The 144,179-nt window shown below is 37.3% G+C and overlaps 5 protein-coding genes and 3 long non-coding RNA genes across 12 annotated transcripts; 4 read left to right on the top strand and 4 right to left on the bottom strand.

Annotated features, from left to right (window-relative positions):
• Positions 1-3,690: 3,690 nt before the first annotated feature.
• LOC110943671 (aluminum-activated malate transporter 14) lies at positions 3,691-5,659 on the top strand. Its single transcript, XM_022185407.2, has 6 exons — positions 3,691-3,991; positions 4,130-4,270; positions 4,468-4,740; positions 4,834-4,943; positions 5,021-5,164; positions 5,247-5,659. Exons 1-6 carry the CDS (start codon positions 3,691-3,693, stop codon positions 5,571-5,573), a joined length of 1,296 nt encoding a protein of 431 aa, XP_022041099.1. The 3' UTR covers positions 5,574-5,659.
• Positions 5,660-17,769: 12,110 nt separating this feature from the next.
• LOC110943676 (gibberellin receptor GID1B) lies at positions 17,770-19,962 on the top strand. The gene is made up of 2 exons (XM_022185412.1): positions 17,770-17,888; positions 18,869-19,962. Exons 1-2 carry the CDS (start codon positions 17,838-17,840, stop codon positions 19,871-19,873), a joined length of 1,056 nt encoding a protein of 351 aa, XP_022041104.1. The 5' UTR covers positions 17,770-17,837; the 3' UTR covers positions 19,874-19,962.
• A 9,383-nt stretch (positions 19,963-29,345) lies between these two features.
• On the bottom strand, positions 29,346-30,311 carry LOC110929273. Its single transcript, XM_022172434.1, has 2 exons — positions 29,642-30,311; positions 29,346-29,404 (listed from the first exon to the last, which is right to left on the bottom strand). The coding sequence occupies exons 1-2, from the start codon at positions 30,309-30,311 to the stop codon at positions 29,346-29,348; spliced, it is 729 nt and encodes a 242-aa protein (XP_022028126.1).
• A 5,287-nt stretch (positions 30,312-35,598) lies between these two features.
• On the top strand, positions 35,599-38,771 carry LOC110943682 (protein VAPYRIN-LIKE). The gene is made up of 2 exons (XM_022185419.2): positions 35,599-37,049; positions 37,972-38,771. The coding sequence occupies exons 1-2, from the start codon at positions 35,673-35,675 to the stop codon at positions 38,545-38,547; spliced, it is 1,953 nt and encodes a 650-aa protein (XP_022041111.1). The 5' UTR covers positions 35,599-35,672; the 3' UTR covers positions 38,548-38,771.
• A 28,567-nt stretch (positions 38,772-67,338) lies between these two features.
• LOC110929337 lies at positions 67,339-68,824 on the top strand. The gene is made up of 2 exons (XR_004868203.1): positions 67,339-67,472; positions 68,509-68,824. It is a non-coding gene; the product is annotated as an uncharacterized LOC110929337 (long non-coding RNA).
• A 22,859-nt stretch (positions 68,825-91,683) lies between these two features.
• Positions 91,684-93,497, bottom strand: LOC110935097. Its single transcript, XR_002588869.2, has 3 exons — positions 93,399-93,497; positions 92,006-92,410; positions 91,684-91,916 (listed from the first exon to the last, which is right to left on the bottom strand). It is a non-coding gene; the product is annotated as an uncharacterized LOC110935097 (long non-coding RNA).
• Positions 93,498-93,779: 282 nt separating this feature from the next.
• LOC110929486 (nodulin homeobox) lies at positions 93,780-134,787 on the bottom strand. Its single transcript, XM_035980923.1, has 14 exons — positions 134,467-134,787; positions 106,526-106,648; positions 106,253-106,414; positions 105,865-105,948; positions 105,644-105,769; positions 105,341-105,547; positions 105,025-105,144; positions 104,842-104,937; positions 104,620-104,757; positions 103,487-103,763; positions 103,154-103,261; positions 102,694-102,763; positions 102,252-102,315; positions 93,780-94,049 (listed from the first exon to the last, which is right to left on the bottom strand). Exons 1-14 carry the CDS (start codon positions 134,785-134,787, stop codon positions 93,780-93,782), a joined length of 2,166 nt encoding a protein of 721 aa, XP_035836816.1.
• A 1,351-nt stretch (positions 134,788-136,138) lies between these two features.
• LOC118482283 lies at positions 136,139-139,050 on the bottom strand. 5 transcript variants are annotated; one of them, XR_004868199.1, is made up of 5 exons: positions 138,772-139,050; positions 137,669-138,658; positions 137,379-137,541; positions 136,763-136,875; positions 136,139-136,395 (listed from the first exon to the last, which is right to left on the bottom strand). It is a non-coding gene; the product is annotated as an uncharacterized LOC118482283 (long non-coding RNA). The 5 variants fall into 5 exon arrangements; XR_004868198.1 differs by lacking the exon at positions 136,763-136,875 and having other exon boundaries at positions 137,669-138,188; positions 138,270-138,658; XR_004868200.1 differs by lacking the exon at positions 136,763-136,875 and having other exon boundaries at positions 137,669-138,183; positions 138,270-138,658.
• Positions 139,051-144,179: the final 5,129 nt, after the last annotated feature.

The raw sequence follows: 144,179 nt of genomic DNA, 5'->3' as shown, positions 1-144,179 counted from the left end.
CCGTCTTCAAGGAGGGGGCGCCATGGTGGTTTCGCCAAGATGGTAACGAAGACTGAAGGGCTTTATCGATGAAGGATTGGTTAAGGAGAGGGGGGGGGGGGGGGCTATAGCTTGAAGGGGCTTTATTCCATACCTTTCAAGTTAAGGGGAGAAGTCTTAAAGTCCATGTGTGACGTGGCGTTGATAAAGCCCCTCCCACACCCTTCAGCAGATAGTTTTTATGAGCATTTAATTTACCAAACATGTAAAACCATATACATGAAGACAAGTGTTTCTTTCATGCATAAATAACGCGTAAAACTTTATTATTATTTTTATATAAAGAAGATTTATATTTTATGGTCGTAGCACACATCTTTATGTTTGGAGTAAGTGCCAAGAAGCTACTACCATGATAGGTACGGATGTGGTACAAATATGAAAGCAAAATTCCCATTTCTTTTAGCTTTTGAGCACTAAATCTATGCAGCACCAGCACCAGGTATTATATTATTATTAATATATTATTATAAAACTAATCTCAAATCAGGTGACTACTGTTGTTAACTTTCCAATAATAATTCTCCAAAGTACCCGTAGTTGATTGGCCTAACTCAACAAAATAATTCTCATAAAACCTTTTTAGTAAGTCATTTTTAGTTTAAATTGTTGATTGTTATTCTTTATTTGTAATTAGTCTAAAGTGTTTGTTATTTGACAAAATACTATATTTCGGTTATGTTTCATATTTCGATTAACTTTTTTGTCGATATGTCAGTTACTTTAACCGAACTTAATCTTTATTACAACAATAACAACTTGGTATGAAGTGCATTGAATTGCTAAGCAACTCAAATTCATTTTAGTGTTACTGCATACTCTAAGGGATTAGACTCATTTATTAATCAACTAGTTTATAGTCTCGCGTCTTACACGGGTTGAATAATAAGATTAGTTTTATTCGAAGAATAGAATAATTACAAAATTTGAATTATTCTTGATATTGCACATGTTAAAAATAAGTTTTGATATAAACACATATTACCCTAACATGAACTATCCATACAAAATTAAAGACAATATAACATTACTCACTATAAATGATGCGTTTACGCGAATACTTTATATTTATTCGTTACTTTAGTAATAATAATTAGATAAACATAAAATATATATTTATATAACAATTAAATATCTATATTATGTTATGATACAATGCGTAAAGAATGTGAAGAAAATTCTTAAATCTCATCCTTATCTTGGGGAATGAGACGAAGTAGAAAAAAAACCGATGGACACATAAAGGTTTCTTTAAAATTTTGGGATAATAATGAGAAAGTTCTTAACTCTTAATTGAGTTAAAGCTGGTGGCTGAAAAAATGGTGGTGATGGAGATGGATTGTGATGGGTAATGGTATATTTAATTCTAATAAAATTTTCAGTTAATGTCATATAATATTCTCTCTTTCAATTCATTAATAATATTATTAATTAATTAATTTTTGTTTGAATTAATAGATAAATTCATCACAAAATATTTAGTTGAAATAATCACTTCACTACATTATTTCTAATATATAAACTCAAATCCGAGTGTAATTATTTTACATTTTTTGTAGTGTTGATATGAAATACTGATGCATATAATTAATAAAAATAACATTTTTAATAACGTAACACTATAAAAAATAACATTTTAACAGCGTAACACCATGTTTCTTAGACAATATCAATTATTTTTTTTCTCAAACTTGATTTATGCAAAATAGATAACGTAAACTAAAGCATATGCTTATCCATTTTAAGAAATAATAAAATCATAGGTTTTAATATTATAGATAATTTATATATTTTTTAATCATAAATTAGAATTAGATATTAATTAATATTATAATTAATATTAATGAATTGATGGAGAAAATGTCATGTGAGATTATGCTTATCCATTTTAAGAAGTAATAAAATCAAAGGTTTTAAAATTATAGATAATTTATATATTTTTTTAATTATAAATTAGAATTAGATATTAATTAATTAATAATATCATTAATATTAATGAATTGATGGAGAAAATGCCATGCGACATTATTGAGAGTCTTTTATTAGAATTAGATTGTCATTTAAGCATATTAGAGAAATACCTAAAGAGTAAAGACTTGTGGACTGTCGTTAAATTATATCGTATCGTATCATATCGTATGATGCTATTGTATGATATTTTAACCACTATAATATTTTAACCACGTGTTACCGTCCAGACAACTGATAGTGAGACACCTCTAAATGGTGCACTATAGTTTGTGTGGTGTCATTAATTAACTAATATACCATAACAATTAACATCACCAGTTAAGAAAATTAAACCTTTTGTTTTGGTTTATAATGTATATGATCTAACAGTTGATGCTCCCCTATCTGTTGAAGTGAAATTGGAATTCTTCATGCTTATATAAAAGTAGTATCAAATCTCTTTGCCCCAAGGATTTACAATATTTTGAGATAGATATATAGATTACACATGCATATAGGACTATATATCTATACATACCATAGTCAGTTGAGTAACGGGTCAAAATGGGTTGACCCACAAAGGCTTTTACATCCACTTAACTTTTAAAAGTTATTTAAATAATTAACACATGTAAATAAATATGTTAGAGTAAAGTGCCAAAATGATCCCTGAGGTTTGGTTACTTTTGGCACTTTAGTCCAAAACTTAAATCTTTTGAATCTGGGTCCTTCTGGTTTTAATTTTGTTGTCATTTTCATCCAAAATCAAAATCTAGTCAGATTTTTCAGTTAACATTAAGTTTTTTTTTTCTTTTTCCTCCCTTTTAATTAAGGGCAAAATCGAAAATGGCATATTAACTGAAAAATCTGACCAGATTTTGCTTTTGGACGAAAATGGCAACAAAATCGAAACCAGATAGACCCAGATTAAAAAGGTTTGAGTTATGGACTAAAGTGGTAAAAGTGACCAAACCTCAGGGACCATTTTAGCAGTTTACTCAATATGGTATAAAGACTACATTAGATTAGTTTAATGATTATCTAACCTTTTGAATAAAATGATTTTGGAGATTTTATGCCTTAAAAATACACTTTAGCCAAATTTTGACATGTTGTGTATTTTCCAGTTAAGCTTGTGAATAGAATTTATTTCACCAGACAAATGATTAAAAGCTGGAACTTCATCTTACTGCAATAGACTGTTCAGGAATATGACATTAAAAGGGATTAGAGAAAGCAACTTATGTTCGGTATCGGTCATACTCATGGTCATGCAAACTACACTCGGCGACATATCGTTTAATCACTCATCAAACACATATTCAAATCCTATCAAAAGGTTGGTACTTGAACAATCAGTGTAGAGCACTTGGTCTTTGCTCAAATAACAGGCATTGCACTAGCCACTAACATGTTTGTGTCAAAAGGCCATCCTCCATATATACAAAAGGACAAACATGTTCCACTTAATTCACAAATGAAACCACTTACTAGTTATAATAATAATATCATTCAATCAAGTGTGATCATTGGTCAAAATGAAAGAATTTCTAGGAAACAGATGCCAACTTTAGCACTCACCTATGCTTAGTTCATATCTAATGACTAGTGGTCAATTGGTCATGTATATAAGTCTCATCCCACAACCTAACTTGCATAATAAGTTCTAACTCGACTAATGCGAAGAAGAAGCGAGTAACCATGAGCACCATCATACACATTTCCAATGAAAATGATATTGCAAATGCAAATGCAAATGCAAATGCAAATGCAAATGAAAATTCTTCCAACTACAAGAAACTATCTTTTGTTTATAGTTTTGCATCTCTTATGGAAAAACAGTGTGGGCAAGATACGAAAAAGATCATTCATAGCGTCAAGGTGGGAATTGCTTTAGTTTTGGTTTCACTTCTCTATCTCCTCGATCCACTTTTCGAGCAAGTTGGCGAAAATGCCATGTGGGCTATCATGACTGTTGTGGTTGTCTTCGAGTTCTTCGCAGGTTCGTCGTCAATTCTTTTATAACACGTATTTATTTTCATACTAAAAAGGGCCGGTGAATACTGAACACCAATGAAAAACCATTATACCTTCAAGTATTTGCGCTAAATCTATTTTCGATAATTGATACATGTTCTAGGTGCCTTGTTAAGCAAAGGGTTACTCCGCGGACTTGGAACTATACTTGGAGGTGGATTAGGGTGTGTAGCAGCAGTTTTAGCAGATGACTTAGGAAAGATTGGAAATGCTGCAGTGGTTGGTTCTTCAGTTTTTATTTTTGGTAAGAATAAATGTTACCAAAATGGTTTTTTATTTTTTATTTTTTAATCAACCATTCAAAATGGTCATTGATAGCATAGCATAACAAGTGTAACCTGCATACATATATTGACTCACATGTACATATGCATATGCATATACGTATACGTATACATAAAATCAAGTGTGTTTATCAAGAATTTCTTTTGTGATGTGTAGGTGCCGCAGCTACATACTGTCGATTGATTCCAAGCATAAAAAGTAAATATGATTATGGGTTCATGATATTCATTCTAACTTTTAATCTGGTAGCCGTATCTGGTTTACGTGCTGATAAAGTTATTGAGTTAGCCCGTGAGCGGCTCTCAACGATTGGCATGGGTTTTGCGGTATGCATATTCACTAGTTTACTCATTTTTCCAATGTGGGCTAGCGATGAACTTCATCGTTTGACATCCTCCAAGTTCGACAAAATAGCATGCAGCGTTGAAGGTATATAGTAGTTACAAGTTACAACCACATGAAAAGAATTTGAATATTTTTGTATTATTATAATCTAAAAAGTTTTAAAATGGTGATTTGTAGACTACATGAAAGCATACTTTAATGTGGTTGGTGAAGAAGAAAGCATGCCAAAAATTAAAGTAAGGGATTGTAAGGCAGTACTGCACTCCAAATCAAGTGATGAATCATTGGTAACATACTTGGTGTATAAGATACTTATTTCGCGTAAATAACATGAGAAAATATTAAAATCCCATTTGATTTTTAGGCAAATTTTGCAAGGTGGGAACCATGGCATGGAAGATTTGGATTCTATTATCCTTGGGATAAATATTTAAAATTAGGAGAACTCTTAAGGGAACTTGCTTCTATCATTCTGTCATTGCAGGAGTGCCTTGGATCACCATTACAGGTTCGTAACGTCGTAACGCGCGTCATATATTTTGAAAAATATTCTGTTAAACCAACTAACACTGCTACTGTTTTGTACGCAGCCCTCGGCGCAGTTGAAACTTGCAATCAACGAGCCATGCGAAAGTGTGGGATTGGCACTTGGACTAACCTTACGAGAGCTCGGGAGAAGTATCATGAATATGAAAAGGTGTCAGGCGACGGTCCAGATTATACCAAAGTTGCAGTTGGTTAAACAAGAACTCATCTTACTTTCAACTTCACCGAAGCTTAAAGGGATTGCGAATGTCGAATCTCTGGCCATAGCAAACTTTTTGTTTCTAATGATGGAGATTGTTGACAAAGTGGAAGTAGTTGCAAAAGAAGTTGAAGCACTTGGAGAAGTTGCTGGTTTTCAATTATCCAAATAGCCTAAGCTTCTGTATATACCTTATAACACATTATATTTATATTCACATGCATTTTGGATGATGTGAGTGCTAGATTATATACTTGTAGAATGTATAAACCAAAATAACTTCTCAACTAGGAATACCCCTCCCCCCCCCCCCCCCCCCCTACGATCTCTCTTTAACTCAAAATAATTTCTATATATAGAGCAGCTATGTAACCATATCATACATATATACAATCGATATATATAAATATATATTCTTGTGATTTAACTTGTGATTTAACTCAATATATCTTATTACCCTAATGTTTTTGCCTATCGCCATGATTGTTGTAACAAAATCCTAATATCAGCTCATTTTATGTGTGCGCTACATATACTTAATCACGCACGAATGCACCTTGTTTATCATGTGTAGCGAAGTGGTAAAAAAATGGCAAATCACTGGTTTTGTCGATCAGTGGCGAAGCTTGACCCGAATGACGCGAGGGGGGGGGGTCGAAAACGTATATACCAAAAAAATTCTATAGAACCGGGGGGTCGAAAACGTATATACCCAAAAATTTCTATACGAAAATTACATATATAACACTACTGAGCAAAAAGTTCGGGGGGTCGGACGCCCCTCCCCGCCCCTTCTATACTTTGCCACTGTTGTCGATAACACAGAATGACGTATAAGAATCCAAAATAACGCAATTATTACTATCAACTTATTAAAATTCGGGTCTCAGAGAAAATTAAAATGTGGAGCTAAGTAAAGTAAATAAATACTAACATCATTAGACTGTGCGGTGTGGGGCTTGGGTTGGGGCGTTGCCTTTGGGACTTGGGTTTGAAGCCGGGCGTGGGGTGAGCTTGGGTTTGATGTGGCGGCCTCCTATTCGCCTTGGGTTTTAAATTATATATATATATATAGGGGCTGGTTAACGTACAATCTCAGCCGTCAGATCATCTTCCCGCATTGAAAATCGCATGTTGTTTTTTTGTAACAATTTCGCATGTTGGTTTTTTAACATGCGATTTCTTCAAAATTACCACATGCGAAATTGTTACAAAAACCAACATGCTATTTCATCAAAATTATCATATGCGAAATTGTTACAAAAAAAAAAAACAACCTGCTATTTCATCAAAATTATCACATGCGAAATTGAATTACCACATGCGAAATTGTTACAAAAAAACAACCTTCTATTTCATCAAAATTATCACATGCGAAATTGAATTAACACATGCGAAATTGTTACAAAAAAAACACATGCTATTTCATCAAATTTATCACATGCGAAATTATTACAAAAAAAAACAACATGCGATTTTCATTGCGGGAAGATGATCGGACGGCTGAGATTGTAGCGTACGTAATGTACTATAAGGGAATTTGTACAGTACCCTTTACCTATATATATATATTTTTGATAACCTGCCAACCCACGCGGTGCACCGACGCCCCGCCATACCCCACGGACATGTCACTAGACGGTGGGAGGGCTCGAACTCCACGTGTCAACTCATGCCCCAAACCCAAGCCACACCATACCCCACGGTCTTACTTAGAAGGGCACCCCTTGATAGTTAATTATTAAGGGTCTTGTTTTGAAATAGTCGAATTATTCGTTATCATCCTTGTATATCATTAAGTTAATTAACATTCTAACGGTTATCGTATGCAATTACTTAGCCTCCTTAAATCAATTATATCGTATGCAATCACCATCACGAGCATCATTAAAGGCTAACATCTACAATAATCAACGTTCTTGCATTTCCCACACGTTGTAATTGATGTTTTTATATTGTCTGGTGGTTGATGCTCTTGAAATCAGATCGAAGTTTAATAACTCAAAATTGTGTAACCAATCCAAATAAACATAAAGATCGGACTAAGGCCATGTGTAGTCATAAAGCCCCTTTGGGGGCGTTATGCGATAAGTGGCGAAATACGTAAGAGAGGTGCTTTATGGGGCTTTATATCACAAGAGGGTGTAGTGGTAAGGGGGTTATATAACCCTTCAATTATACATACAATGTATGTATATATATGTTACGTATCTTATTTATTTTAGTTTTATTATTATTGTTAAGTCAAGGGATTAGGATGTTATTTTGGTTTAGTTTGGGGGTGTCTTATGTAAGTTTCTTATCTATTTATTTGGATGTTACGTATGGAATGGAATCAAGCATAATTTGAGTCAAATATCTCTCTATCTCTTAGTTTTCTTCTTCCCCAAGGTTTTAACCCTATCAAGGGTATCAGAGCCGTTCCGATCTCCGGTCGGAATTACTTTCGATTGCCATGACTAACAATCGCAATCAAGAAATTGACAGCACTCTCAAGGAATATGGCAAGGCAATCTCAAATCTCCAAGAAACCCTAGCCGCCATGTTGAAACAACAAGAACAGTCGATGAAACAACAAGAAGAGATCTTACGAGCACTCAAGGAGCATTCAAGCGGTGGCGGCTTCAGCGGCGGCGGAGGCGGCCCTGATAAGGGCCTGTTTAGCGATGAATCGCGGACGGATACTCGGCCTATGCGGGTCGGGAAGGTTGAGTTTCCTCGGTTTTCAGGTGAAGATGTGGAGGATGGGTTGCAACCCGAAGATGTCAAAATAACACCTTCGGTTAACGCTTCAAAACTTCCGTTGCTTCCAGATCCAACAGGAGTCCCTGGGCCACCAGCTTATAAACCAGCAACTATTAACGCGAAGCGCTTGTCAGGTGAGGAACTAGAGTTAAAAAAGTCAAAAGGAGAATGCTTTTGGTGCACTGAAAAGTTCGTTCCAGGACACAAGTGCAAAAAGAAACAACTTTTTGTGATTAACGTGGGAGGCGATGAGGAAACTGAACAAGACGACAAAGGTTAAGGATTGAATTGAAGAGCTTACTTTTTGAGGGCAAAAAGTAGGTTAAGGGGGGAGTATTGTTACGTATCTTATTTATTTTAGTTTTATTATTATTGTTAAGTCAAGGGATTAGGATGTTATTTTGGTTTAGTTTGGGGGTGTCTTATGTAAGGTTCTTATCTATTTATTTGGATGTTACGTATGGAATGGAATCAAGCATAATTTGAGTCAAATATCTCTCTATCTCTTAGTTTTCTTCTCCCCCAAGGTTTTAACCCTATCAAGGGTATCAGAGCCTTGATAGGGTTAAAACCTTGGGGAAGAAGAAAACTAAGAGATAGAGAGATATTTGACTCAAATTATGCTTGATTCCTTCCATACGTAACATTCAAATAAATAGATAAGAAACTTAGATAAGACACCCCCAAACTAAACCAAAATAACATCCTAATCCCTTGACTTAACAATAATAATAAAACTAAAATAAATAAGATACGTAACAATATATGTGTGTGTGAGTAGGGGAAACATTGTAACGCCGCTATGTGTATCGCGGCTTCATCAAAAATCACCCCCCTAGCGCCCCCTATTTCGGTGTTGGGCGGCATTATTGGGCGCCATGGCCCTCTTCCCCGTTATAAAACGCCCCATTAAACATACTCTAACCGAATAATTAGAATACAATCTAAATCCAAAAGAAGGTAAGAAAATGTTGAACACAATTATTAACAGTAACCCTATTTTGATATAATTTTCATTTGGAAAGTTAATGAATAATTACCTCCAATTGGGCCAAGGCCCGTTTCGTTCACAAAATTATTTAATTAATCATGGACCCTTTTCACATCGTTCTTCACTTTCATTTATTTTCTTTGAAGTCCACATCTCAATCAACTGGCCCAATATCATTCATTTGTAAATTGTAATTACAGGTAGTTTTAGTTTTGCTCTTGATCTTGATATACCCTCAAAAGTGTCAAACAATTCTTTTTCTATTAGTTTTCTTTTAATTACCTCTCATAATAAAACACCATTTTAATTTATTATATATGATTCGGATAATGATAACATAGGGGAAGAAGGTATAATTAAAATAAAAACTATAAATGTAAAAAAATAACTTGATGAAATATTGTTTCGTTATGCAGTGCCACCTTTTATCGGAATTCGTACACCGTGTATGAAAAATATAAAATACTTTTTTTATGGTTTTGTTGTTTTATAATAACAATATATGTTTGATTTCCAGCTGCAGCATCACAAGCTGCGGACAGTGATGACAACTTCGTGTCTCCGCTGCCAATTACAGTCCCAGCAGGTAAGAACTTGAAAAATTCGAATGAGCTATCAGTGTTTTTCATTTAATTCTGAATTAATTTAGATTTTGGGCACTTGTCATCACCATAATATTTCTCACCATTCTCACACTTTTAGATTAATGTACAAGATCTTCAATCTATAGTATAGTCCACTTATTTAAATAACTAGTAATTTTAATCAATTGATAACTTTGACGTCTAACCAAATCCGAAAAAAAAAAAATTAACAAACATGTAAAATATTTTACCATACTAATAAATGATTTTTTTTGACACGTGTCATTTTCTGGTGGTTTCTCACCTTATTTTCCTATTTATCCCTCATATTAAATAATAATAATTTTAAACAAAAATTAGATAAGAATAAATATTTGTTTTTGTATAAATAATTTTAAACAAATATTTAGATAAGGATAAACGTTTGTTTTTTATTTAATTATAAAGTTATATCCCGAGTATTATGAGTAGATATATATACTTTGGAGTTCGATGGTTGAAATTATGGTAAATTAGAAAACAAAGGTTCCCGTTTGATATATACTTAATAATTATATTATTGTTTTGATTCACCAGAATAAATATTTATTCTAGGTCCGGGGCATATGCTTCTATCAAATTATACGTGTTTTTAGATGCATCGCTATAATGGTTTAAACTCACCATTATAGTTGCACAATTCTTTCAAATGTTAATTCTAGACAATTTAGTTTCACCTTTGTAATGTTAGACGTACTGTTATAATTGGTTTAACCACATCATTTATCACACATTGCATCAACATCTAGAAAGAACACAATTTTTAAATATAACAATTCTATACTCCAGTTAAAGAGAATTTAGTTCTCGATTTTACGGTATAATTCATAAAAGTGATGAAATATATAAAAACACGGGATCGAACTCCACCTTTTTGTACCGTAAACTATTTTGAATACAAATTGGAGACAAGTGTTTTATAAATGAAATAAACAAATAACCATAAAGGTGTATAAAACTACCTAAAATCATTGTATCCCATAATTTGAAGTTATCATAAAAACGGGATTCAACCCCATGTAATACATGTGTTTTTTACCTAATAATAAATAAAAAATAAACTAAAATGTTATAAGAAGTAAATAGTACATCAAAGTTTATTTTTAAAAAAAGGTTATTGGATTTTAATAATCTTAAGTTTCACCAGTTGGCCGATAATAATTCCAACTTTAAAAATTCCCTCCAATAATCCCAACTTGTAAAAGTTTGACCGCAATTGATCCTTTTCTAACATAGGTGCACTTAAATCAATTAAGAAGTTTGTAATTGAATCTATTGAGTAGACCAAATTCTTATATGTTTAAAAAGGATCAATGGCGGCCAAACTTTTACAAGTTTGGATTATTGGATGGAATTTTTAAAGTTGGGATTATTATCGGCCAACTGGTGAAACTTAGGATTATTAAACTCCAATAACCCTTTAAAAAATAAATCTTGACGACTGTATATGTTAACATATGACATTATATTTTATGGGTTAGGATATAATAGAAAGTTTATTTGGCTAGGAAGGCTAGGAAGTAATCTTGACCATCAATAGATTTAATCAATGGCTAAGATTAAATGACTGAAATTAAAGAGAAGAAAATAGGCGCGTGAATTTGTCTAGTGGCATTCTAGTCAATCCAGAACAATAGTTTCTCTCTCCTCCAATTCCCCCTCATTTTTTAAACGTTAATAACTCTTTCATACGACATTATTTTTTTATAAAAATTGACAAAAAAACGAGCATTTTTTTATCTTTAAAACGAGTATCCTATTACTATATTTTCGAAATTTTTTTTTTTGAAAACCCAGTTGCAAAACGCAATGGAAAAAAAACTCAGTTGCGTAAAACGCAATGGAAAAAAAACCTAAAAAATGACATTTTTCTAAAACGCATTGCACCAAAAACACAAAAAAAATGTCTTATTTTCTAAAACGCAATAGCCAGAAAACATAAATAAATTTCTTATTTCTAAAATACAATAGTCTAAAAATACAAAAGAAAGTGTACTTTCTAAAATGCAATGGACTGAAAACACATAAAAATGTGTTTTACCTCAAACGCAACGCACAAAAAACACAAAGAAATGTTTTATTTCTAAAACGCAATAGCTAGAAAACACTTAAAAATGTCTGTTTTCTAAAACGCAATGGTCTAAAAACACAAAAGAAAGTGTACTTTAAAAAACGCTATGGACTGAAAGCATATAAAAATGTGTTTTATCTAAAACGCAATAGTCAGAAAACACTTAAAAATGTCTTTTTTTCTAAAACGCAATGGACTGAAAACACATAAAAATGTGTTTTACCTAAAATGTAATGGACTAAAAACATTTAAAAATGTGTATTTTTAAAATGCAATGGCCAGAGAACACATAAAAGTGGTTTATTTCTAAAACGCAATGGCCTAAAAATGCAAAAGAAAGTGTTTTCTTTAAAACGCAATGGACTGAAAACACATAAAAATGTGTTTTACCTAAAACGCAATGGTCAGAAAACACTTAAAAATGTGTTTTCCCTAAAAACGCAATGGACTCCGCCAGAGGCTGCCGCCCCTTGGACCCTGCTCCCAGGGGCGCTACCCGCAGACCCCCGCCAAGATCGTAAAACGCAATGACTAAATCAAAAAGCCAGATCGTAAAAATGGAATTAAAGAATTTCTTACATGGATCGAAGCCGATTTCTTCAACGATTGACGAAATTTGAATGATAGAAACACTTATCAGCGATCGAATCGAACAGATCGAGTGATTATCTTCAAAATCACGGGAAAAAATAAGATATTGTATGAAATTAAACTGGTTTTCTTCAAAAAAAAAAAAAGGCTGAAAAACACGTTGATCGGGTGTTTGAATCATTGATTGGTGACGAAAATCGCACTTTAATGTAGTGATTATTGAGATAGAAAGTAAAGAAATGGTTGAAGATAGTGGGTTTTGAAAATGGTGGGTTTTGAAGTTACCGGGGAGAAGAAGAAAGAAGAAAGGATACGATTGACTAGAATAACCTTACTCTTTATTTTAAATTTTGCCACATGTCATAAAGATATATTTTTATTATTATTTCCAAACGTTACTATGGTTTGAGTTTATCATCTCTTGAAACTTGTAGCTTTTAATATGGTTTACGATCATCTAAATTTTTAGTAATATTTATCCTTAACGGAACATCCTGGTGATTAATTGATGTGTTTCTAGTTTGAGAATCAAATCCTACAAAACGAAGGTTGAATGAATTTATCTTAAAAAAATCTAGGAGTTAATATTAAATTATCCAACAAAGTCTCCTAACTTTAAAAGTGTACGAAGACACAATAGGTCGCAAAATATAACACAATGGTTTAACCTGGACCCATATTTGTTCGGTATCTTCCCTTAGTCTCCACCACCACTTTAGTAGTAGTGCCAAGTTTGCCTCACTTAGACTTCCCAAACCCAATTCGCCTCGTTTCTTTGATGTCATTTTCTCCCAACCCACCCAGCGGATTTTTTTTTTATATTTCTACCTCATCCCCAAATAAACCTTCGCCTTATTCCTTCAAGTGTGCCTTGTATAATGAGAGGTAGTATGTTGGTAAATTTCCGAGTACCCGTTTGGCCAATATTACCCGACCCGCAAAGGACAGATTCTTGATTCTCCACCTTAACAACCTTGAATTAAAGCAATGCACCACCGGTTTCCAGCCCGCCACTGTTCATCTTGGCTGCCACCATCATCCCCAAATATTTAAATGGCATCGATCCAAAATTGCAATTTAGAACCGAAGCTACTTGTGACAGCTCTTGTTCTTCGAAACCCACACCATACACTTCACATTTCGATGGACTTACCTTTAAACTCGATGCCAAGAAAACACCGCATGACACGGGTCAAGTGATTCACATATTCCATGTTTCTATCACCGACAAAGACTACGTCATCTGAGTAAAACAAGTGCGAAATTTTGGGGCCGTTGTTTGGTAGTTGTATACCTTTAAACAAGCTAGATTCCGCAGCTTTCCCCATTGTTACATTCAATGTCGTCATCTCTAATATAAATAAAAAATGGGGACAGTGGGCTCTTTTGATGTAGGCCCCTTTCGTATGAAAAGCCCGGTGTAGGGGGTCATTAACCAATACCATTGCGGACCCTGCGTATAAGATGCCCAATAACCAACATTTCCATTTCGCCGGGAAGCCCATGTGGGTGAGAATAGTTAACAAAAATTTCCAATCGAGAGTGTCATAGGCTTTGTCAAAACGAGGCTATAGACTTTGATTTCATCCCCGTTTTGCACCCATATTGCTCTTCTCCAAAAACCCGTCCTTAGTTCGGATTGCAGGCTGCAACTCGCCTGCTTGAAGCCGGAATCGCTAGTAATCGTAGGTCAGCCATTGACTCTTTTTTGACCCAACACTCATTTACCTTCTGTTTTAAAATCATAAGTTTCTCGGCCAACTCCTTACCTTTGGTGCAAGATGTAGCTTCTACTATGTATATAACTAGGTGATGCCCCGCCCGCGTTACGGGGCGATGGCCGAATAATTCTCAATCAATTAAAAAACACTATTATAATTTTGTCAGTAAAAAAACTAAAACGATGATAAGACTGTTTTTTTTTGGCCCAGGGCAAAACTGCAATTTTTCAGGACTAATGAGCGAGTGTTAGGCAGCTCCTTGACACGGAAAAAAATTAAATCGAGTCAACCAATAAAAAAAAAGTTTTCTACTTTTGAGGGAAAAACTAAAACGATGGGAAAACATAATTTTGAACTGAGGGCGAAATCATAATTTTTATTCAGGGATAAAATCGTAAATTAAATGGACCAATGGGGGAGTGTCAGGCAGCTGCCGGCATGATTGTAATTTTACACTGGGGGAAAAGTTGTAATTTAACCAGGAAAACAAAGAAAAACGATGGAAAAATATAAATTTAGTTTGAGGGCAAAATCGTAACGTGGCTATGAGGAAAAAAAAACTAATGGGAAAACTGTAAATTTAAACGGGGCAAAATCGTAATTTTGAACCGAGGGCAAAATTGAATATTTTTGGTGGGAGAAGCGTAAATTTATTTTTAAGTAGGGGTAGAAACATAACTTTGAAGTGATGGCAAAATGGTAATTATAAGGGGAAAAAAATAATGGCAAAACTGTAAATTTAAACGGGGCGAATTCGTAATTTTGAACCCAGGGGAAAATTGAAATTTTTAGATTGGAGCAAAAGCGTAATTTTATTTTTAAGTGGGGGAAAAAAATAATTGTACACTGATGACAAAATCGTAATTTTAAAACAGAGTAAAATCGTAATTTTTGTTGGGGCAATAGAAGAGTGCCACGCAACTGCCTGCCTAGCACTATTACCTCCACCACCATTTTCACCCATAGGTGAAAAGAACTACTGCCGCCACTTAGATTTGTATATGTTGAAAACTAGCAGAAAGAGAAGCTGGCACAAAATAAAAATATGTAGTAGCAAGTTTGTTTGGTTGCATAATGTATAAAATTATTTTGGAAAAATAATACGGAAATTAGCCGAGGAAAGAGCGTGTTGTGGTCACGTGCCGGTCACACGCGGTACAACCATTGTCATCATTGGAAGATTTCTCTCAACTAATTTTCTTGCCGAGTTGGCCGTTCAAAAAAATCATATTCTACACTTTTTTCTTGGGACAGTGAAAAGAAAAATTTCAATTGTATATGAAATTTTTCACCCTCTGTTTTATTTAGAATACGAGATAAGCCTAGTTCATTCAATAATTACAACCAACAACTTAGTATATATTGTTACCATTTCACATACAACCAACAACTTAGTATATATTGTCACCATTTCACATAACTTTGTATTCTAACTTTATAGATTTATATTAAGGTCTACTTCCACACACTTTGTAAACGGTTGTTTAAATCTAGAAGTTAATATAGTTTGGATTCGTTGACTTCCTTATTTTAAAATGATGTTGTAAGGAAATATTAAGACAAATTTTATGTTATGGTCTTATTTAGAACACGTTACTCTAAACTTTAGAATGTTGTGTTGATTGATTAGAATGGAGGAATATACAAAGTCTAATATTGAATAGCCTCCTTGATCTTTGAAATATGCAACTCTAGAACCCTATTCTTCAAAATCTTACAGAATGTATAATAGGAAAGAGTGAAACTAATCTTCATCTTCAATTAATTTAAAGTCATTAGCTATAACAAAAACCAAATTTTAGCATAACTTGCGTGTGATTCCTTCGAAAAAATCTCAACTTAAGAAGTAAAATTTTATGAAAATATAACTTTGGCAAACTATACAATATAAGATCATCCGGGGTTTTTGGGCGTTTTTCCCCTAAAAAAGCCCCACAACGCCCTTTCTCCACCCTGGGGGCGTTTATTTCCGCCCTTGTCTTACCCAAAATAAAAACAATCTCAACACAACTTAGAACGTAGTGTTTATTTTTAGGTTTGGGTTTATAAAAAAACAAGAGCTTAGAGCTGTATGGCTTTTTAGGAGATGCCAATTCCAAACATTTTTTTAGAATTTTTTATTTTGATTCCATTTTATTTTCCACTCTATTTAAAATATATTAGAAATACTAAATATTATGATCAGCGAATCAATATTATTTATAAATATTTGATTTTCTTGATAATGATTTGTAAAAGATATATAAAAATATTTTAAATATTAAATTAATACCTCCGGATCTAAAAAAAGTGAAATGAGAGAAACAAAAGATAATCGAGAATGAATGGACATGAAATGGCAAGCTGTTCCGACTCGTTTGTTACATGTTTGTTCTAAATAAACAGACATAGATGAACGTAAACAAATAGAAATAAACAAACGTTTACAAACTTAAATGAACGGACAAAACATATGTTTATGTTCTTTTGTTTAAACAAATAAAAAAATGTGTTCATTAATTGTTCGCTTCGTGCACAGATCTAATATTTGATTGAGAAAGGAGTTATTTAAATAAAGGAGTTATTGGTAAAAAAAATATAATGGGTTGATTGAAAAAAAAAACATAGAAATAAAAGAAAATTATTGGATTGACTAAAAAAGAAATATATAATAAGAAAGTTAAAAAAAATCAGATAACGGATTGCTTAACTTTAAATATATAGGTGTGTGTAAAAATGTTTAATATATAGGTGAAAAAACAAAAGGTAACTAGAAAGTTTTCAAGTAACACCATTTTGGTAAATATTTATTCTACCAACACTAGTTTGGTAAAAAAACTCAAAAAGCTTTGCTTTGCGGATAATAATCAAAATGAATTCTACTATAAATAATCTAACAGAAAAAAAATTGTATTAATATATGCATCAACATCTAATGGAAATTAATATTTCCCACATAGGCGTGAATACTAATTTAGAAAAGTAATAAGAATAAATCCGAATTTATACGATTCATCTTAAACCTTTTTTTCATAAACCACAAAAATTTGGATCACTAGCATATCAATACCAATCCCAAAAGAAAACAATAAAATTAAATGTAAAGATTCGTATACAACTTACCTTTGAAATAATTGCTTTTTGACCATGCCAAAAAAAAAAGGAAAAAAATAAATGTGAAAATGCAAAAAAAAAAAAACAAAAAAAAAACAAAAAACAAAAAACAAAGAAAGGAAAAAATTAAATGTGAAAATGCAATGAATTAAGCAATACAAGACAAAAGAAAAGAGACCTTGGGTGAAGTTGTTAAAATTACCTTTGTTTGACTTTGACCATGCCAAAAAAAAGAAAAAAAATTAAATGTGAAAATACAAAAAAAAAAAAAATTAAATGTGAAAATGCAATGAATTAAGCAATACAAGACAAAAGAAAAGGGGAGACTTGGGTGAAGTTGTTATAATTACCTTTGTTTTTATTAAAGCATATGTCCAAAAATCAGTTAAGACAAAAAACCATAAATTAAAATAATAAAAATTACTTTATTCATAAAGGTCCCATTTTAAAAAGTTAATATCGACCGCCTCATTTGTCGTCTTCCTCTCTCTCTCTCTCAATAACTATCATATTCTTCCTTTTCCTTTTTTTGTCATCTAGTTTCAGAATTCTCTGAAATACAAGGATTTCCCTGTTACTTACCGAGGATCAAACAATTTACATGGTATTCATGGCTGCTTCTAATGAAGAAATCAAACCGAACGAAGCTAAGGTAATTTTATATTCCACCCGTTGGGGCACGGCTTTGTTTTTAGTAGATTACGGTTTTCTGTTCAGAAAGGGATGGTGGCGCAGTTTGTTGCTCGTCTACCTGCTATCATTGTGTAATTTGCCCTGGTAATTAGAATAAAACAATTATTCAAATTTCCTGCAAAAAAAAATAAAAAAAAATCTTATGTTTCTCCTAAAATGGTTTGGTTCTCATATATCTTTTCCAACAAATATATTGTGTGACTACGTTTGATTTTATGGGGTAAAGTTCTTGTACAAATAATCTTAACATACTAAACATACAAATTGAAGGAAAACTCAAAAAGACAAGGTGGCATTTTTGTAATTATCAATAACTATCAAAGTTACTCTACAAATATACCTAAAAAAACCTAACCACTCCCCCCACCCCCCAAAAACCTAAAAAAAAACCTACCCCCCCCCACCCCCAAAAACCTAAAAAAACCTAACCCCCCCACCCCCCAAAAACCTAAAAAAAACCCTAAACCCCCCCTCCACCCCCAAAAACCTAAAAAAACCTAACCCCCCCCCCCACCCCCAAAAACCTAAAAAAAACCTAACCCCCCCCCCCCAAGCTAAAATGCTAAAAACTAAACCCCCCAAAAAACCTAAAAAAATCTAAAAAAATAAAAAAAAAAAACACACAAATTATTTTATTTTATTTTTTTAACATTTTTTATTAAAAAATCGCTACTTTTAGTAGCAGCAAAAAAAAAAATATTTTTTTTTTTTTTTGCTAACGAAATGTGGCGATTTTTTAATAAAAAATGTTAAAAAAAATTTTTGTGTTTTTTTAGGTATTTTTGGTTGTAACTTTGATAGTTGGTAGTAATTACAAAAATGCCACCTTGTCTTTTTGGGTTTTCCTTCAATTTGTATGTTTAGTATGTTAAGATTATTTGTATTTGATCTTTTGCCTGATTTTATGTGCGTTTGTTTTGTGTCTTTTTTGTTATATAGAAAGTGGTTCCACTTCACACGTGGATGTTAATCTCCCATTTGAAACTGTCTTACAACTTGCTCCGGCGACCGGACGGCACACTCCGAAGAGAACTGGCCGAGTTTCTCGACCGAAAAGCCGTAGCAAACATGGTTCCGGTAGATGGTGTGTACTCGTTCGATGTAGTGAACCGCACCACCGGTTTGTTCAACCGGGTTTACAAACCTGCTCCACTGGACAACGGTTCACTCCATCGGCTTGCAACTGGTATCTTGGATTTTGAATCACCACTTAGTAGTAGTGAAATCGTACCGGTTATAATATTCTTTCACGGCGGAAGCTTCACCCATTCGTCCGCCAACAGTGCTATTTACGACACGTTTTGTCGGCGGCTCACTAGAGATGTACAAGGGGTTGTTGTGTCGGTAAACTACAGGCGGTCACCCGAGCATAGGTACCCTTGTGCTTATGAAGATGGGTGGGAAGCTTTACAATGGGTTTGTTCTAGATCATGGCTTGTGAGTGGTAAAGGACGTAAAGTGTATGTATATTTAGCTGGGGACAGCTCTGGTGGGAACATTGCTCACAATGTGGCCCACCAGGCTGTGGTTTCGGGTGTAGAAGTGTTGGGAAACGTTTTGTTGCATCCGTTGTTTGGTGGGGAAAAGCGTACCGAATCGGAGAGGAGATTGGATGGAAAATATTTTGTGAAGTTGGAAGATAGAGATTGGTATTGGAGGGCGTTTTTGCCCGAAGGCGAAAATAGAGATCATCCGGCGTGTAATGTGTTTGGGCCGCGTGGTTGTGATCTTGCGGGTATTAAGTTTTCGAAAACTTTGGTGGTTATTGCTGGGCTTGATCTTGTACAAGATTGGCAGTTGGAGTATGTTGAAGGGTTGAAGAGGTTCGGGCATGATGTGAAGGTTTTGTTTCTGGAGAAAGCGTCGATCGGGTTTTATTTTTTTCCGAATAATGAGCATTTTTGTAAGTTGATGGAGGAAATGAAGAGGTTTTTGAAAGGTTGATTGAACATTAGGGGATGAAGAAGGTATGTACATATATACATGAGAGTGTTTTGATGTTTTTAGTAAAGGGGGATTGGTTTTTGTGAGTATTTTGTTGTTGGTTGTTGGATTGGCATATGTTACTCGTAGTCTAGTTTACCTAATTTATTCTAAATTACTCCCTTTACCATGCTATGAACTCTATATTTTTACCTTAGAAGTAAATTAACATGAAAAATAGATATAACTGATATTTATAAATTGTTAAAATGAGGGTAAGATAAGTATTTTTTAGGATTTTTTTTTTGGGGTGGGGGGATATGGTTGGGCAAATGGGGACAAGTTCGAGGATGTAAATGGATGTCTCTATCCTTTTCTTGATTTTGATTTGATATAACATTGTAATGTTTTACAACGAATTATTTTGGTGGTATTGCAAAACTTAGTGTATTAGAGCATTCACATCCAACCCCTAAAATTATACATACATTCCACTAAAAAACAACTCCTATATCAATATATTTCCACTAAAAACAAATACTTTTTCTCTCTCCTTTTCAATTAAATAATATTTTATACCTTTATCATTACATTTTTCTCTCTCCTTCACTCACAACCACTTTCAATATATATTAAAAAATTATAGTGGGTGAACAGTGTCCCCCCAAATATACAGATGAACAGTAACATTTTCTCTCTCCTCCACTCACAACCACTTTTTATACTTTTTATATTTTGAAAACACCACCCTAAAAATATACATAATTCCACTAAAAAACAACTTCTATATCAATATATTTCCACTAAAAACAAATACTTTTTCTCTCTTCTTTTCAATATATATTACATTTTCTCTCTCCTCCACTCACAACCACTTTCAATATATAATAAAAAAGTATAGGGGGTGAACAGTGTCCCCCCCCAAATATACAGATGAACAGTAACATTTTCTCTCTCCTCCACTCACAACCACTTTTTATACTTCTTATATTTAAAAAAACCCCACACAGATTTTGGTGGTTTGAATGAGAATGCTCTTAGTAGTGGTTAAACATTTGAGAGTGACAAATTAAAAAAATCAACCAATTAGAGTGCGTCACGTTAATTATTGAAAAATGTTTAAACTTTGCTGAAAAATGTTGGCAATGGTTTAGACACTTGCTGAAGTGGTAAACTTAAAAAAAAACGAAAAAGGTGTGATTGGTTGAGATTGGAATGGACCCCACCCCACACTACCCTCTCTCTCTCATACCCTCCCTTCACCGCACGGCAAGCCCTCACCGATTGTGCAACGAAACCACAGCGGCAAAGGGTCGGCGGCGGTGTTGCCGCTCGGCAAAAGCCTTTGTCGACACCCTTTGCCGCACCCACACCGGACACCCTTAGTATACAGTTTAAAAAGTTAATTAGATAGTTATTCCCCGTGGTTTACACAAAGTAACAATTTAAGGTACTAATAGTTTAAAATCACATCCTGAGTTACTAACTTTCCATTTTTAACATGTGAGGGTATTAATTACATAGTTAGTCCCTGTGGTTTACGCAAACTAACAATCTAAGGTACTAATAGTTAACATGGAATTAACGTTAATACCCTCACATGTTAAAAAAATGGAAAGCTAGTATCCCAGGATGTGATTTTAAACTATTAGTACCTTAGATTGTTATTTTGTGTAAACCACAAGAACTAACTATGTAATTAACTTTAGTTTAAAATAGGTTTTGGCTTTGATTTAGCCATTTAGATGGGTTTATTTTGTTTTAAAATAGGTTTAATTAAGGTGGGTTTAATGGATTTTTTTAATAAGTTAAGTTTTTTCTTCTTTCTTTCTTTGTTTTAGGGGTAATCAAAATTTTTCATTATAGTAAAAAACCTACAATGTCACTCGTGTACATGTCTATATAGGTTAAGAGTTAGCTACAAAGTCTAAATTTTCTAAAAAAATGTAAAAACACATAAAACATCAAAATATCAACCATAAAATACACAAAAAAAACCCACTAATAACAAAATAAAAATTACTAAAACATTATAGATATAAAATTCATGAGTGTTACTTGACATCCTAGCTAGGGCTGTAAGCGAACTGAACGTTCAGCGAACAGTTCGTGAACCGTTCGGCGAGAAGTTCGTTTATGTTCGTTCGATTAGCTTAACGAACGAACACGAACAAATAATTTCGTTCGGTTAGCTTAGCGAACGAACACGAACACAGGTCTCGTTCGTTCGACTGCGTTCGTGAACGTTCGGTAATATGTTCGGTTACGTTCGTTCGTGTTCGTTTGATTATATTAAAAAAATAATAAACAATAAACCTTTTATCTAAGCATATTGAAAACTTGAAACCCTATTTTTTTCTTAGTTAGCTAAAATTTGGACATTCTAAGACATTTTTAGGGATAATTATGTCTAAGAGCATTCACAATCAAATCTCTTACTCCATCTTTATAATTGCACTAAAAAACACTACCTTTTCTCTCTTTTTTTTTCAATTAAATAATATTTTTTATACTTTTACCATTACCTTTTCTTTCTCATTCACTCACAACCACTTTCAAAAATATTACAAAAGTATAGAGGTGAACAATATCTTCTTCAAATTTTTACTGATGAACAGTAACTTTTTCTGTTTTTTTTTTTCTCTCCTCCACTCACAACCATTTACAACCACTCTCACAAATATAGGGATTACACTCACATACATATAGAGGATCCATTGTGAATGCTCTAAGTTAGTTAAATTTGACTCATCGTTTGGTGGTGTAGTAGACGAGTTGTATTTTGATTTATCATTTGATAGATGTATTTAACTACTTATATCCAATGTTTAAGGATACCAATGTTTTTATTTTTTTTATTTTCAAGTTAATGTTTGTTTGCGTTCGTTTTGTTCGAGACCAGTGTTCACGAACTGTTCGTGAACAACTAAATTTCCTTAACGAACGAACACGAACATGACCTTGTTCGTGTTCGTTCGGTTCGTTTACAGCCCTAATCCTAGCCTAAAGGCTAAGTATACCAACATAAGAAAAACTCATTAACCCTCTCCATAGTCTATTTTGATCAATAATTTCAGCAACATCATTATTTGGCGAAAAACGAAGATAGAATCAACTATCGTCTTCTCAAAAGTACCATCACCTTTGATATGATAAACATAACTTCTCCTTATAGCCCTAAGATTATGGTTAACAAAGCTAATTACATGAATCTCGTGATTTTTCATTATACATAGAGGGTTTGTCTTCATCTCTCAATTGCAGAGGCTCTTCGGTTTTTCAAGGTTAGGCCTTTGTTTTTTATTTTTTGTCTTCGAATTCTTATCGATTACCGCATAGGGTTCATATGGTAAAAGGGCGTGTTGTCCTGTTGGGGTTTCTTATATCTAATAGCAAGGACATAATGATCATTACCCTATATATTAAAAAGAGAACCTTATGAATAGTAACTTACGCCACGTGTCACTTCATAATTTGTTCTTTTTTCCTTTCACCCACTTTCAATACTGTATATATATAATTGATGTTGGATTTGTGATACATATTAGTCATTAGTAAATTGGTTGGGTGAGATTATGTGTATCTCGGTGAATTTGGGTTCGACTCTAACTATCCCTTTTTTCAACAATCTTTCTTTTTGTTTGCCATTTAGGTCTAGCGGAGAAGGAGATAGAGGTAAAACCTAACCGCCTCTCTCTCTCTCTTTCCTTTAAAACCCTCTCTCAAGACACACACAACATGGCTTTCAGAACCTACCATTGTTGCTTTTCCGGTCAAAACCTATCACCCTAACTACATTGGGGGTGGTGGCGAGCTGGTGTTGGTGGCATTCATCACGAGAAAGACAAAGTACATGAGCTAGGGAAAATGATTTGTGATGGTGAGCAACCAACGACCAAATCAACATCAACCAGCAGTTCTACCAGGGTTATTTCCGTTTTTTGTAGCTGATGAATTTCATTAAAATTTAATGGATCATCTAACATTACGGAGTGTCAAATATCAAACGTGTTACTCGTGAATGAACAATTCAAACTAAAAGGGTAGTATCTTATCACATAAACATCCTTATAACTATTATTTTTATACCCCATGTACCAGGGGAGGAGCTTAGAGGAGGCCGGACTGGGCCTCGGCCCGTGTGGTTTTTTCGCCCAGTAGTGTTAAATTTCAGGTTTTCGAGAGTTTTTTTTAAATGTGTATTGGTTCGGCTCAGGCTGATTTTATCTCAAAAAACATCAGCCCATGCTGAGTTTTAGGTCAAGATCCGCCACTGCCATGTACCTTTTTAGAAGATCAGTATACAAAATCTTTTTATTGACCAAGTTTCATCGGGTGTACTATTCTTGTTTTATGGACTTTGAATATGATTCAGGAATACGACAATTAAATCAAAGAAATTGTCAAATTAATGGAAAAGCGTTCCCAATTCACTTTGGTTTTTTCCTAAAAATTTAATCGTTTTGTCGCAAACTATTATTGTATACTTAAAAAAAAAACTATTATTGTATCATAACCTTTGATTTTTGGTTAAGATTAGAAGGTTTGTGTTCATACGAACATTTACCTAAGTAGTTAATGCGGTAAAATATCGAATATCGGTTAAGAACTAATATTTGAGATATCGATTATTGTGGTGGGATATCTATAACTTTTAACATCATGCTAAATTTATATATATAGCAATTTAACACTAACAACACAGTATACTCTCTTACCATTAACAAATTAACATTTTACAACTTGCAAAACGCTAAGGCTATGGGGTGTGGGATAATCACGCCACATCAGCGTCACGTCAGATCCACATCAGCCAGGGGGCTTTATCACGCATTCCCTTAACTTGCATGGTGTGGGATAAAACCCCCTTCAATGGCGCCCCCACCTGCAACCAATCACCCCTCGATCTTGCCAAATCTTCTTCGTTACCAAGTTGGCGAAACCACCATGGCGTCCCCTCTTAAATCAGTGGGTATGGACGGTGGCGCCCCACCGGCGTTATCGTTGGTGAAGTGGCAGGGGTGGCGCCTCCACACCCTCCGGCCTATGATCACCCGTAGTGGGGCGTTTTTCTTTTTTTTTTTAAATTGCCCAAACACGCCCAAACACGCCCCCTGGGCGTTATCCGGCGTTATTCGCGAAAAAAGCCTCCTTGGCGTTTTTTGAAACACGCCTTGCCCCCTTCTCCTTGTCAATCACCTTCCATCTCTTTTTTTTGTTATCCAATAAGATTTTTTTGAGGGTTTTTGTTTTATTTAATTGTTTTATATCTCATTTAACATAATGCCCCACATCTCCACTACACCCATTTTGTAAAAACGCCCAATAATGCCACATTGCTGACTGGGCTGTCACATGGCGCAAAACGCCATAGGGTGGGGCATTATTCACTCCAACGACTACGCATGGTCTAACAATTGTAGCAAGTCGGAACTGACTAAGAGTTAAAGCACTAACATTTAACACCAACAACTAACAATTAAGACTTAAAACACTAATAGCAGCAATAAGAAGAAAGACGAATGGTAGAACCAAAAAGAAAGTACTGATATTGGGAAAATCAATGTTATATCGGTCCAATATCACTGATATTATCGGTACCGATATTTTATACCCATATCTCGACAGAATACCGATATTGTTTTGTAGATCCAATCCACGTAAGTTGTTTTGTAGTTAATTTGGTCGGTTGTTAGCCTTACACATCATATGATTAAATTGTTATTTAAGTATCCTTGTATTTGATTGTTTGTTTTCCTTTTGTTTAATTTTTTTTTGTTTAATAAAAAAATATACATGATTTCGTAGACAGTATAAATAGAAATGAATTCACTTTGGTTTTTATTTTCTAATTTATATTTTTTTATAAACATATAAATCATCTATACATATTAGTAATTGAACTAAACGTAGTCAAATAATGATAAATATATCCAAAAACGCGTTTATTGTAGTTCGATATAAATTCATAAATCTTGTCTAGAAATACTATATCAATTTCATAAATTCTTATCAAACGACAATAAAATCCATGTAAATGCAAAGTTAAATGATATTTAGCTGAAAAAATTGTTATTAAGGACAAACAAATAATTGGGTTACATCCGTTGCAAGTTAAGGGAGTGGAGAGATAAGATGATTCGCAAGGATTGTGTGGTTTGTTCTCTCGCTGTGGGAGAAATTGCGGCGATGGAATCTATTTTAGAATCAAGAGAGTTAAACGAAGAGGAGGAATGGATTCTGGCAGAAAACAAGAATATTGTTGCCGAGATTGAGTATGCTAAAGTAATGGACCTAAAACAAAGATCCCGGGTTAAGTGGGCAAAAGAAGGTGATGAAAATTTCAAATTTTTTCGTTCGTTAATCAACTGTAGAAAAGCTAGCAATACGATCCACGGCTTGAATATTGGAGGCGAGTGGGTTTCTAAACCTTCTTTGGTTAAGAAGGAGGTTTTCAATTTTTTTAAATCTAAATTTGTGGAGGATTGCGAGGTTCGTCCCGTTCTCTCATGTCCTAGTATAAAGAAAATTTCGGAGTCAGAGGCGGATTGGTTGGAGTCTCAATTCTCTATTGATGAGATTAAAAGTGCCGTGTTCGAGTGTGGAGATGATTGGGCGCCCGGGCCGGATGGTTTTAACTTCAGGTTTTTTAAACGGTTCTGGAGATTCTTTGAGGGAGATTTTGTAGCATTGGTGGAGACGTTCTTCGAGACATGTAATATTAATCTTGGCTGTGGTTCCTCTTTTATTGCCTTAATTCCCAAAAAGAAAGATCCTTTGGGTCTTATAGATTATCGGCCTATTAGTCTAGTTGGGGTGGTCAATAAGGTGATTTTAAAGTTATTAGCTAATAGACTAAAGAAAGTTCTCGGCTCGGTTATTGCTGATAGTCAATCTGCGTTCTTGAGGAATAGGTATATTTTGGATGGGCCCCTAATTATTAACGAGGTTTGGTCGTGGCTTAAAAAACAAAAAAAAGAAAGCTTTTTTATTCAAAATTGATTTTGAAAAGGCATATGATAACATCAATTGGATATTTGTGGTAGATGTCTTTCGCCAAATGGGTTTTGGGGATAAGTGGTGTAAGTGGTTATATGGAATTCTTTCGTCGGCTTGTGCGTCTGTTTTGGTTAACGGTTCGCCTACTTTTGAGTTCAAATGTGGTAAAGGGATGAGGCAAGGTGATCCCATTTCTCCGTTTCTTTTCGTTGCGGTTATGGAAGTCTTGTCTTGTTTAATTGACAAGGCGGGGGAAGTGGGCATTTTTTCGGGTATTAAGCTCCCTAACGACGGTCCTATGTTGTCCCATTTATTCTTTGCGGATGACGCTTTGATAATCGGTGATTGGGAAGAAAGTAATGCTTTAAATATTGTTAGAATTTTAAGGTGCTTCCATGCGTGCTCTGGTTTGAAAATTAAGTTGGGGAAGTCTAATTTGATTGGTATTGGCGTTGATGGGCCGGAAGTAGAAGCTATGGCGGATATCGTTGGATGTAAACTTGATTCCCTTCCGTTTAAGTATCTTGGTCTCAAGGTAGGGGCTAATATGAACCGTGTTAATAATTGGAGAGCGGTGTACGACATTTTTGAGGCTAGGCTAGCTCTTTGGAAATCTGCTTTGTTGTCTATAGGAGGGAGAGTTACGCTTAGTCGTTCGGTCCTTGAGAGTCTTTCCAATTACTACTTCTCTTTATATAAGGCGCCATTGAAAGTTGTTAAAGATCTCGAAAGCATTATCAAAAAGTTTCTTTGGGGAGGGTCGAGTGAGGTTAGAAAGACTCACTGGGTGGCGTGGGATAGAGTTACTCTTCCAAAGAAGTCTGGAGGGTTGGGAATTAATAAACTCAGTAGTATTAACAAAGCTCTTTTATGTAAGTGGGGTTGGAGGTATAAAAGAGAAAAAGACAACATGTGGTTAAGGTGGTGGATGCAATTCATTCTAGTGGATCTGGTTGGTCGTTTCTTCCGGTTAAAAAATCTTTAGGAGGAGTTTGGAATAGTATTGCTTATGTTATCAACAAGTCGTTCGTTGGTAATTCTCGGCTTCGTGATTTCTTTAGGGGTTCGGTGGGTAGGGGAGACAGTATTCTGTTTTGGTTGGATCCTTGGTTGATGGAGGTTCCTTTAAAGGAGGCGTTCCCTAAGCTATTTGCGCTTGAAATTGTAAAGACTTGCTCGGTGAGTGATCGGGTGTCAGGTGTTTGGCTTTGGAAACATGAACCCGACATGGTCGACGAGTTGGTGGAGTTGCACGCGCTCAACGAAGCCATCGGTTTGGTTTGTTTAAATGACAGGAAGGATGAGTGGAAATGGACTCCTGATAATTCCGGCTCCTTTTCTGTTAGTTCCGTTAAGTGTGTTTTGGAAGGTGTTAACAACAACATCAGCAACTATGTGGTCGATTGGTGCAAATGGGTCCCGATTAAGTGTAACGTTTTTGTGTGGAGAGCGGAATTAAATAGAATTCCTACTTTCGATGCGTTGCGGCGTAGGGGTATTGTTGTGAGCGATGAGACGTGTCCTCTTTGCAAGATGGACTTTGAATCGGTGGAGCATCTATTCACTTCTTGTGTGACGGCGGTGGTTCTGTGGCAAAAGATAAGTCGTTGGTGCCGAATTCCTCCCATTTTCGCCTTTTCATTTAAAGACTTGTTGGAGATTCATAAAGGGAGTTCCATTAAGTCTGGAGATAAGGTCATTATTCAAGGTATTATTTTCATCTCTTGTTGGTGTTTATGGATGGCTCGTAATAGGGCGGTGTTCTCGGATTCAGAGGTCAAGGTGGAAGATGTGTTTAGTGAAGTTAGATCTTTAGACTATTTGTGGTTCAAGCATAGATCCAAGTTTAGTTCTGTTTCGTGGTCGGATTGGTGTAAATTTGTAAATATGTAATTGGTTGTTTGGTGCCTGCCCCGGTCTTCGGGTGTGAGTGTGGGTGTGTTTTAATGAAGTTCTCTTTTCAAGAAAAAAAAAGACAAATTAGTTTTATAGGTACGAAAATAGCCGTTTTGTTAAGTTGCTTAACTATTTTTTTTCGCTGATAAACGAGATGTAGACTAATTAAAACATGTGTTCACAAGGTATAGATGAAATTAGTAATCTTAGACTTCAAGAGATTTGCTCCTTAAAAGTTAAATTGAATGAAGCTTAAACGACCCTGGGTCTAAATTGAAGCCCATTTTAAAAACACTCAAGCTTCATATACCAAAATTGACTATACCTGTGAGCCTATTATAGAGATTGCTTTGCATTGCGATGGAAATGGCCAAGATTTCTTCTCCAAGACGATGTAGGATATCCAAAGTTATTTATAAACGTAAATTGCAACTTTCGTCCTCAAGGTTTGTCTAAGTTAACAGGTTCAGTCTAAGCTCTACACCTTGAGTCCGTAACGTTTGTCATTTTAACATTACTGGTCCCTAACCATGACGACTGTTAACTGTTCTGTTAGTTTTTTATAATATTACTAATATACCCTCATCTGTTTCTCTAATCAGCTCCCACCACCTATGACCACCCCACCTACCACCACCCCACCACCATCCATCACCACTACAAGGTAACAATGTCAAAAAACCTCAAAAACATATTTTAACAGCTTCCTAATTTACCTATATTATGAGTTTCTATTGCAAATTTTTTTTTTTTTTTTGAAAAACAACTTTCATTCAACCACAAAACCGGCAAGCTATTCCCAAGGAGGAAACAACAAGCCGAAACCAGCCAACAAACACACTACATTACATCAGGTTATATCAAATCGACACCACCTATCCCACTCCAACGTACCTTGTTTAAACCTATGTTTATACCACAAAAAACCAAAAGACTTAACGTCCGCAATAATATCACCTACCTTAGCATCTTTACTTGAAAAAACCGTCTCGTTCCTTGCTCTCCATAACCGCCAGCAGACTATGATAATTAAACCGTGCAGCAGCAACTTCTTAGTGTCTGACCCGCCATAATATTCGTGAAGGTCGACCAAATCCTTAACGCCAAACGCATATACCTCCGGAACTCTGCACCATCTCGATATGCCACTCCAAACAGCTGCTGAAATATGACAACCTGTTAAAAGATGCTCTATACTTTCTTCCTTGCTATGGCACCAAACGCACATAATGTTCTCCACAAAAATCCTACGTCTCATCAAAGCCACTTTAGTCGGTAAACGATCCAAAAAAGCTCGCCACATGAAAATGTTACATTTACTTGGCACCCACTTACTCCATTGAAACTGAAACCGCTCGCATCTCGTCGAACCACGTAACCATTTTTTCGCCGCTGAAACCGAAAACTCAATATTCCTACTATCATTCCACTCCCATGTGTCTTCTTTATCAACCACCACAATATCTCTCAATAATCTTTCAAGTTCCATCCTCTCATTAACGGCCACAGACGACTCCGGGGCCCTCCTCCAATCCCACTTTATAATACAAGAGTAGACATGCATTATTCTTCTTTAAAGACCAGTTGCAAAATAATAGCTTGTTTAGGCTGCGGGGTGTGGGGGCTTTGGTTTGAGGCATTGATCGACAATTGGCAGTTGTGAGGTCATATGGTATGGTTTGGCGTGACGGGGCTGCCGGCTGGGTGTGGGTTGGCATGGACAACCATGTGTCATTTGTTAGGTTTTTTTTTTTTTTTTTTAAACTAGTTAAAATTTCATTTAACTAAAACAGAATATTACATATATTTTTTAAAAAACTACAAATAAAATTAAGAAAAAGTACATAAAATAAAAAAAGCTACATAAAATAAAAAAAATTAAATACTTCAAGATTGACCCATATCATAATTCTTCAAGATTTCTTGTTTCATTTTCAACGTCAATTCCAATTCTGGGCCGCTAAGGTGATCGACGTTTATGGCGAGAAATTTCATATCCTCGCGTTTTTCTTTGTTATATGTTTTTTTATCGTACGCGGCTTGGATATTTTTCCTCATCTCGATCCTTTGTTGTTGGATGAAATTGAATGTGCCGGTTTTCGTTACAATTTCTTCCAACTGTTCGGTGTACAACTCTTTTCGTTCCAATTTCTTCCAAAGAGGTTGTTCGGGTCGTATCCATGGTTAAAAGAATGCATTGTAGAGGATGTGGGTTAAACTTATAAAAATATAGAGATAGAAGTAGTAGAGACGTAGAGAAGTGGTAAAAAATTGTAAAAAAGGGTAGCATTTATAGGGTATAAAAATAATTTTTTAATTAACTAGCCGTTGGCTAACGGCTACCCCAAATGGTCGAATTTCAACAGCCAATCCCAGCTAGCTAGCTCACACAGCCCCCCGCCCAACGCCGGGCTTCAAAGCGACGTTGGCTGAGCAACGCCGTGGCCAACGCTGACACAGAGTGGGTTAGCCAGCGTTACCTGATATCCCCCACACCATAAACGCCCCCACTCCCCACAAACTTACTAAACTATTCTTGTGAAGAACTTGTAGGTTGAAAAGAAGTATAAGTAGAGAAGATATAAATACATTAACAATGATTTATAGTGATTCGAGTGGGTGTTACCATATGACCATTGTACATCCACTTCTTGGAATCCTTAGATAGCTTGATTTTCTCAATATAAAACCAATTCACTTAGAGGCACTGGTGGGCAATAATAAGAGACCCAGAGGAATTTGGGTTCGATTCTTAAGCTAAACCGGTTTTACCGGTAATTTTATCGTCGTGTTTACGGGTGGGTGGGTTACTGGGGTTTCCCAGGAATTGGTGGTGAATTCGGGTTATCTCGGAGTACTCCGTTTAGTCCTGTAGGTGTCCCTAGAGTGTCCAGGATTGATTCTGCTGGCCGTTTAAAAAAATCACTTAAGTTTACCCCTTACTGCATGAAGACGTGAACCGTTGTGTAAACTTTATTAACATAATATCACTTCTTAAAAAATCGATAAGATAATACACAAGATTACAAAATAAAAATAAAAAAGATTAATATAGTATATAGTACATGGGTTTGAAATATCAAACTTTTTAAAGGCCTTTGAAATATCAAAATAAGAGTGGGTACACCTTTACCCAGTAAAAAATGTTTGATGGCGATTGACTTGGAATCATTGAGTTTATAAATAAAAAAACGTTCATTGGTTCTATAATCATTATTATATTCTTGATACCGACATTATATTATACAATGTGCATATAATAACAAACTAATTTGTCTTAACTTCCATTTTTTTCTAACTCCATAAGCGTAGCATATGGGGCTAATTTCTTTTCTAGATCCCCACTTATAATTGTCACAATGTTACCTTTGATCCCTATATGTGATCTTGAGTCAAATGTTAGATACAACATTTTCTAGACTATATTTATGAAATGATGAAACGGGTAGCTCCATTAAGTATTTATATCTATATTTATTTTTTCAAAAGTAAACTTTATAAGAAAACACCTCCGACTCAAACGGGCAAAAGGCCAAACAACACACACCCCGATCCAAACAGGCAAAGGGCAAAAATTACACCATATATAGAGGGTATTTACATCAATCACCCCATCTAATATAATTACAAGACATTCTATTTTTAACCCAAACGTAACCTCTTGTTTTAATCTCCCGGTGACTTCGCCCGACTTGATTGAAAACCATCTCGTTCCTTTCATTCCATATGCACCAACACGAAATTATCACCAAGCCTTGAATGATTTTTTTGCTTTCTTTCCAAACTGATTATAATTATGGATATCCAGAATGTATTTGAAGTCGAAAATATATATCGGGGGGATTTTACACCAAGCACTAAACTCCGACCAAACCCTATTTGCCAAAGAACATGCAGTAAAAAGATGCTCCACCGTTTCCTCAAATTCGATACAAAAAGGGCACATCACTAAAATAATGTCTATGTTCCTTCTTCTTAAGTTCACTCTCGTAATAAGCCTATCCAGATTACATCTCCAAACCATAATGTTGCATTTAATTGTCCAAAGGCCTTTGGTCTAGTTTTAGTTTTATTAGTGAATTCCTCTCAACAAACTTGTAAGAAATTCAAACTCTATTACAAGAATTTACATGATTTTAGCTAGGAATGTAAACGAGACGAGACGGGCCGAGCCTGAGCTCGGCTCGTTATGTTTTTATAGAGTTCAAGCTCGTTTCGCGAGTAAAACCCAAGCTCGAGCTCGGCTCGAACTATTTTGAGAACAACCTTAAACGAATTAAAAGCTCAACTCGAGCTTGCTTTAACATCGTTTAAAGAGCTAAAGCTTGGCTCGAGCTCGGCTCATCAATGTTATCATCATCATTATTATATTACTAGCAGGGTGCCCGCGCGATGCGGCGGGAGCAACACTTTACATTGCGGCACTCTTTCCTGGTAGTTTTTTTATTCGTATAATATTGATGGTAGCATTATTGTGGTGGATATATGTCATAAGTATTACACATGTCTAGTAATTATTACATTTAGAATTTAAATTATCAAGTACTTAAAGAAACCATTTATGCAATAAAGTAACACACGAATAAGAAAAAAAAAATAAGTCTTAAACATAAATAAAAGTTATATAAAGTAGCACACTAATAAGGAAATATAAGTCTTAAATATAAAAGTTGAAAACAAAGAGCTCAAGTGTCAAGTACTTTGCATCATGATGAGATCAATTTAGTAATTATACGACTTAAACATCTCAAGGATGTCATCTATTTTTGTCACACCACCATTTTTCATCATCGAGATCAGCGTCCTCCGGAATTTCTTGTATCTCTTCCTGTTTGATTTTTACATCCTTTGGAGAATGAGTTTCTTCTTTGTTCTCCTCTTTAACTGATACATCATCATCAGTAGTAGTAGTAGTAGTAGTAGTAGTAGCAGCAGCAGCAACAGCAGTAGTAGTAGTAGTAGTAGCAGGAGCAGCAGCAACAGTAGTAGTAGTAGCTGGAGCAGTTTGAGAACTGGAAAAAATGTTAATTATTTTAGTTACATATTTTTATTATGTTACCGTTATATATAATATAAGATAAAAATGACGTTCACAGTTAAACATAATATAAAAACAAAGAAAAACAAACAATATATCATGTTTTAGAAACATTCATACATGTGTAAAGTTCCAAAACCACTAAATAATAAATAAGATGAATGTTAAGTGTGAGCATAGAAGAATAAATAAAAGTTATACAAAACAGAAAATTGAAGTACCTGTAAACCAAGAATTCTAAAGAACAAGAAATTTGTTGATGTGAAAAAAACTAATGAATTATCCTATATCTAAAGAACAAGAAATTTCTTGAAGTGAAAAAAACTAATGAATTATACTATATATAGAACCTATAAACCTACGAATTAAATAACATGTAGTTTTTTTCAACTAATTAATATTATCTATAAGAGTATTTTTGAACTTATAATCCCTAAAAAATGCAACACAATCTGGTATTCAGTTTTTGAATATGTATTATGTTTAGATTATGGAGTTTTTTCTGAAAAGTTTGTTGGTGGAAAAACTTATTTACCAAACTTCTAAAAAAAGTTTTTATAAAAAAGGTTTTATGAAAACGAAAATGCTTCTAAAAACGTTTTTATAATTTTTTTTTATGAAAACTAAAATTTCATTTTGTTGAATACAGTATTATATAAAGTTTTTTAATATAACAAATTGGATAAAACAAGTGAGCTTGTTTGATGTCAATTTACTAATTGCTAACCCATGTAAATGTGTACACCCAACCAAGTAAATACACAAACATACAGAATACGAACAAAGCTCATATCAAACCCGTATGTGCAAGGTTTCGACTCGTCGGAACAAATTGATGAACAATCTTAATCAAACAAAAATCGGAGTGAAAAGGGTTGGAATGTTATTAAATTGATAATAATGACAACAACGTAGAGAGTCTTGAGCATTTGAAATGTGACAGGACACATTGCTTTAATCACTTGTACACTAATGCATCATCTACTTGTACATTTTAATCTGCACAACAATACTGACCCAAACAACTATCGAAACGTCGATAAAAATGAGTAGGACATCACGGTACCTTTGGATTTTTTTAAAACATTATAGTTTATAAGATATGACAAGAATACGTAAAATAATTATAAGTTTGTTGTGAAAGGGGATAAGTGTAACTAATTAGCCATAATTTTGTTAAAATAAAGGGACTTAAGGGTAATAATATGAGGGACTAAAATATAATTAGTGTTTAAAAGACCATGTTACCCTCATTTTAGGGGTTTTTTTTTTTTTTTTTTATAAATAAAGAGGGAAGAAGTTCTTATTTTTTGGGTATCTTAAAATACCTATCCCTCATGCATTATAATATAGTATAGATGTTATATATAAAAATTACTAAAATTTTGTTTGGGCTTGTTTAGGCTCGCGAACCTAAACGAGCTTTGTATTTCAGGCTCGAGCTCAAGCTCGATAACGATAACAAAACGAGCTCTATTTCAGACTTGAGCTTGTTAAGAATCGGCTCATTCGAGCTTTTAATCAAACCTGAATTACGAGCAACTCTCAAACCTTTAGGGGACCCTAATTTTAGCTGGCATAAAATCAGAAAACACATCTATTGTTTCAGAACAATCTATATGTTACTTAAAACACTATTTTTATAACTACCTTTACAATGTTATCATTGAAAATATTTCAACAATTCAAATAACTTACTTTTCTTCGGGTCAAAGAAGTCACACATCTTCCAACCATAGTTTATACAAAAACCAACTATATATATTAATTCAAATAAATTCAAATAATTAAAATAAACTATTGCCCATAAAATAATAACAACCTCACCTATCCCCATCTCATCTCCTTCTTCATCATATTCAATCAAAACCCAAAAAAACATCAAAAATGGACAGACTAGTAACAGCAGATGTTAAAGAACTGAATCTAGTATTCACCAGCAACAAAAAATGCTCAACAAGTTTCCGGTTAACAAACCTCATGCACACCATGTCTGTTGCTGTTTCTCTAACCACATCAAACCCTTCAACCTTGTTGTTCACTCAATCTTTAGCCATAATCCCTCCGCTTGCAACCGGATGTTTCACGATGAATCTGTCGAAACCGATGGATGATCCACCGCTTTCGACCTCACCCGACAACGTACTAGTGAGGTCAACTATGTTGCCTACTGGAAAAGCCAGCCAGGAAGAACTCCGGCGGCTGTTTTCCAAACCGGGCCCACATATTTTCAAGGATGTGACCATCCCGATCTCGTTTGTGGGCCCGGACGTGATCAAGTTTCTGATCACGTCCACAGTTTCCAAAACTTTGGAAACTGCATTTTCGTTGTCAAAGGCTATCTCGTGGTGTGATGAGTCGCAACTTAGTTTGTTGTTGCGACTGGCTGCTAGGAGCGGAAACAGCTATGTTGTTTCCGCTCTGTTGGATGCCGGGGCCCACGTTAACGAACGTGGGCTAGATGAGGATTCGGTGATTTCCCTGGCGATTAGATCGGGAAGCATTGATACGGTTCGGATATTGGTTGAATCTAATTGTGTTGTGGTTAGTGATGGTGATAGATTGTTGCATGATGCTGCAAATAGGGTGGATATGATGGAGGTTTTGTGTATGGGGTATTTAGATCTGGATGTGAATTTGGTCAACGGTGATGGTCAAACACCTCTTCATGTTGGTGCAAGTTATGGTAATGTTGAAGTTCTTGAGTTTTTGGTAACCTTAGGATGTGATCCAGATGTATGTGATTACAACGGGTGGACCGCGCTTCATTGTGCCGCGGTTAATGGGCATGCGAAAGCGGTTGATTTCTTGTTAAATTCATGTAATTATGTGAAATACGCGGTGAATAAGGAAGGGAAGACGGCTTTTGATCTCGCGGTTGAAAATGGGCACACAAATCTATACGATATGTTGCATTTGGGGGATGTTTTGCATCGTGCTGCGAGGAAAGGGGATGTTGGTGAGATGAAAAGGTGTTTAGGGGAAGGCGCGATGGTGAACGGGAAGGATCAAAATGGGTGGACCCCGTTGCATAAATGCGCGTTCAAAGGTCATATTGAAGGTGTGAAGCTTTTACTAAACCATGGTGGTTTGGTTGATATAGTGGATGGTAGTGGCTACACGGCTCTTCATCGAGCGGTAGATGGTGGGCATGCTCAGGTTGCGATGATGTTAATCGCTCATGGCGCGAAGGCTAGCATGAAATCTTTTTCGGGGCGTTTTGATTTTGACTCTTTTAGGAAGTGTAGCCCTCTTCGCGGTAAGGTACAAAGAGCTTAAAGTTACATATCAGTATGCTATGCATTCAAGAGGTTTCATTAGATTGTATCTATGTATAGGTTAGAGTCGTGTGTCATGTTCTCGTGTATAAGCTACACGTAGTGAAATATAACCGGTTTGTTTGAAGTATGTAAGATTTTTTTCGACTCGTTTAATCAAAGAACTTACAAAATTTATACAATATGAAGTTTTTACAATAGTTATCAGTGACACCAGTTTCCCGACTTTAACTGTCAACTTCTTAGATCTGTCTAGAAAAGTACATAAATCAGTCAGTAAAACATAGCTATGCGTTTTTAAGGGTGTTCCTATTGCCACACCCAAATGCCTATATGCACATCAAAAAGGGCTTTTTTGTCCTATATGTACACCCTGCAGTGTCGAGTTGGGGCTAAAGTGCGGCGTTTTGGTCCGGTCAACCAGACAAAAGACTGACGGGTCTGTTGACCGGATCAAAACGCCGAGCTTTGGCCGCGTTTTGGTCCTGTCAACCAGACAAAAGACTGACCGGGTGTCTGGTTGACAGGACCAAAACACGGCCAAAGCTCGACGTTTTGGTCCGGTCAACAGACCCGTCAGTCTTTGTCTGGTTGACCGGACCAAAACGCCACGCTTTGGCCGCAGCTCGACACTATATCTTCATGCTAATTCAAACGAGTTGTTCGTAGAGATGACGATAGGTCGGCTATTAATCGCAGTCCCCTACCCGTTTACCAAATCCTTGTCCCATACTAAAGTCATGTTAAGATGGACCATAATTTATCAATCAATTGCAATTAGCACCGTTCATAAGTCATATACACTAAAGTCAAATATTTAAATGCTAATTCTTTATTATTTATTATATATACATGTGTTATCACTTTTATTGCTATTGTGTAAAATATTGAGGATGACTTTTGTTTAGATAGAACCTTACGCGATTCGAGCGTTGGAACGAGAATTCGATGATCTGAAACAAGATGGGGGAGAACACCGTGCGTATACGGATCGCTATGAAGAGTTGAGTTTGTTATGTCCCACTATGGTTACCCCGTTGGAGAAGGCGATAGAGAGGTATACCGATGGTTTGCCCGATTCTGTGCAAGACATTGTGACTGGCAGTAATCCTACTACTGTTCGTCAAGCAATCGAGTTGTCTGCTACACTGACCGAGTCTCAGGTCAGGAAGGGTAAACTTACCCGCAAGGGTGACAAGAAGTCGGCCGATTCTGTTAAAGACAAGGAAAATGGTAACGGTAAGAAGAAGGGAGAGTCTTCCAAAAAGTCGAGGAAGCGCAAGGCTTCCCAAAACTTTGCAGTTACTGCTCAGAACCCACCGACTCAACCTCCTGCAAAGAAACAGTATGCTGGTACCGCACCTCACTGCACTCGGTGCAATGGTCATCATGTTGCCCAACAGGCGTGTAAGCAGTGTACTACGTGTGGTAAACTTGGGCATCTGGCCAACATATGTCGTCTGGGTCAGAATCAAGCTGTTTAGGTTCAAGCTCCAGTCCAGGGGAATGCTGCTAGATTCCCACCGGGTTCATGTTTCAATTGTGTAGAGTTTGGTCATTTCCGCAACAACTGCCCGAGGTTGGTAAATGCGAATGCGAATGTGAATCTCGCTCGTGGACGAGCGTACAATCTGAATGCTAACGAGGCTCGAGCTGACAACGAGGTTGTCAATGGTACGTTCCTTGTTAACAACCGACCTGCATCTGTTCTTTTTGATTCTGGTGCCGATAGAAGTTTTGTTTCGTTATCTTTTGAGCCTTTACTTGCGATACCTAGAACTAAACTGAGGAAACCCTTATCTGTCGAAGTTGCTACTGGTAAACCTCTTGTTCTCGATTCTGTTATTCGTGATTGTCAGTTGAACCTTGATAACCATCTTTTTCCCATTGAACTCACACCGATACAACTTGAGAGTTTCGATATTATCGTAGGGATGGATTGGTTAACCAAACATCATGCTGAGGTGGTTTGTTTCGATAAGATTGTTCGTATTCCTCTTCCGTCTGGCGATGTTCTGGAAGTTCGTGGCGAGAAACCGTCTGGTGGATTGAAACTCATGTCGTGTATCGAAGCCCAAAGGTATTTACGAAAAGGATATGTTGCTTTTCTAGCACATGTCACCGAGGAGAAGGGCAAGAGCAAGAGTATTCAGGATATTCCGATTGTTCGAGATTATCCAGAGGTGTTTCCTGATGAACTGCCTGGTTTGCCTCCAGTTCGTCAAGTAGAGTTTCATATTGACCTTGTACCCAATACCAACCCAATTGCGAAAGCACCTTATCGTCTTGCACCGTCTGAGATGCAAGAATTATCAAAACAGCAATGGATTTCTCCCACGTTTGTTTAACTTGTATTAACTTTAATGTTTCTATCTTGAAAAATAAATCCAAGGGAATGGTTTTCAGGTGACGTTCTTACAGTAGTCTTTTTAGATAATACATGATAACTCTTTTAGCAAGAATATTATGGACGCATAAAAAAAGGGTAAGAAAATATGATCAAAAAAATAAAATGGGCAGGCTACTAAGAAAATATAACTAAATAGTTTAAGACTAAAAGTATTTTGAAAATAATAATATGTAATTACTACTAAGCCCAAACCCAAGTAAAGAGCCCAAACCCCAAAATTCACAACCCTTGGCACTAAACCCTAGTTTTCACCATCTCCACTTGGCTCACCACTTTTCACTCAAACATCGCGCCATTGTCGAAGAATTGAGTCGGAGGTATTTCGCTATTATATTTTTTTCACACCATCTTCCTATTTTTATGGAATCTATGTTAAAAATGGAAATAATAATTAAATAAGTTAGCTGCAAAATAGGAAGTTCACATTCATTTTGGGAGTGGGAAATATTGTAACTAAGTTTTGTTTTGTTACACTTCGCAACTTGTTTTGTGTTCGAAAATGGTAGATAAAATCATAAAAATAACATGTTATTTCTTGGATTTTGATATTTTAGTGAAATAGTCATTGACCGAACGTAGTGCATACATACATACATTTAAATGTACATGCATTTTTAGTGGAAATCATTAGATATTATTATTATTATTATTATTTAATGATGCTATTAATTAATTTTTTTTACTAAGATTATCTTGTAAGGGTTAAGTGCTGTTCATAGAAAATATTATGTAAGAGGTTGAATTTTTTTTGTTTGGTAAAACAGTGACCATGAGCATGTAATTAATTACAGGTTCTAATGGCCCGCTTCGGAGACATGCCGGAGGATGTAATACTTCTCATTTTCTTGATGTTGGATTTCATTGAGCTTCTCTCGGTTAAAACCACTTGTCGCTGCTTCAGATAATTCGTTTCAAGTCAGCATTTTATAAAAGAATCCAATGAGCAAGGTGCATGCCACCCCTGTGGTACTACACCTATTTTTATGGCCGGCGGGCTCTACGTCCACATAGGATCAGCTCTGTGAGGCACCATGATTTCAAGAGAGTCGTGTTCTCCCTCCGTGGCTTGGATGCCGGCCTCCGTCTCGAGTTGATTGGTGTTTGGAGAAACATGCTCGTCTTCTTCCATGTAGAAAACGGTTTCCTGCTTTACGATCTATGGAGGGGAGACATATCTATATTGTCAATCCTTTTAATCAGGAGATGATAAATACTGAAATACGCAACTCCACAAGAGTTATATTGAGGCCATAAGAGGACGCGCGATACATAATTTCGTGTGTTCATCCTGTGCTTCCACGTCGGTAGTTGCGTCTCTGCTTACGGTTTTTCAGCAGTAGCCTATATTCTCTCAATGCGATCTCGCGCCGAATCGCCGATTTGACTGCCGATGTTTTGGCGCATCCTCTTCGGAGGGTTGTCCCGAAGCCTAGAGAAAGATTATATGTAGTCGTGTCAATCGAGGACGGTCACCCGGTGCATTTTATTCGAAGACATGGAGAGGTATTTGGGGATGCGTTTTGAAGGCACTATGCAGTCTCACTAAGCCAGGTGCTGGGAAACATGAGATATGCATCCGAGTTAGTTCATTCAAGTGACGGTTTCCTAGCCGTTGTGGAGAAGTATGTGGTGATTGAGAATCCTCGTAAACGATAGCAAGGGTCAAGATATTCGGGATTGCACCGGACTTATTGGGTGGGTACCATTGCATTTCTAGGTTGCCTGAAGAAAATATCCCGCAAGATTTTTTGTAAGCTAGCTTGTAAACAATTTACAAGTTTGTAAATAAAATTGTAAGCAAAATTTCGGCAAAATAGTTAAATAAAAAGGGACCGCGAAATTCACCGTGATTACAAACTAGAATCTTCATTGTCAAGCTTAGGATTCCTTCCACCACCTACAGCTGATTACAAACATTATGAGGTTACAATAATTGAGATACAACTTACATGGGTCAAAACAACCCGTATACACTTTATGTGGTTATAATAATCGTAATTCAATTTAAATGGGTCAAAATAACCCGTAGTCACTTTATGAGGTTACAATATTAAAATACAAATTAAATGGGCCAAGACGACCCATAGACCTTTTTTGTGGTTATAATAATAATAATAATAATAATAATAATAATAATAATAATAATAATAATCAAAATACAACTTAAATGGGTCAAAACGACCCATAGACATTTTATGTGGTTATAATAATCTCTTCTGAAGAAATCAGCAGCAACTGACACAGATATACATGCCTTTGCCAGGTTATGGGCACAGTCGTGCGTGCATAACCAAGTCATTAACGTGAAGTCAAAAAGTCAACCCAAGACGGTCAACAAAAGTAAACAAATGGTGCCGAAGCACAACTATGCTTCCTACCTGAAGAAAACAAGCAGTCGGAAGGCATGCCTAGCCATGCACATTCTGGGCATGGCCTTGCCCCTATCCCAGGTGTCAGTTGATATGCGTGGCCATGCTTCATCTGGGCATGCCATGCCTATTCCAAAAGAAGTCTAAAGAATTCTTGTTTCGGACAAATGGAAGAAAAGACAATTATTGTTAGGAGACGACCTGCAATAAGGAAAAAGAATCTTATTCTTCTTGCCTCCCCAAGTACAAGTACTAGCTTCTAAAAAGCCTTGCCTCCAACTATGTATAAGATTCCAAAAAGTTGTTTGTAGAAGGACAAGCACAGCCGTGCCAACAGTAAGCACTTTCATGGCATGTCAAGACAAAATTCAGAAGCTTTGAGATCCGAAAAAGTTGTCAAGATAAAAGACACTGTTGGGACATGTGCCTACACACGGCCGTGCATAAATATAAGCACGACCATGCTGGTACTATCCAGGGACAAGAATCTGCCAAAAGTACAAGATCGGTGGTTTGTTTGGACACGTCGTGCACTTGTACCAGACAACCAATATAAATAGAGGCCTTGGGTTCCCCATTTCAACTCATCCCACACCCACCAGGGGGCTCTCTCGCCCCAAAATCACCTCTTGGAGTTTGGGGATCACTCCAAAACCCACTTGTAATAGCCAAAGAGAAAGAGAGAGAGAGAGAAAAACTTCTAATTATCAATCTTCAAGAAGTTCTTTGTTCTTACACTTGTTCATCATGATATTTTCCATGATCATTGTTTGTGAACATGTTTGTATAACCATTATTAGCTAAACTTCTTTTTCCAACTCTCTTTAGCTTGAGTGATTCAGAAAATGTAGGAGGAGGATTCCTAGTTCTGTATCTTCAGCAAACTTGAGGAAACATGTGCTTTGTACTAGTATCTTGCTCAACTGATGACCAGTCATCATTGTAGCAAATAGTTGAAGGAACATGTTCACAATCACAAACACACTCCAAATTTTCTTTTAGAAATATTCATTATACAGTCAAAACCATATTCATTTGTAGTGTGTAATCGAATGAGCATCTCAAACATTTTGAGACACAATTGATATGATATGGAAGACTTAAAAACAATTGTACATAAATCAAAATATTTTTAAAATTTATAATTTTTATAATAAATATATATTTTATTATAATTTTAAAAACTTTCAACCATTGAGGTATAGAACGGATCAGATACAAGATCATTCTAACTTGAAAAGCCTTGACACCCTTCAAGTTTCTTCAGGATAGCTATGACTCAATAAATTTGTAAGCAAAATTTTTCCCAAAATAGTTAAATAAAAAGGGACCGCGAAACCCACCGTGATTACAAGCTAGAATCTTCATTGTCAAGCTTAGGATTCCTTCCACCACCTCCAGCTGACTATCTCGGAAACACATAAAATCTTGCGGGATGTGTTCTTCAGGCAACCTAGAAATGTAATGGTACCCACCCAATAAGTCCGGGGCAATCCCGAATATCTTGACCCTTGCTATCGTTTCTTCGCGAGGATTCCCAATCACCACATACTTCTCCACCATGGCTAGGAAACCGTCACTTGAATGAACTAACTCGGATGCATATCTCATGTTTCCCAACACCTGGCTTAGTGAGACTGCATAGTGCCTTCTAAACGTCTCCTCAAATACCTCTCCATGTCTTCGAATAAAATGCACCGGGTGACTGTCCTCGATTGACACGACTACATATAATCTTTCTCTAGGCTTCGGGACAACCCTCCGAAGAGGATGCGCCAAAACTTCGGCAGTCAAATCGGCGATCCGGCGCGAGATCGCATTGAGAGGATATAGGCTACTGTTGAAAAACCGCAAGCGGAGGCGCAACTGACGTGCAAGCACAAGATGAACACACGAAACTATGTATCGCGCGTCCTCTCCTGGCCTCAATATAACTCTTGCGGAGTTGCGTATTTTAGTATTTATCATCTCCTGATTAAAAGGATTGACAATATGGATAGGTCTCCCCCTCCATAGATCGCAAAGCAGGAAACCGTTTTCTACATGGAAGAAGACGAGCATGTTTCTCCAAACACCAATCAACTCGAGACGGAGGCCGGCATCCAAGCCACGGAGGGAGAACAGACTCTATTGAAATCATTGTGCCTCACAGAGCTGATCCTATTTGGACGTAGAGCCCGTAGGCCATAAAAATAGGTGTAGTACCACAGGGGTGGCTTGCACCTTGCTCATTGGATTCTCTTATAAAATTCTGACTCGAAACCAATTGTCAGAAGCGGCGACAAGTGGTTTTGATCGAGACAAACTCAATGAAATCCAACATCAAGAAAATGGGAAGTAGTACATCCTCCGGCATGTCTCCGAAGCGGGCCATTAGAACCTGTAATTTACAATTCACAAAACCAAACCAATCAATAATATGATGGAACCAATAGTGGATTGATTACATGCTCATGGTCACTGTTTTACCAAACAAAATAAATTCAACCCCTTACATGATATTTTCTATGAACATCATTTAACCCTTACAAGACAATCTTAGTAAAAAACATTAATTAATTAATAGCATCATTAAATAATAATAATAATATTTAATGATTTCCGCTAAAAATGCATGTACATTTAAATGTATGTATGTATGCACTACGTTCGGTCAATGACTATTTCACTAAAATATCAAAATCCAAGAAATAACATGTTAGTTTTATGATTTTATCTACCATTTTCGAACAAAAAACAAGTTGTGAAGTGTAACAAAACAAAACTTATTACAATATTTCCCACTCCCAAAATGAATATGAACTTCCTATTTTGCAGCTAACTTATTTAATTATTATTTGCATTTTTAACATAGATTCCATAAAAATGGGAAGATGGTGTGAACAAAATATAAGAGCAAAATACCTCTAGCTCAATTCTTCGACAATGGAGCGATGTTGGAGTGAAAGTGGAGTGCCAAGTGGAGAAGGTGAAAACTAGGGTTTAGTGCCAGTGGTTGTGAATTTTGGGGTTTGAGCTCTTTACTTGGGTTTGGGCTTAGTAGTAATTACATATTATTATTTTTCAAGATACTTCTAGTCTTAAACTATTTAGTTATATTTTCTTAGTAGCCTGCCCATTTTATTTTTGATCATATTTTCTTTCCCTTTTTTTATATGTCCATAATATTTTTGCTAAAAGAGTTATTCATGTATAATTATCTAAAAAGACTACTGTAAGAACGCCACATGAAAACCATTCCCTTGGATTTTATTGTCAAGATAGACACATTAAAGCTCATACAAGTTAAACAAGTGTGGGAGAAATCCATTAATGTAAGGTTCTATCTAAACAAAAGTCACCCTCAATATTTTACACAATATCAATAAAAGTGATAACACATGTATATATAATAAATAATAAAGAATTAGCATTTAAATATTTGACTTTAGTATATATGACTTATGAACGGTACTAATTATAATTGATTGATAAATTATGGTCCATCTTAACATGACTTTAGTATGAGACCAATATTTGGTAAACGGGTATAGGACTGCAATTAATAACCGACCCATTGTCATCCTTACGACAACTCATTTGAATTAGCATGAAGGTATATTGTGAGCTTGTAGTTAAACATTGAGGGTTGAATTGCAAAACAATACCGACTTTATAATAAAAGTGAACGGTTGAAAGAGAGAAGGGGGCAAAGTGAAAGTTAAGGGGTATAAAAGATATGAAATCATCCCCCAATTTCCTTAGGAACCCTAAATCGAGATAAATCGGGATTTCAGAGAAGAGAGATGGAAGAAGGTACGCAATTTTAGAGTTTGATGATTTGTTTTAGTTGAATTGAATCGAATCGGCAATCACTCTTTCGTTTCGTTAATTCATTCATTCGTACGGTTGATGTATGTATGTATCTCCTGGCTTGGCTTGTATGATGATGAAGATGTCTGGATTTACATGTTAATTAATTAACAATCTTCTTATATTATATAAATATAATAATAATGAAGTTTGGGCATCGTGATACATACATACTTGTTCATAAGATCTTACTAACATATATATTTACTTGTTCAGCATACCGTGGTAATTAATTAAACACTTGTTTGCTTGTAAAATTATGGTCATCATGACTGACTGACCGACCGTATATATACACATTTTATCATGCTTCTTTTGTTATTAATAATAGGGAAATTGGCCTGTAATAATCCCACTAGACCTTATTGGCCATTAATAATCCCACCTCAGAATATTCCCCCCACCAGTCCCATCTTTCAGCTATTTTTCCTACAATGGTCCCCCGTTAAAAAATCTTAACGGAGTTAAGCTTTTTTCCAAATTACAAACAGGTTTTTTAGGGCTTTTGATTAGAACGACGATACGAGTCCATTGATGTAAAACTTGCCTCGAAACAAGTTTATATATCAAATCATTACATCGATTCCACAAGTTATCGGCCCAGTCCAAACATGTGCAACTCATGTCTCTAGCCTAACTTTCAAATTCAGCTCATGGCCCGACCCCTAGTATCCGGCCCAGCTGATCCCAAATAAACAATTACGGTCCAGTACATAATTCCTATAGGTGTGCGGCCCATTTAGTTCAGGCCCAATGAGGTATGCAACCTAACTAGAGTGTACGACCCAATTACGTAAACAATTCCAGGCGGCCCAGTTACTCACAAAAAAACCCAATCGAATTATATGACAACAGTTCCCCTAATGACTAAAATCAGTTGTATGCTATAGCTTCTATTTCGCCATTATCCATGCTTGTTCAAATCGGTATTCAGTTTAATCATGAATGTATAATTAATATCAAGTAACCTATCCTAACCATAATCTCAATTAATCGATATTCAGTTTAATCATGAATGTATAATTAATATCAAGTAACCTATCCTAATTAATATCAAGATACCCTTTATTTGATTGGCCACTCAAGTAGATGACCGACAACCTCTGCTATTATTTCACATGCAAGACAAACTCTATTGTTTGATTAGATCATACATGACAAGGGACCAAAACAACTAAAGTCAATAATCTATTAATTATCATGAATCATAACACCCACATGAACAATCATAACACCCACATCAACAAGATCAGTAATTTTGCATCAAAAGTATACATGGACATGAACACTAACCACTCAGACTAGAAGGTATGGGGGCCGGCTGAGGCCCGGCTAGGACCGGCGCCGGTCCCCCACAGCCGGGGTAGCCGGACCTCTTTCTCCCCTTGCCTCTCATATATACATACATACATATATATACATAAAGGGGTTCATCCCCCACCCCCTTAGGTCCATCCCCTCCAAGCCACTCCTACGTGGCGCCTACGTGGCGGCTCATCCCCTCCAAGCCCATCCTCTCCATACCCTTTAGTCTCAACGTCTCGATGGAAAGAGGGGGGGTCCGCAGCCGTCGCAAATAAGTGGAAGGAAGTAGGGTTTGCTAATTGTGATTTTGAGATTCCCTAGAAGTTTACGTCCAGGTGCATAAGTGCATATATAATACTAATAACTAAAACAAAGTGGGTCGAGACACATGTTTCCTTGGGCTACTGACTTGGGCCGAGATAATGAAGTCACACAAAGAACTAGTTGGGCTCAGGTGATCCATGTGGGCCGATATGGTGTGTAATTATAAGGTATAATTATATTGCCCAAAACGTACGCGGCCCAAACGAATGCCAATAAGTTATTTAACCGGGTTATCAAACGTTTAAGTTTAACAATGTTATAACTGAACAGAATGTTCTAACACCTAGAAGAGGGATAACGAGGAGTTAAGATCGTAAAATTAACGTCACTAATCTTTGAAAGTTCGGGTTGTCACAATCACCATCTGCCGGCTGACCCTCACACTGTGCCGGCTCTTGACGCAACTCTGGTAACTCGTCTGGGAGAGTGGCGGGGGCAAACACCTGCCCGTCGGCCTCTATAAATCGCAGTCCGAGCCCAGGGAAGTCACGCGTCACGTGCATGCTGATCAGGGTATTACGGGTCAACCTGACCGGCTCCACCACGCCCCCCTGCGAGAATAATGGGTCCTTCTGGGGAACAAGGCCCAAGGAGACGACGATATGTGTGATGTACGCCCTCCCGTACAGTACAGACCTGTCCTGCCTGTTAAACGCCGTCGCGAACCACTGGCCTAGGCAGCGATGGAGGGCGCACGTCTCCCCCCCATATAAGGCAGTACAGGTAAAAGAGATCCCCCTGATTGCACCACTCGCGACTCTTCTCACGTGGTGCCATGGATGTGATAATAAGCTTGCGCAAGTAACGGTAGAGGGGATCCGTGATATAGGAAGACCTCGACTTCGACCTCGGGCCGAAGGGATGCTGGCTGATCACATGCCAGAACCTCAACAGAGTCATACGGGGGGCCATCCATATGCCATCGGTGTAGATGGGGGTGTCTAATTCCTCAAAAGGGCACCTCCTAAGAATCACGTTTGCTTGGTCAATTGACGAGTCAACATAATATTGTTTTAAAAAGTCAACAGGTCGGTTTTTTGAAATAATTGCGATATGGGTTTAGAATTGTTCTAAAATATGTTTTATCATTTAAACAACTTAGTAATAATTGTTAGAACATGTGTAAACATGTTCGGCTCGTCAATTCCAGTTTTAAGGTCGGTTTGCAACCGAAAGTCGCGAAGTTTGACTTCTGCATTGACTTTCGATTATAAACCGAATTAGACTAGTATGCTACTGATTTAAAGTTCCGTTATGATCGTATTATGATATAGTATAAACCTATAAGGTTATATAACCCGATCGGACTAGTAATCTGAGTTTATGCGCATGTTCCGTTATTATGCCGTACTTTGACTTATATGCCCTTTTGTTTAAAAATAAGGTTTTAAATATAAATGAGCATGCAAATGAGTTATGTACTTATAAGTAAACATGTTTAGAATATTTTTATGATTATAATTTGGTCATAAACTTAGTTTACGCATATAATCGTAAACTACGCTTTTTAAAGGACTAAAATGCCCTTTTACGTCTAAAATAGTTTAAACCATAAATTCTAGTCAAACCTCATTATGTACTGATATGATATTATAATTAGGATTATTTGGGATGCTAAGTCAGATTGTAAAGTGAGTTTAACTTCAAGTTCTTTTACAATGCCGATAAATGACGATAATGCCCTTATGGCACATAAAATGGGTTTTAAGCATAATATTCAAACCAAACCTTTTGCTTACTGATATGTTATGAAAAATAAAATATTTTCACTTTTCAAAGCTGGTCATAACATCAGATTTCATAAATCTTCACACAAATCGTCATTTAACGAGTTTAACGCCGTTTAGGAGCGTAGTATGATTTTAAACCATATTTATGAACCAAGACTTGTTACTACTGATTTTATAAACCATTTTAAATATTTTTATAGTAGGTATAAGTCATGAACTTAGAATCCCAAATATATTTTCAAAACTATGTGTGAAATGACCAAAATGCCCCTACGGTGCATAACTTGGTCTTAAAGCATAAACCACACATATATGTGATATCCTACTGATATGATATCATAATTTAAGCACTTTTACAGAATGTTTAGGACCATAACATCAGTTTACTTGCAAGCTCCTTTTACAAATTGCAAAATTACCAAAACACCCTTATGAGGCATAGTTTGATTTTAAAACCTTAACGGGCTTACAATTTGATATCCTACTGATATTATAACTTGTTCAAAGTATATTGGCATATGGAACTTGTTCATGACTCATCCGGTTACCCGTTATCGCTTATACGCGTACGGTACGCCTTTTTTACTCTCTGATCATGGTTCTCGGTACTGAAAAATCTTCGTAAACTAAGTCACACGTGTATATGTTGACATTTAAGAGATATACAGTCAAGAAATCAAGAGCAATGTTGATATATATGCTGATTAGACACGAAAAAATAAACACTAAAAAATGGCTCCAATTTAAGGAATGTGTTTAGTGACGGCATCAGATTCCTAATTGATGGAGAAAGGTCTGGTGGCAAAAAACCTGCTTACAGGAGGTCGTCAAGTGTTTTCACTCGATGATTCCATTCTTGAGGGGTTGGTTTGGCCCTTATTCCTGTAACTCGAATCCTAGCCCGGTATATCCCTTTTTAGTTTTACACCATTGTGAACCTTACACCTTTTTTACTCTCTAATCGAGGTTCTTGACATCAACAAATCTTCGTAAACTAAATCACACGTGTATATGTTGACATTTAAGAGATATACAGTCAAGAAAATCAAGAGCAATGGTGATATATATGCGGATTAGACACCAAAAAATAAACGCTCAAAAAATGGTTACAATTTAAGGAATGTGTTTAGTGACGGCATCAGATTCCTAATTGATGGAGAAAGGTCTGGTGGCAAGAAATGCTGCTTTCAGAAGGTTGTCAAGTGTTTTCGCTCGACGATTCCATTCTTCGGTGGTTTGGTTTGGCCCTTCTTCCTGTAACTTGAATCCTAGCCCGGTATATTCCATTTTAGTTTTACACCATTGTTAACCTTACACCTTTTTACTCTCTGATCGAGGTTCTCGACATTGAAAAATCTTTGTAAACTAAATCACACGTGTATATGTTGATATTTAAGAGATATACAGTTAAGAAAATCAACAGCAATGGTGATATATATGCGGATTAGACACCAAAAAATAAACACTCAAAAAGTGGCTACAATTTAAGGAATGTGTTTAGTGACGGCACTAGATTCCTAATTGATGGAGAAAGGTCTGGTGGCAAGAAAAGCTGCTTACAGGAGGTTGTCAAGTGTTTTCGCTCGACGATTCCATTCTTGAGGGGTTGGTTTGTTCGTTGTTCTTGTAACTCGAATTCTAGCCTGGTATATCCCATTTTAGTTTTACACCATTGTGAACCTTACGCCTTTTTTACTCTCTGATCGAGGTTCTCGGCATTGAAAAATCTTTGTAAACTAAATCACACGTGTAAATGTTGACATTTAAGAGATATACAGTTAAGAAAATTAAGAGCAATGGTGATATATATGCGGATTAGTCACCAAAAAATAAACATTCAAAAAATGGCTACAATTTAAGGAATGTATTTAGTGACGGCATTAGATTCCTAATTGATGGAGAAAGGTCTGGTGGCAAGAAAAGCTGCTTCAAGGTGGTTGTCAAGTGTTTTCGCTCGACAATTCCATTCTTGGGTGGTTGGTTTGGCCTTTGTTCCTGTAACTCAAATCCTAGCCCGATATATCCTATTTTAGTTTTACACCATTGGGAACCTTACGCCTTTTCTACTCTCTGATCGAATTTCTCGGCATTGAAAAATCTTCGTAAACAAAATCACACGTGTATATGTTGACATTTAAGAGATATACAGTAAAGAAAATCAAAAGCAATGGTGATATATATGCGGATTACACACCAAAAAATAAACACTCAAAAATGGCTACAATTTAAGGAATGTGTTTAGTGACGACATCCGATTCCTAATTGATGGAGAAAGGTCTGGTGGCAAGAAAAGTTGCTTCCAGGAGGTTGTAAAGTGTTTTCGCTCGACGATTCCATTCTTTGGTGGTTAGTTTGGCCCTTGTTCCTGTAACTCGAATCCTAGCCCGGTATATCCCATTTAAGTTTTACACCATTGTGATCCTTACGCCTTTTTTACTCTCTGATCGAGGTTTTCGGCATTGAAAAAACTTCGTAAACTAAATCACACGTGTATATGTTGACATTTAAGAGATATACAGTCAAGAAAATCAAGAGCAATGGTGATATATATGTGGATTAGAGACCAAAAAATAAACACTCAAAAAATGGCTAAAATTTAAAGAATGTGTTTAGTGACGACATCGGATTCCTAAAAGATGGAGAAAGGTCTGGTGGCAAGAAAAGCTGCTTCCAAGAGGTTGTCAAGTGTTTTTGCTCGACGATTCCATTCTTGGGTGGTTGGTTTGGCCCTTTTTCCTGTAACTCGACTCCAATCCCGGTATTTCCCATCTTAGTTTTAACCATTGCGAACCTCACGCCTTTTTTACTCTCTGATCGAGGTTCTCGCCATTGAAAAATCTTTGTAAACTAAATCACACGTGTATATGTTAACATTTATGAGATATACAATCAAGAAAATCAAGAAAAATGGTGATATATATGCGGATTAGAGACAAAAAAATAAACACTCAAAAACGGCTACAATTTAAGGAATGTGTTTAGTGATGGCATCAGATTCCTAATTGATGGAGAAAGGTCTGGTGGCAAGAAAAGCTGCTTCCAGGAGGTTGTCAAGTGTTTTTGCTCGACGATTTCATTCTTGGGTGCTTGGTTTGGCCCTTTTTACTCTCTGATAGAGGTTCTCGACATTGAAAAATCTTCGTAAACTAAATCACACGTGTATATGTTTACATTTAACATATATACAATCAAGAAAATCAATAGCAATGGTGATATATATGCGGATAAGACACCAAAAAAATAAAGACTCAAAAAATGGCTACTATTTAAGCAATGTGTTTAGTGACGACATCAGATTCCTAATTGATGGAGAAAGGTCTGGTGGCAAGAAAAGCTGCTTTCAGGAGGTTAAGTGTTTTCGCGCGACGATTTCATTTTGGTGTGGTTGGTTTGGCTGTTGTTCCTGTAAGTCGAATCCTAGCCCGGTATATCCCATTTTAGTTACGCCTTTTTTACTCTCTGATCGAGGTTTTCCCCATTGAAAAATCTTCGTAAACTAAATCACACGAGTATGTGTTGACATTTAAGAGATATACAATCAAGAAAATTAAGAGCAATAGTGATATATATGCAGATGAGATACCAAAAAAATAAAGACTCAAAAAATGGCTACTATTTAAGGAATGGGTTTAGTGACGGCATCAGATTCCTAATTGATGGAGAAAGGTCTGGTGGCAAGAAAAGCTGCTTCCAGGAGGTTGTTAAGCGTTTTCGCTCGACGATTACATTCTTGGGTGGTTGGTTTGGCCCTTGTTCCTGTAACTTGAATCCTAGCCCGATATATCCTATCTTAGTTTTACGCCATTGTGAATCTTACGCTTTTTTTCTCTTTGATCAAGGTTCTCGGCATTGAAAAATCTTCGTAAACTAAATCACACGTGTATATGTTGACATTTAAGAGATATATACAGTCAAGAAAATTAAGAGCAGTGGTGATATATATGCGGATTAGACACCAAAAAAATAAACAATCAGAAAATGACTACAATTTAAGGAATGTGTTGTCAAGTGTTTTCGCACGACGATTCCATTTTTGAGTGGTTGGTTTCGACGTTGTTCTTGTAACTCGAATTCTAGCCCGTATATCCCATTTTAGTTTTACACCATCGTGAACCTTACGCCTTTTTTACTCTCTGATCGAGGATCTCGGCATTGAAAAATCATCGTAAACTAAATCACACATGTATATGTTGACATTTAAGAGATATACAGTTAAGAAAATCAAGAGCAATGGTGTTTAAGAAATGCGGATTAGATATGAAAAAATAAACACTCAAAAAATGGCTACAATTTAAGGAATGTGTTTTTTATTGACGACATCAGATTCCTAATTGATGGAGAAAGGTCTGGTGGCAAGAAAAGCTTCTTCCAGGAGGTTATCAAGTGTTTTCGCTCGACGATCCCATTTTAGTTTTACACTATTGTGAACCTTACGTCTTTTTTACTATCTGATCGAGGTTCTCGTCATTTAAAAATTTTAATAAACTAAATCACACGTGTATAGATTGACATTGAAGAGATATACACTCAAGAAAATCATGACCAATGGTGATATATATGCGGACGAGACACCAAAAAAACAAAGACTAAAAAAATGGCTACTATTTAAGGAATATGTTTAGTGACGGCATCAGATTCCTAATTGATGGCGAAAGGTCTGGTGGCAAGAAAAGCTGCTTCCAGGAGGTTGTCAAGCGTTTTCGCTCGACGATTCCATTTTTGGCTGGTTGGTTTGGCCCTTGTTCCTGTAACTTGAATCCTACCCCGGTATATCCCATTTTAGTTTTACACAATTGTGCACCTTACGCCTTTTTTCTCTCTGATCGAGCTTCTCGGCAATTAAAAATCTTCGTAAACAAAATCACACGTGTATATGTTGACATTTAAGAGATATACAGTCAAGAAAATCAAGAGCAATAGTGATATATATGCGGATTAGAAACCAAAAAATAAACACTAAAAATGCTACAATTTAAGGAATGTGTTCATTGGCGGCATCAGATTTCTAATTAATGGAGAAAGGTCTGGTGGCAGGAAAAGCTGTTTTCCAGGAGGTTGTCAAGTGTTTTCGCTCGACGATTCCATTCTTAGGTGGTTGGTTTGGCCCTTGTTCCTGTAACTTGAATCCTAGCCCGTATATCCCATTTTAGTTTTACACCATTGTGAACCTTACGCCTTTTTTACTCTCTGATTGATGTTCTCGGCATTGAAAAATCTTCGTAAACTAAATCACACGTGTATATGTTGACATTTAAGAGATATACAGTTAAGAAATTTAAGAGAAATGGTGAGATATATGCGGATTAGACACCAAAAAAGAGTTAATTACTGTTTTCGTCCCTGAGGTTTGTCAAAAATAACGGTTTCAGTCCATTAGTTTAAAAATTGCGATTTCAGTCCATTAGTTTCATTTTCGTAACCATTTCAGTCCACCAATTTAACTCCCATCCATTTATTCTGTTAACTTTGGGTGAAATTACAAAATTGCCCCTATGGTTTAATTAAAAAAACGCTGGTCACACCTCCCCTGTGTTGCATATCATCAAACACCTGGTATGCACCATTTCCCCAATTCATAAAACCAAAAATCACACATTAATTAAACCATAGGGTCACAGGTTCAAAGCAAAGGTCACAGGTTCGAAACCTGTGACCAGCGTTTTTTTAATTAAACCATAGGGGCAATTTTATAATTTCACCCAAAGTTAACAGAATAAATGGATGGGAGTTAAGTTGGTGGACTGAAATGGTTACGAAAATGAAACTAATGGACTGAAATCGCAATTTTTAAACTAATGGACTGAAACCGTTATTTTTTACAAACCTCAGGGACGAAAACAGTAATTAACTCCACCAAAAAATAAACACTCACAAAATGGCTACAATTTATGGATTGTGTTTAGTGACGACATCAGATTCTTAATTGATGGATAAAGGTCTGGTGGCAAGAAAAGCTGCTTCCAGGAGGTTGCCAAGTGTTTTCGCTCGACGATTCCATTCTTGGGTGATTGGTTTGGCCATTGTTCCTGTAACTCGAATCCTACCCCGGTATATCCTATTTTAGGTTTACACCATTGTAAACCTTACGACTTTTTTTACTCTCTGATCAAGGTTCTCGGCATTGAAAAATCTTCGTAAACTAAATCACACGTGTATATGTTGACATTTAAGAGATATACAGTCAAGAAAATTAAGAGCAATGGTGATATATATGCGGATTAGACACCAAAAAATAAACAATCAAAAAATGGCTACGATTTTTTGGAATGTGTTTAGTGACGGCATCAGATTCTTAATTGATAGAGAAATGTCTGGTGGCAAGAAAAGCTGCTTCCAAGAGGTTGTCAAGTGTTTTCGCTCGACGATTGCATTCTTGGGTTGGTTTGGCCCTTGTTCCTGCAACTCGAATCCTAGCCCGGTATATTCCATTTTAGTTTTACACCATCGTGAACCTTACGCCTTTTTACTCTCTAATCGAGGATCTCGGCATCGAAAAATCTTCATAAACTAAATCACACGTGTATATGTTGACATTTAAGAGATATACAGTAAAGAAAATCAAGAGCAATGGTGTTTAGGGAATGCAGATTAGACATGAAAAAATAACCGCTCAAAAAATGGCTACAATTTAAGAAATTTGTTTAGTGACGACATCAGATTTCTAATTGACAGAGAAAGGTCTGGTGGCAAGAAAAAAGCTGCTTCGAGGAGGTTGTCAAGTGTTTTCGCTTGACGATTCCATTCTTGGGTGGTTAGTTTGGCCCTTGTTCCTGTAACTCGAATCCTAGCTCGTTATATCTCATTTTAGTTTTACACCATTGTGAACCTTATCCCTTTTTTTACTCTCTGATCGAGGTTCTCGGCATTGAAAAATCTTTGTAAACTAAAACACACGTGTATATGTTGACATTTAAGAGATATACAGTCAAGAAAACCAAGAGCAATGGTGATATATATGCGGATTAGACACCAATAAAATAAAGACTCAAAAAAAAGCTGCAATTTCAGGAATGTGTTTAGTGACGGCATCAGATTCTTAATTGATGGAGAAAGGTCTGGTGGCAAGAAAAACTGCTTCCAGGAGGTTCTCAAGTGTTTTCGCTCGTCGATTTCATTCTTGGGTGGTTGGTTTGGCCCTTGTTCCTGTAACTTGAATCCTAGCCCGGTATATCACATTTTGGTTTTACACCATTGTGAGCCTTACGCCTTTTTACTCTCTGATCGAGCTTCTCGGCATTGAAAAATCTTCGTAAACAAAATAACAAGTGTATATGTTGACATTTAAGAGATGTACAGTCAAGAAAATTAAGAGCAATGGTGATATATATGCGGATTAGAAACCAAAAAATAAACACTCAAAAAATGGTTACAATTTAAGGAATGCGTTTATTGACGGCACCAGATTAATAATTGATGGAGAAAGATCTGGTGGCAAGAAAAGCTGCTTCCAGGAGGTTGTCCAGTATTTTCGCTCGACGATTCCATTCTTGGGTGGTTGGTCTGGCCCTTGTTCCTATAACTCGAATCCTAGCCCAGTATATCCCATTTTAGTTTTATACCATTATGAACCTTACGCCTTTTTTTTACTCTCTGATTGAGGTTCTTGGCATTGAAAAATCTTTGTAAACTAAATCACACGTGTATATGTTGACATTTAAGAGATATACAGTCAAGAAAATTAAGAGCAATGGTGATATATATGCGGATTAGACAACAAAAAATAAACACTCAAAAAATGGCTATAATTTAAGGAATGTGTTTAGTGACTGCATCAGATTCCTAATTGATGGAGAAAGGTCTGGTGGCAAGAAAAGCTGCTTCCAGGAGGTTGTCAAGTGTTTTCGCTCGACGATTCCATTCTTGGGTGGTTGGTTTGGCCCTTGTTCCTGTAACTCGAATCCTAGCCCGATATATCCCATTTTAGTTTTACACCATTGTAAAACTTACGCATTTTTTTACTCTCTGATCGAGATTCTCGGCATTGAAAAATCTTCGTAAACTAAATCACACGTGTATATGTTGACATTTAAGAGATATACAGTCAAGAAAATTAAGAGCAATGGTGATATATATGCGGATAAGACCCCAAAAAATAAACACTAAAAAAATGGCTACAATTTAAGGAATGTGTTTAGTGACGACATCAGATTCCTAATTGATGGAGAAAGGTCTGGTGGCAAGAAAAGCTGCTTCCAGGAAGTTGTCAAGTCTTTTCGCTCGACGATTCCATTCTTGGGTGGTTGGTTTGGCCCTTGTTCCTGTAACTCGAATCCTAGCCTGGTATATCCAATTTTAGTTTTACAACATCGTGAACCTTACGCCATTTTTACTCTCTGATCGAGGTTCTCGGCATTGATAAATCTTCGTAAACTAAATCACACGTGTATATGTTGACATTTAAGAGATATACAGTCAAGAAAATTAAGAGCAATGGTGATATATATGCGGATAGGACCCCAAAAAATAAACACTCAAAAAATGGCTACAATTTAAGGAATGTGTTTAGTGACGGCATCAGATTCCTAATTGATGGAGAAAGGTCTGGTGGCAAGAAAAGCTGCTTCCAGGAAGTTGTCAAGTCTTTTCGCTCGACGATTCCATTCTTGGGTGGTTGGTTTGGCCCTTGTTCCTGTAACTCGAATCCTAGCCTGGTATATCCAATTTTAGTTTTACAACATCGTGAACCTTACGCCTTTTTTACTCTCTGATCGAGGTTCTCGGCATTGATAAATCTTCGTAAACTAAATCACACGTGTATATGTTGACATTTAAGAGATATACAGTCAAGAAAATCAAGAGCAGTGGTGATATATATGCGGATTAGACACCAAAAAATAAACACTCAAAAATTGCTACAATTTAAGGAATGTGTTTAGTGATGACATCAGATTCCTAATTGATGGAGAAAGGCCTGGTGGCAAGAAAAGTTGCTTACAAGAGGTTGTCAAGTGTTTTGGCTCGACGATTCCATTCTTGGGTGGTTGGTTTGGCCTTTGTTCCTGTTACTCGAATCCTAGCCCGGTATATCCCATTTTAGTTTTACACCATTGTGAACCTTACGCCTTTTTTACTCTCTGATCGTGGTTCTCGGCATTGAAAAATCTTTGTAAACTAAATCACACGTGTATATATTGACATTTAAGAGATATACAGTCAAGACAATCAGGAGCAATGATGATATATATGCAGATTTGACACCAAAAAATAAACACTCAAAAAATGGCTACAATTTAAGGAGTGTGTTTAGTGATGGCATCAGATTTCTAATTGATTGAGAAAGGTCTGGTGGCAAGAAAAGTTGCTTCAAGGAGGTTGTCTAGTGTTTTCGCTCGACGATTCCGTTCTTGGGTGGTTGGTTTAGGCCTTGTTCCTGTAACTCGAATCCTAGCCCGTTATATCCCATTTTAGTTTTACACCATTGTGAACCTTACGTCTTTTTTATTGTTTTCAGATTCAGTATCATGGGAATGTTCATTTGATACGTGGGAATCACGAGGCTGCTAACATAAATGCACTCTTTGTTTTCATCTTGAATGTATTGAGAGAATGGTAATCAGTGATTTTATTTACGGTAGAGGTGGTGGTTTTGATCCGTTTAAGGGTAACCGGGTTGAATTATATCATTACCAATGGGTAGTAGGGCGCTGCAAACGATCCGAAGGAACATGGACAAGATCTTGTTCGTGTCCGTTTGTTAAGGAAATATATGTGTTCACGAACTGTGGATGAACACAGAATACTTACCGTACGAGATTTTATGTTCGCGCTCGTATGTTAAGGAAACGAACGTGTTCGTGTTAACGAACACAAACAAATGTTCATGAACACAAACTAAAAAGACTAATGAACTATCGAACATAAACGGACATAAACGCAAACGTTACCGAACATTCATGAACATAAATGAACAAACACAACCTCTGTTCATGTTCGTTCATTTAACTAAAGTGAACGAAGTTTCTTGTTTATGTCCCTTCGTTTAACAAACAAACTGTCCACCGAACAGTTCACGAACTGTTCGTTGAACGTTCAGTTCATTTGTAGCCCTACTAACAAGTCATGGGTAAGCTTTTATGTTGGTGCATGCGTCTGTCGACTTCGTCTTGTATCGAGTCTTGTTCTAAGTATGTTAGATCAAGGCACGTAGTTCGAGAAATAGTTGTTTAAGGTAATTTCGTTTGAATGGCTAATTCCGCTTGAAATGATAGTTGTTGTAATTCCGTGCGGAATTAGATTCCGCTTGGAATTCTAATTCCGATTGGGACCTGTTTCGAGCGGAATTACGAGCCTATATATTGCCCTCAAACGAAATCATTTGTAACCTTCCTGATTCCGGTACCGAAGTGCTGCCGACGCATCGATTGACCTGTATTGTTGTTAAATCAATAAAACAAGACGTTTAAGAGTGAAACAAGCTGTTTTACAAGTCTGTTTCTTTGTTTCCGCCTCTGAAACAGACAAGAGTTCTTCTGATTGACTCGTTTGGGTCTCGATTCGATCCTACAAGTGGTATCAGAGCTCAGGAAGAAGAGTTCTTGCCAAAACAGCCATAATTTCTGTCTTCTACACCTTCTTTTTGAAATTGAACTAGTTTTCACGGTCAAAATGTCTTAAATTTCACATATTAAGTGCGAAACAGTGTTTTAATAAATCCTTGAGAAAATTGGACCATAATTCGATATAAATTTGATAAAATCAGTAATTCCGTTTGACCTACAGATCGAAAAAGATGACGTCAGCCTAATTCCGTACGAAATCACAGCTTGTTTTTCAAACGAAATTACATAATTTCGCTTGAAATTCCTAATTTCGCTTCTGAGTTTAATTTCGTTTGAGTTGGTTCACACGAAATTACCTAATTCCGCGCGAGATTAACTAATTCTGCTTGAAATAGTTAATTCCGTTTCAAAGTGTTATTTTGTGTGAGTAATTCCGCGTGGAATTACTAATTCCGTTTGTGAATTGCAATTCCGTGTGAGTAATTCCGTGTGAGATCTAATCTCGTTTGAAGTTGTGCAGGTAATCTCGTTTGAGAAGGAATTTCGCTTGGAAAGATATTCCGTTTGAAACTTCTAATTTCGTTTGAACTTGTAATCTTGTGAAAAATTTGCCGAAACATGGACGAAGAATTTTACAATGCGTTTGCGACACCGATTGCTCCTGTCACGGCTGCCGAGACATTGTACAGTGAGAATGAAATAGGAACGTACCAAAAACCACCTAAGCTAATGTTCATTGAAGATTTCAAAGGTTGGCAAAATCGATTTGAGAACTGGGTGCAAGCATATAAGTTTGACGCATGGTGTGCTTTAAACAAAGACTACGAAAAACCGAAAAACGAGCGTGGACTGGAAAAAGCTTTTTGTGATTTTTCAGAAAGTGATAAATTGAAGTATACAAGTTAGAAAATGATGATTAGTCTTCTACAACAAGCAGTAAAGGAAGATATCTTTGTTCTACTTCAACATGAGAATACTGCTAGATCGATTTGGAATGCATTGATTCAAAAGTTCAAAGGAAGTGCAGATATGATTAAAAACCGAAAGGCGTTACTGAAGAAATCATTTGATATGTTTGTAGCTTTCGAAGGTGAATCAACAAAAACGACTATCGACAGATATTGTCATCTTGTTTTGGAAATGGGAAGATTAGATATAAAGAAAGATGATGAGGAGTGGGTTGATAAACTAGCTGAAGCACTACCACAACATAAGTGGGGAACTTATTTGATGATTGTGAAACACATGAGGAAGTCTGAGAATATGAATTTGGCACAGTTCATTCAGAAAATTGAGGAGCATGAATTGGATATTCAGAAAACTGCTATCATGACGAATCCGAATGCTCAACAAGATGTCAGTTATATTACAGAGGGAACAAGTTTGAGGCTACCCCCAGCTCCAGCCCAAAGATCCAAACTGGTTTTAGTGCTGACAGTTCGTCTGGAACAAAGGGTAGTAATGTAACTCAGAATGGTGGATCTTCGTCTTTGTATTCAAGCTTTGATCCAAATCATACAACATCAAGTTCTCAAAGACGGAACTCAGCAAATCTTCAATGCAATGTTACATTGAACATTTAGAATGGTCAAAATCTGTCTCCGGAAATGACTAAGCAGCATACGGCATCACTTGTTGCTATGTTGGAATCATATGAAAGTTTGATCGGTGGTAAAATTGGAAATCCAATGCTAATCAAAGAGGATTATGACCAAATCGATGCTGAAGAACTGGAGTGATGGATGTGAAGTGGTGCTTAGTCAGTGCGTTTAGAAGAGCAGAAATGTTTTGGCAAATCACTGGTAGAGATGAGTTTCGGGGAATGGCTACTTCTCCTTTGGGATTTGATAAATCAAAAGTTACATGTTTCCGTTGTAAAGGAAAGGGTTATTTTAAAAGAGAATGTACAAATAAAGAAGCAACCAGGAATCAAGAAAAGAATGATTATTATCAGAAGTCAATTTGTCATCAGATTACTCAACAAAAGGAACCACAAACTGCACATGCTCGGGGCATTGATGATGGAAAAAGGAAAATGATCGAAGATGCAAATAAGAAAGCTTATTTTGGTATCATTGATCAAGATGATGAGAAAATGGCTGCAGGTTTTAGCTGGGATAAATACGTTCAAGAAAATTCACACTTAAACTCAGCTTTTGTTGCTCGAATCTTGGAGGAAACATCTGTAAAATCTAAACCAAAAAGAATACCAATTTTTCCAGAATTGGGAGTTGAGGCAGATACCGATGATGAAGAAGAATATATTGAAAAAGCTAGGAGAGGTTTAGATACTGATAGTTTTAATTTGTTTTTTGCAGAAAAGATCGAGATGTTGAAAGAAAAAAGAGCTGCTCGATTGAAAAAAGAATGGGAAGAGACAGAAGCAAGAAAAGATGCAGAAGATAATGGAAAAGTAGAAGCTGAGAAAGCAGAAGTTGAAGAAGTTCAACAAAGGAAGCTGAGGAACAGAAAGCTGAAATAGAATCTGAAGAACCAGTGGTTGAAAAGATTATAGAGAAAATTGTTGAAATTGAGAAAATTGTCGAGGTTGAGAAGATAATTGAAAAAGTGGTTGAAGTTGAAAAACCATGTTTGAAGTGTTTAGAATCTTGCAAAGCTTGTGAGGAGAGAGATAAGAAGATTGTTGAATTAGAGAAGATTAAAGAAAATTTTCTGTCTGATGTGAAGGAATGATGCGCTGAACAAAACAGTTGATAGTCTGAAGAGAACGAATTCAGAAATTGAAAATGCAATGACAAAAATGAACTCGACATTGATGATGAAGCAGAAGGTCATCAATGAGTATATTGAAGACTATGCTAAGCTGAAGCAGGATTTAGAGCTTGAGAAGATTGAAAGTGAAAGGATTAAACGATTAATGTTGAGTTATACAACATGTGATCATTTGATTGACAGAGTTTATCCTACTGTTGCAGGTCTTGAAGCTTTCAAGGAGGAAAAGACTGAAGATACTGATACTGGTAAGAAATAAAGTGTCAAGTATAACAGATGTCCGCCCCCGATCTATGAGAGTTATTCTCCCAGAAAGCCAAATGAGGAACGTGTAAATAAGGCCCTCAACATCAAGTTAAAGTCTGAAATCATTGATGAATTACCAGACAATATTGATGTCACATTCACAGCGGCTGACACTGATCATGAGTCTGAGTTATTAAAGAAAGTGGTCGATCAGGTGTTGGATACGGATGAAGAGTCAAAACTGGAGTCTAAGTCTGAAAGTTCGAGTTCGGCAGAAAAGAGTCCGAGTTCACCGGTGAAAAGGGTTTACAATAAAGAATTTCTGTTGTCAAAATCTAATTTGAATGATGGATCAATTAAAGTAGTTTATACTTTGAATGATTCAGACAAATTATATTCTGATGAGGAATTTCCGATAAGAAGTGTCAAAACTGAAATGATCAAACAGGTTTTCAAATTAACAGAAATTAATATTTCTGAAATAAAAGATTTAAATCTTGATGTAAAACCTAATAAATACACTTCTTCAAGAATTCAGCAAAGAGTAAACAAGAAAATGGGTTACGGTTGTGGTTATGGTTTTCAAAAGAAATCAAACCATAACAATAATTTCAAAAAGAAAGGTTTGGGTTTTAGTTCTTCAGAAAATTATAAAAATGAGAAAAATTATAAACCAAAAACAACATTTGTTGCAGGAGGAAGTTTTGATGAAGAGCAGAAGAAACCATTCTGTAAACAATCAAATCAAGAGTTTCTTGCTGAGATAAAGAAGAATGTGAAGAAATTTGCTCCGAGAGTTGACAGAAGAACCTGTTTTAAGTGTCAAAAGGCTGGACACATTGCTTGGAATTGCCACGAGTCTACTGATTCAAAACAGGGAGTTTCTTCTAACTCTGAAATGAGAAGGAAATGTGTTGGTACAACAGAACAATTAAAAGAAAAAGGCTAAAATGTTTGATAAATCGACTTCTGAAGAAGGTGAAAGTTCAAAATATTTTTACAAAAGGAAAGGTGATTTGAACAAACAAAAGTGGGTTGCTAAATCTGAAATTAGTTCTGACAATGAATCTGATTCCATAAAATCAGAGGAGTCTTTGGTTGAGAAAAAGGTTGTGAATTCTGTTCCTGAGTTGAACGATAAAAATTTTCCAACATTGTCAAAGGAAAATTTGAAGAAGAAAGTTGGTAAGGTTGAAATTTCAGATCAATTCTTTGCTGATAAGAAAGAATTTGATGCTGAAAAAGTGTTTAATGGAAAAGTTAAACATATTTTTGGAAAGATGGTTGATGGGAAAGTAAAGGGTGCAAAAGAATTTTACAAATCAAAATGTTGGTGGGATAGATGTGTACCAGAATCTCCCAAGGCTGGTCAGGCTTGGGGGAAAGTATTTCCTAATTGAAATCCTGACTTGCCGGAGCTTCCAGGTTGGTAAGAGTGAAGCAGGAATCAGCATCATTCTTTGTATCACGTTTGATTGGTTTGTCCTACAAGTGGTAAATCAGGGACATTTAGTTGTACTTGATTTTCTACAAATGACTGATTGGTTTGTAAACCTACAAGTGGTTGAGAACAACGTGATGAATTGAACCCTAACCTACAAGTGGTAACAACACAACTAATTTTCCGGAAAAACCATTTTGATTAAAACAAACTTAAGTGTTTTGAAATCATAATGGGAAAATAGTTTGTTGTGAGGGGGAGTTCTGATTGTTTATGCCAAGTGGATGGCGAATTGAAGCTTGAAGATCAGTTGTCACTTTGCTTGTACAGTTTGTTTTCAAATTTCTTTAATATTAGAAAATTTAAAAAAAACCAAAATTATGATAAAATTCAAAAATGAGCTTTGTTGTATAAAAGAGGAAATGATAGTACATCAGTGGACTATCACAACACGCTAAAGAATTGGAGAGTTAAAATGTGACAAACGATCTCATTGCGGATGTGCCAGTAGGTTTTTGCACATTCAGTAAATTGTTTTCGAGATATAAACATAAATTTAAATACTTTCTTATCTCGTGGGGAACATCTCTCGGATATATGGGTAACCCCCGAAATCTTGTTTGATAGATCCCTCTTTCTGAGATACTAGGTCTTTATACTCAGTGATATCTGGGGTATTATCTTGGTACTTCTGATTTTGCGGAAGCAATGGCCTAGTCCCTGTATAATACTTTCTGCTTGCTCGAAATATAACGTTGCCCTCAGTACAAAAATGATGAAACATTGCAAAATGCTAATCATGTGCTGTTGAAGAAAAGATTCTCTAAAGGGAACACACCAAAAGACGAGCCGTCATCTCTCTGCTGAACGGAAGTTCTGACCCGAGCTCTCACGGTTTCGCATTTAACCCTTTACAGATATCATCTAGGTATACTCACCTGTAAGACTGAATATTGGGATCTGGATACGGGAGTATATTCTGAGGTGGGACACGCGAATAAGTTTAAGTGCTTAAAACATTAATCTCGTATCTCAAAACAGTTGAACTTTGTGTGAAAATTTAAGTGGACCAGTATACTGACAATCTAGGTGAATCGTTTAGAACTTAAAATGTTTAAAGCTTAACGGTGTTGGTGATGTGTCTCATAAATAAACTGATATGATCCTTTTACACAAACTCACAAAAATATTGTCTATAAATATTTCTTTACTGCATTTCTTTAAATCCAAAAATCCAAAAAGATTTTTAGTGTGTTTTAGCATAAAATTAAAAAAAAAGATTTTTGACAACTGATGTTGAATAGGTGATTTTCAAAATTCCAAGTGCTAAACATGACGAACAGGTTTGGGAAGAGTTTATTTGAAAGTTATATTTACAAGTGATCATCAGTTATATCAAATGCTAAATCTTTCAGATCGATTCTTGCAGAAGGTTAAATTTGTCATATTGATTAAATTTGTAAATCTTATTTTGAGGTACAGGATGTGCAGGACAGCCTGGATTCTGATTCTGAATAGAGAACCAGGTTGCGATCCTGATCCTGTGAAAGCCAGACTACGATCCCAGTACAAGTTGAGGGGGAGTCTGTTAGAGAAAGAGAGTCTGAAGATGCAAGAGCTAGAAATTTGATCCTGAAGATGCAAGAGAGTGATAGATCATCATCCGAGGAGGAGATTAGTTGAAGAAAGCTAGAGTGTGATAAGAGCCAGATAGAGATTCTGGAAGCCCAAAGACTGATAAAGACTGAAGATGTTGAAGACTCGACACTTAAGACTCGTCAACATTCGAGGGAGAGTCTGTTGGTGTATGCGTCTGTCGACTTCGTCTTGTATCGAGTCTTGTTCTAAGTATGTTAGATCAGGGCACGTAGTTCGAGAAATAGTTGTTTAAGGTAATTTCGTTTGAATGGCTAATTCCGCTTGAAATGATAGTTGTTGTAATTCCGTGCGGAATTAGATTCCGCTTGGAATTCTAATTCCGCTTGGGACCTGTTTCGAGCGGAATTACGAGCCTATATATAACCCTCAAACGAAATCATTTGTAACCTTCGTGATTCCGGTACCGAAGTGCTGCTGACGCGTCGATTGACCTGTATTGCTGTTAAATCAATAAAACAAGACGTTTAAGAGTGAAACAAGCTGTTTTACAAGTCTGTTTCTTTGTTTCCGCCTCTGAAACAGACAAGAGCTCTTCTGATTGACTCGTTTGGGTCTCGGTTCGATCCTACATTTTACTTTTATCTTAGCTAACTTGAAAACCGAACACATCGGAAGTCACTTTAAAGTGTATTCAGAATTTCATATCTAAAAGATAGAAAGAAGTGTTTGCGGGTCGACACTCAACCCAACTTGTTTTGGCTTTTGACCATCTAGCCAACCCGATTTCCACTTATGGTTGACGTATAATACTATAATATATAGGGGGAGAATGATGGGATCTGGGCATGGAGGAGGTTCAACCAACTCATTAACCATCTTCCACTTGCAGCGCTAATCGAAAATAAGATAATATGCATGTATGGTGGCATAGGGAGGTCAATACATTTAGTTGAACAAATAGAAAAAAATAGAGAGACCGATAACAATGGATGCTGGATCTCTTGTTTTAATGGATTTATTATGGCAAGTTTTTATTCACACTCTGGTTTATGTTTACACTCAAAAGGCTTTCTTGAAGGGGCGGACCTAGAGTGATAGAAGGGGTAACCTCCGTTGCCCCTTAACGCTCCGGTGACGCTCCGATGGTAGTGTAAATTTTGGAAAAAATTGACGGTTTTTTTCAATTTCGTTACCCTTTTTTATTGAGACGTTACCCCTATACGGATTTTCTAGATCCGCCACTGTTGAAACACAGTTTATGACTTTTTGTCTACAGGTCATACCCCACAGAAAACGATAGTGTGGAAGGTTTAAGACCAAATGCTAGAGGACCTGGTCTTGTCACTTTTGGGGTATGAATGCAGTTTTCCCAATCACATATGAGTAATTAATGTAGATAATTTTCACTTTCAAGATTAGGGCTTCAAACGAACCGAACGAACACGAACAAGACCTTGTTCGTGTTCGTTTCTTAAGGAAACATATGCGTTCACAAACTGTTCATGAACACTAACCGAACGAGATTTTATATACGTGTTCGTTCGTTAAGTATATGAACGTGTTCGTGTTTGTTTGTTAGTTTTAGGCAACGAACGCAAATATTAATCTCAGTGATTACCCTTTTCCCTGCCCAGGGGCAGTTGATTACCCTTTTCTCTGCCATTAACTATTGTGAAATATTAATCTTAATTTAACTTTTTTGGACAACTAATCAAATTTAAATATATAGAATATCTCTGTGATTGTTGCAACTGAATTCAGGGACTGCAAACAATGCTGGAGCTTTACTAGTGGTTGGTAGAGGACTTGTGGTTGTTCCAAAACTGATTCACCCGTTGCCACCGCCACTTCACTCACCAGAAACATCTCCGGAACAGGTTCAAGATGATACGTGGATGCAGGTACTATATATATCATGACTTAATTAAATGAGAACTAAAAAACACCCAAAAAAACCTTATAAAAGACACTAAATTTTTGTTTCTTTAGAAAAAAAAAAATAGTATTACACATGTGTAACACTACGAAAAAATCTAAACCCCCCTAAGGCTAAATTGCATCATAACATATGTTGCACATGTGTAATACTAATATATTTTTTCAATTTTTTTAACATTAAAAATGCTAGACTTACAGCCAAAGAATGTTAAAAAAAATTGGTGTGTTTTTAAAGCTTTTTTTGGTAGTTTTTTTTTAGTTTTCTCACATTCAATTTTTCTTTTATGAAGTGCATGTGCATATGTGTTTGTGTATATAGTGGAGGGTTCAAATTCAATACGTAACCATTAATAATGAGTGAGCTGCGAACACCAATATGGAAAAGTCACTTATTTATGTATCATGGTTAGGTGAATGTACTTGAATTGATACATACATATGTGCAAAAAATTTATGTGTATACATATATTATGAACATACGTGTAGATTCACTAAAATTCTATAATCTTTGTAGGTGTTTGAAACTTGTTACTAGAAAGTGAGAGAAGAGAAATAGGGAAATTAATCAATAGAGAGAATCTAATCTTTAATACAAATAACAATTATGCAATTTTCATTTTAATTTTCAATAATAAATGAATGGTTCTCGCACTTTTGTGATTTTGCATTGAACCCTACTATATATATATGATTTTTTGAATTTTCTATAATCTTTGAGAAAACAAAAACCAAAAAAGAAAAATATATATAGTTTGCAAGATACATATTTGATATATGTATCTTGCGAGGCACATATATGTAGCTTCGCGAACTATATATATTTTTATATGTTTTATTGGTTTTTAAATAATACTAACATTTTAATTAAAAGAAATGAAAAAGAAAATCTTGGTTAATAGTGGTTTTCTAGTGGTTTTCAAGTTTTTAGTAGTTTCCTCTTGAACATATATATAAACACACATCTTATCTTATCTGATCACTGTTTTCTGTTTGTTATAGGAGCTTAATAATCAGAGACCACCAACTCCAACCAGGGGCCGATCCAAGCCTAACTATGACAGGAACTCACTTGCATATATATGAATGGTGATATGATTTCGGGATTTTGGTTAAGTTGTCAGGTGGCACAAAAGATCAAGATTACTTTTGTGTTTATCGGACAAAATTACAAGTGATATATTTAAAGTACATATAGCCTTGTTACAGTGGTGGTAGATTACCAATCTATTGATGGGTGTCTTGTTTATTATTGGAATAAATTACATTACCAGACTTGGATTCCAAATGAGAGTAATTGAAGATGTTCTTGATTGAATTGGTAAATGAATTCGTTACATTATGTTTACATATATACGAGGGGTTTCATAATGATAACCGCCTCAAACTAGGTTAGAAAATAATAATAATGTTACATACTACATTAATAATAATAAAGCTTATAAATCCTGTTCGTCTAATACCCTCCCGTAAGCTAGATTGCAGTGATGTGCAGGAACTCCTTTAAACGCAGGAAATCCTTTGGTTGCAGAGCTCGGCTACTTGTTGTTTGGTTGAGCAATATCGCACTTCTATATCATCATTCTTAATCAGGTCCCGAATGAAATGGTATTTAATCCTTATGTGTTTACTCTTGCCATGATACACCGGATCTTTGGCCAAGCATATTGTCGATTTATTGTCGTAGTAAACTACCAGAGGTTGATCGATCTTTTCTTCCAATTCATCCAGAATTCCTTTGAGCCAAAGTGCTTGACATCCGGCTATGGACAGTGCGATATATTCTGCTTCCGTTGATGACAAAGCTACCACCTTTTGTTTCTTTGATTGCCAGGCTACAACCCCAGATCCAAAGTGAAATACATATCCAGAAGTGCTCTTACTGTTGTCGATATTTCCTGCATAATCACTGTCACTGAAACCGATTAACGAGCCTTTGCCTCCTTTAGAATAAACTAGCCCCTGATTTATCGTTCCTTTTACGTATCTTAGGATCCTTTTCCCAGCTTCCCAATTACTTCTCTTCGGTTGTTCCTCCTTGAATTGACTGATTTTATTAACCGCAAACATAATGTCTGGTCTTGTGTTAGTCAAATACATGAGGCTGCCAACTAGTCTCCTGTAGATGTTTGGGTCTATTTCGTCATCGGGATCTTGTTTGGATAGACGTAAACCATACTCCATTGGAGTTGAAATAGCCGTGCAATTCGCCATATTAAACTTATCTAATAAACTTCTTGCATATTGCTGCTGTGAAAGGATAATGTCTCCATTTTTAAATGAGACTTCCATTCCGAGAAAGTAATGCAAAATTCCCATGTCAGTCATCTCGAATTCTGTTTTCATTGACTCCTTAAATTGATTTAACATGGTTAATGAATCGCTGAATTATGATCCTTACACCTTTAGATATTTTGATGAATAAGGTATGTTCATAGATGCATCTCTTGAAACCACGTGATGTGAAATATCCCTCTATTCTACTATACCATGCCCTCAGGGCTTGTTTCAAACCATAAAGAGCCTTTTTTAGTTTACATTCCTTTCTTTCTTCATCTTTTGTAATATACCCTTCTGGTTGTTTGATAAACACTTGCTCCTTTAAGTTGCCATTTAGAAAGGCTGTCTTTACATCCATTTGATGTAAGTGCCATCCATGATGCGCTGCTAATGCTAGTACGAGCCTGACTGTATCAAACCTTATAACAGGAGCAAAAACATCTTGATAATCGATACCGTATTTCTGTTTGTAACCCTTCACCACCAAGCGTGCTTTATGTTTACTTATTTTTCCATGCTCGTCATATTTCGTTTTATATATCCACTTCACTCCTATCAGAGTCTGATTCTTTGGAGGTTCGACTAATTCCCAGGTTCCGTTTTTTATTATTGAATCCATCTCTTTATCCATAGCATCCTTCCATTTGGTTTCTTTACATGCCTCTTCGTATGTTGCTGGATCTATGTTAGCAAAAAGAATAAAGTTCACAACATTATTTGAATTACCTTGATCTTTATCATATAGTGCATTAACTTGGGCCTTTGTGAGAGGCTTTGATTTATGATATACATCAGCCACTATTCGAGTTCTTAGAACTTCATTTTTTGAAGAAGAAGACGAGTCTGCATCTTCAATCCCACTGTTCAAGTTCTTGGCTGAATTCACCTCCTCGTTGTGATCATTAAATGGGCTTTCATTCTGAATATTTGAGTCCAAAGGTTCCTGTTCATGAGCATTCCCCTGTGAAGTTCTAGGTTGGTCTTGATCTTCCACCACCTCTCTTTGAGTATCATCGTTGGGATTATTAACTTCTACACATGACATCTCTTGACTTCCTTTGTTGGTAATCCAACGTTGACTTTCATTGAATATAACATCTCTGCTTATGATAATCTTCTTTGTCACAGGATTATATAATTTATAAGCCTTGCTATTTTCGCTATAGCCAACAAAGATGGTTCGTTCAGTTTTGTTATCTAACTTGCTGCATTGCTGTTTTGGAACATGTGCATAACTAATGCAGCCGAAAACTCTAAGATGCTCAACGTTGGGCTTCCTTCCACTCCAAGCTTCTTGTGGTGTCATATTGGGTATACTTTTAGTGATTGCTCGGTTTAGCAAATAGGTAGCACATGATACAGCTTCAGCCCAATATGTATTCGGTAAATCTTTCATCTTTAACATGCTTCTACTTAACTCCATAAGAGTCCTATTTTTTCTCTCGACCACACCGTTTTGTTGGGGTGTATAGCTTGTGGTAAGCTGATGACGTATTCCATTCTCCTTGAGAAAAATTTGAAATTCATGACCACAATATTCTCCGCCTCTGTCTGTTCGTATGCATTTTATCTTGTGATCAGCTTGATTTTCCACGAGTGCTTTAAATGTTTTAAAATGACTTAAAGCATCGGGCTTGAACTTTAGAAAATATACCCACGTTTTTCTAGAGAAATCATCTATAAAGGTTATAAAATACTTACAACCTCCTATAGATTGAGTCCTCATAGGACCACATATGTCCGAATGAATGAGTTGTAGAGGTTCCTTAGCGTGCCATGTTGCCTGTTTGGCAAATGGTTTTCTAGCATGCTTACCGAAGATGCATTCTTCACAAGCATTATGTGACTTAGTGATTTTCGGTAAACCTTTCACAACTTCATTCATGCCCATATCATACAACGTGTCAAAATTCAAGTGGCCATACCGCCGATGCCATAATCCCGAAGATTCTGAGGTTGTCATGTTGCATACCCGAGGTGTCAAGTCTTGTTTCATGTTTAGAGGAAACATCTTATTTCCTGTCATTCTTACAGTTTCAATGCAGATTCCGGATGGATCTTTAATCATGCATTCCCGATCATTAAACCTCACATCATATCCTTTTTGAATCAATTGACCAATACTTAGTAAATTGTGTTTTAATCCTTCCACATAAAACACGTTAGGAACTCGTCTTTCTACCCCTTAAACTTTAATTATTAGGTCTCCACAGCCGAGTACATCGAGCCGTTTGTTATCTCCAGTTCTCACTTCTCGCCGTTCAGATTCATTTAATGTTACGAATAGATTCTTATCACCCGTCATATGATTGCTGCATCCACTATCTAAATACCAACAATCGTTCTTTATGACCTCTTCCACATTGAATATCATGAACATGGTGTCATCGTTCTCGTCTTCTGCTTCATCTGTGTGCAGGAGAACATTGCCAGATCTGTCATTCTCGTCCCTTTTATTGAAGAATCGTGCCGTGTGTCCTAACTTCTGACAATTAAAGCATCAAATTGATCCATTAAATCTTCCTTTTCCTTTACCACGTCCTCTGCCATTATTTTCAGATCTAGATTGTTTCGATCTGTCATAATAATTGCTTTGCACTTGAAAGGCCTGTTCTGTTGGTGCATCGTCATACTGTCTTAACCTTAATTCATGTGACTGCAGAATCCCAAGCAACTCCTCTGTGGAAATTGCATTTAAATCCTTGAATTCTTCTATAGCTACCACCACTGATTCGTATTTTCTTGTTAAACTTCTGTGAATTTTTTCGATAATTCGTTGTTCCTCTATTCGTTCTTCATTCAGACGTAATTGATTAACTATTACCGTTGTTCGATTAATGTAATCTTCTATCGTTTCACTATCTTTCATTCTTAATGCATCGAATTCACATCTTAGGGTTTGCAATCTTACCGTTTTTACCCTGTTCTCGCCTCTGTACACTTTGTGCAAGACTTCCCATGCTTCCTTAGAAGTTTTACACGTAGCCACGCGTTCAAACACTGTTTCATTAACGGCCTGAAACATAATATGCGACGCTTTCTTGTCCCTTTTAATCTTCTCTTTCTGAATGTTCTGTTCATTCTCTAATGCATTTGACGGAAGTTCTGTATATCCTTCTTCCACTATGGTCCATAAATCTTGTGATTCCAGTAAAACTCTCATTTGTATGTGCCAGTGATAGTAATTCTGTCCCAGCAATTTTGGAATCTGGGTTTGAATTCCTCCGTTGGCCGTCATGTATTGATATCTTTGAAAAATTAGGGTTGTTCACTTGATTAATGTTTTGCAGAATTGTAATTGTTGATCGGTGGCTCTGATACCACTTTATTGGAATAAATTACACTACCAGACTTGGATTCCGAATGAGAGTAATTGAAGATGTTCTTGATTGAATTGGTAGATGAATTCGTTACATTATGTTTACATATATACGAGGGGTTTCATAATGATAACCGCCTCAAACTAGGTTAGAAAATAATAATTGTTGATGCATTTTTGTGTCTGTCACTAGTCTTGTACTTTACGATGTATTTTGTACGGTCGTTTATAGTTTATCGAGTCTGTATTCGCAGTCGACCAAGTCGGATATCCTCCTATCCGCTTGTGTCCGACTTATTTGTCTCGTCTGTTATGTAATGGTCGTTAAACAATGCATGTTGCATGATTAAGGGCATTTCTGTCTTTTGTCTGTGTGTTTAATGCCTGCTGTTTGCTGTCTGATTGCAGCAAACAGATTACATATTGCAGCCTTCGACGAAACATACTTGGATCTGTTTGTTTGTGTTTCGTCAAGGTCAGCGACGAAACAGATGTGTTTCGTCGTCTGATGGGCTTAGTATTGGGCCATGTTCCATTTCGTCGGCCCAATCTATGTTTCGTCGAACTCAATAGCCCAGCTGCTATATAAAGGCACAGATAGTCTCAGTTACAACTTAGAGATGAGAGTATACCCTGAAGGTCACTTTGTGTAGACTGTGTTTGTATTAGTTGCTTTCTCATCCAGTTTAATCAAACCATTGTGTTTCTTTGGTTAAACCACTGTTATTACTTTGTTCTGTGTTTGATTTGGCTTAGTTAAGTGGATTCCGCACACTTAACTTTGTTTGTTATAAACAAGGGTTTGGTAGGGAAAATCGATCCTCCGATTTCGGGACCTACAAGTGGTATCAGAGTAGTGGCTCTTATCCTTGTTTAAAATCAAACATAGTTCGGTTGTTTTACCAAGTGTTTGTGTGTTTCTCAGAAAATTGTTCTTAAAACTCATTATTTTCTGGAAAAGGAACTCTTAAAATCTGTTGGATGTTGCTTGTTTGCTAAAAGTTTTACCGAAAACCTTGCTTGTTTAAGTGTTTACATGTTAACATTTGGTTTTTGTTGAAAGTTTTAGGCTAAATTTTTGTTCGGAAATTTATCGGTTCACCGGATTATTCAAGTGTTCTTCATATCTTCAACCAATATTCAAAGTGTTCTTGATACTTTCACTTTTTGATCTTTATCAAACAAACAACCAGGTTGTTTTTAAATTGAAAATTGAAATAGGATTAATCTATTGTCCACCATACCTTAGTTGGTGATTTAGCATGGGTTAAAGTGAAAAGGTCGTGTGAGTTGACAGGTTGGGTATAAGACTTCACCTACTTTACCAACCCTCTGACTACCTTTTTGACGTAACAGACCTCGTAATAAACCTCGACGAAACAGAATAACAACGAAACAAAAAGTGTTTCGCCAAAGGTCTCTTCACGAAACGGAAAAGTGTTTCGCCAAAGGTCCCTTCGACGAATCGAAAAGTGTTTCGCCAAAGGTCCCTTCGACGAATCAAAAAGTGTTTCGCCAAAGGTCCCTTCGACGAATCAGAAATCTGTTTCGCCATAATACTTCGACGAAACACAATCTGTTTCGCCATAAGTGATCTCGACGAAACATAATCTATTTCGTGAAAAGTGTTTCGTCGTGTGTGGTGTCATTTTTCAACAGAAGGTTTGCAAATCTATCATAACATTGTGTTTTCAAGTGTTTGATCAGGGATTCTACTTGTATACATCAAAAATGAGTTGCATGAGTCCGTGGGACTGGAGTACGGACCCACAACCCGGTCAAGATCAAACTTCCGCAGCCGCATGGGCAAGAAGTATGTTTCCTTAACCAGCGATCAGTGCAAGTCAATGGGCGTTGGTATCCAATCAGAATCAAAGTATTCAAAATCTTCTGCTTAGCGAAAGTGAAACGGGCAGCAACAATCGCCCACCAAAGTTGAATCACATGAACGATTTTCCATCATGGAAAGGCCGCTTTCACACATATGTTCAAGGGCAAAGCACCGAACTTTGGACGTGTTTTATCAATGCATTCAATCCTAATCTCGAAGTAGCAGCATCCACTTCAGCAGGTTATGCTAATATGCTTGAAGATGACAAGAAAGCCTATGACTTAGAGAAAAAGGCGTTTGCTATTCTTACACAAGCGCTCAACAAAGAAATCTATCATCAGTTCTCTTACTGCAAAGACACGAAAACATTATGGGATGCCTTGGTAGCGAGAGGAGAAGGCAATGCAGCCACTCGAAAGTCTCGCCATGATCTGTTAAAGAAAGAGTTTGAATCATTTCAGTTTTTGGAAAATGAAACCCTAAATGATATGACTACACGTTTTTATCATTTGATTAGTGAAATGTTTGCTTATGGGGTTTTGGCCACTCAACAGGATATGGTGACTAGGTTTGCTGATGCTTTACCTCCAAAGTGGAGTTCGTTTATTGAGCTGTTGAAGCATACGGGTACTCTAGATACAGTCAACATCTATGAATTCATTCAGAAGCTGGAACACAAGAATGATGAAGAAATCCGGAAAGCTAAACGAGTTCCTGCTCCTCAAAATACAAAAATGTATCTTCCAGGTTTCGAATCTTTGGCCAGATCCAGTGCAGCTCAGCAACCAAAATTGCAAACGGCATTTGTGTCCAATACAAGTTCCTTTCCGTTTCCTCAGTCAGCTCCTACTCCGGCTTTCGATCCAAGGGCTTATATTCCAACACCTCAACCTTCACCTCAAGTTAATCCTGCTCAACCTCAGTTCGATCCGAGGGCTTACATTCCTGTTCCATCACAACCACAAGTTCAACCACAACAACAAGCTCATTATACCAACACTCCTCCACCTCAAAACCCTAACACGGTCCGAGTCGACACTTCAAACCTTTCGCAAGTTAGCATTGAAATAGCAAAGGAGCATATGGAACTCATCAATACGATGGTCAGTACTTACTGCGGTTTGGTCGCAGGCCATATAGGAAACATCAATATGACAAATGAAGATTATCAATAGATCGACAAGGATGAAATGGAGTTAATGGATATCAAATGGGCTTTTGCTATTGCAGTTAGAAGGGCAAAAGACTTCATGGCTCGAACTGGAAGAACTTCGTTGGAAGGCAAAAAGGATACGAAGTACGGGTTTGATATAAATGCTGTCACATGCTTCAATTGTGGCGAGAAGGGGCACTTCAAACGTGAGTGCACCCGACCAACCAAACAAGGCAATCATAACCCATTCAGAAACCAGACGAGTACTTCAAATGTCAATGCCCAGCAAGAGAATCGTGAAAGGAGGATTGTAGTAGTGAACAACAATCAGAACCAGTCTGGATCATCAAATCCCAATCGAGCATTGACCGTTCAAGCTGATGAAGGGTGTGACTAGTCTGTACAATTTGGGGAAGGTGATCAAGGAGGAGGAACAGCTTGTTATGCAAAGATCATCAATCACATCAAGCACGTTCATAAGGAGGAATTTTCTGAAAGTGACGACAGTTCGGGTTACACCGGGAGTTCTGATGAAGAAAGTTCTATTTCGGGAGATGATCATTCTGATTCTGATGTGAAGGAAGAAGCGAGTTCTGATGTTGAAGACTTGTTAAATGAAGCTGAGGAGTTAAAATGTCAGAAATCAGTTCTGATCAAGCTGCTGTTGCATCTAAGGAAATGGAGAAGTTCTTCTCTGAAGACGGATCTTTTTCTTTTCATACTGCCTTTATGGCAAATGTCTCAGCCTCTACGAGTCAGGTAAATTCTGAAACTCCTACTCCTAGTGTTTGTAAATCTTGTGCAGATATGAAGCTTGAATCAGAAAAGCTTCATAGTCATAATCAAAGTTTGGTTATTGAACTATCTAAGTGCAAAGAGGCTAATATGGCTTTAGTTCGAAACGAAAAAGAATTTAAATCTGTAATTGAAACCCTAAAGAAAAGCGTTTCCGAAGTTAACAAAGTGGTTTATCATAAACAAGTTAGCATAAACGATTACATAAACATTGTTGAGGAAACCAAAAAGGAACTAGCCATAGCCAAATGCGAGCATGATGCTATCAAGCAAAAGTTGGAAAGTTATTCTAACTCCCGATTTGTGCTTGATCACATCATTGATGTTCAACAACTGAAGAAAAACAAGAAAGGCGTAGGGTATGAGAAATGTCCGCTCCCTTTGAGACATAACTATACCAAAATGCCTGATGAAGAGGATATGCCACGGTATGAACCCAGTGTGCCTCTTGATTATGAGGAATTTTCTACTGGCCTAGGGTTCAAACCGGACAGTTCTTCAAACACATCATCTGAGCAACCAGAAACCTCGACATGTACGAAACAAAGTCCTCCAATCATTGAGGACTATGAGTCGTCAGATGATGAATCAGAATCAGATATTAGTGATCAGGATAAATCACTCAACAAGATGAAAGGAGTAGAAATTCCACTTGAAAATCATATTCTTTGTAATCCTGATACTCCTGTGGTCAAACACGTGATAGATCCTGTCAAGAATGACAAGACATCTGTGTCTACCATTAAGAGCAGTAATGTGTTGTACACTTTGGTTGGTGATTCCAGAATCTATTCAGATCATGATTTTCCAATTAAAAATGTCAATCCATCTTCGATTGATAAAGTTTTTGAAGATAACACAAACAAGTTTTTAGGAAAAACACTTCCGGGAGTTGTTGTAACTCAATGTGATCCAGTTCCTAAGGCTGAGATTAGAAAACAATTTGGAAATCAAAAACCACCAACAAAACAACAACCTATTGCTTCTAAGGGTAAACAACCAGAAAGGCGAGCTCAAAAGCCAAATGTTTCTCAATCAAAATCTGAAACAAAAGGGGCTCGTTATCAAAAGAAAGCAAAAGATGTCAAATTCGTAGCATCAAAGGGTACGGATAAAATTGAGACTTTTGAAAACAAATCAAACACCGATTTTGTACAACAAGTCATGATTTTAAAACGTAACAGTGAAAACAATTACACTCAATATACAAACGGGTGTGATGAAAAGGCAAGTACCTCAGGCTCTACGGGTTTGACATCTGTTGGTCAATCAAATTCTCCTAAGTTTGTGGAAAGGAGAACATGTTTTAAGTGTGGGGAGTTTGGGCATATCATTAAGAATTGCACAAACACTCCAAAGGATAAATTTGTTGAGAAAGCACCACCTGAAAAGGTTCACCCTCAACGTCGTCCTGTTTCACCAAAAATGATAAACGAACAGTTAAAGAACAAGAAACGAAACAACGACGTAAGAACGTCAAAGCTGTTGAAAAGGCTTTGAAATCTGAAGTCAAACCAGTAAAAAGGTAACCAAGTGTTTCACAACCATTAAAACCAGAAGATTCAAAATCTGTTTACAACACTCAATCTGGTAAACAAAAACAATTTTGGAAACCTAAGACGAGTGATAGTTCAGGGGGAGCTACTGTTTTTGAGAATCATCAAGAAATTGAGATCACGTTTCGTGATGCTCAGGGACGACCCAAGACAACTAAGGCTTGGGTCCCCATCCTCAACTGATCTTTCAATGACATGTGCAGGGTGTTCCAGGAGGAACTATTAATAGTCATTGGATTGTTGATAGTGGAGCATCCAGGCACATGACAGGCGACTTACGGCTTCTATATGACGTGAAAAATATTCGAGGAGGCTATGTCGCATTTGCAGGAGACAAAGGCGGATACATCACTGGAGAGGGAAGTATCTCTAATGGTATTGTGTGTTTCGATAAGATCAATTATGTTCGTCAAATTGATCATAATCTTCTCAGTGTGTCGCAAATCTGCGATAAAAAGTTCACCGTGCATTTTGATGATGCCGGTTGTTATGTGCTTAAACCTGGTTTCAAGATTCCTAAAGAATGGATTCTCTTATCGGCTCCATGAGTTAATGATCTCTATATTCTTGATATGAGCCAAGCGATTACAACATCTGCACAAGTCACTTGCTTTGTCTCTAAAGCCACAGAAAAGGAGTCTATATCTTGGCACAGAAGAATGGGGCACATTCACTTGAGGAAAATGAACCATTTGGTGAAAAACAATCTTGTGAATGGTGTGCCTGTGAGAAGTTTTCATTTACAAGATATCTGTGTTTCGTGCCAGAAAGGGAAGCAAACAAAGAAGTCTCACCCATTGAAGAAAATCAATACTGTTAGCATGCCTCTCGAACGTCTTCATATGGACCTGTTTGGACCTATGAAACACAAGACAACTTTCGGGGATGCTTACTGTCTAGTGGTTACCGACGATTATTCTAGATTTTCTTGGGTATCTTTTATGGCACACAAGAGTGATACTCCTGGCATCCTCAAAGATCTTCTTACAATGTTGGAGAATCTCTACACGTTGAAAGTTAAGAGGATCAGAAGCGACAATGGAACGGAGTTCAAGAATCATGTGATGGATGAGTTCTGTACTTCAAAAGGTATTCTGCATGAATACAGTTCTCGTTACACTCCACAACAAAATGGCGTCGCTGAGAGGAAGAATCGGACGATAATTGAAACTGCAAGAACAATGCTGGTAGAGTCGGAACTCCCTGTTCAATTCTGGGGGAGGCTGTGTCGACAGCTTGCTACACATTAAACCGAGTTCTTACAGTTAAGAGACATGGCAAAACTTGTTTTGAAATTCTACAGAAAAGGAAACCGGATCTTTCTTACTTAGAACCGTTGGCGCTCCATGTACTATGATTGAGCCGGATGGAAAGTTTGGTGCAAAAGCTATCGATGGTTTCTTCCTTGGATATGTAACTCCAAACTTTCGTGTATGGAATCTGGTAACCAAAAAGATTGAACTATGGAGTGAAGTAAGGGTTCAAAGGTACACAAGTCCTGTTAGGGCTCCAGGTGATCCTTGGATGTTCGATTACGATGGACTGTTTGACTCCTTTAATCTGCCAACCTTTGACAAAGAATCTGCAGCTGCTAGAATGTTATTCGAAAGTGACAACGCTGCTGACTCACCACTGGTTAGACCTGTTATTGTTGACCCACAAGGTTCATCATCGGTTAATAATACGGTACAAAATGAGGTATTTGAAGATGCTGCTGATTACAATGAGTCTTCGGAAGTTGATGAATATCATGATGCGGCAGAAGGATCTTCAGCTCCAGTTGCTCCTGTTCAAGGTGCTTCTGTTGAGACGCCTCTTGTGCAGAATGTAGATACTGCTGAAGGAAATGCATCTACTTCTACACACATTCCAGGTGTGGAATTGGTTGTTGATCTTAATCTTAACAATCTGGGTATCAATGCTCGTGTTCCTGAAAATCCTGAAATGAGGATTCATGATACCCATCCCCAGCAGAATATTATAGGAGATGTCCATCGCGGTGTGCAGACGCGTAATCAGCTGAGAAACAACCAGAATGCTGGTTTATATTCAGCCATCAGAGAATCTGGTCTTCAAAATGATTGGTCCTTCGCGTGTTACGTCTCACAAGAAGAACCGAAATCTTGGAAAGAAGCCTTAAAAGATAATGCTTGGGTTGAAGCCATGCAGGACGAACTGCAGTAATTTCAAAATCTTGGTGTTTGGAAGCTTGTTGAAAGACCGGAGAATTACAAGAAAATTGGCACTCGCTGGGTTTTTAAATGCAAGAAGGACGATCGTGGAGTAGTTATTTGTAACAAAGCGAGATTGGTTGTACAAGGTTTTCGGCAGATTGAGAGGAATGACTACAATGAAGTTTATGCACCAGTTGCACGTCTGGAAGCTATTAGGATCTTTCTTGCTTATGCTTCTTTTAAAGGATTCAAGGTCTACCAGATGGATGTCAAAAGTGCTTTTCTTCATGGGATAGTACAAGAAGAGGTGTACGTCGAACAGCCTCCAGGTTTTGAAGATCCAATTCACCCCGATCGGGTCTGGTTGCTCAACAAAGCTCTTTATGGTCTACATCAAGCACCTAGAGCTTGGTACGCAACCTTATCCAACTATCTTCTGGAGAATGGATTTCGATGAGGTCTTATCGATTGCACTCTCTTTATCAAGGAATAAGATGGAGATCTTATGTTGGTACAAGTATACGTTGATGATATCATATATGGTTCTACTAATGATTCTTTGTGCAGGTAATTCGAACGTATCATGCAGGAAAAGTTCGAGATGAGCGCTATGGGGGAGATGACTTTCTTTTTGGGCCTACAAGTTCAACAAACCGAGTCTGGGATATTCATCCATCAGACTAAATATGTTGGTGACATCTTGAGCCGGTTCCAGATGTCAGAAGCAACGCCCATTGGCACCCCACTTCCGCAGAATCACGGGATTACTCCGGATTTGAAGGGTGAAAGCATCAACTCTTCATACTATCGCGCCATGATCGGATCTCTTATGTATCTCACTGCTCCGAGGCCTGACATCATGTATCCAACGTGCCTGCTTGCAAGATATCAAGCCAACCCGAAGGCCTCTCATCTGTCAGCTGTTAAAAGGATTTTTCGCTATTTGAAGGGATGCCCAGACACCGGTCTTTGGTACCCTAGGGATGATAGCTTTGATTTGACTGCATACAGTGATTCTGATTTCGGTGGTTGCAAAATTGATGGCAAATCAACAACTGCAGGATGTCAATTCTTAGGAAATCGCCTAGTTACGTGGCAGTGCAAGAAGCAAACGTGTGTTGCTACATCAACCTGTGAAGCAGAATACATTGCTGCCTCCAGTTGTTGCTCCCAAGTCTTGTGGATACAACAACAACTGCGCGACTACGGTTTTGAATTCCTATCTACTCCTATTTTTGTTGATAACAATGCTGCCTTACAGATCACTAGAAATCCTGTGCAGCATTCCAAGACCAAACACATCGAAATTAAATATCACTTCATACGTGATTGTTTTGATAAAAGATTAATCGATGTCGTTCATATCCCCACCGATCACCAACGTGCCAACCTGTTTACAAAAGCTTTTGATAAATCACGGTTTGATTATCTACTTTTGGTCAATGGCATCAAGGTGATACCCGAGTAAACTTCTTTGGCTAATCGTTTTTGTAAATATTTTCTTTCAAAATTCTAAAAAATACAAAAAGATTTTCACTTTCGTAACCTTCTAGCATTTTAGGGGGAGAAAATTTCAAGAAAATACAAAAACATTTGAAAAATTCAAAAAAAAAAATCCAAAAAGATGTCTTTATGTTCTGTCTTTTCGTTTAAAAAAAATTCAAAAAATTAAAAAAAAATCTGAAAAATTCAAAAATTTAAAAAAATAGAAAACCCAAAAAATGAGTTTCTTGGAAAAAGGAAGATGATGATGTTCACTGGTGTGGTCGGTCAACATGGTAAAAAATGTTTAAACAAATGATAAGTATCTCTACTAACGATGTATCGGTAGGCTCACAATCAAACTAAAATGTGCAGGATGATACAAACCTAACAGACTTCAAGTCAGGTGGGAACCATTCATTGGCATATGGTCTTGGTACCGAAATTTCGTTTGATAGATTGCCGAGGTTCTGAGATATTCGGTCTTTATGCTGCTTATCATCTGGGTATCATGGTTGTATCTTTTACCGAAAAATAATGGGGACGCAAGTCTAGATCTTCCATGATACCATACATACGTGTACATATTGCATCCGACCTCAATAAGTGATCAACAATCACATGTCAAACAAAATAAGTGATAATATATCACATTTATCCGGGAGTCAAGTTCGTCTCTCTGCTGTACGAAAGTACTAACCTGTTCACGGACTTGCTCCTGTGCCCTCATGCATCGAATATCAAGTTCCTCATCAATAAGTGATTCTATCACATAGGGCTTGGTTTTCCAATCAAAATAAGTGAGTATCTCACATCTTTATACGGTCAAACAGATGATAATCGGTATACTCACCGGTAAGATGAATTCTCGTGCATACCTTGATACGGGAATGTGTCGTGAAGTGGATTCACATCGACTTGTAAGTATAATCCTTACCGTAAAGCGTATCTCCTAATTGTGATTACGTTTGATTAGCTTGAGTTTATGTGGACAACAATGCCGATAATCGAGGTAGTATACTTATCAAGAACTTTAAACAGAAATCAGAATCATGTTAACTAAGACCGTAAGCTGGTATGATTCCTTATCCTTGAAACTCGCAAAAGGTTGCACTTGTACAGTTGTTTATCTCTTTCAATTGCATTTCGTTTAGTTTTCCGCACTTTAAAGTTGTTTTTTTAGTGTAGTGTGTAAGTTCGTTTTTGATTAAGCCAAAATTGTTGCTTGGTGTTTATGCCGGAAGCCTGAAACCTACTTCATAAAACGTCCCTGCATTTGAAAACTCAAACAAAATGGCAAAATGGTCAATTGTTCAAAACATGTTCAGTGTACAAAATTTTCATGCCTTGGTACTTTTGAAAATGATGTCGACGAATCAAAACATGGTCGACGAAATAGATCCTTATCGACGAAACAAAGGGTGGTCAAAGTCAAATTGTTAACGTTTGGTCTAACCAGTTTGATTTTCGACGAAACAGGCCGTTTCGCCGAGGTGATGACGAAACGGAATAGCCCAATTCCTGTTTCGTCATGGGCTAATGTTACAGGCCCAAGTTCAGCCCATCTATTCTGTTTCGTCGAAGCCCAACTCTGTTTCGTCGAGATTTCTGTTTCGCCGAAGGGAGTCGGTGTATAAAGGGTCCCAGTGGGTCAGAGGTGGTTACTTTTTTCAAACAACCACTGTTCATCTTCTCCAAACACCCCATACCCCCATACTTCTGTTTACCTACTAAATCACTCGTATCATCCATTTTTCTTGCAAATTTCACGAAAATCAAGGTACACATGTGTTGATGTTTACGTTTAGTACATTTTGAACCGTCGGTTTTTTGTTGGAAACCATCGGAGACCCTCTGAAACTTTGTTCCCTTTGATACTCTAGGTTTTGATGTTGAACTTGTTGTTGTTTCTACCTGTACCTGTTGTATCTAGGGTTATGTATATCTGTTTTGCCTTTGATTCGGGTTTGGGTTTATGTGACAAAACAGGGGATTGATGTTGGTGGTGGGTTTACCGTATTAAACGATTTTTTGACCGGAAATCTCATTCCTATTAGTTTTTGGGCATGCTTTCTACTTGGTTTGGGTTAAACAAGTAGCAGTCTGTAAGTTGTGATGATCTGTTCATGGTTTAAACTTCATACGGCGAAACGCCCAATTTCAAAACCCTAACCTCGACGAATCAGACAGTCGGCGAATCAGACTGTCGGCGAAACAGAATGGTCAACGAAACAGAACTGGTCAACTATCAAACTCTGTTTCGTCGAACATGATTCTGTTTTGTCGAAGGCTTGATCAACGAAGCGCAGTGGTCAACGAATCAGAACTGGTCAACGGTAAAATTCTGTTTCGTCGAACCTACTTCTATTTTGTCGAATACCTTCTGTTTCGTCGTCCATGCCTTAGGAAATTTTACAGTCTGTAAATTGTTCACAGTAGACATAGTTTGATAGGTTATCTGTCAAGTGGATACATGAACTTATATCCATACATGTCTAAATGCATATGTAATGTGATTGTTGCTTATTGTGGACATTTCCAATTTCAGATGGCACCGAAAGAAGGAAAAAGAAAGCCCGCAACAAAGAAGGAAAACAAAATGGAAGAGGAGATAATGTCCGAGAAACGCCATAATCAAATTGCCTACTTGGATCCAGAAGAAAAACTTGCTGAATTGAAAGATATCACAAAGTGGATCAGGGAGTCTCGGATAAACTATGCTGTTACTTTCTCAACAACGGTTTACAAGTCACTTATCAAGGCGTTCTGGGATTCCGCAAGCGTGGTGCAAGTGGATGGAAAAGACGTTATCAGAGGACGTGTGAACAATTTGGATGTGATCGTATCTCCGGATATTCTGAACGAAGTTCTTCAACTACAAGACAATCCAGACGCTCCAGATTCTATCCCAATTATGTGTACGCGAGGCTGCTTGTTACGCATGAAATGTACCGGAGACATCTTCAGCACGCAAATCAACAAAGGTGATCTGCCGTTACGCTACAAATTCTGCTACACGTTCTCATCCAGTGCCTTAGCAATAGACGTGCCGGTTATGACATGGCTGGCAAAGATCTAGTTGGTTTTATGGTGGCCTTGGTGCTGAAAAAACCGTTTAGCATCTCAAGGTACATCTTTGGCAACATGAAAGAAAACATGACAAGAACTGGGAGAAGTAGGATAACTGGGAACAAGTTCTGGATGTATCCACGATTTCTTCAAATGGTTATGAATATCCAACATCCGGGTCTTCCTAAAGCCGACAACGATGTTCTGAAGATAGAGGCGATGAACTTCAATTCTTTAAGGATTATTAAGAATCTTGCGCACAAAAGATACAAGGAAAGTAATCCTCCAAGAAAGTTGTTTGGTGCCCTGGGTGATACTGCCTACGTTGCTCCTGAAGAAAACAAATGGCGTCATGATGACAGTCAGTCCGATGATGAAGAGCCTGAGTTGAAAAGGAGAATGAGTGAAAAGTTTGGTCCAGATCCGATTGATTCGGATAGTTCGGGGAGGGATAGTGATGATGAAGGTGGAGAAGGTGGCGATACAGGTGCCGTTGGTGCATCTAGTTTGGAACTACTGGTGGTACATCAGCTAGTGGTACATTAGCGGGTGGCACATCAGCAGGGGGAGTGTCAGCTGGTGATACGTCAGCCGGTGGTGATGACGAGGCTGAATCTGATTCAGATAATGATCATCTAATTGAACCTGGATACGAGATGTATCTCGACGAACACGGTGTAAAGAGATTCAGGAGGATTCGACAAGAAGATGATCCGGAATACGTTCCTTCTGTTTCGGAAGCAGAACGTCTAAGGAAAAGAAAAGGAGAAAAATCTGCAGAGCATCAAAAAAAGAAGAAAACTCGCAGATACTTGAGTACCTCTGCTCGAGAATCTGTCCCTCATGCTCCAGTTCAAGGACCACCGGTAGTCTCTTCAGCTCCTGAAACTCAAACTGTATCTCCTCAGGCTATTCCTCAAAGATCCATGGCTGAAGCAATTAGAGCAACAACTTCTCAGCCGAGTGGTGAACGTCAGAGGATCTTCCTGGAAATGACTCAAGAGGAGAAGAATAACTTTCTATTCTCTCATCTTGAAGCAGCGGCGGATCGTATCCAAAGGCAAACAGACTTTATCAGGATCACGAAAAACGATCAAATCACTCATCAGGTGGACATTGATAGGTTGAAGTCCACAGTTGGCGAACAACAAGCTGTCATACAACGCCAACAAGCTGAGATCGATCAACTTAAGGCTGAAAACGTCCGATTAAGAGCTGCAGACGAAGAAAGACAAAGAAGTAGTTCTGTACTTCAAAAGCTGGCGGAAGATCTGAGAAGTAGATGCGATGTCATGAAAGAGTGGTACGACTCGTGAAATACCACAATTCTTGAAGGGGCTAAAAAGTTAAACGCTGGCTACGAGTTTCTACGATCTCGGGTTGCTACACTATGGGAGGATAGATGTAAGCAGCAAGAAATACTGAAGAAAAGGGATGATGATCCCGAGGATCAAGGTAATCCTGATCCCTCTGCTACATCTCAGCAACCGACAGCAGCTACATTGTAATACCCGAAATCTTAAAACCCTAAAATAATAAATATCGGATTAGTATGTCACACTATCAAGAAACCCTAAATTAATAATTTTGAATCAAATAAATCATAAGGTTATAATAATTATGACAAATGGAAACGTTTTAATAAATAAATATTATCTCATTATTTTGTGTTTATATAAAAAAAGTGGTAAATAAATAATCAATATAGAACCAAAATAGCCTTGCCCACATCCTTGAAATAAGCAATCAAAATAAATGTTGGTTATTGAAAGAAATGGAAATGCTAAATTAATAATCTTCTATTATTGGTAAACTAAATAAACCATACAAGTCACAAGAAAATAAAAACCCTCGGCTGGCACTCTCTCTTGCAAAACCGTTCGGAATCAACCGTGTCTTCGACTTGAACCAGCTGAACCTCCGTAAACCGTCAAGATCGAACCTCTACACCAGTTTTCCTGCCGTCACCTTGACTCTTATAATATTTCTAGCCACCGACACCTCCACCGTACTTATTGCCGCCATTGCCGCAATCGCGAGCCACCACTATCCGAGCCGGAACCACCACCACAATCATTATAACACGCCTAACACCAGTGTCGCCACTATAACACGCCTAACACCAGTGTCGCCTTCACCTCCATTGCACACGCATGTTTATCACCGCCGTAGGTGTTTTTGCTCCGCCCCTGCTGTGTGCTAAATCGCAACAACGATCAGCCACCGCTCTCTAGTTCGAACAAGCAGTATTCTACGGGAGTTTCTGATCAACCGCGTCGAGTTCGACCTCCGCCTCCATCAATTAGGTAACCAAATTGAGCTTTAAGTTCCCTACGAAATTTATCTTGTTTGATCACCACATGAATCTGAATATGAGGATGAGGTTGTCATGAGCGGCAAGTTAGTTGTTTGAAACTTTTATTTGTTTTCATCTATTTTTTTTCTTTCTTTGAAGAAACTAATGTGGAAAAGATGTAAAGCTTCTGTCCATTCTTTTCTTTAAAAAAATGGTTACAGTACATCAACATGCATGGTATACTCCATAAATTATTAATGAATTTATTATGTAATATTATTAAATGGAGGTTGAATTGGTATTCAAATGGCCGTGAATTAAGAAATTATTTTTTGATGTTCAAAATTTTATCAAATAATTAATTGAACCCATCTTTTTAAAGAAAACTAGTGATGACCTCATATTCAATAATCCCAGCAAAACCCAAGAAATGCATTGTACTAACGTTTAGGGAAAATTATAATTAGGTTGTCAAAAAAAAAAAAAAAAAAAAAAAAAACCTTCAAGTGAGATGCTAAAGTTTTGACAAGATTGAACTTACGAGCTTTGAGGTACGGATTTCGTTTCTTTTCATCGTAGTATAATTTTATTTTTCGTTAATCGTTAGTACGGATTCTTTGGTCTTCTGATCAGAGTATTTATTTATTATTCTTTTATCATATCCGTTACTTTGCAGTACGGATTTTTGTCTGTTTCCGTTTCAGTTCACATTTATTATTTGATAAGTTCGTAGTAGCATGCAATACGCCATAGTAATTGTAATCATTGTTGCATGTTCTCATTAGCATTATGTTCAGTTGCCTGTAAATGGCTTTAGTTTTTGTGCTCTGTCACCCGAGCATGTTTGGTTTGGTTTGGTTTGGTTCGGTTTGGTTTGGTTTGGTTTGTGGAGATGGAACAATGGGTGCACACCGCACTCACCGTCTCATAGGTGCATGGACTAGCTAGCTGTGTACCTGTTTGGTTGTTTCTGGCTCTGGGTGCTTCTGTGTTACACGACTTATTTTGTCGATATATCTGTCGTGTAAGTTAGTATATGTTTCAGTATTTGAATATGTTCTATTTCTGATTATGTTATGATAAGTTATATGTGTTTTGACTCAGTATCTGTATCGGTTTCCCATGTCGGTTTTCGAAATTTATAATAAGTATTTTGTTTAGAAATCTAGGTTATTCAACTTACTCTACTTTTAATATATAAGGTTTTCATAGTTAGAAAATTTGTTAATTTTGTGTAATAACGATTTGCTATTAAATATGATAAATTACTTTATCTTGATAAAATTCAAATGTTCAAATAAGAAAACAGTTTTGCCAAGTACCGCATATTTAAAATAATAGCATTATTAAATGATTAAATGAATACGTTTATACAAGAAAAATGGTTTTAGTCATCATGGTCAACAATGTATAAGTCTCTACATCGGTTTTGTGTTGGGTTCGGAATCGGTTATGTATATGACCGAATTCTGTTTCTGTATCAGTGTCCGTTACAGTTTCAGATCAGTTCGTGTATCAGTTTTTGTATCAGTATTGTGTCTGCATCTGTTTTTTTGTACCTGTGTCAGTAATCGTTTCAGTCCAGTCTCAGTTATGTTCTGTTGTGTTTTGCTTCCGCTGATATGACTTTACTTGTACTTTTGATTTCTCCGTTACTGGGCAATTTTTGGCTCAGCCGTATTTTTTTTTTTTTTTGTGTTTTTCCTATTTGTTTTACAGGTAGTATGGAATGATTTGGGATTTCAGTAAGGAGCGTTAGGAAGTTGCTGGCCAAGATTCTTTATTTTAGTAATGTAATAAATGTAATTAGGATCTTTCATTTAATGTTATGGATTGGTTTTAGTTCTGATATTTGTAAGAGTGACACGTCAGCCCTAGTGGGGTTGGGGTGTTACATACATCTTCAGCAATTGTTGTTGCTCAGCCACAAACAATTGAATCTACACAAGGAACTTCTTCTGGAGCAGCTGAAGAAGTACAGCAAATTGAAGGTACATCTCATATTCCTAGCAGTGCTGATCTCGCATTGCAGGTCATTAATCCATTCACCGGTGAATTGCTGGAAGAAGGTGAAATTGTTGAAGATCTCTCACAACAGCAACTGATTACCCTAAATGCAATGAGAGATATGGATGATGATGAGATTGAAAAGATGCCTAGTGAGCCGGAATCTTCAAACGCTGAAAACATCGAAGAAATTGTCTTCAATGGAAATGTGAAGAAGTCTTCGTATGTTAGACAAGATGGAACTGAGTTTGCACCGTTTGATGAAGACTGGTTAAAAGACAATGTAGAAGACATTGACGAGCATCTGAAGAACCGCGATTCATCAGAAAATGCCACCGATGCATTCTCCGCATGGCATCAACGGTTCTTGTCAAAGGCTTCCAAACCTGTACCTGAGGCTGCTCAAGTTGACTACTTACGGTTTGAGAAGGTGAAGCCTAGCGGGAGAATCCTGTGTTGGATGTTTGTAAAGGAGATACATTGTGTTGCAATTAAGCGGGAGTTTGGGATCCAGTACTTTCGATCTTTACTGAGCATTCTGTCTTTGCCATTTTATGATGTGGCCGCTTTGACAAAGATAGATCTCATAAATCGCTCAAAATATGATGGTGCAATGTTATTCGAGCGATTGATTAGAATGAACAAGAAGTCTGGGTGGAAGGATAAGTCTTACAAACCTCAGTTCCCCATCTACCAGCAAATCAAGTTTACGCTTGATCCGGCAACCAACACTGGCAGATACAAACTTATTTACGAGCCGGCGAAAGTGGTAGACAAGATTCCTTTGATGCCAATGAGGCAAGATTTTCTGGGTGATATGCATTTGTGGTGTTATGATTCCGACACACATGAGGCGGTGATCGTTTTCAATGGCGATCAAGAGAATTTCAGGATGTTGGATCCAATGTGGATAGTTAATATGTCCGCATTCGACATTAACAAGTTGTACCGGCATGACATATTCTATGAAGACAAGGACGCACATCAGGCATTAAAGTTTCAGCGCGTCGCTTGCTTCTGTTACTACAGGGGAATACATTCGGGCAGTTCATGGTCCGAATGACACTGAAGAAGGAAGATATAAAGACTGAAGACCAGTAACAGACAAGGGGGAGTTTGTTGATGCATTTTTGTGTCTGTCACTAGTCTTGTACTTTACGATGTATTTTGTACGGTCGTTTATAGTTTATCGAGTCTGTATTCGCAGTCGACCAAGTCGGATATCCTCCTATCCGCTTGTGTCCGACTTATATGTCTCGTCTGTTATGTAATGGTCGTTAAACAATGCATGTTGCATGATTAAGGGTATTTCTGTCTTTTGTCTGTGTGTTTAATGCCTGCTGTTTGCTGTCTGATTGCAGCAAACAGATTACATATTGCAGCCTTCGATGAAACAGCTTTGTTTCGTCGAACACATGTCGATGAAACAGACTTGGATCTGTTTGTTTGTGTTTCGTCAAGGTCAGCGACGATACAGATGTGTTTCGTCGTCTGATGGGCTTAGTATTGGGCCATGTTCCGTTTCGTCGGCCCAATCTGTGTTTCGTCGAACTCAATAGCCCAGCTGCTATATAAAGGCACAGATAGTCTCAGTTACAACTTAGAGATGAGAGTATACCCTGAAGGTCACTTTGTGTAGACTGTGTTTGTATTAGTTGCTTTCTCATCCAGTTTAATCAAACGATTGTGTTTCTTTGGTTAAACCACTGTTATTACTTTGTTCTGTATTTGATTTGGCTTAGTTAAGTGGATTCCGCACACTTAACTTTGTTATAAACAAGGGTTTGGTAGTGAAAATCGATCCTCCGATTTCGGGACCTACAATAATAATGTTACATACTACATTAATAATAATAATAATAAATCGATATAATATAATCTAGCTTATAAATCCTGTTCGTCTAATATTTATTACTTGTAACATAACAAGACAGTTTGTATTTATAATAGATGCGTTTGTTTTGAACTTTTGGGTTAGGAAAATGGGAATCAAAAGTAAATATTCTGGTACTCTCTTGTTTGTTGAACGCCCTTTCCACATCGCCACACGCACTACCCCCCAAAAAGTTAACCCCCGTGAAGATGCAAATCAGACGAGCTGAGGGCTTCTGTTACAAGTTACAACTGCCCTGAAACGGTTTATCTTTAAGCACCGTAATATACTCGTTATAGTGATCAAGGTTCTTTTGTAACAAACCACCTGCATGTAGTTTATTACATGGTAAACCACCATGAAGCAATACTTTTCATCAAACAACCAGAGTATGTTATATATTTAAACTGAGTTTATCTGAAAGAAAAGAAACTAAAAGTACACTACAACACCCTGCGTTTTTAAACTGAAATGTTGCATATATCTTTTTATGCATCAACTATCGATGCAATGGATTAATCCCAGCAGCTGTGACACTAGTTTCCCGACTTTAACTGTCATCTCCTTAGATCTGTCTAGATATGTACATAAATCAGTCAGTAAAACATAGCTATGTGTTTTTAAAACTGAAATGTAGCATGTTCCAAAAGAGATATGTATATACCAGAAAGAAAGGTTAATCTGTCATCTAGGCATCTACTGGCTGATCAAAATAAGTCGGCTGGAATCCCACATGATCCTTGTTTTACCAAGAATCACTTTCGCCTGAAGAAATGTGGTCATGATATCAGTTGGGTGCGGGAGCTGGCTGCAGTCCCACACCTCAAGATCCGTAACATCCAGCACACATAGCTTTAATTCCTCCAAATCCTTTTCAAACCATACACCTTTGGTTTTATGTATCTTTCCTCTTCCAATCTCTTCACCTTTAGCATTTGTGAAAATAACATGTTGCCCAACCTTAGGTTCAAAAGTTGGGTTTGACCCGGTTTGGTTTTCAGTCACACCATCGTCCCCATCCGAATCCATAGCAGCTTCGTGGGCTCGTTTGGCCTTGCGTTTATTCAACCTGTTGGTATACACATGGGTTGATTTGGGTAAAATGCGTAAAACTAAAAATAAAATAGCTAAAAAGAAAACGGGTCAAATGGGGGTTGGAGTTGGTCAAAGTGCATTACTAAGGAATAGCAGTATTCTCCTGTACTAAAATCTACATTTAGTGGCGTATTAAGTGGCGGATACATAATTTTTTGTAGGGGCACAACACGGGTCGGTTAAAAATGGGTAAAAAAAAAAATAGTTCGTAAAACACAATAGTTCATTAATAATAAAATTAAATAGTTCAACAATAAAAAAAACATAGTTCAAAACCGCTTTGATCGTCAAATTAGGTTCAACGACTTCTTGCTTACGAAATTTAAAACCCTAGAAAACGTAAATTCAACATAAATAAAAAATCAAATAACCCTAGAAAGACTTACAAATTTTAAAACCCTCGAAAACATAAATCTATTCTTTAGTCAACATAAATTAAAATTCAAATAAAGAACCCTAGAAAACAGAAATATATTCTTTAGTCAACATAAACTAAAATTCAAATAAATCTAGAAAGGCTTAAGAATTTTAAAACCCTAGCAAACATAAGTTTATGTTTTAGTCAACATAAATTAAAACTCAACTAACCCTAAACAGACTTCTGAAATTTAAAACCCTAGAAAACATAAATTTATTTTTAATCAACATAAATTAAAATTCAAATAACCCTAGAAAGGCTTACGAAATTTAAAACCCTAGAAAACATAAATTTATTCTTTAGTCACATAAACTAAAATTCAAATAACCCTAGAAAGACTTACGAAATTTAAAACCCTAGAAAACATATTAAAACCCTAGAAAACATAAATTTATTCTTTAGTCACATAAATTAAAATTCAAATAACCCTACAAAGACTTACGAAATTTAAAACCCTAGAAAACATAAATTTATTTTTTTAAAAACCCTATAAAACAAAGGGCAATCACAAATATAAAAACATAGGGTGAAGATGAAAGCTAACCTTGAATCACAAATGAAAGCTAAATTAAAAAAAAAAAAAAAAACTTTCTTTATGGATGAAATGGATTAATGGAACAATGGCTGCCATAATAATATCGAATGGGTGTGTGTGTGGTTTTTTGGTTTCTTTTTTTCAACAATGCAACTCATGATGGGTTTTGGGGTGGGCCTAAATCAAATATGGGTTTAATTAAATGGATATATAACCCTTAAGGTGTGGGCTGGACCATACCCTCCCTTGGCTATCAATCCGCCACTTTCTACATTATTAAAGATGACCAAAAATTTTAAACTACCTTTGATACATTAACTGTCTATTAAAGTCCTTTTGGACAGAAGGGTTTCGGGTCAACCCAACCCGTCAAAAACTTACCCCTTGTGTTCATAGCTCATTATGGTTTTTTTCCTGTTCTTTTTGTTGTGTTTCCTCACTACGCACATTTCGAAGCTCTTCAACATCTATGACGCTATTAAACGGTTCAATGTTCCGATCCCCACTAATATCACCTAAATCTATCCTCCTGCTTCTTTTCCTTTTCTTTGTCCGAAGTGTTACGGATGGGCCCTCTTCATGGTTGCCGGTTGTGTCATATTCTTTTGAAGATGGGCTTTGTGGTGTAGGTGATGGGCATTGGATGTTGTTATGAACCTCCTAAAAATGAGAGTCAAACCATTACAATCATATTAGTAATGAAGTTAAAAAAATAAATAAACAATCTTCCATCTTCTCTAGTTGGAAAAGACCCATGGGTCGATTATGACGCGTAACAAATCAATGGGTAATATTATGTATCGTAGATCACAACTTGTAGGTCCCTTTTCGAGGAGGATTACGAACCTAAACCTTGTTATACAAACCTACTAGCGAGTGCGGAATCCAAGCTAGCAAGCAAACCGAGTTAGTAGCAAGTAGAGAAACAAACACACAAAGATTCACCGATTAACACTAGTCGTATTAATGCAAATGAAGGTTCGGTTACAAGCTCAATGTTTACAGAAGTGTTCTATAAACTCTCTAAGTGTGTGTGTGAGTTCTGGGCAGAATGCTCTCTAAGCTTCTATCTCTTGGTGTGTAAAATGGCAGAACTCAGAACTCCAGAACTAACTCACACTCAACACATGCATGGGTATATATACCCAGCTCAGCAGGTCTGGTCGAAGGATTCGACAGATGGTCCGAAGGATCATCTGTCGACCACATGTTACACGAAAGATCAGCATGGACCTCGAAGGATCATCCTTCGAGGTCTAATGGTCGAACCATGGTCGAACCATATCTTTCGATCACCTCGAAGGATCAGGTGTATCCTTCGAGGCTATCCTTCGATCAGAACCTCTTTCAACTGTTGTCCAAGTCAAACCGGAGGATGGTTGACTTGGTCAACTTACAATACAAATCAGGACATCGTTTATATCAGACCGAATACAGACAAAGTACAGACACAAGTGCACCAACAAACTCCCCCTTGGCTGTAGCTTTGTCTTTGATCTCTAATCTTTGTCTTGTTCTTCTAAAAGTGTAGACTCGTCTTGAACTTCGACGGTCTTTGGTCCTCAAGTCTTCAAGACTCTGATGTCCTATCATGTCTTCAATGTCGGAGGATCTTCAAAGTCTTCACGTCTTGAAAGTAGAAAGTGTATCAACAAACTACCCGTATCATGTAGGAAGTGTGTTGACAAACTCCCCCTTAACATAAGCTCCCCCTTGAGTTATGCTCGTGAAAAGACTTTATCTTTATGAAGTGAGATCCTTGTGGTGATGATGATGGCCAGCGGCGACTCGATCACCTTCATTCATTGAGTGCCTTCGTGTCTTCATTCCAAAGCTCGTCATCGACCATGTTCTCCTAGCCTTTAGAATCTGCACATGCAAGAAATCTAAACGCGTAATGAGAACAACTGCTTGGAATATAGTTAGCATAAACAAATGACACACGTATGACCATGTCACAATCAAACACCGTCCGACAGTTTGAAAGTTTAATAAATTTGCCAATTTTAGCCTTTTAACTTTCAAACATGCAAATTTCGACCGTTTATGAAGATTTAGTCAGTTCGGTTTTCAGTCAGGTTTCAGGTAGCGAAGACTTGAGCTCCAACATCGTACGATCGAAAATAAAGCAGAAATAAAATCTTTTTGGCTTTTATAAAGTTTATATTAAAACAAGCCTAAAATCTTTTTGGTATTTTTGAAATTAAAAGACAACAATTTAAAATCCTTTGAGTGTTATCAAACGACATCACCGCTAATGTCGTGCTGATATGCACCAAACGATGAAACTGTTTAAAAGAACTAATAAAGGTTAAGCAGTAAATAAATATATACAAACATTCTTTTTGCGAGTTTCGAGGGTAAGAGAATCATATCAGTGTACGGTCATGCCAAAACACTCTTGTTGTTTAGTTAGTTAACATTAAGATAAGCCTCCTATAACAATTATCGGTATTGTTGTCCACTTAAGCTCAACTTATCAGATGTAATCATGTTTAGAGGATACGTTAATGTATGATTTATACTTACCGACCGGTGTTCATCCACATCACGACACATTCCCGTATCAAGGTATGCACGAGAGTTCATCTTACCAGTGAGTATACCGATTATCATCTGTTTGACCGTATAAATTGTGAGATACTCACTTATTTTGATTTGAAAACAAGTCCTTTGTGATATAATCACTTATTGATGAGGAACTTGATTTTCGTATGCATGAGGGCACAGGTGCAAGTCCGTGAACAGGTCAGTACTTCCGTACAGCAGAGAGACGAACTTGACACCCGGAGAGATGTGATATTTTATCACTTATTTGATATGGACATGTGATTGTTTATCACTTATTGAGGTCGAATGCAGTATGTAATATGTACACGTATGTATAGTATCATGGAAGATCTAGACTTGCGTCCCCGTTATTTTTCGGTAAAAGATACAACCATGATACCCAGATGATAAGCAGCATAAAGACCGAATATCTCAGAACCTCGGCAATCTATCAAACGAAATTTCGGTACTAAGACCATATGCCAATGAATGGTTCCCACCTGATCTTCAGTCGATTAAGATTTATATCACCCTGCACACTTTAAAATGATTGTGAGCCTACCGATACATCTTATATAGAGCTGCTTATCGTTTTGCATTTAAGGTTTAAAGAGGTTTGGATAGACCACTGATGTACTATCATTTTCTCTTTTGCTCGCCAGGAAACTCATTTTTGTTTTTCTATTGTTTTTGTGTTTTTGAATTTTTCGATGTTTTTGGATTTTCCGATTTTTGGATTTACTCCCCCTAAAATCAACAAACTAAGATAAATTTAAAAACACAAAGGTATTTACAAAAATGATTTTCCGATGCTGGTTTTACTCTTGCTTGACCTTAATGCCGTTTACCAAAATTAAGTTTTATCAGAAAAGATTTAACAAATTTTGGAAAAATGAGTTGGCATGTCGGTAAGCGGTGCGAACCATGACAACATTGATGAGTTTCACATTGAAACAATCACGTGTGAGGTGATATCCGAGATCAACGTGTCAGGTCAAAGAGTGCTGTACGAGATAATAACAATTCACAAAGCAGCTAAAATATCGACAAGTATAGGAGAGATTAAGGATTTAAAGGCGTATCCTGCAACTGTTCCGTGCATTGCAAGGAATCTAAGCACTCCCCCAACTTAATATTCACCCGGTGTGAACTTCAAGGTCGAATGTGCAGCTACTGAGAAATCTCTTGACAGCAACAAGCTCATAAACCTCCGGGTCCGGCTGGTCTTCCACATTCCACCAGCGAAGGTCTTTGACTTTCTCTTTCAGAAATGGTGTGCGGATGTTCAATCCATGCCAAGGCATCGGCACACATTTCACTTCATTCGTTCCTGAGGACCCGATCAAAAACCATAATGACCAACTTTTGGCACGTTCTTCATTTGGTCGAATTTTTGCAACTTCATTCAGCCACATTTTCTTTTTCTTTCCTCTTTCTCCATCAAAGGCAACAATTTCTTCTGTCGCCTATCTTGTGCAAGGACATTCCACCATCAACAATCCTAAGACTATCAATAGTTCCTCCTGGAACTTCCTGCACACTCACTCAGAGATTAGTTGGAGAGAGGGACCCAAGCCTTCACAGACTTGGGTCGTCCGTCATCATCGAGAATTGTAACATCCATTTCCCGATGATTCGGAATTGATGTAGCTCCCCCTGAAACAGTTACCGGTTTTGGTATCCAAATCTCTTTCTGTTTTTCATGTTTAACATCCGATTTAACAGATTTTGTTTGGATAATCTCCGGTTTTAAAAACTTTTCAACTTCTTTTCTTTGTTTCTTTTTCTGTTTCTTTGCTCGTTGTTTAACAAGACGAGGGTCCTGTTTTGGTGAAACAGATCTTTTATGGTAATTGTTACCATGGGGGGCATCAATTTTTGTCTTTCTTTTGGTGAGATATGGACAATTCTTAATGATGTGCCCATACTCACAGCATTCAAAGCATGATCTCCGCTCAACAAACCTCGGAGTATCATAACTGCAATAGCCGGATGATGAACTTCGTGATCTTGAGGTACTTGGTCCTACATCACAACCGTTTGTGTGTTGTGTATAGTTGTTTTGACTGTTTCTTTTCAAAATTTTACTTTGTTTAACAAAATCCTTATTGGATTTGTTTTTGGAAGTATCAATTTTATCAGTCCCTCTTGATTTCACGAGGTTTATCTTCCGAACCTTTTTCTTGTTTTCGCCCTGTTTGCCTTTTCTATTCTCTTGGACGGCATGATTTTGTTCACGGGGATCATCAACCTTTGCTTTCAGCTTATGAAGATATGGACAATTTCGAATGATATGTCCAATTGTTCCACACTCAAAACAATATCTTCGTTCAACAATCCCCGAAGCATCATGTGCTCGTCTTGACGATGATGATGAACTTTGTGATCCCGAGGTACTAGGTTTTGAACAGTTTGGATCATTTCTTTTCAAAACTGTTGCTTGTTTAACAAAATCTAAGTTAGATTTGTTCTCATAAGTTTCGATTTTGTCCGTTCCCTTAGATTTCACAAAGTTCACATTCTTGTTTTTCTTTTGGGTCTGTTTCTTCTGACCCTGAGTCGGTGCCTTTCCTTTAGGTTTGGCATGATTCTGCTGTTTTTGTACTGTTGGTAATTTCTTATTCCCAAATTGTTTTCGAATTTCAGCCTTTGGAATAGGAGGACACTGTGTAACTGTAACACGTGGTCCTGTCTTTCCCAAAAATTTACTTGTCGAATCTTCAAAGACTTTACTTATTAAAGATTGATTAACATTCTTAATAGGAAAATCTTTGTCAGAGTAGATTTTATCATCACCAACAAGAGTGTACAGCAAATTCACACCCTCCGACTCTTTTGCAGACGAGGACTCGATTGCAACAGTCTTAGCGGGTTTTGCAGGAGGATCACATAGAATGTAATTCTCGAGAGGTATGTCCCCATTTTTGACTTCCGCATCAGACTTTGCTGGGATGGTATCATCAGATTCATCATCAGAAGAATCAGCATCCTCAATGATGACTGGAGGATCCTGATTCAGTTCAGCAGAGGACACACATGCATCTGCTGAAGTATCTGAGTCTGGTGATACATCTTTCTTGTATCCGAGTCCTGCTGCAAACTCCTTTACATCTAGAGGAACAGATGGTTCAAAGAACACTCTATCCTCCTCGTCAGGCATCGCATCATAATTGTGTCTCACAGGTGGTGGACATTTCTTATATCCTATGCATGTGACATCCCGTTTTTCTTTCTGAACGTCAATGATGTGATCCAACACATAGCTAGAGCTCAAATAACTATCTAGCTTAAGTTGGATCGCATCACTTTCGGTTTTCACACAAGCCATTTCTTTTTGCATTGTCTCAAGACGTGAGATATACAAATTAATTTCCGTTTGTTTTCTGGAAACCATTTTAGTCAATTCAGTTTTATCTTTCTTTAACGTCTCAATCATTGACTTAAATTCTTTTTCATGGTTTTCATAAAACATATTGGCTTCTGTGCATTTTGAAAGATCCACGGTCAACTTCTGGTTGTGGATAAATGTCACATCATATTTCTCTTGCAAAGCTTCGTGTTTGCTTTGAAATTCACACCACTTGGCATTCAATGAAACATGTTTGTCTTGCAAGTCAAACAAACTAGCTTGTACAGCATCATGTTTGCCTTGCAACTCAGACATGTTTGCCTTTAATCTAGCACAATTATCACAATCTACAGCAGTTGGTTCATCAACACATACCTGACTGGAATTACTCTCAGGTGTTGGCCTTTCTGCATCAGAATCAATACCAGATCCATCCTCACTTGAACTTGAAGTTATATCACCTTCCACTGAAGTTGAAACATCTTCACCTGAACTTCTAACATGTTCAGAACTGTTATCATTCCCCGAGGATCCACCATTGCTGACATCTTTGACAATTTCAGCATACAACGCCGTTTTTGTCTGACTACTGTTCTTGGGATTAAGAAATGACGATTCTACAGTAGAATAATGGTGTTGCACGGCAACTGGGGGTAATGGATTTCCATACATGTCTGTGGTGGGAGCTGGCTTTACAGGAACTAGTTTTGGATTGCCAAAACAATCTGTGATTGTGACGTACTCCGTTTTTAATGGAGCATGTGAAACGGGTCTTGCAAACGAAGTACTGGAAGTTCCAAAATACATATCAGAATTGCATGGCACACTGGATCTTGCAGAAAACGTACTGCTCTCTGCAGTTGACGGATTACCCCATGCTGGATTCATTTTTGATCAGAAAAATGAAAACTATATCAATGTCTCAAAGGATAATAGCCACCCGAAAGATCACACAGCCGAAGGATCCTGGTTGCAAGATCTGAGATCACAGAAACTTGTTAACAATAAACTGACCACAATCGAAAGATCAATTATTGTTCGAAGGATCAACAGTACTCGAAAGATTACTGTTGAGTCTTGAACAATAATATCGAAAGATTCAAGAACTCGAAGGATTCCCTTTTGAAAGATCCTTATCTTTCGAGTCAAATCCCTATCTTTCGGACACTTATCTTTCGAATAGCTAACTTCCGAAGGATCACACTTGTTCGAATGATCAACAGTGTTCGAAGGATCACTGTTGACTTTCGAGCACTGGCTTCGAAAGACTCAAAATCTCGAAAGATTCACACTTGAAAGATCCTTATCTTTCGAGATAAAACAACTATCTTTCAAAAAGATTCCCTGATCGAAAGATGTGTTTCGAACTTCGAAGGACTACTCGAAAGATGTTTATCTATCGAGCTGTCACTGATCGAAGGATGGTCTTTCGATGTCGAAGGATATCTTTCGATGTCGAAGGATATCTTTCGAATGAGCACTGACACACTGACACAGATGTGACGGGTTGGTGAAAAGGTGATGGGTAGGTAAGTCAACTTTCGGCAGAATGGGTATGGCAGGCTGACAACTTTCCCACCAACCAAGATTTTGAAAGATAATTTGCCCAAAAATGGAAAACTTAACCCAGAAACCGGTGACCGGAACCTTAACCGGAATATTGCCGGAATTCACCAAATCACTCAAAAACAAGTTTTCAAGTTACCCAACCCACTTTAAACACTCCCGGTTAGTTTAGACACGTTTTTACTCAAAGAAAATGCAAGAAAACAAGTAAAAACAGGTGCAAAAACCAAGTGTTTCAACACACCAAAACTTGTAAAAACCCGGTTTTAAACAAGGTTAAGAGCCTTAGCTCTGATACCACTTGTAGGTCCCTTTTCGAGGAGGATTACGAACCTAAACCTTGTTATACAAACCTACTAGCGAGTGCGGAATCCAAGCTAGCAAGCAAACCGAGTTAGTAGCAAGTAGAGAAACAAACACACAAAGATTCACCGATTAACACTAGTCGTATTAATGCAAATGAAGGTTCGGTTACAAGCTCAATGTTTACAGAAGTGTTCTATAAACTCTCTAAGTGTGTGTGTGAGTTCTGGGCAGAATGCTCTCTAAGCTTCTATCTCTTGGTGTGTAAAATGGCAGAACTCAGAACTCCAGAACTAACTCACACTCAACACATGCATGGGTATATATACCCAGCTCAGCAGGTCTGGTCGAAGGATTCGACAGATGGTCCGAAGGATCATCTGTCGACCACATGTTACACGAAAGATCAGCATGGACCTCGAAGGATCATCCTTCGAGGTCTAATGGTCGAACCATGGTCGAACCATATCTTTCGATCACCTCGAAGGATCAGGTGTATCCTTCGAGGCTATCCTTCGATCAGAACCTCTTTCAACTGTTGTCCAAGTCAAACCGGAGGATGGTTGACTTGGTCAACTTACAATACAAATCAGGACATCGTTTATATCAGACCGAATACAGACAAAGTACAGACACAAGTGCACCAACACAACTGGTTGGCCCGAAACACTTTTTGTCAAAAATATATGTTTATCTTATAGATAGTTTGTCACATATGATTTTATGCAAAAAAATAAAATAAAGAAAGTATTCTGGGTGACTTCCAACCCGTTTTTTAGTAAAAAAGTTATTTACACTTTTGACCCATTAGAGATTATAAGCAACCCGAATCAACACGTCACAAGAAAATGGGTTGAAATGGCAAAATTAGCATAATTGTTGAAAAGTGACCCATAGCATACTCAAGTTTGTTTTATGTAAACAAAATGCATGATTATAGTAGTAATTATTTTGTAATCATATTTAATGTATAAATTAGCTATGAATGTCAAGAAAAGAGACCAAGAGTGTTGATGGGTCAACCCAACCGTAACTACCCAATAAACAGACATTATAACTACCCAATAAACAGACAAAGTATGAATTACTTTTACCATAACTCTGTGGCTAGCGGATTCTTGAGCCGTACGTGCTTTCTCCAGTTGATTAATGAACCACCTAAATAAACAAGATAAAAACGAATCATCATCATCATACTCAGTAAATCCCACCAATAGCACAGCTAAGGTAGGGTATGAGGAGGGTAAGATGCAAATAGCCTTCCCTCTACCCCGTAGGAATAGAGAGGCTGCTTCCAATGAGACCCCCGGCTCGATAGTAGTTTTGCATCAAGCCTTGGAAATAAGGCACATAACACTCAACATAAAAACGAATAAATCAAGTAATATATGATGTTTCTAACATCCTGGGTCAACTACACGCGTGTGCTCTGAGATCGTTCATAAGTTAATATTTCAATATAATAATATTGTTTTTGTAATCATAATTAACACATTAGTTCATAAAAAGTTACTTAAAATGACCAAAAAAATTCACCTGAGAAAATTCACATCTTCTGCATGTAGACAAAAATGAGTCATAGATTCTGCACGAACTAATAAGGACGCTGCAACACACAGATGTTATATAAACAAACCACATTTTTTCTTATAAATTTGGCATAAATATTTACGTATTATGGATTGATTAGGGTTGTATTTATCTCAAATGAGCCAAATAAAAAATAGCTAACGTGGCAACAGGTCAAACAGGTTGAGCCACCAAGCATCTATATTTTAAAACATTTGGCCCCCTAAATGATTTTTTTTTTTTTAAATTATTTAGATTACTTTTGAAATAATATTGTTTTTATGATTATAATGCACAAGAAAGTGTTTATGGGTCAACTGATCTGGCCAGTAGTGAAAACTGAAAAGTGACCCGTTATCCAACCCACCCATCTTGGCATCTCTAACTTCTTATCATTTGAAGGAAGCATTGAAATCGAAATATATACTTAGGTTTTTTCTTGCGGCATCAGTTCTTTCAGCAGCACCACCAGGTAACTTAGAAGATTCTGTTTGCAAGCACTCGAGAAACTCGTTGAGAAAGCGAGCATTGTCCTCTGCACAAAGAGAGATATTGGTTAAGAACATGCTAAATCATTCTCATCAGAATATTTGACATACTAATCCTTTAGAAAAGAATATGTACCAAAAGTACACGTTTTGACCCGTTATATGTTTTGACGATTAACAAAGGCATATACTGATGAAGCGATGATATATACGATGACAATTAATTTTTCATAAAGTTGTGCTCACATGTAAAAATCAGCTAGATTATTTACCTTCAGATAGATCGGGGTCATAACGTGTGAGATTGGCTATAACTTTGACCAGTAACGATGACCTCTGAACCGTGAAAGGAGTTTGAGGAGCCTGAAAGTTGCTCCAAGTAGAATGTTGGACTTTGAATTCGGAGGTCAAACCCAATACATGTCCAGCGGCTGATGTTGGATTAAAATCCACAACAATCTCCTCTTCAGCAGGCTTACGATCATCGGAACACCAACTAGATAAGAACTCTCTTTGTGGTCGTGAAAGCACTCGGGTCAAAAGTTTTGTCTACATGGATGTACAACAACAGTTACAAATTCGACAAAGTTGGTTTGGGTCAAAACGGGTCAGGTTTGCCTGACGTGCAAATTAAGTTTTAACTTTTATTCCACTTTTTACGATTCTTTATTATTACGAAAATAATCTGACCCTTTTTTATTAAGTTACTCAGGAGGTTTCTATGCATTTGAATACATTTTGGATGACTTACAACCCATCTGACCAGTTCAATCCATTAGTAAATGGGTTGAAATTGGCACTTCTGATCATGATATTTACCGTGAAGTTATATCAATCATAAGTAGGGCTGCAAATGAACCCAACGAACACGAACAAGACCTTGTTTGTGTTTGTTTGTTGAAATATATGTGTTCACGGACACTTACCGAAAGAGATTTTATGTCCATGTTCTTCGTTAAGCAAATGAAAGTGTTCGTGTGTTAATTTTAGGCAACGGACGCGTGCATGAACACACATGAACACAAGCTGATGTTCATGAACACAAATGGAAACAGACAAACATAAACAAGCATTCCTGAACATAATATTTAATACATTGATATTATTAAATATTTTATCTGTCGGAATTTTTAAGTATTTAAATAAAATATATAAACTAAAAACACTAATGAACTATCCAACATAAACAAACACGTTAACGAACGTTCATAAACATAAACGAATGAGCAAGACCTTTGTTCATGTTCGTTCATTTAACTAAACAAATTTTTGTTGGTATTCGTTCATTTATTAATTTATTAAACGAACGAACACAAACGAACTTCTTGTTGAATGGTTCATGAATAGTTCGCTGAACATTCCTTTGCAGCCCTACAAATAAGTGAACATATTTATAAAACCTTACCAAGTTACAGACTACGAAAGTTTTGAATCTAGAAGCACCAGAGAATATTTCGGCTACTTGCATTGCATTAAGATGCAAAAGTCCCCTTGTTTGGCTTTTAAAATCCCCGTTACACATCATATCTAGCACTTCAATGACCTAAAGAAGTTTGTATATGTATAAGCAGAGTGCCCACTAATAATTTTCAAAAAATCTAAACTATAAGAGTTTTGAAAAGTTAACCTTCAAAACCGCTGAATGAGCAAAACCCTTGCTTTGAGGGGTTCTGGAAGCCATATTCACGAAAGATGAGCTTTCCGCTTGACAAAGAAGTAACATCTGGAGAAAGAATCATTGTAAGTAACTAAAAAAGCCTTGAAGAAAGTAAAACATGATACAATAACGTCTACACATGATTGGGCTTACGATAGATAAAACTTTTGCTTTGAGCCTATCAACGACACTTGCAAGAGTTGTATCATCGTGTTGTGACAGTCTTAAGGTGTTTTGAACCAAACTAAAAACGGCACCTCCTTCACATAATTCCTGGAGAACAATAGAATATAAATAATCAGTGTTCAATATATTTGAAAAATGTTTATTGTGCTCAGAAAATATTTTGTTTATTTAAATGATTTAGGAGGTTTTAAGCATTCAGAAGACAAAAAAAAAAAAAAAAAAACTTTGGTCAACCCTTTGACCCATTTGACTCGTTTCCTTATAAGCTATTATTTTAATTGACCTTATTTTCAACGAGGCGCTCTCGAAATAACATCTGCATGCATAGTGATTGAATGAACTGTACAGAAGATTCACAAAGATGGAAGAGACAGTAGACTTCATCATTTGGCTGCATGCGAGAGTTAACACGCTGAGTTGTCGGCTTTGCTCGAAGATGATTAATACTTACACGGATAGCAGTAACAGCTGCTATCGCGAAGTCACCAACCTGACAAAAATGTAATCATCAGCCACACATTTCAAGAAAAGATTGCACTATAAAAAACTGTAATGCGGATATAAAGATTCTAACAGACTGTATCACCTCAGGATGTGCAAGTAGAACATCCGCGATGTCTTTCCACTCTGAAGAAATTAAGGCTTTAAGTAAATACATACTGTTGGACAACAACGCGGAGTACAGGACCATTTGGCTTAAACCATTAATTTTCTGGAACACCAAAGTTATGTTTCAGTTCTACATAACAGAAAAAAATAATGAAAAAAGTAAAAATATTAAAATATATGTAAAGAAAAGAGTTAAACCTCTCCTAACTGACTAAGAACATGAATTATGCGAAATATTGAATTAAGCATCTCATGTTGTACATTCATATCCTCAACGAAAACCTACAGCAGGAAAAATCAGTTATTGAAATAGTAGATGAAAATAAGTAAAATAAGTACATTTATTTCCTAGTGCATCTAAACTTGTCTCATATTCATGTACTTTTGAAAATAATTTAATAAGTACTTGCATTCTAGACAAGTTTAGGGACTTGGATATACCAAAAAATTTTCGTATATTTTAACAAGTATAGACTTCAAAAAGTACCAAAATCAGGTAGCGAGACTTTTTCGTACGAAAGTATATTTGTTTCTGTGGTATTTACCTATTAATAAAAGAGAAAAATTGAAAAATAAATTTACTAACCCGCGCAAGTGTTGAGTGGTGGGATGCAATATCACATAGAGTATGCAACAGTTTTAAACCACATAACAAATATTTGAAATGCTGGTCATCTGGCTTAAGTAATGATACAGTATCTATCATTATGTGCTGGACAAGAGGTCTTCCTAAATTTTCCACATTTATCTGAAACATCAAGATGTTCATCACATTTACAAATAGACAGTCAGCAAAATAATTATTAATAAATAAATAATTTAAATTATTAAAATTATAATCAGAATAAAATCTACCAACCTCAAAAAATGATCCATTTACAGTATATTTAATGATACCATTTTTAGCATCTCGAATTAGCTTGCCAAGATCCTTAGAACTTAATACATGAAGCTTTTCGACAGCAGAAATTAATTCAAGTTGCTGCATATAAAAAAATATTATACAAGTTAAAACATGTGAACGTCAATGAGTTAGATGGACTGAAAATAAAACTCTACGACTATTTGAAAACCAATTTAACAGTCGCATCACTAAAACAATTAATATAAATCAACAGTCACGAGCCTATAATCACAATCATTTTGAATAGAATTTTTTTTCTGTCCTAGCCTATAACCGTGATCATGTATAATCTGCATACTTTAAACTGACAAGGCGAATCATATATCAACCTAAAGTTGCTCCTAATAGGTGACTGTGAAAAGAGTGAGTGATGTAACTTATAAGGAAATGTTTGGATATTTGTTTTGAAAGTGATTATATGATATTAGTTTAATAATCATAATCAAACAATCAGTTGTAATATGATGATCCATTGATACTTAAATGTTTGGAAAATTATGATTTAGCATACCAATAGATAAAATGGTCAAAAGAGACGTTATATGTGAAAAAAGTAGGAATAATAAAATAAATGAGTTCCGAAACACAAATCCAAACATCCCTGTATAATTAATCATCATGTTCACAGTCCGGGCTTTGTTGGTTTTTAAATTTAACAATGAGCCAAAGCGTTGGTAACAATTTTTGATAATTGTATATTGAACCAAATCGTTAGTAACGATTTAGCTTTGGTTTGGTTTCATGTTTGGATGTATTGGGCCTTTATGGCACAACATATTACATGTAGAAATGAGTTTGGTAGACAAGGATGATTGAACAATGATACTTTGGTTGATTGGTTTGGCAATAAATTTCCTAAATTAATAGGTAAACCAAATATCATTTTGAAAATTTACAGAAAATATGAAAAAAAAAGAACCTGGCTATTAAGGCAAACCGAATAACCAGATAAAAAATTAAAAATCTAAAAGTAAAACTTTGGAAATTAATACTTTTTAAATAACCCCTCAATATATAACCATACACTTTTTGAAAAACCTTTAAAATTACGCAGGTTAACAGGTCAACCCGTTTATTAACCCGATTGTGTCCGGGCTTACATGTTTGATAAATGGGCTATATTATGCAACCCAAAACCTTATTATTTAATTGTTGTTCGCATGTTTCAATTAGGGGTGTTCATATGCCGGTTTTAACGGCTTATTTTTTAAACCGCTGGTAACAGTTTTTGATATAAAAAACAAAAACTTTGAGATTTAAAACGGAACCATTACTAATAGTTTAGTTCCGGTTTAGTTTTATTGTTTTGGCTTTACTAGCCCTTTATTTAAAATGAATCGTATATAAAATAAAAGTGCAAAAATAGAAGTTTTCTAAATTTAATCAAGTTGTTCTTTTTTTTTTCTTAATACAAACTTAAAATAGGATACCAAAAAATAGAAGTTTAAAAAAGGTTGTCCATCCAAAATAACCAGAATAAAAGCTTAATCTGAAATATCTAAACAAAGTTTTAAAATTTGTATAGCATCCAAAGCTTAAGATAAAATACATATACATAACATAAAGCCCAACAATTCCACCTCAAACCCCCTCTTTTTTATTATAACTAAGCTTAAGATAAAATACAAATACAAATACAAATACATATATATATATACATATATATATATATATATATACACACATATATATATATATATATACACATATATATAGGATAGGAGTTGGCCAGAAAGTCCAAATTTCCTAAAAAGTGTAAAAAGTCATAAAACACCATAATGTCAACCATAAAACACACCAAAAACCCACAAATAATACGATGAAGATTACTAAAACATCATGTATGTGGGTTTTGTGTTGTGTTTTAGATGTTAAGCCTCTGATTGTGGAATGACAAATATTATTGCGTTTTATGTTGTTTAGCATTGTGTGTTTTATATTCATAGTTCTACGATGGTGTGTTTGAAGTTTTTATGGACTATTAGAGTTTGAATATGGTGTTTTAGTAATATTCATTCTATTATTTGTGAGTTTTAGGTGTGTTTTATGCATGAAATTATTGTGTTTTATGACTTTTTACACTTTTTAGGAAAACCACACTTTCCGTAGGATCCCCACTATATATATATATATATATATATATATATATATATATATATATATATATATATATATATATATATATATATATATATATATATATATATATATATATATATATATATATATATATATATATATATATATATATATATATATATATATATATATATATATATATATATATAGGGCGCCGCTAAAATAGGAACCACCTCCAGTTGTAAGAACCGTAAGAACCGTGAGAACCACTCTCAACAAATCAGAATTTGACCCAAAGGGTATTATGGTCATTTACCCCATATGTCTAATCTCTCTATCTCTCTTTGTTAATTGTAGCAGGTTTATCCCTCCTCTCTCTTTTTCAATCTTCTCTTTCATGCTTTCTCCCCATTTTCATCTGTCTTCGTCGATGAAGAACACAAAAAGTTGCAACCCTCTCAAAACCTCTCATCCACTCCTTTCATCCAACCTGTTTCCGACAACAACCACCAGCCAAAACACCCCCCTCTCATCTCTTTCATCCCGTTTATGGTCGTTGGGCTCTCCGGCGATAGTGAACTGCAACCCACCCACCCCCCTCCGTCTCCGCAGTAATTTCCGGCCACCCAACTGTCGTGGCGACGTGTGATGCCGGTGGTTCAGTTCTTCAATGGTGGTGGAACACGAAGAGAGAGACAAAGGTAGCGATATTTTCTTTGTGTCTCTGTTTTGGGGGTTTCGTTTGATGTTTTTTTGGTTCTGTATTTTTATGTTGTTTGATGTTTTTTGTTCTGATCTTGACGTTTTTTGGCGGCGGTGGCCGGTGATGGGGGATTGTTGTGGTGGGTTAGGGGGCGGTGTGTCGGCGGCGGCGGCGGAGGTGAATGATGGGTGGAGGGGTGGGGTGAGGAGGGGTGTCTCTGTTTTGGTGGGTTGTTTGATGTTTTTGGTTCGGTTCTTGACGTTGTTTGATGTTTGAATGTTTTTTGGATCTGGATACAGGTTCCTTGAATGATCCATTTGAATTCTTTGATTATGTGGGTTTTGATCGGTTTGGATCTGGATACAGGTTTGAATCTGTGTTGAATATGTTTGAATGATGTTCTTGTTCCTTTTGAATGTTTAAATCGGTTGAATCTGGTGCCTTATTGAATCGGAGGTGATGATGCAAAAAAAAAAAAAAAACTGACGATGGCGTGGCAAGAATGGTGGAGGGTAGGTTTTTGAACCTGCAACCCCACTTTGCAGCCTCTGATTATCGGAAAATCAAGCCAAAACTTCGTTTTTTCAAGAATCCACTCGTTCTTTTGATTTTTGTTTGTTGGGTTTTTTTTTGAGGCGTCGATGATGATAGCAAACTATCTGAGACACCTCCCGAGTGTGCGATTTTCTGGGTGCTTTCGATTTTGCGTAAAAACGTTTTTGTAAAAAAAAGTTTTACGTAAAACGTAAAAATTTTTACGTAAAACGTAAAAAGTTTTACGTAAAACGTAAAAAGTTTTTCGTAAAACGTAAATCGTAAATTTTTTTTAGTAAAGCGTAAAAAGTTTTACGTAAAACGTAAAAACCGACGCGTAAAACGTAAAAACGTAAAAAATGTTAACGTAAAAAACCGGCGCGTAAAACGTAAAAAAACGTTAACGTAAAAAACCGGCGCGTAAAACGTAAAAAAACGTTAACGTAAAAAACCGGCGCGTAAAACGTAAATAACGTTAACGTAAAAACGGCGTTAAAAAAGTTAACGTAAAAACCCGGCGCGTAAAACATAAAAAAACGACGCGTAAAGCGTAAATAACGTTAACGTAAAAACCGGGCGTAAAAAAACGGATCTTCAAAAAGTTTTTTTTAAACAAATCTTAAAAAAAATATCATAAAAATCTGATTTCAAAAAATTATTTAACAAAAAATCTGTTTCTTAATAAAAAATAAATTAAGACAAAAGGTAATTAATGAATAGGACACAAAAAGACAATTAAAAATAATATATATAAAAAGACAAAAAAATCAATTTTACTTATATACCCTTTTGAATTAAAATATTAAAGACATAATAAGACAAAATATATTTAATATTAATTTTAACTACTTTTAATCTTGTCCATCCATCTTCTTGATCTAATGACTAAAAAGTGGTTCTCATGGTTCTTACACTGAAGGTGATTTTCATTTTAGCGGTCCTTTATATATATATATATATATATATATATATATATATATATATAAAGTATATCATACAATATGCTTGAACATACGTTGCGTACAAAGTAAAAAAACATATCTTATCCGAAACCGTATGTCATGACCCTCTTCTTTTATCAAAGATAAAAAAATCCACTAATACATAAACAAACTAATAAAAACATTACTCACTGATGTAACCTCTTTCCTGCATGGTTCCGTCACCTTTTCAGCCACCATTTTATCTTTTTAGTAGTAGAACTGAAGATAAAAAAAAAAAAGAAAATATCAGAAAAAAGACACTTTTGAATATGATTAAACAATAACAATTTATGATTCTTGACAATAAACAACATAAACCCTAGATTACCGTTTACAAACAAACAATAAACAAGAAATTACTCACAAAAATATAGCCAAAATCAAAAGATCTTTGTAAGAAATTGTTGATCGAAAACAAATGGGTTCGTCTGATTACGGAGCATTAATTGATTGTGCTAACTTGGGCTACATCACCCATATGTTTAACGTGAGCATTGAATGTACAAAAAGTTACTAATTTAAATGCAAAGATTGTTATTTTTTTATAAGAAAATCGACTAGTTTTATAAAAATATATTTTTTATTGTGTGTTTGGATTAATAAAGTTTACTTTTATAAATGAAATAAAAGGAAGAAAGATAATCAGGAAAATGAGATGCATCGCCTTTTTGATAAATTTTAAATATGTGATCTTGAAGATTTTAATTTTAATGGAAAGGAGGTTAAAAAATTAAAAATATAAGTATTTTGAAAAATATATATGTATTTTAAAAAAATGTCTTTGTGTATTGCGATTTAATTAAAAATATTACTTTTTATAAAACGGACATAGCAAGGTAATGAGGAAAAGGGGCTGTATAGAGACGTGTATCTTTTGAATCTGTGATTTTATATTGAAATCCCGATCATAACCTAATGAACAAATAAATTTATACCGATTTTGTAATTTCAAAATCCATCAAACAAAAGAATGGATTTCAGAATTAAACTAAGAAAATAATTATACAAAAATTAATTGTTGATACAAGAGTACAATTAATAGCTATCAAACTTGTTTGATGTGATTCTTGAGTCGGAACAATACATACCAAAACATGCATCTAAAATCACATTATGTCAAAAGATCAATTTTTGTTACGCTAAAACCTAGATTTGATCAACTGAGTTCAAATTGTTTGCTCTTTATGAACAATAACAACATATTTAGTGAAAATGAACATAAAAGGACACAAACTAATTCATGATAATCGTATTTAGAAATTGAGTAACTAGTATACCTTGATCTTTGAAGTCGTTTTGCTCCAAGAGGTGGACGTTTATGATTCCTTGTTAATGGCAATTTTAAGCAAACTTTGAGATCTGTGGTTGGATTGAAGATTCTGACTGTATGAAAGTTGGAATAGCTTTGGTATACTTCCCCTTTAAAGGAGCGTCTAGAGTGAGAAATGGGTGTGTTTTCCAATGATGTAATTTGATATGCAGTGTTAGTGTAATCAGATTCATTTCACATTGAGAAATTATGAAATAGTACATGTAATGGCATCTGACGTGTACACAAGACTCCTCGGATTTTATTTATTATTCTATTTTAATAGAAAGATGAATTGAAATCCGTTTATTGTAAATATTTTGATTGCAAGTAACATTTAAGTCATGATATTATGCATGTGGTAACACTTTAATAAATAGTTTTAAACAATGAATAATGCTTTATACAATGTGAGTAGTGAGTATAGTCTAGTATTAATGGTACATGACATGTGTTGTGACTATTCCACGTGAAATTGTAGGCACCAACACCAAGAAAAAATAACAAGTACTTTAAGTAACTATATTTCTATTATATTCTGTGAACAAATGGCGTACTCACTTTTGGCACCTTTGGAAAGTTGGCAAGATATGTTGTACTGAGATGATGAGATTGTCTTTTCGGCCAGAGGAGGCTTTGTGTAACCTAAAGGAGACTTAATGTCACACTCCGATATTTCCACGTATTACCGGTGGGCCCGGTGGGGAGTATCGTGACGTAGTTGATATTATCATAGTCAAACAACACAATTTAAATGCACAAGGCACAAAATATTTTATAACTTGGGACAATTTTATTAATAAAAATCTTATATCCGATTTACATGTTTGTCCAACATTTAGGGCCGGTGATAATACAAGCCAGTCAAAATTAATAGACACACCAAAAATATAATCTCACAAGAAGACACCCTTACGAGTGAGTATATGCTTTACATAAGCAACAGGAGGTGTTATGCCTACACCTTGTTCTTACGTTGTGGCCATTCACTTTTTAAATGAGGCAAGGATATCCAGGACACAGTCATTAACCCCCAATGTTATTTGTTATCAAGCAATACAAATTAAAACGGGATTATGCAATTTAATCATCTCCGATTAAAAGGTTTCTACACCCGACTAAGCGGTATTTTTATAATACCGTATCCCAAGCCCGTATAAGGGAAAATAAGTTAAAAGTATTTACCTGAGCTAAATATAAATTCAATCCCAGCTGTATATCAAATCAGCAAGCACAAGTACTTCTACTGGGGCTCTTAATCTGGAACGAAGGTTTTTAATAACCTATTAGATTCCTAACGGGTCTTAATTAAGCCTATGCTTAGACCGGTTAGTTTTAAGGAAATGTTTACGGTTCAAACGCAAGATTAAGCGTAGACCGGATTAGAATGTGATTTAGACCCGACAAGTTTGGATACTTGTATAATATGGGTAAACTAAACACATTCTGGATTTAGAGGTGAAAATGATAAGGTTTGACCCGTTTCGGTTACTTTATGCAAACTAGTTACATAAACCGATTCAAACGCGAAACATGCGTAACGGGTAACCATAAGAGTCATATACAAGTTTCCTACGTTAATATGCCTTGAATATGATGTGATATCCGTAAGATACCTTCCGTTATGCCCAAAATGTATTTAAAACCAATTTATGCCCCGTAGGGGTATTTTGGTCATTTTAAAGGTTACCAAAGAGATTAAATATTAACCTGAGTTACAGGTCTGATATAATTAGTGAAAATACTTAATTTACTAAGTTATATCAGTAGGGTATCACACATATGTGAAATTTATCAATTATAACCAAACTATGCACCTTAGGGGCATTTTGGTAATTTCACATATACTTAAAAGGTCAAAACTGGAAATCTGAGTTTAAAACTTTTGGTTACTATTAAAATACAAATATTTACTAAAAATTTCAGTAGGTATCAAACCATATATGTTTAAAATAGTTTTAACGCATACCATGCGTTTAAAATGGTTAAAAAGGCGATTTAGGGCCATTTCCGTGTTTTCAAAGAAAAGCTGATATTTTTATTATTCCAGAAGTCTCAAAATATTATATTTAGCATATTAGATCAGTAGAAAAAGGCTTGGGGTCAAAAGGATTTGTAAAACTCATTTTATAGCCCAAAAGGGCAAAACCGGTAATTACCGAATCAAGCTTAAAACCCTATGTTATGCTCAGCCTAAAAATAATTAAAAATCTTCAAAAATCCCAAAATATTATTTTATATCAATGGGTGAAAAGTTTGGTATCAAAAATTGGGTTTAGATAGGTTATACGCTAATTACACCGTTTAATTAATAAAAAGCTTTCAAATTACGCTATTGAGCATAACTCCTAATCTGGACCTCAAATTGATGTCAAATTTTAGGGAAAAGTTTATAAATCAGTAGTGAAGGTTTCTATCCTTTCACCTTTTTAAAAATTACATTTTAAGGTCAAAAGGGCATAACGGTCAATAATTCGGCATATAACGGAAACTTGAAAATGAATAGGATAACTAAGGATCCAGGTTGTATAACCTTAGAGGGTTATACTAACCTATAACATGGTCCTAAAGGAATCCTAAGGCATATCTAAATTAAGCTAATACGGGTCAGAACTGAAAGTCAAAGCAAAAGTCGACTTTTGCGACTTTCGGTTCCGAACCGGGTCTATACTTAGAATTGTCGGGTTGAATCATGCTTAAACATGTTCAACTAATATTTACCAAGTTATTAAAGTGACAAAACTGATTTTATAACTTTTATATTAATAGTTATGAATTTTATTTAAAACTAATCCGTTTGACTTTAATTTGGCCCGACAATTAAACTAAGTAAACATGGTAATTAGGAGGCGCCCTTTTGAGGGTTAATTACCTACCTAATTACGGTCACGTAGCCATGTTCATTGCGAACCATGGCTTAGCTGTTTAAAAGTCAAAGCGTTTATCGAAACGCTTGACTTTTCGGCTATAAATGCTAAAAATTAAACTAAGCACGAAAGGATACTTACAAAGGGTCCCCGCAAGCTTTGATCCGATTTACTCTCACGTATGAAGCATAAACTTCAACTTAGAGAGACAAAATCAGATCAATGTGGGTTTTGCAAGTGAAAGGGGTTAGCTATTTATAGGAAAACTAGAACCGTTAGGATCGTTCATCGTAAAACGAGCTTCGATCTCATCCGTACACATGTGCCCATGGTTTTGTGAAACCATGGGAGCCCATAGTTTCATTAAAACCATGTGCAAATGAGGGGAACAGCTGGAACAAGTTGGAATTTAGATTTTTCATTTTGGTCCCTTCCTAAGATAACTATGGCAAAATGACAATTTTGGTCCCTGAACTTCAGAATCTTGCATTTCGGCTCATTTTTGACACGTTTAAGCCCCGTTAACCTCATTTCAAGGCTCTAAAATGAAGTTAAAGTATAGAGAACTCAAAACATGCTCAAAAATATCTTGGATGTCGGTTCATTTGGTCGTACGGTTGCGTTGTTCGGTTAATTATGACGGAAGTCGTAACGAACGCAAAAACGATCCAAATTATGCGACGAATAGAATTTTATCATGCCAATCAATAAAATAAAATATTTTAATGATTACATAAAGTTTTGGATGTTCGGATGTATTCAGAATGTAAGATATGCGCGAAAATGCAAACTTGTGCACTTTGTGACACTTTTAGTCCCTAGATGACTTAAAAGTTTATTTTTGCGCACCGAACACTTCTAAGCCCATACCTAAGCTATATAAAAGATAATTATGGCATGTTTAACTCATGGTCATATTCCGGAAGGTCCGAATCATATGAATCGACATACTTTTGCAGTTTGACGCAAATAGTCCTTTAATCGCACAAGGTAGTGCGAAATGTCGTTTAATGATATCCAAGCCTTCCATGACCCTTAACGGGCATTCCAAAACATGAGTTTAATTATTGATACACTTTCAATCGCTTAAATGATCACCAAAAGGCGTAGATTCAAAAGTTGACGCTTTAGGCCCCTCTAATGCGCAAACTTGCGCATCTCAACAATTAATAGCATTGAAGCCTTATTTAATACATATTAAGCATTATTGGGAGTATTATTAAACACCACAATGCTTCAGGTTCCCTAAAAGGTCATTCAGAGGTATAATTAAACATATTGACACTTTTAGTCCCTTTATATTTACAAAGTTGCGCATAACGTCACTTAAAGGCACAAAAGCCTTAGATGGCCAACGATTGGCATTCCTGAGAGTATAATCAAATAGTATGAAGCTCTCGGTTTATTAAAAGGTCACTCAGAAGTAAGAATTAACATGCTGACGCTTTTAACCCTTTACTGCGCAAACTTACAATTAAATACACAAACGGCTACACTTGATCAACAAGTGGCTCATTTGTGAATATAAAACCATAAAAGGTTATTTAAAAAAAATTATTTAAGTTATGTTAATACTTCCAGTTCTTTTATAATTAATGTTTTTCGATTTTTCGAAAAATTAGCCCCTTAAATTCAAGGTTTGACTTTATTAGGGTTTATTACACGTGTCAACATATCATTGGACGTGATTTTACGAGGTGTTACACTTAACAAGACATGATCACGAGAAAAGAAGAATGCCTTGTAAACCTTCTAGACATGTTGTAGGAATCCGTTCGTGTAAAATAAATAAAATTCCTTTTTATTAACTTGAATTGCAGAAATAACAGAATGAAAACTAAAATAATACAATTACAACTAAAAGAAAAGTACAACTACAACTACAACTACAACTGAAAAAGGAAAAACAAGAACAAAGAACTCGAACAGAAAAACTGTTCTTGGCTGAGGATCTTGTTAGACATGGGTCCATTAAAACAAATTTCATGTCTCCCAGGAGAACACGTTTGTTTCCAGGATACAACAGCCGCAAGCAGTTGCACTGCCGGTCTTGACTCCAACCCGAAGGTGTACCTCGAACTCTTGAAGAAGATGAAGATTTATGTGAGAGAGGAAGAAGATAACTTTGTGTGTTTCGGTTTCTTTTCTGCAATAGGGTAGCACCCTATTTATAGTTGCATGTCTAGGAGAAACTGAAAAAACGAATTAAATGGAGAATTAAACTGCATTAGGCGTCTTTAATGCACTTTAATTCGTCACTTAATTCTCAGTCAAACGCATTAACTTTGTCAGTTTCAAATGCTGAATGTAACTGCACTGTCATCAACTGCAGCAGGAAGCTTCCGCGCGTGCGCAAGACACACTGGTGCGCCCGCAGGTCTGCACCCTCATGCGCGGTGCGTCCACTTGGATCACTGCCATGCGCGCGTGCGCCATACTCACTCAGGTCCATGCGCGCCTGCGCGCGTGTGCCACGTCACCTGTGAGCCTCTACGAGCACGCCACACAGACGCGCCATTTTGTCTCACTTTGTTGCGCCGCGCACGTCACATCAGGCCCATGCACCATGCGCGCAACCGCGCGCCTTCATGCCATGTGTACTCTTGTGCTTGCAACCCTTGTGCTTCACCACGCGCGCGCAGTGAAAAATACAAAGGCAGCTCTCAAGCGGCTCATCAAAGTGCCACATTGCGCCTCAAAAATACAAAGTGCGCCATCAAAGCGCCACATTGCGCCTCATCGCCCACGCCACGCGCGCGCGCGTGTGTGCGAGTGCGAGTTAGGGTGCTCCGCACCCTTCGCGAGTATACTAGTGAGTGCTTCCATGAAGCAATAAGGATGGAGAGATCCCACATAAATACCCCTTTAAGTTCCATCTCTCATCCGATGTGGGACAAGGTGCCACTTTCCCACTTATTTCAGGATTCAAGTTTCAAACACCAAACTTTGAGCATCGATATCTCATTCATCTTAGCTCCGTTTTGGACGTGGTTTAGTTCGTTGCGAAGCCCTTCCAACGTAGAACACAAACCCACAAATAAATATATAAAACCCTCTCATTTTATTATATTTATTTCTAGTCCAAAATAGGAAAAAGTCATTTTCCTATACAAAATTTCCAACAATCCCCCACATGAATAGAAATCGATCTATCAAGTTTCAACGATACACGTTCAATAGTTGAGCATTGAAAGATAGGTAGGTGTAACCATTGAACCTACTTTTGTGAAGCATACTTAGCCTCCTAGTGTCACACCCCGATTTCCACGTGTCACCGGTGGGCCCGGTGTGGGGTACAGTGACGTAGTTGGCATCGTCATAGACAATCAACACAATATAATAATGCACAGCGGAAGCAGAATAGAAACATTTCAACTTTTAAATAAAGTGTAATAATAGATATCACAGTAGTTGAAATGGATCCACAGGCGGATCAAATAAAAATAGAAATAAATAGTTCAACAGATAAATGTCGTCCGAGTTTGCGAGACTATCGTGGACGCTCTCTAGGAAACAGCCAGCCTATTTCCGTATAGTACCTGCACTTAATCTTTTGGGAAAATACGTCAGTTTACACTGGTAAATACAAATCGACTGACTCATTTTGAAAATGATTGAAAATTTATTTAAATGCACAAGGCATAAATATTTTTATTAACTTGGGATAATTATATAATATAAACTTGTGAACGAATTACATGCACTTATATCTCTGGTGGCCCGGGATCTACTGTCCGGGCTAGAGATTTAATTGACACACCACATTAAAGAGTTATACACGACGGGTGTACGCCTACGCCCCGTGCTCTGGTCGTGGCCATCTCGTAAGATAATGCCAAGGATATCCGGGACATGGTCAATAACCCCCCAAAGCCTTTAAGTAAGACAAAACTGTTTAAACGAAGTCGCACAAGCTATTCAAGACTGAACACCTATAAGGAGCAGGACTTGTGCGCCCGATCAAGCGGTATTTTAAATACCGTACCCCAAGCCCGTATAGGGAAAATAAGTCAAAATGTATTTACCTGAGCAAGTATAAGTCACAAACGATAAGTGTTGATAGCTTTTACCGGGCTTCCTAATCTGGAACAAAGGTTTATAATTAACCTATTAGATTCCTAACGGGTCTTTTATTTAAGCCTAAGCTTTGACCGGTTAGTTTTAGGAGTGATACGGTTTACGCACGATTAAGCGAAAGACCGGATAGAATGTGATTTAGACCCGACAAGTTTGAATACTTGTATAATATGGGTATACTAAATACATTCTGGATTTTGAAATAAAAATGATATCGTTTGACCCGTTTCGGTCAATTTACGCAAACTAGTTACGTAAACCGAACCGAACGCGAAAAGGGCGATACGGGTAGCCAAAAGATTCAAATGCAAGTTCCCTGAATTAATATGCTTAGAATATGATATTATATCAGTAAGTTATGTCCTATATTGCCCGGGATAATTTTAAACTCAATTTATGCCTTAGAAGGGCATTTTGGTCATTTAAAGGATAATAAAAGGATAAAATTAGAAATCTGAGTTTCGGGTCTGGTTCCTACAGTAAATATACTTAATATAACATATTATACCAGTAGGGTATGACCCATATGTCAAATATATCATTTAAAACCAAACTATGCACCATAGGGGTAATTTAGTAATTTCACAAGGGCTAAAAACGCCAAAACTGGAAACCTGAGTTCAAAATATTATACTTACTGTTATTATATGAAAATATGTAATTTACATCAGTAGGTATAAGTCTTATAGGTTTAAAACAAGTACAACGCTTACTATGCGCTAAGAACGCTAAATATGCGATTCAAGGGCGTTTTCGGGTCTTCAAATAAAATCTGAGATTTTTATATTTCCAGAAGTCTTATCATACTTTATTCATCATATAAAATCAGTAGAAAAAGGTTTCGGGTCAAAAGGATGTGTAAAACTCTTTTTATGGCTAAAACGGTCAAAACCGACATAAGCCGAAATGGCTAGGTGATCGAGGATCCGTTCAGCCAAAAATTAATTAAAAATCATCAAAATTCCCAGAATATTATATATAATCAGTTGGTAAAAAGTTTTGTACCAAAATGTGGCCAGAAACGGGTTCTACGCAAAAAGGACCGTTTATGTAAATTTATAATATAGTTTTACGCTAATGGCCATAACTCACAATCTGGACCACCAACTGATCCGAAACTTTCGGTGCAAGTTTATATAATAAAAATAAAGATTTCTATCCTTTCACTTTTCCAAAAATCCCGTTTTAAATCAAAAAGGGCAAAATAGTCAACTTTATGCATAAACCGGAAACATGCATTCGAATAGGCTAAACATAGACTCAATCAAAGAAAATTCCAGAAAGTTTAACTACAATAAAAATAGTCAAAAATGCTATCCAATACAGATCTCGAACATGCATGTACGAATCCGAATCGATAGTCTACGAAATAACCGTTTTACAAGACTTTCGGTTCCGATTCGTGGCTATACTATAGATTGTCGAGTTGATGATGATTAGAACACATTCTTATATGTATTACAAGTCATTTTTAATGATCAATCAGGTTGCATGTCATCTATATCATTAATCATGTCATTTTTCACAAAAATCGCTTCTGTTGACTTTTTAGAAATAGGTTTGACTCGACATTAAGCATGCATGTAGTGGGAATCAGTTAGTACCCTTTAGAGGGTTTGTTTCCCACATAAATACCAATCTATAACAAGTTTCAATTCGAGAAATTACTGAAAGAAATCCGTTTAATCAGAAAGTCAAAGGTTATGAACACCCAGTTTGACTTTTACTAATAATCAAAGCAAAAACGGATTAAAGAACGAATTGAAGGCTTACAAGAGTCCTAAAGATGTTTAGTGGACACTAGAAGTTGGCCTTGATGCTCAGATTATCTCCAGAGAAGCTTTGAGAGCTCTTGCAAGTCTTGGTGTTCTTGTTCACTATTGTAAATGTCAAGAAATGAGCTAAATTCGGATTTAAAGCTGAGATTCTGAGGTTTACTGTTGATGGTAGGCATGCATGGCTCTTAATTGGTGCAATTGGAGGCAAGACCAGCTGTTAGCAACTCAAAATCGGACCCAAATCTGACCCAAACACGATTTCTGTCGCTGGGCAACCCACGCGGCCCGCTTGGGCTTTCCCAGGCGGGTCGCCTGACCCCTGTTTCAGCCAAACAACTTTCGTGTATTGACAGAATTGGTCCCTGAGCTTGAACGTGCTGTTTCGGCTACTTTTCTCGACCCGTAAACCCCCAAACTTGGTTTTTATGGACCTTAGGACTTTTACCAACATGGTAATGCCCTCGGATAACTTTGCGCTCAACCGAAAAGCCCTGAAATTCGACGTTGACGCTTCTAGTCCCTTAAGTACGGTTTTGGCCATAACTTTCTCATACGTTGACGAAACTTCATGAAATTTTTACCACATATTCTAGTGAGTATATTTTAGCTATACTAAGCTTCGGGTCTGCCAAAAGTTCACTCAGAGGTATAAATTAAACATGTTGACACTTTTGGCCCCTATAGTTTACAATACTTCACTTTTTGGGCAATTTCCGCGTCGTATGATCCATGAACCATCCGTTAAAGGTTATAAACATTATGTGGGGTTATCATAGAGCCTATTTATCCATTGTTGACACTTTGGACCCTTACGTTCCATAGTTTTCACTGTTTGTCACTTTTAGTCCCTCTAAAGTATGTTTTCACATAACGGAACCTTATGACACGTGTCAAGACATTATTGGACGAAATTTTTCGAGGTGTTACATCCTCACCCCCTTAAAAGAAATCTCGACCCCGAGATTTATTCAAACAAATGGGGATATTTTTCTTTCATCGTGGATTCCACTTCCCACGTGTATTCGGGACCTCTACGGGCATCCCATTTGACCTTAACAATAGGCACGTGCTTCCTTCGAAGCTTCTTTACCTGTCGATCCTCAATCGACAAAGGTTTTTCCACAAATTTTAGACTTTCGTCTATGTGTATATCTGTATGCGGTATAACCAGTGAATCGTCAGCGAAACACTTCTTCAAATTACAGATGTGAAACACATTATGAATGGCACTAAGCTCTTCAGGCAAGTTTAACTTGTAAGCGACTGCCCCGACACGTTCGATTATCTCGAAAGGTCCTATATATCTCGGGCTTAGCTTGCCTTTCTTTCCAAATCTCATCACACCTTTCCAAGGTGATACTTTGAGCAATACTTTTTCACCCACATCGAAGTGAAAATCTTTGCGTTTAGGATCCGCATAACTTTTCTGCCTATCCCTGGCAGCTTTCAAACGATCACGGATCTGTACGATCTTGTCTGTCGTCTCAAAGACGATATCTGGTCCAGACAACTGGACATCTCCAACTTCTGCCCAACAAATGGGCGATCTACACTTCCTACCGTATAGGGCCTCGAAAGGCGCAGCCTTTATGCTGGAATGGTAGCTATTGTTGTAGGAGAATTCAATCAGTGGTAGGTGCTTATCCCAACTACCACCTAAGTCGATCGCACATGCTCGAAGCATGTCTTCCAAGGTTTGAATAGTACGCTCACTCTGACCATCGGTCTGAGGATGATAAGCCGTACTAAAATTCAAACGAGTGCCCAACGACTGTTGGAAACTCTTCCAAAAATGCGACGTATATCTAGTATCCCTATCAGAGATAATAGATATAGGTATACCATGTAGCGCTACTATCTTATCGACGTATAATTGTGCTAACATATCTGAGCTATACGTCTCCTTGATGGGTAGAAAATGAGCTGACTTAGTCAGTCTGTCAACTATGACCCATATGGTATCATTTCCTTTTTTCGTTTTCGGCAACTTGGTGATGAAATCCATTGTCACCATTTCCCACTTCCATTTGGGAATTTCAGGTTGCTGAAGCAAACCTGACGGCTTCTGATGCTCAGCCTTGACTTGCGCACAAGTCAAACATTTGGCCACATACTCGGCCACGGACTTTTTCAAACCAATCCACCAGTAGTTTGATTTCAAATCCTGGTACATCTTATCAGCTCCAGGATGAACGGAATATTTAGAGCTGTGGGCTTCCTGGAGGATAACATCCCGAAGTCCTCCATATATTGGAACCCATATTCGTCCGTTTAGTCGTAACATTCCATCCTTGTCGTGGGATAACTGCTCCTCAGTTACTCCCAACTTTTCTGCAGGATAGTTAGCTTCCAGCACAGCTTCCTTCTGTGCAGCTAACACCCTTTCATTCAAGTTATTTCTTATTTCAATGCGCTTGGCATTGATTCTGATTGGTTTAACCCTTTCTTTTCTACTTAAGGCGTCGGCAACCACATTTGCCTTGCCTGGATGGTATCGTATTTCGCAATCATAGTCATTGAGAGTTTCCATCCATCGCCTTTGACGCATGTTCAATTCCTTCTGATTGAACAGATGCTGAAGACTCTTGTGATCCGAATAAATTATGCACTTGGTTCCATACAAGTAGTGTCTCCATAGCTTCAAAGCAAATACAACCGCACCCAATTCCAAATCGTGGGTGGTGTAGTTCTTCTCGTGCACCTTGAGCTGTCGAGAAGCGTAGGCAATGACTTTGCCTTTCTGCATGAGTACACAGCCCATGCCAGTATGTGATGCGTCACAGTACACCACAAATTCATCTATACCATCGGGCAATGTCAACACTGGCGCATTGCTTAGCTTCTGCTTCAGAATGTCAAAGGATTCCTGCTGCTTAGGGCCCCAATCAAACTTAATCTTCTTACGGGTCAACGAAGTTAGGGGCGCAGCAATCCTTGAGAAGTTCTCGATGAATCTCCTATAATATCCTGCCAACCCAAGGAAACTGCGAATTTCCGTTGGCGTCTTCGGCTCCTGCCAATTCATGACTGCTTCGACCTTAGCGGGATCTACTTGGATACCACGCTCGCTTACTACATGTCCAAGGAATTGGACTTCTCGGAGCCAAAATTCACACTTCGAGAATTTGGCATAAAGCTTCTCTTGATACAGAAGTTTGAGAATGCAACGAAGGTGTTTCTCATGTTCAGCTTGGCTCTTCGAGTAGATAAGAATGTCATCAATGAAGACGATGACGAACTTATCTAAATAAGGCTTGCAGACACGATTCATGAGATCCATGAACGCGGCTGGTGCGTTAGTGAGTCCAAACGGCATCACTAGGAACTCGTAATGTCCATAACGAGTCCTAAACGCGGTCTTGTGTACGTCTTCATTCTTGACCTTCAACTGATGATAACCCGACCTCAGGTCAATCTTGGAGAAATAACTTGCTCCTTGCAACTGATCGAACAGATCGTCGATCCTGGGTAACGGATACCGATTCTTGATAGTGACCTTATTAAGCTCACGGTAATCGATGCACAGACGCATCGAACCATCCTTTTTCTTAACGAACAAGATTGGCGCTCCCCAAGGAGACGAGCTAGGTCTAATAAAACCTTTGGCTAAAAGCTCATCCAACTGTGTCCTCAATTCCTTCATCTCCGTTGGTGCCAATCTGTATGGTGCTCTTGCTACAGGTGCAGCACCTGGAATGATATCTATCCGAAACTCTACTTGTCTATCCGGCGGCAATCCGGGTAGTTCTTCAGGAAATACCTCAGGGTATTCCGAAATAACAGGAATATCTTCAATCTTCGGCTTCGGCTCATCTATGGTAACTTGTGCCATGTAAATGACACATCCCTTCTGCATGCATCTGGATGCTTTGAGCATGGACACTTGCTCCGGCAATCCATGCTGGGTATCTCCTTGAATAGTAAGTGACTCACCAGACGGAGTCTTCACTATCACCTGCTTTCTATTGCACAGAATCTGGGCTTGGTTACTCGACAACCAATCCATGCCTAATACTATGTCGAATCCAGCTAGCTTAAAGGGAAGCAAGGATAGCGGGAAAGAATGATTCCTAATGGATATAACACATCCATCTAGAACAGTCGAGGCGGTTTCTATGGTTCCATCGGCTAGTTCCACCTCATATTTCACGCTTAAGGTTTTAACAGGAAGGTTCAACAGTTTACAAAACTTATTATCTACAAACGACTTATCAGCCCCCGAATCAAACAAAATCCTAGCGAAAATATCGTTTACAAGAAACGTACCGGTAATGACGTTATCGTCAAGGACTGCTTCCTTTGCGTCCATTTTGAAGACTCTCGCATTAGTCTTCTTCCCTTCCTCGGCCTTCTTTGCAAACTTTGGACAGTTGGGCCGAATGTGACCTTTTTCGTTGCAACCAAAACACGTTGCATCCTTCATCTTCTTGCAATCCACAGCTTTATGATCTGTGGACTTGCAGATCCCACAACGTTTCTCGAAAGACTGGGATTTCGTTTCCAACCGACACCTCCCAAAGTGGTGCCTCCTGCAGATCTTGCATCTGGGTTTCTCACCCGACTGATGATCATTTTTCCTAGACCCCGACCCTTTCCTGTGGTCGTTGTTCCCTCTATGTCGCTTTTCAGATCTTCGTGAGGTGTCATCCTCACGTTTCCGTTTGTTCTCCTCAGAGCTCTTCATGGCTCTCAATCTAACCACGTCTTGAGTGAGGGAGAGGGATAGATCAGCTACGGATCTAAATGTAGTAGGTCTTGAAGCTTTGACACTAGCCTTTATCTCCGGTGCCAGACCCCCAATGAATCGAGCAATCCTACGCGGCTCCGGGGTCACCAAGTAAGGCACTAAACGAGACAGCGTGTTGAACGTAGTAAGATACGCTTGACAATCGAGGTTCTTCATGACTAAGGATACAAAATCCGATTCAATTCGCTCGACCTCGTGCTGCGGACAGAAGTTCTCTTTAATCAGGGCCACAAACTGTTCCCATGACAAACCGTACAGTGTGGCCTTACCGGCAGCTTGTAGGAGTGACTTCCACCATGCTAACGCATCTCCTTTGAATGACTGGGACACGTACTTCACGACGTCCCTATCAGCACACCCGCTGATATCAACTACAGTGTCCATCTCGTCAATCCACGTCATGCAGTCGACGGCTCCTTTTTCCCCAGTGAAATCTCTGGGCTTGCAAGATACAAAGTATTTGTACGTACAGGACCTGCTGTACGTGTCACGTTTCAGTTCAATCTCCTGCTTTGGGACGCTGCTGTGGTTGGAGGAATGATTATCATCCTCGACTTTCTTTGGCTCACTCTTTTTAGACGGCGGCTTACTATGAGCCCCAGAATGAGTCTTAGCCTTGACATGCGTCACTGAGCGGGTTCTACTCTGAGTACCACTAGATTCTCTGAACTGCCTATCCATAGCCTTGGCGACAGCATTATCAATCAGTGCTTGCAACTCTGCACCGGTAACGTGAATCTTTGCATTATCTGAGCGTTCCCCAGAATGACTGTTGGTTTCTTCCGATTTGGCCATCGTAGCTTTAAGCTACAATAAAGGACAGGGTCTTATTTAGAACCTAACAGTATTATCGTTCTAGACGATTTATTAACCATGGTATCAAAAACCTTAGCAGTTAATTTAATAAATTCATTCAGGCTCTTATTAGCAATCAAGGAATGAAAATATATATATTGGCACCATAGGCCTAGTCACATGGACAATTACTAAATTATAAATTTAGATTTTTATAGGACTATAAATTGCATAATTAAACAATAATCCTTTACTGGACAGAGAGTCATAAACCACAACTGTCATTATATAACATAGTTATAACCCGTAGGTATCAAGCCATTAATAGACTTGTGTACAGATAAAATCTGTAGATATTTCTTTACTAGGCAGGGAGTCATAGACCACAACTGCCACTATATGACATAGTCATAACCCGTAGGTATCAAGTCATTAATAGACTTGTATACAGATATAATCTGTAGATAATTTATTAAAAAGGGTGGCTTGTGTGATTCTACAGATCACGCTTAGCCAGAATGGTAACATGTTCTCAGATGTTAACAGGGAGTTGAATCCTTTCAACCAGGTTTTACCATCAGGGCCAGGCCTGTTAATAAGGCATTCAGGCTAGGTTATACCTTACTAAGATTCTTATAAAATGGCAAATCAAATAAAAAAATTGATATTTTCCATTATTTAATATTATATTCATGCATATAAATAAAATGATAAATTCAAATTAACCATTTAAATTTTAATAAAGTACGAGTACATCTATGCCCTAAACGGGACTTTGAAATAACATAATTAGCATGAATAACATGCCCGCGCAGGGGCTAAACAAGTACAACAATAACAAAATAAAATAAAACAAACCCGCGCAGGGGTTAACAGGATAACATACCCACACAGGGGTAGAGAAAGATAGATATACCCACGCAGGGGTAGAGTACTGGAATAAATGTCCACGCAGGGACATGAGTACATGAAATGATAATCGAAGGATTCAACGATCCTTCTTGCTCTTACCCTTGAGCAAATCAAATACCTTCTTAAACATGCCACTGGTGCGTCGGCGACCCTCTCGCATATTGTGCTGAAACTCGCGTCGCATGCTATCAATCCCCTGCAGGATCTCCTGAACCTGCGGCGGCGACATCATAGGCGCCGGTGGTGGTGGCTGGTAGTGCTGCGGCTGCGGCGGCTGGTAAGGCTGCGGCTGCGGTGGCTGCTGGTAACCCGGAGGGTAACCAAAAGTGGATGGGCCAGCAGCCCAAGGGTCTCCAAGTGGACCACTATGTGGGAGTGAGCTGAAGTTGGCAGCTTGCCAATAAGGGTCTCCCGTGTAATCATAACCCTGAGGGAATACCTGCTCGAACGGGTTGAACTGAGCGGCACTAGCATAAGCCGGAATCGGCTCTCCAAAATTCTGCGGCGGCAGAGGCGGGATCGGAACAGAAGTAACCTCCGATACGGGATGCTGAGACTCCCCTGTCTCAGACTCCCCGGGTAGAGACGTGTAGCGGCTGCTACTAACACGTGGAGGGGTGCCTATGCGAATCCCTCCGCGCGTAGATATACGCGCATTCCTCCTCGGCCTCTGAGGCGGAGGAGGTAAAACTGGTGGCGGCGGTGGTGACGGAGTGATCACGTCACGCCACAGGGCCTCAGATAGGTCCTGCGGTAGAGGCGGCTGCTGCTGGAGCTGCTGCTGCTGCGAGTGGTGCTGTGAGTGCACCGGCGAACCATGGAGCGATTGGAGCATCGGAGTACCATGGAGTGACTGAAGCATAGGAGAGTTGTGGCTAGGGGTGAAGTACCAATCGTGCTGCTTGAACCTCTCCTGGAAGCTGTCCACACCATTAAATGGTGATCCTGTGTATGGCGACCCATCCGATATCTCAATCGGGTGGTTTGGTGTACCTGATGGTGGGAGCGAAGGGTCCGTCTCCTCGTCCACGTCCATCCCGTGACCACCAGAAAAGTGGTCCTCCTGTCCAAGTGGGCTATGGCCCACTGGCTCCTCCACATAAGCATTAGGGTTATACAAACCCTGGTAGGCTGGCGCTGGATGCTGGTGCGGTGACTGGTGCAACGGTATGTATGATCCAAGCGAATCATGGGGCCCGTTCTCCGAATGGGGCCCAAACGAGTGGGGTAATGACGGAGAAGTGCTCGCGGAAACCGAATGCCTAGCAGGCTCGGCAAAAGACCTCCAAAGGTCGTTGGCGACTGTGTGGTGCGTGGCGGATGGTGCTCGTCTATGTGAGGGACCAGCCTCATGATCGTGCGATGTAGGAAATCCTCCACGACCTCTCATCCTTGGCGGCATCCTGATCCTGTCAAAAATCAAACAAGTTGCACAACATATATATAAGACAATGCAATAATAATTAAAAATAAATTAAACGAAATGTTGAACATTTCCTAAGTTCTTTGTCTAGACTCGAAAATCGAGGAATGTGCAATTGTGTAACTGAGATTAAACACATTAGGATAGTGTTTAATTCACTCAGCGTTGGCTCTGATACCAACCTGTCACACCCCGATTTCCACGTGTCACCGGTGGGCCCGGTGTGGGGTACAGTGACGTAGTTGGCATCGTCATAGACAATCAACACAATATAATAATGCACAGCGGAAGCAGAATAGAAACATTTCAACTTTTAAATAAAGTGTAATAATAGATATCACAGTAGTTGAAATGGATCCACAGGCGGATCAAATAAAAATAGAAATAAATAGTTCAACAGATAAATGTCGTCCGAGTTTGCGAGACTATCGTGGACGCTCTCTAGGAAACAGCCAGCCTATTTCCGTATAGTACCTGCACTTAATCTTTTGGGAAAATACGTCAGTTTACACTGGTAAATACAAATCGACTGACTCATTTTGAAAATGATTGAAAATTTATTTAAATGCACAAGGCATAAATATTTTTATTAACTTGGGATAATTATATAATATAAACTTGTGAACGAATTACATGCACTTATATCTCTGGTGGCCCGGGATCTACTGTCCGGGCTAGAGATTTAATTGACACACCACATTAAAGAGTTATACACGACGGGTGTACGCCTACGCCCCGTGCTCTGGTCGTGGCCATCTCGTAAGATAATGCCAAGGATATCCGGGACATGGTCAATAACCCCCCAAAGCCTTTAAGTAAGACAAAACTGTTTAAACGAAGTCGCACAAGCTATTCAAGACTGAACACCTATAAGGAGCAGGACTTGTGCGCCCGATCAAGCGGTATTTTAAATACCGTACCCCAAGCCCGTATAGGGAAAATAAGTCAAAATGTATTTACCTGAGCAAGTATAAGTCACAAACGATAAGTGTTGATAGCTTTTACCGGGCTTCCTAATCTGGAACAAAGGTTTATAATTAACCTATTAGATTCCTAACGGGTCTTTTATTTAAGCCTAAGCTTTGACCGGTTAGTTTTAGGAGTGATACGGTTTACGCACGATTAAGCGAAAGACCGGATAGAATGTGATTTAGACCCGACAAGTTTGAATACTTGTATAATATGGGTATACTAAATACATTCTGGATTTTGAAATAAAAATGATATCGTTTGACCCGTTTCGGTCAATTTACGCAAACTAGTTACGTAAACCGAACCGAACGCGAAAAGGGCGATACGGGTAGCCAAAAGATTCAAATGCAAGTTCCCTGAATTAATATGCTTAGAATATGATATTATATCAGTAAGTTATGTCCTATATTGCCCGGGATAATTTTAAACTCAATTTATGCCTTAGAAGGGCATTTTGGTCATTTAAAGGATAATAAAAGGATAAAATTAGAAATCTGAGTTTCGGGTCTGGTTCCTACAGTAAATATACTTAATATAACATATTATACCAGTAGGGTATGACCCATATGTCAAATATATCATTTAAAACCAAACTATGCACCATAGGGGTAATTTAGTAATTTCACAAGGGCTAAAAACGCCAAAACTGGAAACCTGAGTTCAAAATATTATACTTACTGTTATTATATGAAAATATGTAATTTACATCAGTAGGTATAAGTCTTATAGGTTTAAAACAAGTACAACGCTTACTATGCGCTAAGAACGCTAAATATGCGATTCAAGGGCGTTTTCGGGTCTTCAAATAAAATCTGAGATTTTTATATTTCCAGAAGTCTTATCATACTTTATTCATCATATAAAATCAGTAGAAAAAGGTTTCGGGTCAAAAGGATGTGTAAAACTCTTTTTATGGCTAAAACGGTCAAAACCGACATAAGCCGAAATGGCTAGGTGATCGAGGATCCGTTCAGCCAAAAATTAATTAAAAATCATCAAAATTCCCAGAATATTATATATAATCAGTTGGTAAAAAGTTTTGTACCAAAATGTGGCCAGAAACGGGTTCTACGCAAAAAGGACCGTTTATGTAAATTTATAATATAGTTTTACGCTAATGGCCATAACTCACAATCTGGACCACCAACTGATCCGAAACTTTCGGTGCAAGTTTATATAATAAAAATAAAGATTTCTATCCTTTCACTTTTCCAAAAATCCCGTTTTAAATCAAAAAGGGCAAAATAGTCAACTTTATGCATAAACCGGAAACATGCATTCGAATAGGCTAAACATAGACTCAATCAAAGAAAATTCCAGAAAGTTTAACTACAATAAAAATAGTCAAAAATGCTATCCAATACAGATCTCGAACATGCATGTACGAATCCGAATCGATAGTCTACGAAATAACCGTTTTACAAGACTTTCGGTTCCGATTCGTGGCTATACTATAGATTGTCGAGTTGATGATGATTAGAACACATTCTTATATGTATTACAAGTCATTTTTAATGATCAATCAGGTTGCATGTCATCTATATCATTAATCATGTCATTTTTCACAAAAATCGCTTCTGTTGACTTTTTAGAAATAGGTTTGACTCGACATTAAGCATGCATGTAGTGGGAATCAGTTAGTACCCTTTAGAGGGTTTGTTTCCCACATAAATACCAATCTATAACAAGTTTCAATTCGAGAAATTACTGAAAGAAATCCGTTTAATCAGAAAGTCAAAGGTTATGAACACCCAGTTTGACTTTTACTAATAATCAAAGCAAAAACGGATTAAAGAACGAATTGAAGGCTTACAAGAGTCCTAAAGATGTTTAGTGGACACTAGAAGTTGGCCTTGATGCTCAGATTATCTCCAGAGAAGCTTTGAGAGCTCTTGCAAGTCTTGGTGTTCTTGTTCACTATTGTAAATGTCAAGAAATGAGCTAAATTCGGATTTAAAGCTGAGATTCTGAGGTTTACTGTTGATGGTAGGCATGCATGGCTCTTAATTGGTGCAATTGGAGGCAAGACCAGCTGTTAGCAACTCAAAATCGGACCCAAATCTGACCCAAACACGATTTCTGTCGCTGGGCAACCCACGCGGCCCGCTTGGGCTTTCCCAGGCGGGTCGCCTGACCCCTGTTTCAGCCAAACAACTTTCGTGTATTGACAGAATTGGTCCCTGAGCTTGAACGTGCTGTTTCGGCTACTTTTCTCGACCCGTAAACCCCCAAACTTGGTTTTTATGGACCTTAGGACTTTTACCAACATGGTAATGCCCTCGGATAACTTTGCGCTCAACCGAAAAGCCCTGAAATTCGACGTTGACGCTTCTAGTCCCTTAAGTACGGTTTTGGCCATAACTTTCTCATACGTTGACGAAACTTCATGAAATTTTTACCACATATTCTAGTGAGTATATTTTAGCTATACTAAGCTTCGGGTCTGCCAAAAGTTCACTCAGAGGTATAAATTAAACATGTTGACACTTTTGGCCCCTATAGTTTACAATACTTCACTTTTTGGGCAATTTCCGCGTCGTATGATCCATGAACCATCCGTTAAAGGTTATAAACATTATGTGGGGTTATCATAGAGCCTATTTATCCATTGTTGACACTTTGGACCCTTACGTTCCATAGTTTTCACTGTTTGTCACTTTTAGTCCCTCTAAAGTATGTTTTCACATAACGGAACCTTATGACACGTGTCAAGACATTATTGGACGAAATTTTTCGAGGTGTTACACCTAGGGTCTTGTAGACGCGGTGTACGTGAACAATCCCCCATTTATGTAGGCGACAATATACATTCACACAATACTCTCCCTAGTCGAGTCAAGACCTCATGGTTGTGTCCGTTTATGGTCATGGAGCACGTTCCTGGTTCTGCGAGAGCTCTAGGATTTGCGCCTCCCCACAAATCCATTCAAAGCGACCCCACTTCTCTCTAACACAGGTGATTCCTCTGAATCATTAAAAGCATTAAGGTTAATTTGAATTTCATCAAAATCCATAACCTCAACATGCTTAACCTTTCCTTCATGTCACTGATTGGAATGGACTAGGAAGTATACAACTCCCTTTATTGATTTTTGGGGGCACCCCCCACAGTGACTCCCTTTGGGTTTATGATTAAGTTTGCCTATTGAACCTAGATCTTGGGATCTCCAGTCAACTAGGTTAGGTTTCCCTCATATTCCCTTCATCTATGGGCTTTAGTCCCATTCCTCTTGACAACCTATACACCTTATCTGTGCTTAAGCCTTTTGTTAACAGGTCCGCAATGTTCTCATTTGACCTTACATAGTCAACTTAGATAACACCCGTTGAGATAAGTTGTTGTACCGTGTTGTGTCTACGTCGAATGTGCCTTGATCTGCCATTGTACATCATGCTTTGTGCTCTAGCAAGAGCAGACTGATTGTCACAATGTATGCAGATCGCCGTCAACGGCTTTGGCCATCTTGGAATATCTTCCACAAATTGATGTAGCCACTCCGCCTCTTCCCCGCTTTTATCTAATGCGACGAATTCAGATTCCATTCTGGATCTCGCTATAACCGTTTGCTTGGAAGATTTCCAAGCTATAGCCGCGCCCGCAAGTGTAAACACGTAACCACTTGTGGATCTGTGATCCTTTATATCCGATATCCAGTTTGCGTCAATGTATCCTTCGATCACTGCTAGATCACGGGTATAATGCAATCCATAGTCTCTTGTGTATCTTATGTATCTAAGCACCCTCGTGATAGCTTTCCAATGATCCTTGCTTGGATTACTCGTGTATCTACTTAGCCTGCTCACAGCATACGCTAAGTCGGGTCTAGTACATGTCATTAGATACATTAGACTGCCAATGATCCTTGAGTACTCTAACTGAGAAACACTCTCGCCTCTATTCTTCCTTAGGCGTTGGGTATTATCAATTGGAGATCGAGCTATACTCGTATCATCTGAATTGAATTTCCCAAGGATCTTGTCCACATAGTGAGATTGACTCAACACAAGACCATTTTGGGTTCTAGTGATTTTAACTCCAAGAATCACATCCGCGAGACCCATGTCTTTCATGTCAAACCTCGCTTTCAACATGTCTTTCGTTGAGTTCACCATGTTATCATTACTCCCAATGATAAGCATATCATCTACATAAAGACATAAAATCACATAACCTCTTGGCGTGTGTTTAAAATAAACACACTTGTCGCACTCATTTATTTTGAAACCATTGTTAATCATGACATGATCAAACTTTTGGTGCCATTGTTTTGGAGCTTGCTTCAAGCCATACAAAGACTTGACCAATTTACATACTTTACCCTTGTTCCAGGGGCGGAAAAACCCTCAGGTTGTTCCATGTAAATTTCTTCTTCTAAATCACCATTTAGAAATGCGGTCTTTACATCCATTTGGTGAACTTCCAAATTTCTTAGAGCCGCAATTGCAAGAACCAATCGAATAGAGGTTATTCGCGTTACAGGCGAGTAAGTATCAAATTAGTCTAGACCCTCCTTTTTCTAAATCCTTTGATCACTAACCTTGCCTTGTATTTATCAATACTTCCGTCGGCTTTCATCTTCCTTTTGAATATCCAACGATATCCAAGTGGTTTACAACCAGGTGGAAGATCTACTAACTCCCAAGTATGATTTTGCAATATAGAATCAATTTCATTCTTGATTGCTTCTTGCCACTGAGGTCCTTCTGCGGAGGTAACCGCCTCGCGGTAGGTATTGGGCTCACCCTCAACCATGTAGCTCATGAAGTCTAGACCAAATGATTTTTCAACCCTTTGTCGTTTACTTCGTCTAAGCTCACCCTCCTCGACCTCAGGTCGTTCATGAGTTTCATCTAACCTTGTAGACGAACTCGGACCTGCCTCATCTACCCATGTAGATGAACTTGGACCTGGTTCATCTAACCATGTAGACGAACTTGGACCCGCTTCATCAGCCGCTGTTGATGAAGTCGCTTGTGTTTGACCTAACATAGGAAACACATTTTCAAAGTACGAGATGACGTTAGGATTTGCCTCCATGATAGTGTGTTTGTGTACATCGGGATTCTTGGACTCATGTACAAGAAAACGATGCGCACTACTTTGATGTGCATATCCAATGAAAATGCAATCAACAGTTTTGGGTCCTATCTTAAGAGCCTTAGGAGGTGGTACAATCACCTTAGCTAGGCACCCCCACATTTTCAAGTATTTGTACGATGGCTTCCTTTTTCTCCATAACTCATATGGAATTTCGTCCCTATTTTTCAAAGGTATCTTGTTCAAAAGATAGTTTGCTGAGAGAATGGCGTCCCCCCACATTTCTCGGTTCACTCCCGAGGTTATCAACATGGCGTTCATCATTTCTTTCAATGTGCGGTTCTTACGTTCCGCAACGCCATTTGATTGTGGAGAATAAGGAGGTGTACACACATGTACAATGCCACTTTTTGCGCATAAATCCGCAAAAGGTGCAACATATTCACCTCCTCGATCGCTTCTTAAAGCTTTTATCTTCTTTTTAAGTTGATTCTCAACTTTGTTTTTTACAAGATAAACTTCTCTATTGCTTCGTCTTTACTCTTTAGTAAATACACGTAGCAATATTTCGTACAATCATCAATAAACGTGATGAAGTACTTATTTCCTCCACGCGTGGGAACCGCTTTTAAATCACACACATCAGTATGAATTAAATCAAGGGGTTCGGTTCACTACTAGAAAACATGGTTTTTGTCATGTAATTTTGGGTTACAAAATGGTAGCAATTTCTTTGTTGTCACCAGTTTGCCACCGAAAATACAGTGACAAAAACACCCGTGTCAATTGCCCTATTGCCACCAAATAGCCACCATTTTTATATTTTGCTACCTTATTTTTACCACCACAAAATTGGTCAAAATTATTTGCCACCGCTTCATGTTTGCTACGCTCCGCCTTGTTTGCCACCGAGTTTGCCACCATTTAGCCACTGTTTTGATACCATTTAGCCACCTATATTGCCACCATTTAGCCAAATATTGCCACCATTTAGCCACTATTTTTTACACAATCTGCGAGTTTTAATACCATTTAGCCACCGATATTGCCACCATTTAGCCACCATTTTTTTCACAATTTGCGAGTTTTGATACCATTTAGCCACCGATATTGCCACCATTTTTTACATAATTTGCGACCGAGTTGTGACTGCCTTGGTATAGTTATTTGCTACCATTTACCGAATATTGGTTTGGTTTGAAATATTGGTTTAATTCAGGGTTTTTTTTTTCTCCCTGCTATTTTCATCAAAATACATATCAATAAAGCTACAAATAATATAAAAAAGTCTAATAAAATCCCAAAATTATATAAAACATCTCGTTTTCAAAAGCACATAAAAAATACCAACTAAAACATAAAATAACTAAAATTGCACTAATAAGATAAACATCTAAACATTCAAAACCAAGTGTTTTATAACCTATCTTCGAACTGTAGCTATTAACATAGCTTCAATTTGTGACATCATATCAAGCATAGCATCTTTATCCACCTTATCTTTTTTTCTTTTTCAGCCAACAATCCCGCAATAATTCTATTAAACCTTTCTTTTTCTTCATCTTTCTCCTTAACGAGCTCCTTGATAACTAAGTTCAACTTTTCAATCTACAAAACAACCAATAAATAGAATCATGAAATCAGAATTTAACGAAAAGTAATAATGGGTCAAGTCGGTTGTAAAGAAAACAAAATACAATTGTGAGCTACAATTCAAGTGCTAGAAGCTAATAGCATGTTCCAGTTTGTTTACATATTAAGAAGGAAATTATACTAATTTTAAAAACATTTTTTGTTGGAAACAACCCGTAAAGAAGGTGTAATCAAATCAATATGAAATTCCTTAACATTCTTACTAATTTAAGAGCATCAAACCTAACAATAGAAAACAAGCATCGCAAACCAAACAAACATAATAACAGTGGGAAATGATACAAATGCACAAAAGTTATTAGTCTAAAAGGATTAAAAATACCTCAGGGTCTTCTGAGTTCAGTGACCAAGGCTAGGCAACAACTCACTAGTCGAAAAAGACACAGCTAGTCTTGGGATCAAGGCTTCTTTCCTTTGCTATGCAAACACGGGTCACTACCATCGCCCAACCCATACACTTTTCCTTAATATTTTTTAAGTTAAAAAGAAACTAACAAAATATCAAAGTTTTACACAAACATTTTATCAAACAGGTTGTACACATCACCAATAAACAAATACATTTGGGCCTCTATTCGTATTCGTCTTGTTGTTTAGTCGTGAAATGACCATTCACTTCACAATAAGTCAATAACAACAACAACTCAGTGATGTAACTTTAACCTAACTTGAAGCTAATTCAGATTCACCTGATAGTTTTTGCAAGAGGAAGATATTATAACTTATAAATACAAACAGAAGCCCTAAATGTTCACAGGATCATCACAAACTATGCAATAAGTCAATAACAACTCAGTGACGTCACTTTGACCTAATTCGAAGATAATTTCGATTCAACTGAAGGTTTGTTCAAATCGTTCATCGAAGCTAATTTCGATTCAGCTGACGGTTTCTGCAAGATCCATACGTTGTGAATGGGAAGAGATGAGAGGATGTACCTTGCGTTTCCATTTGAGAGCTGCAGAACTGGAGGTATCAGATGGAGGATGAGAAGTTTCAGAAGTTTTGTTCACGAGCTTAGAACGAAGAAGAGCCATTGCTAGAGCGAGCTTCAACGGTTCATCTGAACCGGCGGTGGTGGTGGTTTGCATACTACCGAATCTGAAGAGGGCCATTGCATAGAAATCGTAAAAAGGTGACTAACAAATATCACAACAATACAAGGAATATTTTGCATACTACTGTATCTGAATTGCACACTTGAATTACGGAACAGAAAGATACTTACCGTTTGCTTGTAACGTAGTACACATTTTCCGCACTAAATGTAGTGACAAGCTGCCAGTAATCCCTTCAACAGATTCACTATTCTTTCCTTTGGACAAAATAAGCCGTGATGCGCGTGTATAACTAGATTTTCTTTGATTTAGTTCCTTCTTCGAACCAAACTCAGATCTTAATCATCAAACTGAAACTAGTTCAGATCTGATCATCGATTCAAAATATTCTTTCAGCCGATTTAAACATACACGAAACAGATCTGATATCGATGTTCTGATTTTGTTCTTAAAAAAAACTAAAACTAATCGAAACAATCAACTGAATTCACAATCCGCTGAAACAATCACCGAAACTGATTTCACTAAAATCAACAGAAACTAATCGAAACAAAATATTTTTAATCAAATGAAGTAAATTAGCTACTAGAATACCCTCTGCCTCATTTTCAGATTCACTGTTTGCGTCGATTGACTTCTTGGCATATCTTTTCTTCCAAAGCCATGTTTTTTGGTCCATAATTTGCTGCTCTGGTCACAACAATCCCACACAAATCAAATAAACACAAACTAAAGCGAAAAAAACAAAGTAAGGATTTTTGAAAGAATTACTTTGGTTAAGAGAAGGCTGCATTTTTACCAGGAAACACTCGTAATTTGCTAAAGGAAAAGTGGGATTCTAACTTAAAGTTGAAAAAATAACTACAAATATATAAAGAATGAAAAAATAATTGCCACTGGCACCATCTTGATGTGTTCTTATCTGCATGTGCAGTCTTTCAATAACGCAAGGAAAGTTCTTGCACATTTCATTTCGATTCGAAACGGTACGGGTCAAAATGGTTCGCGTCGAAATGGTTCGCGTCGGTTCGAAACAGTACGGGTCGAAATGGTTCGCGTCGGTTCGAAATGGTATTGGTCGAAACGGTTCGTGTCGAAACGGTTCGCGTCTAAGCGGTTCGCGTCGAAACGGTACAGGTCATTCCACGAACGAGCATAGACTGCATATGATGTGAAAAATGAGTCAACATTCACATTGTCATTCCATTCATTAGAAAATTAACAAAATTGGGACCATAATTAACCATAATCAAAGCTAAAAACATGAATTTACCCATTGATTGAGGTCGACGTTGAACTCGTAGAATGTGACGTGAGCAGCGGTGATTAAGATCTACTCGATGTACGGATCCATCCTCTTGAGGACAGTGAGATTGAGGATCTTCGTGCTGTTTTGGTCCAGATTGTGCATTAATTTTCCAGTTTGAGACATTTTGGATGGTGAATTAGGGTTTCAGATCGATCGAAATACTCTAATTGAAACCCTAAACCCAGGTGGAGGATGATGAGAGAGACGTCTGTTTGTGTGTTTTTTGATCGGGTTATACATAATTAATTGACTTTTAAAGCATGCACATCCACTAAAAAAATAACCCGCCTATTTGAATTTTCATGTTGTCACCGATAAAATGGTCACAATTAACAAATATATTTTTATTTTTCATGCTTTTGCGTATTTTTCTCATAAATTGCCACCGAAAATAAAAAGGTGGCAAAAATTGCAACCACTTTGCTACCGTATCATGATAAATACACCTGTTTTAATTTTCCTGGCAAATCGGTGGCTAAATTTGCGACCATTTTTTTCGGTAGCAAATTTTGGTCACAATTGTCCAATTTTCTAGTAGTGGTTATTCGTTCAACCGATTTAAACGACGATCTCGTAAGTTTGGATTCAACACATGTCTCGCATTTGTGATTGGACTCGATATGGAATGTTGGTATCAAATTTAATTTAATTAAACGGCGTAAAGAATTAAAAGTTACATGTCCTAGTCTACCATGCCAAACATTAGAAGTCTCAATCATGTAAGTAGAAGAAACATTTTTCATTCATATTCTTGTTTTCGTTTACAACCGAAACATTCATTTTAAACATTCCATTAAGGGCGTAGCCCTTTCCAATAAAAGTTCCACGCCTAGACAAGACAAAATTGTCCGATTCAAACACTAGACGAAATCCAAACTTGTTGAGCATCCATCCCGATACGAGATTCTTCCGTATCTCTGGAACATGAAGCACTTTGGTCAAGGTCAACTCCTTGCCAGAAGTCATCTTCAGGATGACCGTGCCTTCCCCTTTGATGCTTGCGGTAGCTTTATTTCCCATATAAAGCTTTTGTTCACCCGATGCTTCCTTGAATGTAGAGAAAAGAGCCTTGTCTCCACAAACATGGCGGGTTGCACCCATGTCAACGAACCATCCTTTTGGGTTTTCACCCATTGCGTTGACTTCTTCAATCATAGCCGCTTCCTCGGTTATCACTGCGATTAGAGGCATACCATCCTTATCAACCATATGCGCACGCTCACGCTTAGGTTTCTTGCATTGGTTAGCACGGTGCCCCGTCTCGTTACAGTTGTAACAAGTACCTTGGAAAGGCGCAAACTTCTTTTTCACAGCCCCCTTTTTCGGTCCAAGGTTATTAACCTTTGCTTTCCCTTTGTTGTTGTTTTTACCCTTGCCTTTCTTGCCTTTTGAGGACTCCCTAAATTCCACCATGTTTGCTTTAGCCGAAGCTTGCAAAATGGTGCCTTTTAGGGCCACCCTGTTGTCCTCTTCTATACGAAGACGGACGACAAGATCCTCAATTGACATTTCCTTTCGCTTGTGTTTAAGATAATTCTTAAAGTCCACCCAAGTAGGAGGTAATTTCTCGATCATGGCTGCCACTTGAAATGTCTCGCTGAGTACCATACTCTCAGCATGGATGTCATGAAGTATAATTTGTAACTCTTGGACTTGGTTCATAACAGTCTTGTTATCAACCATTTTGAAGTCCAAGAAATGGGCGACAACAAATTTCTTTGTTCCCGCATCCTCCGTTTTGCCCTTTTTCTCCAAAGACTCCCATAATTCTTTGGAAGTCTTGATATTATAGTACACATTATACAAGGCATCCGAGAGACCATTGAGAACATAGCCTCGACATAAAAAGTCCGAGTGCTTCCATGCCTCTACCGCGCTCAGAGCCTGAGCATCAGTCTCCCCTTCCGCATGTTAGGGAACGGTCTCCGTTAAGAACCTCGCAAGGTTCATGGTGGTCAAGTAGAAGAACATCTTCTGTTGCCACCTCTTGAAGTGGAAATCCGAGAACTTCTCGGGTCGTTCAGCATGATTCGCCACTGTGGACGCTCCCACAGTGTTGGCAGGGGTACCGACAACGACGTTGACGTTGGTATTTTCAGTTGACATTCTGAAAAGTTCCACAAAACCAAGTTAATAAAATAATAAATGTGCTAATTTATTATTTATCCAATGTAAAGAGTTTTTGAAACCACCGCGCAGCTTCTAAGTCCAACTTTGAAGACTACAACAGTAGGTTTTTAGAACTCAGCGACAGAAAGGAGTAGAAACAGAGTTCTTTTTTGACAAAGTCGCTACTTTGAATCAAAACAGAGAAAAGAAAATCTATTTTTTTAAAACACAACTGTATGAATTCAAAACTGGTTCGAATTCACAGCAGAATATGTTTGTGATTCTACACGAACGGTGTTTTAAAAAAAATTGTTTTAAGATTGTAGGAATCCGTTCGTGTAAAATAAATAAAATTCCTTTTTATTAACTTGAATTACAGAAATAACATAATGAAAACTAAAACAATTCAATTACAACTGAAAGAAAAGTACAACTACAACTGAAAAAGGAAAAACAAGAACAAAGAACTCGAACAGAAAAACTGTTCTTGGCTGAGGATCGTGTTAGACACGGGTCCCTTAAAACCAATTTCGTGTCTCCCAGGAGAACACATTTGTTTCCAAGATACAACAACCGCAAGCAGTTGCACTGCCGGTCTTGACTCCAACCCGAAGGTGTACCTCGAACTCTTGAAGAAGATAAAGATTTCTGTGAGAGAGGAAGAAGATAGCGTTGTGTGTTTCGGTTTCTTTTCTGCAATAGGGTAGCACCCTATTTATAGTTGCATGTCTAGGCGAAACTGAAAAAACGAATTAAATGGAGAATTAAACTGCATTAGACGTCTTTAATGCACTTTAATTCGTCACTTAATTCTCAGTCAAACGCATTAACTTCGTCAGTTTCAAATGCTGAATGTAAGTGCACTGTCATTAACTGCAGCAGGAAGCTTCCGCGCGCGCGCAAGACACACTGGTGCGCGCGCAGGTCTGCACCCTCATGCGCGGTGCTTCCACTTGGCTCACTGCCATGCGCGCGTGCGCCATGCTCACTCAGGTCCATGCGCGCCTGCGCGCGTGTGCCACGTCACCTGTGAGCCTCTACGAGCACGCCACATAGTCGTGCCGTTTTGGCTCACTTTGGTGCGCCGCGCACGTCACATCAGGCCCATGCACCATGCGCGCAACCGCGCGCCTTCATGCCATGTGTACTCGCGCGCGTGCGCGCATGACTGCCACGTCATGCGCGACTGCGCGCGGACCCAACAGGGTCATGCGCATGCATCCCACATCACCAACCACTTGGTCCTTGCAACCCTTGTGTTTCACCACGCGCGCGCGGTCAAAAGTGGAAAGTGCGCCATCAAAGCGCCACATTTTGCCTCATCGCCCACGCCACGCACGCGCGTGGGCTAGTTAGGGTGCTCCGCACCCTTCGCGAGTACACTAGTGAGTGCTTCTATGAAGCAATAAGGATGGAGAGATCCCACTTAAATACCCCTTTAAGTTCCATCTCTCATCCGATGTGGGACAAGGTGCCACTTTCCCACTTATTTCAGCATTCAAGTTTCAAACACCAAACTTTGAGCATCGATATCTCATTCATCTTAGCTCCGTTTTGGACGTGGTTTAGTTCGTTACGAAGCCCTTCCAACGTAGAACACAAACCCACAAATAGGAAAAAGTCATTTTGCTATACAAAATTTCCAACACATGTCACTCTCCTGTACGTATAGCAAACATGTAAATATTCTAACTCGTCATGTTTCTATTAGCTTATCATATCATATGTGTCCCAAACACTCGTATATACATGTCATATTCATACATGCTTCTTATTTGATATTGTAACCAATACAAAATATATGACATGACGACATTGAAAACAACACATTATTCGATAGGCTCACACATAAATAGCAAACCGATACCAATTACATGTGATTTTAATGGGCAAATTAACTTCTTGTGAAAGAAGCAAAGAAAGGTTGTAAGGTGGCGGATAGGTGCAATCATAGAGATGGGAAAACTAATTTCTTAGGGAACCGGAAGTCGGCGATGGATGATGGGCTGAAGCCGGCGAACTGTTTAGTCTGATGGTGCATCTCCAGACATAATCTTTTTAGCTCAAAGGGACCAGTGGAGTTGGCTAGGTGATGACACGAGCAACTTTTCAGTTGCAGCTGTTAAGAAGGTGCTTTACAAGGAAATGCAGATCAGTCCTACTAAAGCTTATGGTTGGAATACTTGGATTCCTCACAAGGTTCACTTGTTTGGATGGCAAGCACGCATTAATAGGCTTCCGACATGTGATGAGCTCATTAAAAGGAATATTATTATAGGCCCAAATTGCTGCTGTTTATGTTCGGATGCAGCAGAATCTGTTGATCACTTATTCACGACTTGTTATGTTGCGATGATTGTGTGGCAAAATATAAGCTCGTGGTGCCCCTTACCCCCTTTTTTTGCTATCACGATGGAAGATTTATTAGACATTAACAAACAAATGTCGGGTAGTGAAGCTAGAAGGAAGGCGATTCACTTAGTTATCCTTGTGGCATGTTGGAGTATATGGAGAAAAATAAACATATTCATGTTCGAAAATGTTCGGATAACAACATCCTGAACGAGATCAAGGCAGTAAGCTTTTGTTGAATTAAGTATAGGGCGGAATGTTTTAGGTTAGATTGGAACTACTGGATTCAGTTTTTGCTTGTTTTGTTGTGCTGCCTGCGGCTAGCTTTTTTGCTAGAAGCAGGTTCGGCTTTGGTTTAATTGAAGTTTGCTGTTAAATAAAAGAACATGCGATTTTAATACGTTCAACCCATGGGCGGCTATGATGGTGTGCGGGGAGACCTCCGCACAAGGCCCGTTATTTCGAGGGGCACGCAATTTAAAAAAATCGATATATATATATGTTATTTTTTTTCAATAGTAAACAAACACATACCAATTAATTTAGCATACTTGGAATTAAGTTCATTGATCCCAATACTAATTTGATTTTTTTTTTAAAATACTAATAAAACATTTTGGAATGACACATTTTTTCGAGCTCGAACATGGTACGTGAATTCTCAGAGATGCCTCTGGTTCAACCCCTATTGTGTTGTAAGTATTATTATTTGGATAAAATTGTGTCTATCCTAACCTATTTACAAGTATTATAATTTAGATTGAATGTTAAAATTTAGGCTATGTGTTATACTAATCCATCATCTTTCATTGCCACATCAATGCCACATCAATCATCTCTTCTGATCCCTCACCTTCACCACTCTATTTTATACTCACCCTCATCCATCAACTTTTATTTTGTTTTTATAA

The sequence above is a fragment of the Helianthus annuus genome, chromosome 1 (genome assembly GCF_002127325.2).
Source record: "Helianthus annuus cultivar XRQ/B chromosome 1, HanXRQr2.0-SUNRISE, whole genome shotgun sequence".
NCBI classification, from domain to species: Eukaryota; Viridiplantae; Streptophyta; class Magnoliopsida; order Asterales; family Asteraceae; genus Helianthus; species Helianthus annuus.
This window is presented reverse-complemented; position numbering and strand designations above follow the sequence as displayed.

Coding starts and splice junctions, on each gene's coding strand:
- LOC110943676 (XM_022185412.1), top strand. CDS start 17,838: ATGGTATTCATGGCTGCTTCTAATGAAGAAATCAAACCGAACGAAGCT. Junction 17,889..18,868: donor TCAAACCGAACGAAGCTAAG/GTAATTTTATAT, acceptor TTTGTTATATAG/AAAGTGGTTCCACTTCACAC.
- LOC110943682 (XM_022185419.2), top strand. CDS start 35,673: ATGGACAGACTAGTAACAGCAGATGTTAAAGAACTGAATCTAGTATTC. Junction 37,050..37,971: donor GTAGCCCTCTTCGCGGTAAG/GTACAAAGAGCT, acceptor ACTTTTGTTTAG/ATAGAACCTTACGCGATTCG.
- LOC110929273 (XM_022172434.1), bottom strand. CDS start 30,311: ATGCATGTCTACTCTTGTATTATAAAGTGGGATTGGAGGAGGGCCCCG. Junction 29,405..29,641: donor TAAACATAGGTTTAAACAAG/GTACGTTGGAGT, acceptor GTTACCTTGTAG/TGGTGATGGATGGTGGTGGG.
- LOC110943671 (XM_022185407.2), top strand. CDS start 3,691: ATGAGCACCATCATACACATTTCCAATGAAAATGATATTGCAAATGCA. Junction 4,271..4,467: donor TTCTTCAGTTTTTATTTTTG/GTAAGAATAAAT, acceptor TGTGATGTGTAG/GTGCCGCAGCTACATACTGT. Junction 5,165..5,246: donor GCCTTGGATCACCATTACAG/GTTCGTAACGTC, acceptor TTTTGTACGCAG/CCCTCGGCGCAGTTGAAACT.
- LOC110929486 (XM_035980923.1), bottom strand. CDS start 134,787: ATGGAGGCAAATCCTAACGTCATCTCGTACTTTGAAAATGTGTTTCCT. Junction 105,548..105,643: donor TTCTACTTGCACATCCTGAG/GTGATACAGTCT, acceptor CATTTTTGTCAG/GTTGGTGACTTCGCGATAGC. Junction 103,764..104,619: donor CTTTCGTAGTCTGTAACTTG/GTAAGGTTTTAT, acceptor ACATCCATGTAG/ACAAAACTTTTGACCCGAGT.